Source organism: Bidens hawaiensis, unplaced genomic scaffold (assembly GCF_021521415.1).
Source record: "Bidens hawaiensis isolate Kalapana, Puna unplaced genomic scaffold, B.hawaiensis_p1.1 tig00007257_1, whole genome shotgun sequence".
Classification (NCBI taxonomy): domain Eukaryota; kingdom Viridiplantae; phylum Streptophyta; class Magnoliopsida; order Asterales; family Asteraceae; genus Bidens; species Bidens hawaiensis.
The window spans coordinates 224,503-368,681 of record NW_027491501.1 but is presented as its reverse complement, the minus strand read 5'-3'; the positions used below and the strand labels follow the sequence as shown (position 1 = coordinate 368,681).

Genomic DNA, 144,179 nt, shown 5'->3' with positions numbered 1-144,179 from the left:
TGTCTGTTGCATCCCGTTCACGTTTCCGCTGCGGTTACGGGGTGTTACAGAACTTGGTATCAGAGCCATTGGTTATAAAGAATTAGGATGTCTTTAAAAGATACCTAAAATATAACCAGTAGCTCAAGTATTATAGGATCTGAATATCAACTAATAATTTATAGTGACGAGATCTGGATGAACTTGGATGGACAAGTGAGTTATTATGGTCCGGAACATAATAACAGACTTGTCCACACGAGGGAATTCAGGGGAAGTCACGGGGAACGTTAATAGGTAAAACCGGCAACATATGTGTAAGTATATGATAATATTTTTATGTGACAAAGTTGTATAAGTATGTGTATATTAATTGTGATTTACATTATGGAAGGAACTATATGTTTGCTAACTTGTGTACAGGTAAGGATGTCGAGGTCTCGAAGTCTGTCAGTGGAGGAGGACCCGGAGGAGGTCAGTTCCGGGAACTCTAGGAGCTTACGCTTAACATCCAGCACTGAGCCTAGTGAGAATAGCCGTAGGAGTGCTAGCTTGTCCTCCCCTACTAGGGTTGCCAGATCCCCCACCCCACCCGCACCACAGGTCACCCCTACCCCTCCCAGACCTGGTCCCCGCCTCACGGCGCGGATCAGTGTCCCTTATGTCCCACCTACCTCTACCCCACCCAGACCCACTTACCACAGGGGCGAGTCCTCCCGCCCCCAGCCTGAGCCTGTGCCTCCACCCGTGTGGGGTACCCCTAGGCTGGAGAGGGATGAGCGTCCCTCCTCCGAGGCTGCATGGCTCCGAGTGCTCCACGAGCAGGTGGTTGAGCACACCATCGCCTTGACGGTGGGTATTCAGAGGAGGAATCACTTGGCAGACTGCGTACTGGACAGCCAGTACGCGATTAGCCAGCTGAGGAGGGAGGGTGCATACTCCCAGTGGATGATTGACCGGATGGAGACACGGATCCGGGGTTTGATGGCGGTGTTAGTGGTGATGGTGGCAGTGATGATGTGGTTGGTATACCACCATGTTTAGTTATGTTAGGGTGGTAGTAGTCAGGGTCCGCTTTTTGATACTCTGTGTAAGTAGTTAGTGGCGATGCTAACATAGAGTGAATCTTGGGTAGTTATAGTACAGCCACTAGCCCATAGGGGGCCTTTTTTTGGGGATATCATTGTACATACTTTTGGGGTATCATTCAAGCACTGACCCATAGCGGGTTATGTCGAAATGATGCCGATGTAGGACTGATGTATGAAAACTTAATCTATGTGTTGATGGTAGGAATGTAATGTGAACTGATGTTTATGTAATATGTAATGATGTTTATTAATGAATGGAATATGTGTTGTGTATCGAGATTGGAAATTGTATTAATTATATGTATTTTTCTTAATGTTGTGTAGAATGGCACCAAAACGGTCAGCTCAAATGTCAGAAGTGGATGTGGACCGTCTGATTGCTCGACAGTTAGAGGCGGCGATACCGGATATAGTATCGCGCATCGCCGCCAGTATTAATAATACGACCAATCCAGGCCCTGCGAGCAATCAAACGACCACCAATAATGATGGAGAACAAAATGTTAATCCTCCACCGAACGATAACCCGATTCCGAGTAATGATGCACCGCCGAGGGTGGTCGTTACAGACAGTAATGGCCCTATGCCTAGTGTAGAAACGAACCGCACTGAACCGACTCCTGCAACAAAGGGATGTTCAATTAAAGATTTCATGTTGTGCAAGCCCTTAGAATTTAGCGGGTCTGAGGGACCAAATGGGTTGGTTAAGTGGATTGAGAAAATAGAGTTTTTTGTGAACATCAGCAGATGCCCTGAGGATTACGTTGTTAAGTATGCTACCTGCACGTTCACGGACCATGCCTTGACATGGTGGAACACAATAGTGCAAACTCGCGGTCAGGCAGCGACAAACCGCATGACCTGGGCAGAGCTCAAGGCCCTTGTACTGGAGCATTTCTGCCCGAAAAACGAACTGCAGAAATTAGAAAATGAATTGTGGAACCTGGAGATGCAGGGGGCAGACCACTCGGGTTATACGAACCGATTCAATGAGTTGTCGCGATTGGTGCCATGGTTGGTCACCCCAGAGTCAAAGAGGGTTGAGCGTTATATATGGGGACTAACTCCAGTAGTAAGGAGTATAGTCAACACTGGGGGACACAAGACGTTTGAGGGTGCGGTGACGCAAGCTGGTATCGTCACATACGATTTCGTGAGGAGTGGGTCACTGAAGGTGGCAGGAGAGTCTGCTGGGGGAAAGCGGGATACGTATGACCATAGGATCCAGGAGAAGCAGCAAAATAAACGTGCTAGGCCCGCTGCCCAGAACTACGCCATGACTAGTTCAGGCGGAAGGCAGGAATCGCAGAAAGGGACGTTCCCTAAGTGTGGGAAATGCGGTTACCAGCATGGTGGCGTGTGCAAGGAGGTAGTGTGCCACCGGTGTGGCAGGGATGGGCACTACACACCGAGATGTAGGACAAACCTGAACAATCTGAACCGACAACCGCAACCTATCCGTGCGCAGCCATTTAGGACCCAACCAGCCCGACAATAAAACCCACAAGGAAACCAAACGATGACCACCAGCCGTGCTTGCTTTGAACGCGGCAGCACAGATCACTTCAAGAGATACTGTCCGAAACTGAACCAGGGAGGAATTGGGAGGCAAACCGTGGGTCAGGCATCGTCGTCCAATCCGGCGAGGGGCCGAGCATTTGTGATGGGGGCGAACGAAGCACGCCAGGACCCCAGCGTAGTGACAGGTACATTCCTCGTCTCTGATCATTACGCTTCTGTATTATTTGATACGGGCGCCGATAGAAGTTTTGTCTCCGTTAAGTTCCTATCGATAGCAAACCTTCCAATTAGTGAAACCATAGAACCTTATACCGTAGAAGTCGCTAAGGGTAAAACCATGATAGTCAATCAGATAGTTCGGAATTGCCCTTTTATTCTGAACGATCAACCCTTCCTGATTGACTTATTACCGGTAGAATTAGGTAGTTTTGACGTGATAGTGGGAATGGATTGGTTAGCACGTATCAAAGTGGAAATAAACTGTGAAAAGAAAATCGTCAAGATCCGGGTGTCGGATGACGAAAAGGTGTTAGTGCAAGGAGAGAAGTCGGGCACAATGATACCATTTATATCCCACCTCAAGGTGTTAAAATATATACGCCAGGGATGCGTGGCGTATCTAGCAAGCTTGATGGCCACAGATTCTGAGGAGAAACGGGTGGATGATATCCCGGTGGTACGCGAATTTCCACAAGTTTTCCCATAAGAACTTCCTGGATTACCGCCAACCCGACAGGTCGAATTCAGAATCGATTTAATACCTCAAGCTGGCCCTGTTGCTAAAGCACCTTACAGACTTGCACCGTCCGAGATGCAAGAATTATCCAATCAGTTGCAAGAATTGTTGGATAAAGGATTTATACGTCCTAGTCATTCCCCATGGGGTGCACCTGTATTATTCGTGAAAAAGAAGGACGGGAGCCTTAGAATGTGCATTGATTACAGGGAGTTGAACAAGTTAACAATCAAAAATAGGTACCCTCTTCCCCGAATTGATGATCTGTTTGACCAGCTGCAAGGTGCGAGCTATTTCTCAAAAATCGATCTTAGATCGGGATACCATCAGGTTAGAATTCAGGAAGAAGATATCCCAAAAACCGCGTTCCGGACTCGTTACGGCCATTACGAGTTCTTAGTTATGCCTTTTGGGCTAACAAATGCGCCGGCAGTGTTCATGGACCTCATGAATCGAGTCTGTAAACCCTACCTCGACAAATTCGTCATCGTGTTTATTGACGATATTTTGATCTATTCGAAAAGTAAAGAAGAGCACGAGCAACATTTAAGAATAATTTTAGAGTTTCTGAATCAGGAGAAGTTGTATGCAAAATTCTCCAAGTGTAACTTCTGGTTACAAGAAGTGCAATTCCTCGGTCACGTTGTAAACCATCAAGGAATACACGTTGATCCGAGTAAGATTGAAGCAATTAAGAATTGGCAAGCGCCTAAAACGCCAAAGGAAATCCGCCAATTCTTAGGCTTAGCTGGATATTATCGTCGATTCATAGAGAACTTTTCCAGCATCGCCCAACCTTTAACTCTCCTGACTCAAAAGGATCGAAAGTATGAATGGGGAGAAGAGCAGGAGACGGCGTTTCAAACGCTAAAACAAAAATTGTGCCAAGCGCCGATTTTAAGTCTCCCTGATGGAGACGATGGTTTTGTCGCGTATTGTGACGCATCGCGTAGAGGGTTAGGATGCGTGTTGATGCAGAATAATAAGGTTATAGCCTATGCTTCCCGACAGTTAAAACTACACGAGAAAAATTACACTACTCACGACTTAGAACTGGGAGCGGTTATCTTCGCACTTAAAATCTGGAGACATTATCTCTACGGTACGAAGTGCACCATCTTCACCGATCATAAAAGTTTGCAACACATATTCGATCGGAAAGAGCTGAATATGAGGCAACGAAGATGGGTCGAGTTGTTAAGCGATTATGACTGTGACATCCGTTATCACCCCGGCAAGGCTAACGTTGTAGCCGATGCCTTGAGTAGGAAAGATCGGATTAAGCCATTGCGAGTGCGAGCACTGGGGATGATAGTCCAGTCGAACCTTTCGGACCTAATCCGAGTCGCTCAACGTGAGGCGTTGAAAGAGGGACAATTGGAAAAGGAGGGACTTTACGGCAATGAGAAGAATTTCGAACAGCGCGTGGACGAAATTCTCTATTTCAAAAATCGGATTTGGATCCCGACCCTCCATGACCTTCGTGAATTAATCATGGACGAAGCGCATAGATCGAAATATTCCATACATCCGGGATCGGATAAGATGTACAAGGATGTGAAGGAGTTCTACTGGTGGCCGGGTATGAAAAAGGATATCGCAACGTATGTCGGTAAGTGTACGACTTGTGCGAGAGTTAAGGCGGAGCACCAGAAACCCTCGGGGATGTTACAACAACCAGAAATTCCCGAATGGAAGTGGGAGCAAATCACGATGGATTTTGTGACACATCTTCCTAAAACGTCCCGAGGACATGATGCAATTTGGGTAATCGTGGATCGATTAACCAAATCGGCACATTTTATCCCGATTAGAAATAATTATAACACTGAGAGACTTGCGCAGATTTATATAAATGAAATTGTGTCTCGTCATGGGATACCCATCTCAATCATCTCCGATCGGGATAGCCATTTCACCTCCAAACTTTGGCAAGCTGTCCAAGAAGCGCTGGGAACGCGTATTGATCTAAGCACAGCTTACCACCCTCAGACCGATGGTCAGTCTGAGAGGACCATCCAAACCCTGGAGGATTTGCTTCGTGCATGCGTACTGGATTTTAAGGGAAATTGGGATCAGCACCTCCCACTCGTTGAATTTTCCTATAATAACAGTTACCATAGCAGTATAAAGGCAGCGCCTTACGAAGCATTGTATGGTCGGAAGTGCCGATCTCCACTCAGCTGGGCTGAAGTGGGCGACACTCAGGTCATTAGAACGGACTTGGTCCAGGAAACGACCAGCAAAATCCTTGAAATTAGGAACAATCTGAAGGCCGCGCGGGATCGGCAGAAGAGTTATGCCGATACCCGTAGAAAACCGTTGTCGTTTGAGAAAGGTGATAAAGTGTATTTGAAGGTATCACCTTGGAAGAGTGTAGTCAGATTTGGAAAGGCGGGGAAGTTAGCCCCGAGATATATTGGACCATTCAATATTACTGCAAAAATCGGTCCCGTAGCATACCGATTAGAACTACCCGATGAACTGAGTGCAGTTCACAACGTGTTTCACGTATCGAACTTGAAAAGATGTCTGGCGGATGAGACATCGGTGTTACCTCTAGAGGGTGTCCAAATAAGTGATAAGCTCAATTTCGTAGAGGAACCCGTAGAAATAGTAGACGGGAAAATCAGGCAACTTAGACACAATAAGATTTCGTTGGTCAAAGTTAGATGAAATTCGCAACGAGGCCCAGAATATACATGGGAACGAAAGGACGAATTCCGGAAGAAATACCCCTATCTATTTCCTCAAAAGGAAGTAGTCGACGCGTAAAATTTCGAGGACGAAATTTTTGTTACGGGGGGAGAATGTAACGATTCCGGCAGAATCAGGTATACCCTAACCGGTATATACTAATTATGTGTTATTTAATAATGAATATATGAATTATGATGTGTTGATACGAGTATGTATGATTCACAGTGCGGATTATACTCGATTATACAGTTAATCGTATTGGAAATACGATCAACCGATTAACGGTTGTTGAAACCCGAACGAATCGAGGATTACATTATAGACGAGATATATGATATTTAGTGATGTTTACGAAGTATTAAAGCTTCGGGATAAGTGAATTAAAGCACAGAAAAGAATTTTCGATTTAATGGTACGTCGGTACGTTAAACGAAACCTTTAATACCAAACCGAGCAAGAGACGATCGATCAAGCCGAAAAAGATGCGTAACTATTAATAATATGATGTTCTAAGATAATAAATGTCATGGTTTAAGTTTTTGAAGTTTTTAAATTGGTGTTATATAAATTTCATTTTTAAGCCGAAAAACGACCGTTTTAGCCTCGTTTTAAGCCGAATTAAACATTTAACCGAAAAACGAACTGAACCAGATTATCCAAAACATTATCCAGATTTCAGAAATCTGAATGAGTGGCTAAGAATGGAGAAGTGGGTCCCACCCCACCTCTCCCTTGAGTCCGATCGGATAAGGAGGGGGTAACACCCCTACCTTGTTATTTTTTTTAAAACAATCATCTTCATGTTCTTCAATTCTCTCAACTTCATGATCTAAAACCGAGATTTTGTAGCAAGAACAACGAGGTAAAGATTGAGTTATTCACGTTTTCACCTTCCTTTCTTGAGTTTAATTGCAAGAAAATGAGGTTTCAAAGATGAAAACCGATTCTTGCATGATCAAGTGATGTATACGGGTTATACAAGGGATCTTGGTCCAAGAAAGGAGTTAAACGAACCAAAAACGAATTTTTACGGTTAAATCTTTGTTTTTAAACCATAACCGAAACCATGAAAGAAATGGCTTGATTGTGAGTGTAACTTGCTTGGTGTGGTGTTATTGTGCTTGTAGGTGTTGTATCTAGTTGTTAGCAAAGGCTAGAAAGCGAGATCCTTGCGATTTGAAGCTAGAAACACAAGGTAGTTCGGTTTTTGTACGATGTTTGTGATTTGGACAGATTGTGGTATATTTAGATTTAGGTTACGAAATTTCACAGAGATGATCTACACATGGAAATATGAGATCTGTGAAATTTTGGTAATTTTTGGACAAAGGATGAATATTTGGTGAATTTAATGCTCGGTTTTGGCCAAAAATGGTGAAAAATAGTTAAATATCATGAAAAATTCTGGAAAATTCCAGATAAGCTTTTTATAACATGTAAAAGTCACACAAAAAATTTGAGGTCAGTTGGAGAAGTCTAAGTAGGCTTTTCGGTTAAACGAGTTCTAGGGTTTTCTAGCTCGGTTTTAGTGAAAATGGCATGTAAAAAGAGATTTTGGTTCTGGAAAAATTACAGGGGACTAAGTGGATGGCAGGGGTCATCTAGGAAAAATTTGGGATTTTTCTAAGATCGTTTGGTATTTACGGCATATTTAGTGTTTAAATGGTGTTTAAAAATAGATAAATAAATTTTAAATATAAAAATTAATTCTGGAAATATTTTTATAAAATTCCCCACTGTCAAAAAGTGATTTGTGCAAAATTTCAAGATCCGAGACTAAACGGATAATTATTTGTGCTAAAAAGAAAATAAAAACAAACTTTTAAAGCTTAAAACACGTAAACCGGTAAAGTTCGCCTAAACGAACTGACTGGTGTATAAAAACCCTAAAAATGAACTATTTTCATATAACTGACTTAATGTAAATCATCCGAAAATAATTCGGATGATTTGAGTAATTTTAACCGATTTAACGGTTTCCGGTACGCCAAATACGGAAACGGGTCCCGCGGCCAATCGGGGCGTCTAAACCGAGCTCTAAATCCACAACTTTAACTAAATTATCAGTCAACAACTATTTTCGGGTCGTGTGTGACCAAACTCATTTTTGAAACGTAAAAACGGATAACCGTGCTAGGCACGCAAAACGGGGAAAATGAACTAATAGAAATTCTGACTAGTGAACTCTAAACGATATCACAATCTGAGTCCGGAGAAATGTTTCTGGGTTAACATTGCTCCCAGAACGGGTACAGTACTGGGTTAACAGTGTCCCCAGATGTACCGGTTAACACGGTTAAAGTTATATTAATAATGATTGTATAGTAACGGACTTAGGGATCGTATTACAGATCCGGACTAGTAGCTGGCGTACTGTGTTACTTAATTGCTTACGATAAGGTGAGTTTCACGAGCCCCTTTTTCTGAATTGTTTTTAAATATTTTCCGGGGCGGAAAGCATGTTACTATTGAAATGTTTAAGTACATACTGAACGCATGGATTTGCGTGTATTTATAAATATTTGATTGTACGGGAATCATACGGAGTTGGTACAGTATTGGGTTAACAGTGTCCCCAGATGTCCCTAGAAGTGTTTATGGGTTAACATTGCCCCCGGAATGGATACTGTAATGGGTTAACGGTGTCCCCAGATGTCCCTAGAAGTGTTTCTGGGTTAACGTTGCCCCCGGAATGGGTACTGTACTGGGTTAACAGTGTTCCCAGATGTCCCTAGAAGTGTTTATGGGTTAACATTGCCCCCGGAACGGGTACAGTATTGGGTTAACAGAGGTTTCACTTGTGGGCTCGGCATAATTACATCGCTAATATATGATTATTATAATGATTTGTCACTGTTTATTTAAATTAGTGAAACTCACCAACTATTCGTAGTTGACCCGTTTTCTTTACATGCTTTTTAGGTACCACCAAACTGGAATAATTGCTACATGCTTGAACGATGCGTGCTTTTTGTGGAAGCTTAATGATCTTTTTGTATTAATTATGTTAATGTACTGTTGGTAGAACTTATGTGCTATCGCCTAGACGATAACTAAACTTGGAACATTGTAATATGATGTGAATTAATGTAGTTGTGTTTTCTTTATAAGCAATGCTGTTGATATCAGACGTGTCTGTTGCATCCCGTTCACGTTTCCGCTGCGGTTACGGGGTGTTACATATCTCATGTTGATCAGTTCTTCATGTAAGTAATATAAAACATGATTAATATTAAACCTATGAACCTGTTACAACATGGAGAGTAGTAACCGCAACAGAGAAGGATGTAGACGACATGGTTGTCAGCTTGGTCGAGTTCCACTTTAGGATGTATAGTTAAGGATGGTGTTAGGGTTCTTGAGAGGAACCCGGTTTTATGAGAGAAGAGGCACACACAATTATTATGTGTGTGATTAGGTTATGATGTTAATTTATTCTCTCTATATATACACCCAAGGGGAAACCCTTTATTAGCTATTAAGAGTATTATGGCCATCAACAATTACCAAGCTAATATATAATAAGGTATAATTAATTATTTTGATCTATTATTATATAAATGATAATGATGACCATATAAATAAATATATAAAATATAATTATTCTTACATTCTCCCACTTGGCCGAGTAATCATTTATTATGAGTATTAGATAAGCCTGATCAGGAATTAACACTCATTTTAGTTTTAAACTCAAACTAGAGCAGAGAAATACAGTCATTGAATTGAACATCAGCTCAAGACCCCCATTAATCATACTGCAGTTCTTATTTAAAACCTAAGTAATTATGATCAAAATTTTCAAGTAAGCCCTTCAGAATGTTTGATTTGTATATATAATTCGTCTATATGTCATTATACATGCAGAACATATTAAGAGACGTACAAAATCAAAACTGATGAGGAAATTTAATAGTTAATCATTCATAGTACGATATGCAGTTGTACGTGGTCATTAATAAACCCCTCATGATTATAAGCGCTTTCATAATACTTATGGGTAATAGACCTTTAGTTATAGGATCCTTAAGCATATCATGAATGTATTCGATATGAAAATTTAGATTCCTCAATTCGTTCATAAACGAATAATTAATTTCATATCAAAATTTAATGCAGCACCTATCAAATTGTTACTGTTTGAGAAAACATGGTAGCTGACGTTATCACAATTAGTCTTCAATATATAAGTTATATGGAGTTTAATAAAACTTATGAGTCCACTAATAAATATTCAACAACATTTATTGACAACAACGTTGTAATTAATCAACATATTATGTTGTTATGACTTAGGTTGTTATTATCAGTTCATTATGACTCCTCCATGAGATAGATTTATCTACTGACATAAGAATATATCCCGAAAATTACATTTTCTTATCTCTGAATATGACAAAGTTTAGAGTAATATACCGGTTTGAATTCTCACTTCTTCTTTTAAATTATAGTCTTTCGTTTCTTTTAAAGATATTTTAATACTCTTTTAGATGTTTCACATTAATCTAGGCATATCTAGTGTGTTACAATTTTGAGTAATATATGAACGAGTATAGACTTGAACCTACATAAGGCTTCTACTTAATGAAGCATAAGGTAATAATCTCAATGATCCTATTATCCTCTAAATAGAGCAATATTGTTTGTTACATGTGTAAGGACCCATTTAAGATAAAACTTATAGAACAAAACTAATGTCCCTTTGGGTCTATCTCAGAATGTTATGATATTTATTATGTAAGGGATATCTTTGAGATATTTCATATCAAAGTGTGTGAACAATGCTTTGACTTATGTAACATATACTTGTCAGAAGAATGTCATCTATATAAGGACAAGTTTGTTTTTAGTTGCTCTCACTCATCTTGAGGTAGGTACATTAATCCACTTGGTTTTTGATGAAAATAATTGTATAAATATTTCATCAAATTTTGATGTTTGCATTAAAATTTTGATGAAAATATGGATTTTATTGACTTATAGACTAAATGTTCATTAACCTTCAGTTTATAACATTTAGGTTGTTTTATGAGCATGTAGATATGTAAGTCAGTTATTAGGGAAAGTTGTTTTAATGTTCTTCTAACGTAACTCTTTAACTATTATAAGCTACTTGAACAGTGATGATCCTCAAATAAATGTTTTATAATATAGGTTATAAGATTCTTTGATGATTTATTCCCTTTTGAATCTAACCTTTAATAATCAATTATGCTTCTTAGTGTCTTAACGTTTGTGTTAGGATTTAGTTTAGTTATGAACACCTTTAGGTGATTCAACCAAATCTCAAAACGTTAGCGACTTATGGAGTCAATTATAATTGATGATAATGGTTTAATTATAAGGGGTATGATCATTAAACTTTCCAACATCCAATTCAACTTTAGTTAGGGAGGTTACATAAGCATCAAATTTAGTAGGTTCTAAAACCTAGATGGCCTCCTAAGTTGATTATTGGGTAATTTTAAAAGTCTCAGTTTTATGGATTAGCTATTAGTTAGGTTTCTATCATTTTCAGGATTCTAAGTGTGTAAGATTTGGCGCAGTATGGTGTACAAGAGGTGTAACTGGAGTAAAATTTAATATCTCTCTTCCCCCCGCCTCTTGTACTTCTAACAAGTCATTGTAAAGACTTTTACTGCTCCCACTGACCTTAGAAACCTTTAGGAAATTAGCATACTTAGGGTCAGTATTTAAAAGCCAATAGATTCTAACAGAGAAACAAGTTAATAATATAAGTTGTTGCAGTTTCTCTTGGTGAGGATTAATTAAGTAAGAAATCTGAATTTGTCCATGTTTAAGCAACAATGAAACTTTTGTAAGAGTAATAGTGAGTTCTAAAGAGATAAGTTTTGATGGAATAGTGTTATGATGGAGCAGTGTCTTGTACATAAGGTGTATTTGAGATAAAATCAAGTTTTCACTCCCCCGCCTCTTGCAAATCTTGTAAGTTATGATTGAGACACTTAAGGCTCCCACTGATCTTTAATATCTCTAGGAAAAATACAAGAGAAGTTTCAATGATGTACATGACGTGGGAATCTGTCATATATATGTTAGACTTGATTTGATTCCATTAATGTCCAGATGTCATAATAAATTTAAAGGAAATATTAGAAGAAATCGTATTAAGTATATATGAACGGATCTCTTTAAGACCTCGGGCCATAGAATACTGATTAGATACAAGTAAATAGCATTTTAAATGATAAAAAATTATGTCTGAATATTCCGTTTGAATAAGTTTCACGAATGTCAGTGAAATATAACTTATGGTGGACCCATACTATTCCTTAATCCAAGTAATGTTTAGGGCATTTAACACATGATTTAAAATCACTGAGAATGAGATTATATGAAAAATCACCCTCATTAACCATGTCATGATTTCTCATGAAATTTGGTTTTAATGGATGAATTTTATATGTCTCATTTGTCTTTTGTTACACATTTATTTGCATGATAACAAAAATTGTGAAAATTTATAGTATCATCTAGTTGTATTTTATAAATGTTTCAATCCAAATATTGATAACAAATCATATGAGAGTTTAAGGTAATAGTGACTTTATGTTGGCTATGCAAACCTTATAACTGTCATAATGTAGCTTAAGTATTGATATTAAATTCTAATTAATCTCCAAAATATTTAAGGTATCATAAAGCGTAATTTGAAGACAATTTATCATGGTTCTAATAACCTTAACATTTAAATTTGTCACTAACACTCATGTAAGTTATTTGTTGATTTTTGGGTAAACATATAGAACTAGACTCAACCAATCATGTGTTAATGAGAATATTAGGTTAACAGACTTAAATATCATTAATATATAACTATCAATTTTAGCCAGTTGTTCTTTTGAATTATGGATAATCTTGTAATGCATTTGCCTAATCTAATAGCATATTTTTGCAATGAGACTTCTCCTTAAAGAACTTAAAGCTGGAAGTAATACTTGTATTTTGTATATGAACCTTAGAATAATCCTCTTTTAGGTTTTACTGGTAGTGAGTTGAATAACATCTTATTTTCCAGTACTGGATGCTTCTTTTCTTGTACATATGTTGCTGATCAAAACACTCATTTTCCTTTGGTACTTCTAAGTATTATAGTTGATTTTTAAGGCACCAAATTGTACAATTGAAAATTTAAGTATGCAATGTACTAGAATATTGTACTTAATACCATGTGTGAGCCCTTAATTTTATGGGTCATGATTGTACATTATGATATATTCCATAATACCATCTAACCTTATAGTTAGAATATTTAAGGAGTGCATGAATCTTGGGAGTTATTTTGATTAGTCTTAGGAAAAACTAAATCTAGAATAACTCTAGTGATAACATTTATTTATATAAGTTCTTGATTATCATTATCGTAATAGACATTATGATTGACTCATTCCATTTGTTAGGCTCTAGTTTTCAATGGAATAATTGTTATTAGAAAGAGCAGTATGATAGTCATATCATGTCTTAATGGATAATTAAAATTGAGAAGAGCTAAATGTTATTAAAACTCTTTATGAGACTAAATTCAATTGTGTTTTGAGATTAGAGTGGATGATTTAGATGAGATAACTATTTATAGAAGAAAATTATAGTGAGTAATGTTATGGGATATTAAGATAATACATATTAAAATTTATGATCAATAGATTAATGAATGATCATTAATGTGAGGATCATTATATTTTATTGAAGATATGATATGTCTATTATTAACATCAAACTAATAGACTATAATTAAAAGTTATACTTTAACAAAAAATAAATCACCTTTGGGCAGAATTAAAATTTATTTAAGTATATGTGCAAAACAATTGTAACACGTCACCTTTGAGCAGAAGTGAGACAGTTATTTTAATTATGCACGAGCTAGTTTTGCTAAATAAAAATGTAACAAATCACCTTTGGGCAGAAGTGAGACATTTTTATCATGTTAGGCAAAGCTAACAAAAGCTTTTCAGTTATACTTGAATGATAGGGTAAATGTAACTCATCACCTTTGGACAGAAGTGTTACATCAAAAGTTCATTCAAGTTAAGCTTTTATGTTTTGTAAAATTTTAAAATATTTAAGGTTTACAAAACATTTAATTAGTTAACAGCGGAAAATGTTTAGAGTAAGGATTTTAAAGTTTCCGGTAAGACCTTATTTTGCGGAATTAGTTCTCGGAAATTTTGGGTTCTCGAGAATTGCCAGTTTCCAGGGGTTTTTCAGTATTTGGGTGTTTACATGATTTTATGGAGTTTTATGGAAAATGTTGACTCCGGTATTAGTGAGTTTTCGGTTTTATGGGTTATGACCCCAAACCATTTTAGAAACTCATAAACTCTTAGAACACATAAGCTATTTTAAGCCCATAATACATGATTTTTAAATAGCCCGTGAACCCGTAAACTGGTTTAAGCCCTTAACCCATGATTTTTATTAACTAAATTAATAATGATAAGATTTGGTTCAAATCTTTTTAATGATTAACAATTATATTTGTTTCCTATTTTAAGGTGATTCAAATCTTTTAAGAAAATATTAAAACTTCTAAGTAATCAAAGATTTGAAAAAATATTTACCTAAATAATCATTAACAAATTTTAATCTAGATTTTGAACCAACATATGTATAATTTTCGATAATAATGATGAACATGAAGAACATTATCGAAAATTCTAACAATTAAACATAAAAAAAACTTAGAATCGAAATATTTAAACATGAAATTAACAGATTTCGAAAATATTAGAGTTTACTAAATATTAATTTTAGCGATTTTAAACAGTTTCATGTATTGTTTTCGTAATAGAACATGAAAAAAAAGAAACCTAAAAATTTAGGGTTTATCAAGTTTTAGTCCATGTCTTCTGATTCAATTTCAGATTTACTATAAACATGAAGAACTGATTAATCAACATCACTCTGATGCCACATGTTGATCAGTTTTTCATGTAAGTAATATAAAACATGATAAATATTAAACCTACTCTCCTGTTACAACATGGAGAGCAGTAACCGCAACAGAGAAGGATGTAGACGACATGGTTGTCAGCTTGGTCGAGTTCCCCTTTAGGATGTATAGTTAAGGATGGTGTTAGGGTTTTTGAGAGGAACCTGGTTTTAGAAGAGAGGAGGCACACACAATTATTATGTGTGTGATTAGGTTATGATGTTAATTTATTCTCTCTATATATACACCCAAGGGGAAACCCTTTATTAACTATTAAGAGTATTATAGCCATCAACAATTATCTAATATATAATAAGATATAATTAATTATTTTGATCTACTATTATATAAATAAAAATATATAAAATATATTTATTCTTACTTCTCAGCCATAGATGGTATTAAGATTAAATCCTAGTCGAAGAAACTCACTCCAATGGCAGTTTTCATGATAGTTATCACATACGCTCCGGCAGTTTCATCCCTTCTTTCTCTCCCCACGTCGTCTCCCAATTTACCTCCTTATTATGCCTCTTCACAGAATCATACTTATTTCTTCAACCTTCTACCGACAAGAATGAGCATCATTCCTTTCGTCGACTGTGGGTGTCAAAATCTCCTTCGTCACTGTTGCGGGGTTCGATTTCGTAACCCTAGGTGGCGGTGAACAACGGTGTCTTTGCAAGTTCATGATTAATTGATGAGGTAAGCATCAGAGAGTTTGATTTTCGTTGTATATTCAAGGTTAGTATGGGCCATTATTTAATAATATCAACCATGTATTGTTGTTATAACTGAAATGTTGTGTTTATAGGTAATCAGAGAAGGAAACCCCCCCCAAATCATTTGATGCATCAATTTGGTAGAAGAAAATTTGTTACTATATTGTTATTATTATATATATTTGAGAATTTGAGGTGTTTGTGATGTGTTTGCAGGTGCGGAGCTTTGCAAGGATGGAACAGGGCAACGTTTCATTATGTCATCAAAGCTGCAGAAAAACAAAATGCTCTTCATTTAGCCCTATCAGAACTTGATCTTTTGATTGAGAGTCTATGCCATTCTTGCACTGGTTTCTCAGTCAAACCGTAATATCCACTGGTTCGTTAAAGGTTGGAATTGGAGGACTACCAAAGGTAATGAAATATATTTATATTATATTATTTAATCTCTTTGATTTGTAAGTTATACTCTTTAAGTTTATGTTACAGAGAAGAATTGTTGAAATTTATGGGCACGGGGCGTCAGGAAAGACAACACTTGATTTAAATGTAATCTTCATAAATTTAACCATTATTCATGCTTAGAAACAGATGTCTTGAGTGCCGACTTCAAACAAGTCCCAGAGGTAATCTCTTCAAGTTGATGTTTTCAATATTGACTTCAATCTATTTTGACTCGAATGATATTTATCTTTCGTGACATGTTTTTCTTGGCACCGGAGTGCAGTTGGTACCTCACCGATCCGATTTTTGCACCTTTTGCTCCTCAACTTGGTGGCGGATCAATCTGCAATAGTAAGTTATGAAGCTTCATTTAACTTGTAGACTTTATTTATGTTTTTGGTAGTGATGGATCATAGAAATGGCATGTTGATTTTGCTCATTATGCAGGAGAGGTTATTTTAATAATTAGTATTAACATTCTTATTTTATATTAGCCCTGCTTGCGGTGCGCACATATGATGTATATATGTGTGAACCCTCGGGTGGGCAAAAGTGAAATTGCACTAATTTTGACGTTATTTTACTAATCTCGTGAAAATAACGTTAAAAGTGACGGACGGTTAATCAGGCATCATGTAGTGGCGTTGATAGCTGAAAGATAAGGGTACATGCACCGATTAGCCGGTGTCCCGATGATTGAGTGCTATGTGCCTTATGTCCAAGGCTTGATGCAAAACTACTATCGAGCCGGGGGTCTCACCGGAAGCAGCCTCTCTATCCCTATGGGGTAGAGGTAAGGCTGCCTACATCTTACCCTCCTCAGACCCTACCATAGCTTTGCTATTGGTGGGATATACTGAGTACGATGATGATGATGATGATTCTTATTTTATATCAGAAAGCCTCTTATGTCTGGCCGATGTTTCAAGTTTGTGTGGTTATTTATTATCCAGGTTCAAAACCAATCTGAGCAATTTCTAGACAGTAACAAAGATTATGTTGTTCCTGAGCATCAAAATATGTTGCCTTCTTCCAAATGTTTTTTTTTTGTGTCAGGTCTTTTCCCTCCATTGACTGATGACAGTAAATCTTCAAATTAATCTTCTAAATTCCCATCAATTGGATCCGGCTATAAGGTAAGTTCTTTTTGAAAATGATAAGGCATTTGTAATTATCATATGATCATATCTATATTTGTAATGTGATTTGATTTTATTTTTAATGACTTCAACATTTGGTGGGAATTGTAAATTGCACACCTCACTATACTAGATGTTAACAAAATATGTTTTCAAACCAAAATCGAACCGAAAAATTGGTTTTATGTAGCTAGGTTTTTTAATTCGACCCGCTTGAGATAAAAAAAATCACAACAAAAATACACCCATTTATAAGTAAACGAGTCAAAATTCCCGACCACCTCTCTTACACAATACACCTTAGAGGTGGCAACCAGCAAGGTGGGTAGGGTAACAAGTCAAATGGGTTCAGCTTAAAAGTGGTTGTTTTTAGTGTATGTTGGGTCAAATCCACAAACACTTATTGTCCTTTTAATAAGTTTCTTATAAATAACTTATCCATTATTTATGATTAAAAACAATATTATTTTGATAGTTATCTAAATCTTGGAATGAAGAGTTTTGCTTTAAGTTGCATTTGTACATATTCTTTTCACTTACATTGTATATAATTTCACTTCATTAACTAACTGCATTTGTGGTATTGTGCTCACCAGGAAAGCTTGCTTGTAAATTGTACCTACTCAAGCAAATGAATGCTGCTTCAGTAAAAACACAAACAAAATACAGGCGACACATATCAAGGAAGATTTATAACAACCTCAAGCTATCTGTAGTATTCTTTCTGGCTTGTCTTTGTTCAATGGCTATTGGTAGAAAGTTATCCTACAAGACCCGACAACGACAACACAACAATTCTTTTACAAGAACATTTTTTTCCAAAATATGATTATTTGATAAATAATCGAGTCAAGTATTAATAAATCTATTCATTTTGATAATAAGCTAGGAAAGGTGTTTATTAATCAATTAACAAATCGTGTTACCCATCTGGTGTACCTCAATACGTAGCAACTGTGGCTGAAAATGGGGAATAATTATGTGGAATTTGAGTTCTATTATGATAACGTAAAACTACTACATATCGGTTCTTCTATTAGAAAGAAGAATTACTTCATATGAACAATTTTCTAATAATTTAACTTTTTGGCAAATTCTGACTCAGATTTGAGGGAACAGTTTCACTGCAATGATTATGGGATCTGTAGGTAAGGGTAAAAATGATGGAATGTAAATGACTACAGAGTTGGTAGTGGTACTAATTAAACAAAACTATAATTTTGTACTATAATGATGCTTTGAACAATGATTATTGGTAAAATATCTATATGGGGAATGAACAGATTTAAAGTTCGTGTTACTATATTGAATTTAATATATGCGTATCGCATGCTAGATGAAATGCATGTGAGAGAATTTAAGATGATTTTGGTACTTAAAAACTTGATGCATACCTTATGTTTATACAATATGGCTATAGTATTGCTATGATGATGCTGATTTTTATAAGAGAGGTTGACAAACACTACGGGCGCGCTCGCTTCACGGACTTTTTTTAAAGGATTTGGAATTGGAATTGGAATTGGAATAGGAATAGGAATAGGAATAGGAATTGGAATTGGAATTGGAATGGAATAGAATGTTTGAGAATCCCTATCATGTGTTTGATTGGTTAATATGTATTGGAATTGGAATCTTCTTCATTCTTGAGAGTTTTTTTTTTAAGAACGAGGGCAAAGGCGGAAACGTTTTAGTTGTTTTACATTTTTCGTTTTTGATTTATATTTTGAGTTATGATTTTTTTATTAATTTTTTTGAATTTATTTTGGAGAGGTTTTTATTGTTAATAAGAAAATCCTTAACAATCCTTTCAAATAGGTGGGATTTTAAAATCCCATGAAATGTGGGATTTGATGGGATTTAGTTTCCATTCCCATTTTTTCATCTAATGAAACGAACATATCAATTCATGGGATTTAAAATCTCATTCCTTAGAATTCCTTACAAATTCTTGAAACGAACAGGCCCTACGGGTTTATGAGGATAGCGTCACATAAACTATATATTAAAAGACCCGGCACAGAACAAAATCATCAATGACTTAAATACAAGTCAATCTTCCTATTGTTATTATTAACAGGCTATGAGGAATAACCATATTCGTTATTAATGGGATCACAGTTATTCGGTTGCATGTAAATGTTCGGTATTGTTAACAGTTTATGTGTTGACAACGTATTTTTCGATAACATATCAAATTGTTTTTATTAACGATTTTTCATGTAAAGGTTTCGTATTATTAATGGTTTGTGTCGAAACCGTGTTTTTCGAGAATGGGTCAATAGCTATTATTATTAACCGGTTATGTGATGAAACTGTATTTTCAAGAACGGTTCAAAGGATTTGGTTACTCCGTAAATTTAACTTGGAAACGGGTAACATTTATTGTTATTATTAACAGTTCAAAACTACCAGGCAACGATTAGGAATTTGGTTTTATTAGCGGGTTACATGCTAAAACAATATTCATTATTAACGGGTTTAAATTACCCCAATAGCGTGTAATGTTTGCCACTATTAACGGTTATGTGTCAAAATCGTATTTTTCAAGAATGGGTCAAAACTATCCCCACTATTTTCTATTATTTTGTTTAAATATAACCCGATTTCAAATTATTTTTGACGTTATTAATTGATTTTAGAGTATTGAGGCAACCTAAGTGAATATAGTCGCTACATTCTCACGTTGATGTTCTCGTCCACCGGACAGGTAAAATACTAGTTAACATATGTTAAAAGATGTTAGGACACTGAGTAACATAAGTAATTTAAACAGTTATCTAAAAGTTATTTTTATTTCTAGTGACTATTGAAGTGGATCGAAAAGAAGATGATGGGGGTGTTATAGGACAAACAGTTATAGACTAGTATATTTTACGTATGTAACATGTGTGCTAAATACATGTATTAAAGCGTGTGCATATGAATTCACATGTAACTTTTTGGTTTAATACATATACAACTTTTGGTATAATAGATATGTGTATGAAACTTTTGAAGAAACAAAACATATGTTAAGAATCTAATAAGAAGTTTATAATAAAAAAAATACTTCAAAAATAAAAAAAAAACGTATGTAAGCAAAACCATTAAGGTAGATTAAGAAAAAAAAACATGTGTAAACAAAAGATAGATATTATATAAAAGAGTTATAATAAAATAATATGTACTTCAAAAAGTAAAAAAGTACAAAAGCAAAATATGTGGCTAGAAATTTATTAAATGTAAAAAGACCAAAATATCCTTCGTATTTTTTTAATTAAATAATAAAAAGGAAGATGTGACATGCTTTAGAAGCACATAACGGGTTTTCGGGGTTTTCACAATTCAACAAAATCTTTATTATAACCTAGCCATATATATATAGGTTTATGATAAAATAAAAATCTACTTGAGTTGTGAAAACTTTAAGAACTCATTATTAACTACATGTTTTAGTTAAAGTTTGAAACTTATGGTCTAAATAAAAGTTAATAAAAGATGTAAAAGTAAAGTTACATTTTCTTTTGAAAAATATGTTTAAAAGTTAAACAAAATACGTAACAATTTTTTATTTATTTTTTGATGTTTTGTATTAAATGCAACAACACATATTACATACGTAAAAAAACAATGTTACATAGGGTTTTCATAGTGTAAGGCCCCGTTCCCGGTAGCCTTAATTTAGCGTCGGATTTACTCATAAATGTAGTTCTTACAATCAGAGTTAATTAAAACTTTCGCGGAAACGTCAACTTAAAGCATTCGTTACAAAACATTAAATCTTTACTTTGATACCATAACACAAAACATTATATTTAAAACATCGTTTCTTCCATCTTCAGATGATAGCCGTTCAATTCATGCCATGTGTCATCCTCATGCTAACTCGTTAAGCTGCTCACCTGCGTGCATACTAAAAGTCAGCAACGCTGAGTTAGTTATAGTTAATCAAGAAACTTATCATACTACCACTACAAGCATTATATACGTATCCGAAGACACATAGTCCACTATCTAACCTGCTCACCTTACCACTTTACCTCTTATTTACCCCTACAGCTTACCCACTTTAATAACGAATGTCGTTATGCCACTTTGCCACTTTAATAACGAATCACCTTATGCCACTTTAATAACGAAGTCACGCATAGGCTTACCCTGCCACGTACTATCGTCATGCCACTAACACCCTTACTAGACCTTTGCTACTTCTTCACGCCCTACCTCTACTTGTCTACAACACACTTTATAGCATTACATCATTTACATAATAACCAAGTCACATCACAACATTTACACACACTAATAACCACTTGGGGATCATTCCCGAATGACGGTACGCGCAATATCCGAAGATCGTTCGCACATCGACTAACGTTGCCTTCCCTGTCTACACGTGCAATATCTGAAGATCGTTCACGCACTAACAGACATCCATTCATAACATATATAAATATATCACATCAACATTATAGCATATAGTTACCACTTAAGGTAAGTATATTCACACTTCAAATCGAGTATGCACACAGCCCCGAAACATAACAAGAAAATGGGGCTAGAAACTCACCTGATCTCAGTTACGTTCACTGATTCTGGCTATTCCTTTCTCGAGATGTGCACGGCTAACTGTATAATAATTACATGTATCAATTAACTATCACTACTCATCGTATTTCCAGTTTAATTATAACCCTCAACCAAAGGGGGTCCGAGGGCAGCGCCCCTAGAAGCGGGGTCTAGGGGCGGCAGCCCCTAGCAGGGTCCAAGGGGCAGAGCCCCTAGCTGGGGTCGGCAGCCCCTAATGGAAAATTTTTTTTCCATTAACTGTCTTAACACATTTTTCATTACGATTTTTAAATTATCATCTAATTCGTTATCTAGCACAAGATCTGATTCGTTATCCAGCTTCGTTGTCCTGATTCATTAGCTGATTCGTTATTCTAGTTCGTCATCCTTCATAACGAATTGGACCTTTATAACGTACCGTTCCTTTAACGAATTATAACCTTATCGAACTGAACCCTTAACGAACTGGGGTTCATTCGTTAGTTCTTCCTTAACGAACTACTTAACGAATTGGAGCTTCTTCGTTACTTATCCTTAACGAATGACTTAACGAACTGCTTCTAGTTCGTTACTTCCTCTTAACGAAATGGATTAACGAATTGCCTTCTAGTTCGTTAAGTCACCGCTAACGAACTAGGGTTAGGTCAGAATGTCAGAGAACATTCTCTGACATCCTTACCTCGTACACCCAACTCCGCGCCGCCTTTCCGACGCCACCTTCGTCAGAAAACCGGGATATCGCTGGAAAACGATATCTCAGCCGTTTCACCACCGTTTTCACCGTTTTTCATCCCGTTCGATCCAGATCTGAGCTAGGGTGACCCCTAAGCTCATCTTAGGTTCGGTTTATACCCGATTCCACCCGGATCTCATAACTTTAACGGTTTAAGGTGTCGGATCGTCGTTTCGCGACTATATCTAACGGGTTTGGATCTCTATAATATCATACTATCATTACCTCGGGTTGATGCTTGGTTTCTTCTTGCTATTTCGGCTAGAGAGAGTTGGATGAGAGAGAGCTAAGTGTGTGTTTTAGTGGTGTATGGAATATGTATGAAATGAATGAAAAATGGAAATTTAAGGTTTATATAATTATGGATCATGGGCTTAAGCCCATGGTCACTTCCTTCTTTCCCAAGTCCATAACCCATATCTATTACCCAACACTAGCCCGACCCATAATAACTCCTACTTAATTAATTATTTCCCGTTAACCCCAGTAAACTTCCTCACTGAAAATAAATAATATAATTTATATTATTTTAGAAATTTTGGGATGTTACACATAGGGTTTCTCAACTTAAAAGGTTTTCAAACTATACTACTTATTTATATATATATATATATATATATATACTATATTAATATACATATAGGAAAGACAAACGTAATTTCATAAATACTCTTAAAATTAAGAGGTTCAAATCATTTCAAGCTTAAGGTACAAGTGTTTATTCCTAAAATCATTCACCAACAAAACTTTACAAAATCCCGCTCAAATTCCTTATCCTCACATTCATGTTCAAATTTTGAATCAAATATCACCAAAAGCTAATGGTGTCATCTCTCTCTCATCAAACACGGCAACAGTTCATCATTCCACCACCACAACCATAGTCAATTTAGGTAAATTTCAAAACCCTAATTTGGTTTGTTTCATATTTGTTTTCTACATCTTCCCTGTGTGTAAAAGAAACGAGTCATTGAATTCTTACCAATTACAGTTAGAAAGAAGGCTGACGAATTCAATTTCATCATTGGTTACAAATCTAAGGTCGGGTTCCAGTGGTATTTTCACCGCGTCTTTATCCGTCTCTACGCCACCGCTAGCCGGTACCATGTCGTGGAAGAGCACAACAAGGAGCAAGTATTGTATTCAAATTATCATCTTCTAATTTAGATTTCTGGGTTTCAAATCTAAGGTATGTATTAGGGTTCCTTGATATTTGTTTATTTTATTTATTTTGTATGATTTACTTACGATTAGTGTTTAATTTAGGTTAAATTACATACAATTTTGTTATAACATCAGACTCGCTAATATTAGATCTCTAGGTAGCAGCAGTATATTCGGTATTGTAACAATCGTTAAGCTGTTTGCGACCAGGTTTTCAAATCTAGCTTTTACATTTTAGACTTTTAGTTATGTTTTTCTTTTTCTTTTTGCATGTGATTGTTCTTTCAAGATACCGTTTTACTTGATATTGCTGCTTTTCGGGAGTTCAAATAAGATGAGAAAGTTGTGCACCTTGCATAGGTTGAGGTACTACATTTCTGTGTATTTAACTTTGTTTATGTAATTAATAAGGTCATTAACAATTAACTGCTTTTAATGGAAAAGCTGTGAATTATTTTACAAAACAACTATTTTTAACACTTTTTTGTTAATCTTTTACTTCGTTTATTTTTGTTCAATGTCTCTACTAAAGAGCTTTAATTCCTTTTTGTTTTTTGGTTTTATACTTTCGTGATAAAGTCCATTCACATAAATCCCAACATTAACGCGTTTCAGAACTGCAATGGCTTCAATTCATGTACGTGTGCAACTGTTTGCTATTTCTTTTTGTTTCGTTTCTTCATGATATTTGCCTATATTATTATTATTATTGTCGTTATTATTATTATTATTATTATTATTATTATTATTATTTGTTAAATATGCAGATTTGGAACCAGTGAAAGGTAGTGGGTAGAAGCTCAAGTTGAAAATGAAAAAGAGCAAGCTATTCTGGTAACACTTAAAGGCCAAGTGGATTCAGATGAACCTCATATTTACCCTAACGATTTGAACCAAGTTGGGAGCTGGCCGCTCAACAACAAAACGCATACATTCTGCAAGGTATGCATTTAAATATTGAAGCTTTAAAATGTCCTTATAGAGTTTGATCTATGTTTTTTTTTCTTTCTGTTGCGATGGTATCATGAGCATATATATCGTTCTTAAATTCAGGTTATCACGACTTAAAGGTTACCCGTCAAAAGTATTTTTGAAAACTGTTCCGTTTCGGTTTTTCGGTTTTAAGCATGGCTGAAGATGGGTGCTTTTATGCATCCATGTTTCTGGTTTTGGGTTTTCAGTTTTTACAATGGGTTCATTTCTGTTTCATTTTTTTTTCTGGTATTAGGATTTTGGATTTCACAACGCGTTCAGTTTCTTTTTTCAGTTTTAAAAATGTGTTCAGTAGGTTTTTAGGTTGATTTCATGATGGGTCCGGGTTCGTTTTTAGTCAGATTTTCATGATGGGTTCGGTTTAGTTTTTTGAAATCTTGTGATGAAAAATGGCCCAAAATAATGAAAGTGGGCATGATACGTTTAGTTTCGATGGTTGCAGTATGTTTGTTTTGAAATCCAATAAACGAGTCAAGTAAGACACTTGCATAAAGTATATCATTCTTTGTTGTCTTTTTTTGTTTTGTTGTAGGTGAGTGAATTAGCCATTTGGATGCAAGAAGAACCTCATATTTACCTTAACGATTTGAACAAAGTTGGGAGCTGGCCGCTCAACTACAAAACGCATACATTCTGCAAGGTATGCATTAAATATTGAAGCTTTAAAATGTCCTTATAAAGTTTGATCTATGTTTTTTTTCTTTATGTTGCGATGGTATTAGGAGCATATATATTGTTCTTAAATTCAGGTTATTACGACTTAAAGGTCACCCGGCAAAAGTATTTTTGAAAACTGTTTCGTTTCGGTTTTTTCGGTTTTAAGCATGGCTGAAGATGGGTGCTTTTATGTGTCCATGTTTCTGGTTTTGGGTTTTCAGTTTTTACAATGGGTTCAGTTCTGTTTCATTTTTTTTTGGTATTTGGATTTTGGATTTCACAACGCGTTCAGTTTTTTTTTTTAGTTTTAAAAATGTGTTCAGTAGGTTTTTAGGTTGATTTCATGATGGGTCCGGGTTTGTTTTTAGTCAGATTTTCATGATGGGTTCGGTTCTTTTTATTAAAAACCATTTTGCAAACCGTTTTTCTCACTAAAACTGGTTTTAACCTTTGTTGGCTTGAACTGATTTGAGAAAAAATAAAAAAAATGTCACATTTGCAAGTTCATATAAGTCTGTTGCACCTGCTTGATATTTTTTTATGAACATTTAAATATTAGCAGTGTGATCAAATGTTGTTTTATATGATTTTCTAATATATGTTTTTGATAGGTTTGTAGATGACAAAGATATATAAAGTTCCTTGTGATTAAAGCTCAGAAAGCCACCACACCAAGTTCTTCCAGCCCGGGTCTTCTGCTAATGTTCTACCTGTAATAACTCATTTAGAAACTTTATTATAAAAATACCCATTCAGAAAATAAGATTTTATATTTACCTTCTTTCGTTAACTTAAAAATTAGTGACACAATTATTTTATAATTAACTTTTTAAATCTCATTAATGACCTTTTGTATTGATTATATAGCTTCAAAGGAAGATGATCGCCATCATGAGGAGCATGAGGAGCATGACCATGACCATGATCTCTTGACTGGTAAGTAATTTAATCTAAGAACTCATTAATTATGAATAGGGGCGTTCACGGTTCGGTTTCAAACCGTGAAACCGCCCAAACCGGTCATCGGTTTGGTTTCACGGTCGATTTTTCATACTAACTTTTGATCGGTTGGTTTCAATGTTTTCAAACCGTAGTAAATGGTTTGGTTTACGATTTATATAAAAAATCAACCGTATAAAACCGGACCGAACAGTAAGAAATTATTATATTTATGTTTTGAAATATTTCATATATAAATACATATTAGACCATAATTAAGACTAAATTGTTTTAAAAGTCAAAGTCAATTAATAGATATCTTCAGTGTGCTTTCTAATTTGTAGGTTTCCAACACAATAAGTCTTATATGCTCAAGTTAATAAATCCTTATAAAGTGTTTATGCCCGTGTATATTGTTTCATGTGACTAATGTTGATATCATATATGTTCCTTTTGAATTCCCGTTCTGTTGATTGTTCTACTAAAATCGTTTATTTCGGGCATCTTGTATAAAATCCCAAAGTGTCCAAACTGTGAAACCGAACCGGAACCAAACCGTTACTAATGGTTTGGTTCGGTTTATGTTTTTATGGTTTGGTTTTGGTTTACAAAAAAACACCGTTAATAACGTTTTGGTTTACGGTTTAACCTAAAAAACGCGAAAACCAGACCGTGAACACCCCTAATTATGAAGTTGCTTAATTTGAAGAATATAATATATGGGAATAATATGTAAATATCTAAGAAATTTGCAACAGAGACTTTCATACATTTTTATCTTTTATTATGTATTCTAAGTAGGTTCATTAAAGTGTGATGCTAAATGGTAGATTTATTTTTATTTTTTTTAGATTTCTTCAAATAGTACAAATATCACTCATTTATTGTTTCTTATATCTTCATGTATCGACATTATTTTATTATTTATAGTATATAAGCGAAAACATAAAAATCATACGTGCCGTGATGTGGTCGCTCCCCCTTTTTTTGGAGTCACTAGATTTGCTTGATTTTTAAATGGAGGCTTCTCATGCATTTGACCCAAATTCATGGGTATGGGTCTTATCAAACCCATATATTCCTTAAACGGGTTATAACATCTTATTAAATAAAAAAATATTCTCACCAAATTATTGATGTAAAAATCCTATAAAATAGGATATACTAAAATTTAATATCTTATTTATTTTAAGATCCTATAATATTATTTTAAAAATTAATATATTATTTAAATTAAGAAACCAATTTTATAGTAAAAAAAATAAACGGGTCTTGGATCTCATCAAACCATAAGTATATTATTAACTTTCATAAATATTATTTATAATTAAAAAAAACCAATTTTATAGTAAAAAAAATAAACGGGTCTTGGGTCATCAAAACCATATAGCCTTTAAATCGGATTATAACATCTCCTTTATTTGTGAAACAATTTATCATTAAACCATAAGTATGTTATTAACTTTTATACAATAAAAAAATATAAATTCAAAAAATAAATCAATATTAGAATAAACAATATAAAAAACCCCCCGTGATACAGGGGATAAAAACTAGTACCTCAATATATATATGTGAAGTTTGTTCACGTTCTAGAAGGTGATTTCTTGAATGTATAGTAATAGTAAACTTTGGCTAACATGTTGACTTTTTCTTTCTTTCCAGTATTCATACTCTTCATCAAATTCAAGTAAACTTTGGCTAACATGTTAACATTTTTTTCCTTTCCAGTATTCATACTCTTCATCAAATTCAACGTGGCATGATAGTCACATGAGTAATCAAAGGGCAACAAAAATAATATGCATAACATAATTGGGGGTTCACCGACTGATTATGGACTAAAGATCGTTGGCTGGATACACTCCATCACCTTCTCCTCCATTTTACCAGCTAAAACGACCATTTTGGTTTCAAGGGCAATTTTGTGTACACTGATATATTATTGACAATTTGACGAAGATGAAAATTTGGCTGTATAAATATGTTTGTAAATAACTATTTTTTTTTCCAATAATTGATTAGCAATTTGCACGTTAGAGCATGTAAGTGGTGAGTTTGAGAATGTCAGAGATGGATATAAGACATTGTATTGCTGTGATATTTATCATGTATTTTCCTTCAACAACGTTAACATGCTACAATTAAATTTGCTTTCTTCGTCTTGTAATAATTAAACTATTGTACTTCAAACTATATTCGGATCCCGCCGCATCGCGCGGGTAGAGATGTTCAACGAAACCGGTTCCTGAAACCGAACCGGTTCCTACTCGTTTTTTGTAGGAACCGGAACCTATCTGATTTAACCCGATGATCCGTGACCGGTTCTTGCATTTCTGAGTGGGGGCGGGTAGGAATCGGAACCGAACCGGAACCGGTTCTGGAACCGAACCATCCGGAACCGGTTCCTAACCGGTTCTAGCCGTTGGATCGAATATAGCCGTTGGAAATCGTTTTTTTGGCCGTTTTTTGACCGTTGGTGTCAAAAATAGCCATTTTTTGGCTCCCCCAAGCACCCCACTACTAGTATAAATAGGTATTTGGTGTCATGGGTTCATCACAACACTCAAAACGCAAACCCGAACGCAAAAAAATACAAAAAAACGCTATTACAACGTTTTGAGTTCTCTAATCTCTTGTTTTCTCTTCTTCTATATTCATATTTGTTGTTATGGCTGCCTCACAATCATCGGTTGGTCAAGGTTCCAACGCCGAACCAAGTTTCGTTCGTATTGTACCTCATAATCGTAATCAAGAGATTTGGTGCAATTGGGAATTGGTTGAATTGAGTGACCATTCATTGAAGGCTCGGTGCAAGTTTTGTGGGATTTATTTAAACCCACTTTCGAATTCAAATTTGAAGAAACACATCGAAAAACCATATTGCAAAGCGTTGAAAAAGAACGTCGATTCGCAACAAACGCAAATGGATAGTGAAGGCGGAATATTTACATACCAAATTGATCGAGTTCAAGATCGTATGGCGAAGTTTGTGATTCAAGAAGCTTTGCCGTTTAGCCACTTCGACAACCCTCGCTTAACCGCCATGATTCGAGATACGCTTCAACCACAATACACTCACGTAAGTCGTCATACTCTTAAACGTTATTGTTTAAAATTGTGGAAGAAGGCCAAAGAGGTACTAATTGCATATTTTGAAAATATAAATACGGGAATAAACTTACTAGTGATGTTTGGTCGTCTCCACATGGTCTACCCGAATCTTATCTTTGTGTCACCGCTCATTGGGTAGACCCGTCATCGTGGGAAATGATGAAACGCACCATTGCTTTCGAACTCTTTGAGTATCCACATACGGGAGATAATTTGTTTGAAATTTTAGATTATGTTATAAAAACTTATAAACTAGAAAATAAAATATTTTCAATGGCATTTGATAACGCGTCGAATAATACATCGGCGGTTGATAAATTAAAATTAAAATATACGCCAATTTGCAATGGTGTATTTTTTCACTCAAGGTGTGTTGCACATATCATTAATTTAATCGTGAAAGACGGACTTGCTTCGGATGAGGTTACATCGGTTATAAACGATTTTAGACTAATGATACATGAAGTTTTTAAGAAAAGTAAAAAAAGACAAATGGAATATAGAAAATTTTGTAAAGATACGGGAAGAAAAGCTTTGGGAGCTAATTGGGATGTACCTCATCGATGGAATTCCACTTGCATAATGTTTCAAAGTGCTTTGAAACAAAGAGAAACTTTACAAATGTTTCATTCTAGTCTTGCCGAGAATGATTTGGCAATCCCCTTTTCAAATGAGAAATGAGAAATTATCAATGACTTATCGACTTTTCTTGAAGTTTTTAAAACATCAACTACGAAACTATCGGGAACGTATTATCCGACAAGTCCCTTGGTTCTTTCGGAGTTATTTTTAATCGTTAATAATCTTAAAGAATTTGAAAATAAAAGTCCAATGTTTTCAAACATCATATTACCAATGAAGTTTAAATTAAAAAAATACTTTCTTGAATTGCCACCGGTTTTTACTTGCGCCGCCGCTTTAAACCCAATGTTAAATGTTACGGGGGTTGAATGTGTGATAGACGAAATTTTTTCAGCCTTAGATATGCATGAAGTTGACCCAAACTTTTCAACAGAGGCAAAAAATGATTTTAACTTGAATTTTAAATTTATGTATGACTTTTATTTAAATAAATATGGGTCAAACATACACATGCCTATGCCGAGGGGTCTTCATCAAGTTCAAGTGCTACTAGAGTACGAGATCCCATGATTAGCCTTATGAACACCGTTCGCAACGTAACGGCTAAAAAACAAAGGGGTAACACCCCTTCAAGCGAACTAGGAAGGTATAGTGCAAAGGATTACTCTACCGGTTTATCCGAAGAGGAATATGGCACTTTTGATGTTTTGGCTTGGAGGAAGGTAAAGGAAACCGAGTTTCCGATTCTTGCCACCATGGCCCGTGATTTACTAACCGTCCAAGCTTCTACGGTAGCTTCGGAATCCGCTTTTTCTCTTAGTGGCAGGGTAATATCGGTGAGAAGAACAAGACTAAATTCGGAGTCGGTGGAGATGTGCATTTGCTTAAAGGATCACTTGGACTCAATCGATCGTATTCAACACGTAACCACTCTCGAAGATGAAACACCACTTGATGTTCGAGTGCACGACGAACAAGAAGGCATTTCTACAAGTAATTCCGAGGAAGAAGTCGCCGCTCAATAATTACGACGAACAAGAAGGCTTTTCTAGAAATAATATGTCACAACTTTATATTTATAAGTTTAATGTTTTGTTAGTTTGTTTTTGAAGATTTTAAAACATGTAACCTTTTTTTTTGAACTTCTTAAAGTAAATAAAATGAATTTTATGTTAATTGTTTTGTTTATTTTTTATGCTATACAAATACGAATCGTAGTTTAGAATCCAAATCGCAAACGAAAAACGAAAAAAAAAAACTAAATGCACTTGTATTGCTAATCCAATGAACAAGTTTACATTGTACAATGGTTACATATTTAACTGATGATGTTCCAACTGATGAAACTCTGCAACTGATGTGTCACTGATTCATATTTTGCATCAGTGACAACAAACTCTGTAACTGATGAATGTTCCCACTGATGAGTATTCCTCATCAGTGGCAACCTTCAGTAGTTGTCATAAGTGGCAACCTTCAGTAGTTGTCTTCAGTAGTTGTCTTCAGTGGCAAACATCTTCAGTAGTTGTCTTTTCTTCATCAGTTAATTGTTTATTTTTATGTTAATTGTTTTTTTTTATTTTTCATGTTATACAAATACGAATCGTAGTTTAGAATCCAAATCGCAAACGAAAAACGAAAAAAAAAAATAAAATTTTTTACACTGTAACCGGTTGGAACCGGTTACGGTACAGGAACCGGGTTAGGAACCGGTAAGAACCGGTTAGATAGGTTAGGGGTCCGAGGGTGGGAGAACCGGTTCGGTTCCCTAACCGGTTCGAGCCTGGAACCGATTTAATTGAGGGTTTTGAATATAGGAACCGGTTAGGAACCGGTTCCGGTTCCTAGTCCCAAACCGTTTTGAACATGCCTACGCGCGGTTACCTACTAGTATATATATATATATATATATATATAATCAAGCTATTCTACAAAGGGGAACAAAAATGAGAAGGATAAGAACGATTTGTAGCCACACAAAAAACCACTCAAAATTTAAATAAATAAATAAATAAATAAACCATAACTCAAAATTTAATAAAAAAAGGAAAAAAGTAAAAACAGAAAAATGTTTACCTCGTCTTTCTCGTTCTCATAAAGAAACACAGTGGCAAGTAAAAATAAGTTGTGTATTTTTTTTATTATTGTGTTTGGTGTTTATTTTCGTCATTAATTGTGTCTTTTTTCATTGTATTGTGTTATATTACTCAAAATTATGCTATATTTTTTTCGGCATTGTGTTATATTTTGCGATCTATAGTGTCTTTTTTTAGTTATAATTTTGTCTTTTGTTCATTTTCGTCATTGTGTCTTTGATCTCGGCATTGTGTCTTTTCGTAATTTTTTTTTATTTTTTATTGTGAACGGGAATGATGGCGGAAACTTTTTAGTTTTTAAATTGTTTCCGTTTATAAACAAATATTTTTAATTGAAATAAAGAGAGAAAATGTAGAGATAGAGGGTTGGAAAGGAATGTTGTTACACCACCTCAAGCACACCAACTTTTAGAAGTGTAGTTATATTATGTCTCTCACTCTTTCTCCGGATAAGTTTATTTTTTCTTTTTTGAAAGGCTAAATTTTATAAAAAAAATCAAGAAAGGATCACTTGCAAGACGTAAGTTATTTATATTTTGAGTTATGATTTTTTTTTGAGTTTATTTTTAAAGGGTTTTTTGTGTCTTTTTTTAGTTATAATTTTGTCTTTTGTTCATTTTCGTCATTGTGTCTTTGATCTCGGCATTGTGTCTTTTCGTAATTTTTTTTTATTTTTTATTGTGAACGGGAATGATGGCGGAAACTTTTTAGTTTTTAAATTGTTTCCGTTTATAAACAAATATTTTTAATTGAAATAAAGAGAGAAAATGTAGAGATAGAGGGTGGGAAAGGAATGTTGTTACACCACCTCAAGCACACCAACTTTTAGAAGTGTAGTTATATTATGTCTCTCACTCTTTCTCCGGATAAGTTTATTTTTTCTTTTTTGAAAGGCTAAATTTTATAAAAAAAATCAAGAAAGGATCACTTACAAGACGTAAGTTATTTATATTTTGAGTTATGATTTTTTTTTGAGTTTATTTTTAAAGGGTTTTTTGTGTGGTTATAAATTCTTCTCACACTTCTCATTTTTGTTTCCATTTATATTTTAACTTTACCCTATATTGTGTCAACTCTGACTTGAACCAAGACAAACCCCTTTTATATTGTCTTGGGTGTCTCACTCTATCAATTGAACTAGAGATCATAGGCTAGTTTAAGCTTTCGTCCACCTTTTAAATATCCTGAAAAAAATCTCCAAAATGTCCATACCATATTACGTCGGTGGCTAACTTCATTGCTGTTAGGGGAATGTTTTCTAGACAAATAAGAACCGGCCATAAGTACAACATTCCCCAAAGTCAACGGAAAATCGGCCAAAACGTGCGGCAACGAAAGCAAAGAGTTTAGATGTCTCCATTTGACCCGGCAATCTGACAATGTTCGGTGTTTAAAGATTTTAGACTGGCCAGTGAGCTGGCGGCGCTTGGATGGTCCGTTGAATGGAATGGAGAAGAAGAATGCTTACTTTATTTATTAATACACTAGTAAACTGTAATTTCCGTCTATTCCTATGGTTTGTCAGTTTTGCCATTTCCTTCCAAAAACTTTTTTTTAGTCCTTATGGTTTCTAAAAGTTGCCATTTATATCCAATTCACTAGCAGAGTAGCAGGGTTAACTAAGTTATGTTAAATCGGTGTTAAGTTACCAAAATACCTTGATAATATACAATATAATATAATTAAACCTATAATAAAATCTACATATATAATAAATAGTGGATTTTCAAGCAACCATCTCTTTCTACTTTTTATCAAATCTCTTTAAATTGTCACAACACATTTTGGGTTTTTTTTTACTTTTTATTAAAATACTTTTCATCAAATCTCTTTAAATTGTCATATAGCATTTTGTTTTTTTTTCTTTTCATTAAAATACTTTTCATCAAATATCTTTAAATTGCCACATGACATTTTGACATTTTTTATTTTTTCCTTTTCATTAATTGAATTCACATATAGCGGGTTTTGTTGACAACTTGACTATGTCAAAGACAATTCTATTTCCATCCTTCGAGCTTAAACCTAACAATTCCTATTGACTGATGTTCTTAAGGTTTGGGATTTTTTCATTATAATTTTTTTTCATTATTGTTTTTTTTTCTTCCAATTTGGATGAATACATTTATACATATACAGTAAGTGTGTAACGTTTATAGGAACAATGAGGATAATGCAGACATAATGAATATTATGAAATGTAATAAGACTTCAAGTGCATATATATATATATATATATATATATATATATATATATATATATCCAGACCTCTTGACCCTTTTCATTGGACCTTTTGATCTAGAACTCATCAAAGAGCTTACTGAATTTGCCATGGACCATTATGTTTGCGTCTTCATTATCTCAATTATTAATCAAGATCGTTATGCACGGTTATTGTTTTGTGTTCGATTTCTTTAGAAGCAATCTACTTTTGGATGATGTTCAAGTAATTGAATGTGTTTTGTATAAGAAAAGGTAATTGTTTATTTGCGCATTTAAATTGAACCATCTGAATCCGTGTTATGTTTTTAACATTTTTAATTCTTTTAAAATAAAATGTTTTTTTTGTTAGGACAATAACATATGTACCCTTGGTCTTCTACAGTTTGCTATTTATTTAGGTCGATTACAGTGGTTAAAATGTTCTAGAAAGGTTTTTCCATTGGTAAAAAAATCATCTTTGTATCAACCAATATACTTTGAGACGTTTTTGAAATTAAAATTTTAGCATTTTAAAAAAAAAAACTGAACTTGAATGATGTTTCACATTTTTATAAGAATGTGAGGTGAGGGAGGATAAGCACCCATTTTAAAAATAAATATTATAGTATTTTGATGTTAAAATTGATTAATATAGATATATGAAAGGAATTAGATTTTTGTTAAACAGATGGAGTTGGGGTCTGCATTCTTGTGGGAACGGTAGCGCGAGAGCATTTTTGTTATGCTGAGCTGGACGCGCGGATTGTTATTCCTACATCTATGTTGGTGAAATGTATATTCCTTAATATAATACTTATTCATATTGTAAAACTTTGAATGCTTACGTCATTATTATTTTGTAATTCTTCAGTCTTTCTTAGAAAATCGCCTGGGTTTTGATTTTGGAATATACAATGATGTGTATCGTAGTCGCCTGTAGCATTTCTTGTAATCCGATGCATGCATTTTACAATATTAAAGAATGATTATATGCAAACTAATTTCCAGCATTTTATGCCAAATATTATGTTTTTCCTTCAAGCATTGATCTTTGGAGGCTTATATGGTCTACCAGCTTTTTCGATATTCTGTTCCCGAGCTCGGGCTATCATGTGTTAGAATCAAGGACGTATTTATTAAAGTGAGTATTTATTATTATTATTATTATTATTACTATTATGTTTCTAAAAAGTTTTTTAAAATAAAATGAGAATTTATTTATTAATTTAACTTTTTACAAGTTATTTGTTCAAAATATATTTTCAGTGTTTAGGACCTCTTGGGAATTTTTTTACATGGTTTTTTGTTGATTTTTCAGATTTAGTTTCGCTTGGAAACAATCTAAGTAATAGACAACTTTAAGATTTAGTCTACATAAAAGCTTACCAATAGAAAATTTTAAAGTTTTGTAACGTTTGTTAACTACTACTAAACGTGCATCCTATTGGTAATTTTATAATATTAACAAAAAATGTTTGTAATTGATTATATTATCATTTTTTATCGTTTTTTGTTTTATTATTACCCCTCCGGTCATCTCCCACCCACAACTTTCAAGACTCTAAACCGATTCTGATTTACCTAATTAAATCATCCGGTACGTAGATATTTACGATGAACACATGTGGTGTTTCTGTCATTATTTTCTATAGTAGGCCGGCACTCCCTCTCTCTATCATCATGTTCACACCGTCTTTACCCCCGTTCATCTCCCACCCACTACTTTTAAGACCCTAAACCGATTCTGATTTTCTTTTCTAGGCTCAAACAGCCCACCGGTGGTTGGGAGGATTAATTGGTACTAATCGGTTACAAGTAGTTTTCATTTACCGATCGAATTAAATCATCAGATACGTAGATATTTACGGTGAACACATGAGATGTTTCTGTCATAATTATTTTCTATCATAGGCCGGCACGTACTCCCTCTATCTCAATTTATAAGAAGAACGTGGGATTAATCGCATCAACTGGAGAAGTAGCTAACACCATGAAACTGTTACTACTCTGCTTTTTTCTGGATTTTGTACATAACAGTAGTAGCAAAAATAGTCAAACGTGATGGTAGGTGGTCGTTTTATGTTTGATTTCATTAATTGGTTTTCCCGGTAACAATTTGTGTGAACTGTTGCATGCATGCAGTGGAGGTAATGAAAGATATTGGGAAGAAGTTTGGGTTGGTCGGGAAGAAGGAATGGGATTTGAGCCGGGATCCGTGCAGTCTTCAAGGAAATTGGGGTGGCTTGAGCAAGGATGAAAAACAACTATTCGAAGTTACCTGTGCTTGCCCTGAAGATTATGATGATGATGATGATGCTAGAAATAATACTACCACATGTCATCTTGAACGAATGTACGTATTTAAGATTTTGGAAATTGCAAGCCAAGAAATATTAATTTTCTTTGTATTTTCTATTTTAACTCTTTAAGATCAAAATATTACCTCCGTTTGAATGATGTTTATTTTTTATTTCACAATCCAAAAGTTGGATCTCCCAAAGCATCTCCAGCAGTCTCCCATCAGAGTTTACAAACCTAAAGAGACTAAGATATCTGTAAGAAAAGTCACTGTATTTACAAGCTAGATCCATACATTTCTTATGTAATGACTAATGATCATAATGAAATGATACTCGATTGATTTATTAATGCAGGTATCTTGATAATAATTACTTCCGTGGAACTATACCATCTAAATGGGAGAAAATCCCTGTAAGGACCACCCGATCATATATCATTCTCACTGGAACTATTTTTACTTGCAAAATAATTATTTTACCTTTATAATTTATCATAAATCCTATTTTTTTCTAACAGCATGTGTGTGATTACTTCTAATTATGTATATATAATATATGTAGCTCACTCACTGGAAACCAGTTAACGGGTCCGTTTCCAGCAGTTCTCACCAAAATGACCACCCTTATAAATTTGTAAGCCACGTTACCACTTCTTTAGTTGTTTAAAGCTAAGAACATTAATATAGAAAATGATCGGATTATATTATTATGTAGTTTACTTGTATTTATTGCTCCACTTTTTTTAGGTACTTAGACACCAATTGCTTTTCCGGTTCCATACCTAAAGAGAGAGCAAACTTGATAAATTTGGAGACCCTGTACTAACTTTTTTCTAAAATTCATTTAACTTCACCTAATTTGCCTGAAAAGTTTATCTTATTCATGTTGAACTTTATATGCCAGTGTGCTATCTTCAAATGGTTTTACCAGACAACTGCCTACTGCCCTTGACAAATTTACCAAGTTAATTAATGTGTGAGTATACCCCTTGTAAGCTTAGATGATATTACATAAAGAGAGAGAATATTTTCCGGGTATTTTTTTTATGTTTTACTTCCGAAAAGATTTTCTTCTTTTACTATCCCCCCCCTCTTAATTTATTTCAACGTGAAAAATTTTTATAAATGGGAAAAATAAAGTTGTGAAATACTTTTAGTTGCTGACGGTAGGGTTGTGCAACGGTTCAGAACCGATAAAGTCGGTTCTGGCTAATCGATTCGGCGAGAACCGGTTCCGTTGTATATATCAAGTGAGTTGCGAACTTTACAAATTACAAAACAAGTTTATATAATTGTATGTCTTCTTTCACAGCAAAATTATTTTAGTTTACAACATGAACCTTCGTTATAAAACCTAATTGTTGAACTTAAATAAATAATATCAACGAGAGATTAAAGGATGATCATATCATTTTATATTAAATTACTTTAATAGCTTAAATAAAAATTGATCATGGTTGTTAGTTAGGTCTTTAACTTAAAGAAAAAAGATTTGAATTAAATAATGATTGACTGAATGTTGGTTAATAATTTACTTTATAAAAAATTGGGATTGGTAAATTTAGTTAAAACGTTTTTAATATTCCGGTTCTTCGGTTCCAAGTCTAGAACCGCCGGTTTTACCCGGAACCAAACCGTGTACCGTTTAATGCAAATTCTGAGAACCGTAAGGTGACACAGGCTAGCGGTTCTGAGGCACCGGTTCGGTTCTGGTTCCTCGGTTCTGGCGGTTCCGAACCATTTTTTCTCACCCCTAGCTGACGGTCTGGTGAGGTGGAGGTTTTTTTGGTCTTCCGCCATTTCAAACGACGGAAGTGACATATTTACCTTGTGTTCCGCTATTTCAAATGACGGAACACATGGTAAATATGTCACTTCAAATGGCGGAACAACAAAAAAACCTCCAGCTTTCAAGACCGTTTCTGACACGCTATGCAACCATTGTGGGTTCCGCCATTTCAAATAGCGGAACACTTAGAAACCAAAAAATAAAATTTCTCTCTCCTATAAACCATTTCACATCTATCATTTTTCCCATTTATAAATTTTTTTCATTTCAACGCTTTTGTTACCTCTCTTGTGTTTGAAATGTTAGTGGTTAAAATCAATACTATGTATAGTCATAGAGGTGCACAAATCGGGTTTTTTCTAATACCCGGATTCGGGTATGAAACCGGTTTCGGGTATTGAGAGAAATCGGGTAGGGTATTGAGGAGAAAACTCAACCCTATGTACCTGGGTAGGGTATGATCGGGTTCGGGTATTAGAACCGGGTACGACCGGGTATTAAACCCGGTTTTGAATTTGTAATTTTTTTTATACATTTTTTAATTTGTTTAAAATTTTAAATTTGCTTTGTAATGTATAAAAATAGTTAAACGATATTAAAAAACCGTAAATCCACTTAATTACAAAATATTTACTTAGTAATATGCATTTTACAAAAGCTTAAACATAAAAGTTGTAAAGTAAACATAAAAATATACTATAAAAAGTCATGTATTATTTCGGGTATTAGAATATTGGTATCGGGTATAGGGTATAACCGGGTATCGGGTATAGGGTATGACCGGGTCCGGATATTTACGGGTATAAATCGGGTACGGTTCCGGGTACGGGTACTAACCTCCAAATGCATACCCTATCCATACCCTACGGGTAGGGTCGGTTCCAGTTTCGGGTATAGAATACCCGGGTATAAAAAAACTGGTTCCGGGTAGTTTTTTCGGGTCCGGTTCGTGTACGGGTTTTTTGTGCACCTCTATTTACAGATCATTTCCCATCCATAAAAATTTTACATTTGTATTTACTTTTGTGAGTTTGTTACATTTTTAGGAGGATAAGTGACAACAATTTCAGTGGAAAGATACCAAACTTCATTAGCAAGTGGACACAAATTCAGCAACTGTAAGAACCCTCAGTTTAACTCTCTGTATATTCTTAAACAAGCGGCTCCTCGTCGCGATGCGACGTTGTTGTAAGGCCCCGTTACCGGTGTCTCACTTTGGACGTTGAATTTACTCATAAACACAGTTCTACAATCAGAGTTAATTAAAACTTTCGCGGAAACGTTAACTTAAATCATTCGTTACAAAACATTTAATCTTTCTTTGAAACCATAACATAAAACATCATATTTAAAACATCATTTCTTCCATCTTCAGATGTCAGCCGTTCAATCCATGTATATATATAGGTCTACAACACTATTACACCCTAAAAACAAAAACTCATCCTTGCTGACTGGGCGTCACACGACGCAAAACGCCCCATTTTGCCACTACGCATAGTCTTATAATATAAATTCATATTATCCTACCCATATATTCAATTGCAAATTTAACCATAATTTATAAATTTACAATTTTATTTATTTTGATTTATTTTATTAAAAATAATTTTTGTAATGATCAATTTACCATTACCTTTATTAAAACTTTAAAAATTGTATATTTATTCGTTATAACTAGTTTTTTTTAATACGTTTCTTACGATTTTGCTAAAACTTAAAAAGTGAGTCATGTTCCAGCAATCTACATTATCATCTCATATCTTGATTCAATCAATTAGTGCAGCCATAATCAACTACGAACAAAAGTTTATTTTAAAAGAAAAACCATTGTTTCTGTTAGACGAGAACAAAAGTCAAATCCCGATGTGACCAAGAGACTCCCAAATATGCAATTAAATTTGAGTTGGGTAAATATCAATTAAATATTTCGGTTGGGTATATATATATCGGGGATAATTATCTTAAAAATAATAGTTTTCTAGGAAGACTAAGAATAAATCAGCGTCATTGGATCACGTAACCAATGGTTTAGATTTAAAATTACCAATAACCGACATAGTTTCCTAGAATTAAGCTTTCATCATTATAACCGACATAGTTTCTAGAATTATTCTTTCACCTTAATTTGTAATGCCTAATGTCAAAAATTTGTTGGTTCTTACCATTTCTATATAAGGGAAGGTTATCCAAAAACTAAGTAGTTTCATAGGAAGACTACAAATAATCAGTGTCATTGGATCATGTTAATCGATGGTTGAGATTTAAAATTACCAATGACCAACGTAGTTTCCTAGAATTATTCTTTCATCATTATAACCAACATAGTTCCTAGAATTGTTCTTTCACCTTAATTTGTAATGCCAAATGTCAAAAATTTGCTGGTTCTTATCATTCCTATATAGGGGAGGGTTATCCTATAAATAAGTAGTTTCCTAGGAAGACTAGGAATAAATCAACGTCATTGGATCATGTTAATCGATGGTTGAGATTTAAAATTACCAATAACTGACATAGTTTCCTAAAATTACTCCTATATCATTATAACCGACATAGTTCCTAGAATTGTTCTTTCACCTTAATTTGTAATGCCGAATGTTAAAAATTTATTGGTTCTTACTATTCATAGGAAATTCCTTTTTCTTACTTGAACCATTTCCTATATGTATGTGTGTGTATATATATATATATATATATATATATATATATATATATATAAGGGTTAAAGTAAAAATAGATAGTTTCCTAAGAATGGTAAGAAGAATATAAAATTTAAAGTTAGGAAACTATGTAGTCTAAATCCTATATCCTAGGAAACTATTTGGTATTTTGAAAACTAACAATCTCAACCATGTTGCCTATATCTATTCTTACTCTTCTTAGAAAACTATATATTTTTATTTTAGCCTACCCCTATAGGATGAGTCCTATATAGGATGAATATCATTACAGAACTCTTAAATTATTTAATAACTTGAAGGAACCTTGCAAACTAAAGGTTTTGCAAAAAAAAATTGTATGTAATGTTATTTGAGTGTAGTTTTATCATTTTTTTATATCTATATTTACGATTACAGTTTCGAAAATTAGTTTTTATACATATTTATGTTATTTTAACACATATGTAAATTTGTTAGTACATAGACGTTACATATATATAAACTTGTGATTAATATATGCAATAAAAAAATTATAAATAAAAGATGATAAAACTACTCTTAAATAATATTAATATATAAAATAAATTAAAAAAATGTTTGGTTGTTATGAGCAATGTTTCCAGACCCAGCTTGGACATCAACCCGGACGCCTTAACGGTCAAAGGTCGGACCGACCCAGGAAGGCGGACCAGTGTTGACCCGGACGACGTCATAAATAATATAAACACACACACACACAGACAGGTTTAAGTTCATGCGAGAAATCAATTTATTGCAAGAAATGCGAGAAGTGGATCCTGCCAATAAGAAATTTTCTATTCTTTTTTTTCTTTTTAATTAAATTGTAAGGCCCCGTTACCGGTGCCTTACTTTTGACGTTGGATTTACTCATAAACACAGTTATAAATATCAGAGTTAGTAAAAACATTTACGGAATATTAAAACATTCAAACCATTACTTTACATAACCATTAATTCTTGTCTTACGAGCATTCAAATCATTGAAACATAAAACATTGTCTTTAAAATATAACATAACATTTCATTGAGATGCCAATGTCTTCAAATCCATGCCATGTGCTTCCCCTCAAGCGAGCTACCTCATTCTACTCACCTGCGTGCATACTAAAAGTCAGGTACGCTGAGTGAGTTCTAGTTAATCATACAACATACAATCATCTCACATACATGCACACATGCCCGAAGGGGTGTACATTATTCATACTTACTTTTCATACATAACTATCCATCCTATTTAGAGAGCCTTCCGCCCTATAACCTCACAGATATTATAAGGGTCTGGTTCCTCACAAATATTATAAGGGTATGGTCCCCAACATCACAGATATTATTAGGGTCTGGTCCCTATCCTCACAGATATTATTAGGGTCTGGTCCCTACCATCACAGATATTATTAGGGTCTGGTCCCTACCCTCACAGATATTATTAGGGTCTGGTCCCTACCATCACAGTTATTATTAGGGTCTGGTCCCTATCCTCACAGTTATTATTAGGGTCTGGTCCCTTTGTTTTGTGCAATTGTACCATAACTGTCTTTTCATACCTTCCACGACGACACGTGCAATATCCGAAGATCGTTCACGTGTCATCAACATATCATACATACATCATTCATACATCATTTACATTCATACATGCATCATATATTTTTATCATATCTTTAACGACCACCTGAAGGTACGTGCAATATCCGAAGATCGTTCACGCACCGTCAAGAGTTCATCATAAATAAATCATACGAGGCATACACTTATCACTTAAGGTAAGTGTATTAATTATCACATCGAGTATGCACACAGCCCCGAAAACATAACAAGGAAGTGGGCTAGAAACTCACCTGAACGCGATTACGTTCACCGTTTATAGTTAATCCTTTCTTGAGCTGAACACGACTAACTGTATAATCATACATATATTAAAATACGGTTCTAGCTCTTCTTATCATCTACTTAATTAATCTCACGTATCCAAGTCGGTTTTACTTCATTGGATCATTACTGGTTAGTTAATCGTTACTCGTTAACCTTTATGGTATCTTTCATCAATTATCAAAGTCCAAGGACTATTATGTAATTATGTCATTCTTTTCTAAGTCCAGGGAATGTTCTGTCATTCCATTAAACTTCTAGTTCGTTACTTGGCTTTCTAACGAATTGGCTTATCATAACGAACTGGTCATTGTACGAACTGGACCCTCTAACGAACTGGTCCTTAATTGTAACGATTTGTACCTTATAACGAACTGGACCCTTAACGAATCAGTCCATATATCGAACCAGTCCATGTAGCGAATTGGATCTTCCAATTCGTTATCTCTTTTAACGAATGATCAAAGCGAATTGGGAGCTAGTTCGTTCTCTTATCCCTAACGAATCGCTTGACGAATTGCGTTTAATTCGTTAATTCCGGCTAACGACTTTCCTCTAAATCGTTAACTTCCCGTTAACGAATTAGGGTTAGGTCAGAGAATGTCAGAACATTCTCTGACATCTTTTAACCTCGTATTACCTTTTCCGGCGCTGTCGCTGGAAAACCGCGGATTCGCCGAAAAAACGAGTTTTGACTCGTTTTTCACCGTTTTTCATCCCGTTCGATCCAGATCTGAGCTAGGGCGACCCCCAAGCTTATCTTAGGTTCGGTTTATACCCGATTCCACCCGGATCTCATGACTTTAACGGTTTAGTGGTGTCGGCTCGTCATTTCATTTCATGTAATACCATACTATCATTACCTTGGGTCGGGATCGATTCTTCTTCTATGTTTCGGCTAGAGAAAGAATTAGAGAGACAGAGAGAGAGAGAGAGAGAGAGCTTAAGTATGTGTTTTGGTGGTGTATGGAATTATGTAATTATGCATCATGGGCTTAAGCCCATGGTTTTTCCTTCTTTCCTTCATAACCCAAGTCCATGACCCATATCCATTTAACCCAACACTAGCCCGACTCATAATAACTCGTATTTCAATTTATTAACCGAAATAGAAAACGGGAAGGGGTAGCATGGTAAAGTCCCATAAGTTTTTTATATGGAAAGTTTTAGTTTTGTTTAAGAAACTATTGATTGAACGTTCTATAGACAAAAACATACCATACATAGATACCATTCACTAATTTTATTCCATTTAGAATATATAAATTACAAAACATCAATTGCGAAAATAAATTGAGCAATAAAAATATTATATGATATTTAATTAACAAATTATACCATTACATACAAAATACCAGATACACACTACACCACCCATAACTTCCCTTCACAATATATATATATATACACTATCCTACACCACTAACCAACTTCCCTTCATAACATGAATAGTTTTTATCCTTTTTAGTTGAGTCCTATGCAAACCGTAATCCCAATTTATTATCGTTGCCCATGCATAAGTATCAATAGTTATTGATCATGTATGTTAAGTCATCTACAAAACCACAATCGCAATTTCTTATATATAACTAAATAGAATAGAAGTTACATACACACCTTTCATATATATTACTGCATTGAATACATGTTACCTAAACAAGTTAACTTACACTATGAACCTACATAGTCCTACACAAAATATAGATTACCTACACTTTTAAACTCTGAACTGACATAATCCTACACACAGCCATATTACATGCATTGTGTTGTGTAGGAAGTAATGCACAGTTTATAAAATAAAATTTATTATTTGGACAACTTATATAAGAATTGTTCAGAGTATGTATGTCGACACATTTTAGTATACAGTGTAGTTCTGGCTGGTAGAGTATAGGACTTTCTTGTGCAGTGTAGGAACAATAGAAAAACTTTTGAATCCTAAAAGAAACAATCTGATAGGTTTGTGAAGTGTAGAAAATTAAACAATACCACATTTAAACTACACCAACACACTTACCCATTTCTCAATACACAGTCACAAACGTGTAGTTTTGACTGGTGGAGTGTAGGACTTTCTAGTGAAGTGTAGGAACAATGAAAAAAACTTTTGAATCCTAAAAGAAACAATCTGATAGGTTTGTGAAGTGTAGGAAATTAAAAGAAACCATATTTAAACTACACCAACACACCTACCGATTTCTCAATACACAGTCAAAAACGTTTAGTTCTGACCGGTGGAGTGTAGGACTTTCTTGTGCAGTGTAGGAACAATGAAAAACACTTTTGAATCCTAAAAGAAACAATCTGATAGGTTTGTGAAGTGTAGGAAACTAAACAAAACCATATTTAAACTACACCAACACACCTACCCTTTTCTCAATACACAGTCACAAACATAAAACTCACATATGCATTCAAATAACTTTCAAACACATACGCATCCATGAAATCCTCAAAAAACCAACTTTCATGACAAATCAAAATTATAATTGGGTATATTAATTAGTGAAGGTTTATATAAATACAAAAGAAACTTCACAAGAATTCGTATTACACGAAAGCCTTAATATTTTTTCTAAGACTTAATTCAATAACCGAAATCAATAATTCAATCAATGTCAATGACGAGGTGATAATTTGATTTAAAGAATAACATAAGGAAATTGTCTAACCTTGATGTCGATGCAAGCATATGAGATGAAATCCTATAAAAAAACCCAAAATCATTCTAGTCAATATTGAAATCATCTGATTAACATTTCAAAATCATAATCCAGGTCATTAGACACAGAATTAGGATTTATCATTATTTAATTCGACAAAAAAAGATAAAATTCGATGAAGAACAAAAACCTAACCATTGTTAACCGTCTACTCCTACGCGCCCTTCACTACAAAAACTAGGTTTTGATCAACACAAACCACCTTTAATATAACGTTGCAGACTAATCTTCATCAACAGAGAGAGGATCTGTAAGAATGCGTTAAATATTTGTGAGGATTGAGAGATTTTTGGTAACTTTGGAAACTATGAAAAATTGATGATGATATTTGATATATGGGATTTTGATTGACAATCTCCAAATTATAACATTTTATCTAAAAACAAAATTACTATACTAACCTTTTCTATTGAAAAGTCCTTAAATCAATGAACCCATTAATTACACAAAATTATAAAAATGTCATAACCAATGTAGGAATTGATCAATCTAATCAAAGGTTATAAATCACTTATTGCACTTCTCGCAATAACTTGACTTCTCTTCTGAACCATTCCCTTATAGGGGATATATATATATATAGGTGTGGGATAAATGAAAACTTATTTTAAAGAGAAAACTTAAAAACTCATATAGAATTAATTTTAACTTTTTAAAATTTTTTTGTAGTTACTTTTTTTTCCATTATTCTTATACGTTGATATTGTTAAAAAAAAAAAACCTCATCGGTGTAGTGCACATATGTAATAGTGTGCATTGCATACATGCAAGAGTGTTGTATTGCATAGAATACAACACTATTGCACATATTTGATACACTATTGTATACATGCAATATGAGACTAATGCACACGTCGAATACAAATTAGCGCGTATGTGTAACACAACATTAATGCACATGTACACTGCATCAACTCTTTTTTAAATATTTTTTTGCATATAATACAACACTACTACACATTTACAAAACATAAGTATTGAATATATGCAATTGAACACTATTGAACATAAAAATACATTGTAATACACACGTGTAATACATCGGTATCGACAATAATATGTATGTGCATTACAACATCTTTTTTTTTTACTTTTTTCGAGTGAAAAGTAACAAATTATAAGAATAATGTTCAAAACGGAAATTTGAAATTTTTGTTATTTTTAATTAAAAATAATTCTTTAGAAGTTTTTAAGTTTTCTCTCTAAGGATAAGTTTTCTCTTGATCCTCTCTCAAGCTCTCTCTCTCTCTCTCTATATATATATATATATATATGGTTAATATCATTTAAGAACTGTTGGTGCATGATGTCAGTAGTTCAGTGTCTAGTATCTGTAATCGCGTTTGTAATATTTTATGTTTTGTATAAGCGAAGTTGCTAACAAGTTCGCTGATATGAGCGAACTTGTTAGACAAGCGAAGTTAGTGACAACTTCGTCTGAACATGCCAGGCGAAGTTGTCGTGATTATATAAGCTATATGTTACGGCTTATTAGTAATTAATCATTGATTCAGTTTTCGTGTATTCGAGTCAGAGAGAGTCTGTAATCAAGTGATCTTCGTATCACGTGTTTAAGGTTGGTATATAACGTGTTTGATTATCGTGTGTTAATCGTATTGTTTTCTATACTCGTAACGTCTTACGTAGGGATTCCGCACCTGCGTAGTACGTGATATCTCGTGTAGATCCGGCTGGGAACCTACAAGAACTTTAATAAAGTTAAGAACTCTACACAACCAAACATTTTTTTAATTTTATTTATATATTAACATTATTTAAGAGTAGTTTTATCATATTTTATATAAAAAGTTTTGATTAAATATATTAATCACAAGTTTACATATGTGTAAAATTTATGTGCTAACAAATTTACATATGTGTAAAACAAAACAAAGATATGTATAAAAAATAATTTTCAAAATTGTAATCGTAAATTTAGATATAACAAAATAATAAAACTAAACTCAAATAACATTAACATACAAAAATATTTATAAAAAACGTTAGGTTTCAAGGGTTCCTTCAAGTTCTTAAATAATTTAACAGTTCTGTAATGATACTCATCATATATATATATATATAAGAGTTCAAATAAAAAACAATTACTTTGTAAAAAGGCTTTAAAATAAAGAGTACCACGTAAATAGAAATAAAATTTTTATTAACTGTCTTAACACATTTTCCATTAAGATTTTAAATTATTATTTTATTCACCATCACATTTTCTAAAACGAATTAAGCCTAATTCGTTATCAGTTCACAGTCTAATTCGTTATCTAGCACATGATCTGATTTGTTATCTTTCCTTAGCTGATCCGTTATACTAGTTCGTCACCTTTCATAACGAATTGGATCTTTATAACGAACTGGCCCTTTAACGAACTGAACCCTTAACGAACTGAACCCTTAACGAACTGGGGGTTCATTCGTCAGTTCTCCCTTAACGAACTACTTAACGAATTGGGCCAGTTCGTCACCATTTCCTTAACGAATTGACATAACGAACTAAGGCTAGTTCGTCAAACTTCCGCTAACGAATCAAGACCCATTCGTTAAGATTCTGCTAACGAATTAGGTTTAGGTCAGAGAATGTCAGAACATTCTTTGACATAAACCCTAACCTCGTACCAGCCGACTCCGGCGCCGCCTTCTCCGGAAAACCGGGATCTCGCCGGAAAAGCGAGATCTCGCTCGTTTCACCACCGTTTTCACCCTTTTTCGTCCCGTTCGATCCTGATCTGAGCTAGGGTGATCCCTAAGCTCATCTTAGGTTCGGTTTATACCCGATTCCACCCGGATCTCGTGACTTCAACGGTTTAACGGTGTCGGCTCGTCCTTTCGTGACTAAATCTAACGGGTTTGGATCTCTACAATATCATACTATCATTACTTCGGGCCGGGGTCGATTCTTCTTCTTGGTTTTGGCTTAGAGAGAGAAAGTAGGATGAGAGAGAGCTAAGTGTGCATTTTGGTGGTGTATGGAATATGTGTAAAATGAATGAAAAATGGGAATTTAAGGTTTATATAATTATGGATCATGGGCTTAAGCCCATGGTCTCTTCCTTCTTTCCCACGTCCATAACCCATATCCCTTACCCAACACTAGCCCGAACCATACTAACTCCTGCTTATTTAATTATTTCCCACTAACCTGAGTAAACTTTCTCACTGAAAATAATTAATATAACAAATATTATTTTAGAAATTTCGGGATGTTACAAGTCTTCCCACTTAAAGAGGTTTCGTCCCCGAAACCTAACTTTTTCCTTGTATAAGGAACACTTCTTATGTCCACCCACTTTATCAACTTGTAAGTCCCCGAACCCGGTAGCCCTACTTTAACGTCGGATTTACTCATAAACGCAGTTCTTACAAATCAGAGTTACTTAAAACTTTCACGGAAATGTTAACTTGAATCATTCGTTACAAAACACTAAATCTTTTCCTTGATACCATAACACAAATCATCATATTCAAACATCATTTCTTCTAACTTCAGTTGCCAGCCATTCAATCCATGCCATGTGCCATCCTCATGCTAGCTTCTTAGTTTGCTCACCTGCATGCATACTAAAAGTCAGCTACGCTGAGTGAGTTCTAGTTAATCAAGCAACTTATCATACAACCACTACATGCATTATATTTGTATCCGAAGACACATAGCCCACTATCTAACCTACTCACCTTACCACTTAACTTCTTATTTACTCCTATAGCTTAGACACTTTAATAACGAATAACGTTATGCCACTTTAATAATGAACAACGTTATGCCACTTTGCCACTTTAATAACGAAGTCATGCATAGGCTTACCCCACCACGTACTATCGTCATGCCACTAACACCCTTATTAGACCCTTGCTACTTCTATCACGCCCTACCACTATTTTTCTACAACACACTTTATATCATTACATCATTTACATAATAATCAAGTCACATCACAGCAATCATACACACTATTTACATATAATAACCACTTGGGGATCATTCATGCATATACGTTTTAAAGAGAATTACGCCCTATTTCCTTGAGTATTATTAGGGCCCGGTTCCCTTTTTTCCTCAAGTGTTATTAGGGTCTGGTTCCCTTTTTCCTTGAGTATTATTAAGGCCCAATTCACTTCTGCCTCGGATATTATTAGAGTCCGGTTCCCTTCTTTCCATACAACCATACCATACCTTTCTTTATATTTATATTTATAAACTTTCATACATACTCTCAATCTTTTCTATAACATTCATATATCATCCATACATTATACATAAAACAATCACATATCATACACTTACCACTTAAGGTAAGTGTATTAACTAATCATGTTGAGTATGCACACTGCCCCAAAAACATTACAAAAAAACGGGGCTTGAAACTCACCTGAACTTGGTTTCTTTCAGAGTTAATGGTAACTCCTTTCTTTAACTAGGCATGACTAACTGTATAATAATTGCGCGTATCAATTAACTATCACTGCCCATATCATATTTCTAGTTTAATATAACCCTTAAAGAACGAGGGTCCGGGGCAGCGCCCCTGGTAGCGGGGTCTAGGGGCAGCAACCTCTAGCAGGGTCCAAGGGGCAGAGCCCTTGGCTGAGGTCGAGCTGTCAAGCCAGCTTGGAAAAAATTTATTTTCATTAATAGTCTTTTATAAAAATTTCATTAAAATATTTAAATGATAATTTTATTTTGGTTAAACATCATTGGCTATCTCATTCGTTATGACGAATGGACTCTGGTTAAGCATCATTCGCTACCTCATTCGTTATGACAAATGGTTCCATTCGTTATAACGAATGGTTAGATTCGTTGTCTCATCAAGGAGAATGAATGAATAACGAATTAGCAGACCATTCGTGACCTCTTTTAGACGAATGAGAGGTTCATTCGTTACAGGAGCATACGAGTGTAATTTATTTGTTATGATAGTTCAACGAATGACCAGCTATTCGTTTATCATAACTGAAAGACCGGTTGTCGGATCATAAGATGTCAACGTATACGTGTAGAGGTGATACGATACGGACTGAAAACGTTGTGTTTCTATACTAAGCTATAAGACGGAAACATAATAGCAAAGGAATCAAACACATGTCAACTCACTGGAATTATCACTATACTCATATAACAATGTCAGTACAACTGATAATATTTTCTGTCAAAGATTTCCAAAGAATAATACAAAATATGACATGATTACATATATTTATTCATGGCAACCTATGGTCCATACAAGTCTTTCTAGCGTATAAGACTTATACGCCGTATAAATCTTATGCGTTGGTTAGCATACTCATACGACCCTTAACATGTAATTCTAACAGTTCAGCTCGTTTAACTATACAAGACCGAGCATTAGACATTTTTTCACTAACAAACTCCCCCTTGGATATTGCTTGGTCTTGGTGTCTAAGCAGTAGGCGTTCATGCTTCAACAGACTCCCTCTTGGATATTGCTTAGACTAGGTTTTCCAAAACTTCGATCACAACTCTTGCTATCTGAACTTCCATAATTAACATGTAAAATCGTTGAATTTTTTGAACTTTCGGATTTTACTAATAGGACATTGTTATCCGAACTTTCAGAACATGAGTCTTTTTCAACTCAAACTTGATTGGATGAGTCCTTTTTCTTAATAATTCAATGATATGACTTTGATTTGGATTTTTTTATCATAAAATTTCAAACATTCAAACCTTTTTACATCATAATATTTCAAATCAACAATCTCAACAACTTTTGATTTCCCTGAAACATTCTTAACGGTATCGTCTTTCCTTTGAAAATTTGTTTTAGAGGATCCTTTGGAATACGTGATTTGACGTTTGAGCTCGTATTTTTAGATTTTGAATTTTGAAATTTTGGTTTTTCATCTTGGTTGCCTTTAGATGTAACAACATCTGGTTTTGGAATGTAAGCAAACTTATGACTATTCTTATAACAAGAAGATTCCTCAGTTTGTTTACGTTTGTCTTTTTGATCAAAGAAATCCTTATTGGATTGATTTCGAACCTGGATTTTTTTCTTGCTCTTAGATGCCGTACCATGTACGAATTCAACTTTATTAACCAACTTTTGGCGGTTTCCCAAAAACCCAATTACCATGCTCATGTTTATACCCACACCATGATCATTACATCCATCTCCAGTTGCATCATCTTTGTCGATCGGTTTGGGAAGAATATTGTAGGTTCCTAGCCGGATCTACACGGAAATATCTCGTTTTACGTAGGTGCGGAATCCCTACGTAAGATGATACGAGCGTAGAAGCGATATACGTTAAAACACAAGCTAAACACGTTACAATACCCAAAAGACACGTTGTATTGCAACTAATAACACGTGATATTCAATCACCAATTACACGTACTGAAATCGTTTTTCAAATCAAGCCATAGCTTAAACCTATATACACTTCGACAACTTCGCCTAACATGCTAGGCGAAGTTGTCACTAACTTCGCTTGTTCCACAAGTTCGCTTATAACAGGCGAACTTGTGAGAACAAGTTATCTCAAACACATAAACAAATCCAACTAACACGATTACAGACACTAGATACTGAACTACTGACATCATGCACCAACAGACTCTCCCTTGGAAGTAGCTTCATATCTCTATCTTCAATCACGTGTCTTGTAATCCCAAAAATCTCGAGTCACTAGTCTTCAAGCATGAACGCCTTCTCTGACACAAATCGAAACTACTCTTTGATATTTCTTGGCTTCTTCTTTCCAAGCAGGAATATAGAATATCTTTTTCTCGTTCAGCACCTGCAAATCAGCTTGAGACAAATTCACTAAGTGCATTGGATCATACACTCTCAGCAACTCTTGTTCATCTTCATCCTCCATCACTGCTTCAGCTGTTTCACTGTCAACATACCACCATTTCAGATTCTTTAAGACATCCTTGGGCATTTGTTTCATCGGCACTTCTTTTAGACACCGGATCGGTTTGTACTTCATTATCATCCAAGGCTTGCCATCAGCTCTCATACCTCTGTCTTTATCTTCAACGAGCTTTCCTTTCTGCGGTTTCAACAGCTCGAACTTTTTCTCCTTTATGCTTTCTTTCCAGACTATCTTTCCAATAATCCTAGCCATGTTATCATCACTCCTGTTTATCAACCCCAACTTGGCTAAGTCCTTCACCTCACACTCAGGCAAAGTATTCAATGACCTCAACAATCTCTTGAAATACTGAACCCCATCATAACGTTTAATCACAAAGAGCCTCAACTGCTCATCATATAACCAACAAATAATCCCTTTTTTTGATTCAGCATACCCTTTGATGTTGTAACTTTTCTTGAACATAGTATGGACCGTCGGTTTCTTAGTCTTTACGAACCACTGAGCGTAGCCTTCTTTCCATCTTGGCTGCTCTTCCCATTCAGTCTCATTACATTCCGTATCTTGACCCAAATCTGACTTTTCAACTGCCGGAATTTCATGCTCAATATTATCCTCCACAATCTCTCCCTCTTCGACTTCATTGTCAATCACAATCTCAGCCCCTATCTTCTCGATCTCTTCCAACGGTAACACATCATCATCACCTACAACATCATCATCCAACACCTCCTTTCATCCACTACCACCACGTCATCACCCCCCGATCTGCCAGTTGCACCAGTTGACTCCCCCTGAGTTGTGGAAGGCCCAAGAGCTTGTTCAGTTCTTGGCAACTCTCCACCTGCATCTTTCGATGCATTGGGATCATTGTCTCGATCGTTTCCCTTCTTCGTCCTCAGCTTGTCACCCTTACAGCTCGTCTCCCCCTGATATGCCAAGAACTGTTTCAAGGCATTGAAAATTTTACCGTGCTCAATCAGGAGGGACGACTGAATCTGATTCTCTGCAACGAGGCGCTGAATAGCGTGAGTCTGGATCAGATTTACTCTTGGCTATTCTGCCACGACCCTTTCAAGAGCTGCTATTCTTTCCGAGTCGGATAAGGTTGCATCAAAATCAAACCTCATATGTGAAATGTCTTGAGCGTACGGAGGAGGGATTCCCAAGGTAACCGGCACATCAGAAACAGGTGGAAACATAACCGCAGGTGGTATCGTAACAGACAACCCTGCAGTGGCAACCAGTGTCGATTCAACAAATCTTGCAACGACCTCCGATGGAGTAAGGGTTGGAGGTGGCAAGGACACAATTTCTGGAGCCGAGAGTTGAAATGTGGTGGGTGGTATGCCAAAGGAGGATGAGGTAGTCAACACTGGAACATCCGCGGTGATCGATCCTGTAACTGTCAACGATGTAGGGACCATAGTCATACCTGACAGTGCGGGTGGAGAAAAACGAACCACCCTCTAGCTCTCACCAGCTCCCGATCCTTCACCCGTTCTTGCCCTTCTCGCTCGACGAACCAACCGTTGTAAATCCTCCTCAAAATCTGATTCACTATCATCTGTGTCTCTCTTTCTCTTCCCATGAATTCTTTCTTGAGTAATCAGAATCTGTCTTGCTTCAGCCACATCATCATTTGAGGAGTCAGAATCAGTTCTTTCCGTATCAGTCACAGTAGTAGCTGCCCTCGACACATCCATACTAGAAACCTGTGCAACCGAGACATGTACCTCTTCCTCTGGATCAACACGTTCCATATCGAAAAATCCTTGTCCGCCAAAAGCAGCTTCAAGGTCAACGTGTTCCTCCGGTGCCACAACAGGAGCAGCAGGCGGAGATTGCTGTACCTCAGGTGGTGGTTGAGGTGCTCCAGCCTGTTGCGATGCCGGATCCCGAAACTCGTCCCCACGAGCGGCAACATACTCCGGGTTGATCAAGTACCCAAATAATGGAGTATGTCGAGGACGGAGCTCTGGTTTACTTCTGGCACTTGACGATCTACCTTGGGCGAAGATCCTCTTGCTGACACTCTCCACATATCGAATCGGACGGCGCCGAGGTAACGTGGGAGCCACGTGATTCAAGATCATTTGAAGAAATCTTGGATACATCAAGAATCTCTCACGCGCCACCGCTCGTCTTTGACGATCTATCTCATAGAACACCATCTGACTGAAGCTATAACGCTTGTTGTAAGTCAGTGCTGTCATCGCCGACTGCATCGTCGCACCCATTCCATCCGTACCGGCCTTTCTACCCGACATACACACGATCATCACGTGCATGAGAAAGAGTAAAATGTTACACAACAAACCCTTATAATTAGAACGTTATGCCATTAACTTTTGAAACTTCCTTTAAAGAGTAAAATGTTACAATCAAATAACAAGTAACCAGGTATAAAACCATAAAACGACATAAGTAAAACGGGATAAAATTTCAGTCTTGATAGGGACTATCAAGTTTTAGAAAAGATCCGAACAGGAATCATACTAATTAAGTGACTGTCACACAGATCCATGTTCAGCTGTATTATGACATAAAGAGACGGGTTGTAAGCAGGTAAACAAAACTTAGTATGGTTTTCATCGCTTCTGTGATACGGATTATGTTCAATTAAGCTCAAAACTTAAATGGGCAACACATCAGAGAATGTGATGTCTCCTATCTGTTCTCAAAGCGTATTTGGCTTTCCCCAAGTCACCCCGAGTTGACCTCGACCTGTAGTGTCTGATTAAATAGTAAATACTCTTCGATCTTTAGACTCTTCTTCCCGTTCTCTTTCTTGCCTCTTGATTGATAAGTATAACATTATAAGCTTTAGAAGGCTTAACAATTTTTTTTTATAAATAATAAGATTTACACAGCTTCTAGTAGACGACTGCAAGTCCCAAATTTGGATCACTGCAGTTTCTTTACACACTATCTTGTCGGGAATCAGAACCCTCACGGGCTCGTGTATGACTGGGTAATCGCTTTTCTGCCTATCATTCGGAAAGATATATATGAAGACATGCACAACTCTTAATGAGTTTCCACTTAAAATCGAGGAGAGTTAGTTAGTATCACTTCTACTTTTACGCACCATAAAAAGCTACCATAACATACAATGACTGTTCTAAAGTCTTTTAGGCCTAATAACTTCACTAGTTAAGCACACAGAATCAGTTTGTCTATCACTTTCCAAGGTTGGATCAATTTTCTTTTAAACATAGTAAAGGAACTTCTTACGAAGTTATAGACTTGAAAAAATTATATCATCTCCCTTAAAAATATTTTAAATTCTATCGCCCCGTTCAAGTCAAAGTCATCAGGTAAACGGCTATCCTGAAGATCCAATGGGCCGGCTGGACCGACCACATACTAATATGCGTCCTTATAACTGAGTATGAACGACTAATTTTCAGTGAAAGAATAAAAACACATCGGAAACCGCCCCGGTTGTAACACCCCGACCAAAGGCGGATTATACATCGGGGCGCCACATATTGTTTCATTACTCGTGACACTATTGGGTGTCAATATTTAATAAATACATTCATTCGCGCACGCGCAAAGTAAACAAGAGATAACATAAATCATCATAAATCAATATATTATAAATCATAATATTCGAACAGCAATAACTTGTCTTGATACATTTTAATCTAGGTCCAAAATAAAGAAAACTTCCTACGTGTCCACAAGCTCCAAAACAGCTACTGCAAACCTGAACATGTGTTAAAATAAACGTCAAACACTTGCGTGTTGGTGAGAAATCAAGTTTAATACAATACATAGATAACAATGAATCTGCGCGCAACATGTGTATGTCTGGTTTTCAACAAGGGTGTAATCCGATCGGGACCAACTCTAAGATTCATAGACTGCCAGTGCTCACAATTGAGCTCACAAACAAGAAAGACTGTGCAAGTGTAAACAAAAGAGAAAATCATAAACGATAGTTCTCCCGTGTTCATCTAATGGTACCATGAGAACTGCGGAATAGACCGACAAGACGGTTAATGATCCACACATACAAATAAACAGCCAAGTCTACGTCCTCAACACATGGGATACCGCGCGACTAAAGTTCATAAACAAGTTTAAGACTCTAAGTTTGTATGAACACATGAACATCCCAAAAGATTAAAAATAAAAAGGGATTAGGTACGAGATTACTCACTTGATAAACGATGCGGTGTAAGATAAAGCAAGAACCAACTTTAAACAAGCACAAGTTAACCTATAAATAAGATTATTGTTTTAATGATTTGTTTTAAGTCTTGATTATAAGTTAGCATAATTAATAAGTAAATTATTATATATAATATATATTACCGGAAAAGCAGGGCAGAACAGGGAGGAAGACGGAGGCAGAGAGAGAGGCGACAGAGGATCAACGGCAGAGAGCAAGGAGGAACAGGAGAGAAGGTTAAATTAAGTGTTTGTGTGTGCAGTGTTAAGAAAAATAACATTATTATTTATAGAGAAACCCTAGGGAACACAATCCCTAGAAAAAGGGGAAAAGATCTCAAAAAGCAAAAGATTCCAAAAGCAAAAGATATCAAAAGATATGGCAGCTGCAGGGGGCAAAGGAAAAGCTGACAGGTAACAGTAAACAGGCATGGGCGGGTCAGATAAAGGTACTGGTCAGGCATGGAAAAAGCAGATCTCCAAAGATAATGTCAGTTACTTTTTCTGTCAACCAATGGGGTTGGTGCGCATGCTGCGCCGAAAGTAACTTTTCAGACATAAAGCAGATTAGGTCAACAGCACAAAAGCAAACGGCTAGATTAAACAGAAGAAAACTCAAAGGGTTAGCGCGAGAAAGCTGCGCGCGAGAAGGCTAAGGCGCACCGCGGGAAGAATCACATTTCTTAGCGCGCCGCGGGAGGAACTACAATTCCTAGCGCGCCGCGGGAAGAACTATAATTCTTCGCGCGTCGAGGGATGAACTACGATTCTTAGCGCGCTGCGAGAAGAACTACAAATCCTTAGCGCGTCGCGGGAAGAACTACCGTTCTTAGCGCGCTGCGAGAAGAATTACAATTCTTAGCGCGCTGCGAGAAGAGTTCGTCTCGCGTATCGCTGGAACAGATGGTCTACACGCAGGCTTCCTTGTAAGGAGTCTGGCGCGTGGAGCTGCGCAGACAACCTTAGGCGGGAAGAAACAAAGGACAAGCAAAGAGTTAGAAGAAAGAGGGAAACAAGGCGTAAGGGCGGGACGGCGACAAGAGGGAAAAGAAGGCGAAAAGAGAGAAGAAGAGGGACGGGACGGCGGAAAGAAAGGGAGAGAAAGAGGCGGGAAGGAAAATATATTATTATTATTAAAAGTAAAATATAAGTATAAATAAATATTAAATCATAAAAGAAAGAGATCGGGTCAGAGAAACGGGTACCTGGGTCGGGTCAGATCGGGGCAGATGTCACAGTCTCCCCTACTTTAAGAAATTTCGTCCCGAAATTTATCTCGAAGTAGGCTGCGCAGAGAACAGGTGCGGGTACTTGATCTTCATTTGATCTTCCCTTTCCCATGTAAACTCGGCTCCGCGCTTGGACTCCCAGCGAACTTTCACGATAGGGATACGACTGCGCTTGGTTTGCTTAACCTCGCGATCCATAATCTCAACAGGCTTCTCAACGAAATTCATAGATTCATCAACTTGAACTTCATCAAGTGGAATGTGAAGGTTCTCGTCAGCTAAACACTTCTTGAGATTGGATACATGGAACGTTGGATGCACATTACTGAGCGCGGGCGGCAGGTCAAGTCTGTAGGCAACTTTTCCTACACGCGCGAGAATCTTAAATGGTCCAACATATCGAGGAGCAAGCTTACCTTTCTTCCCAAAGCGGACAACACCCTTCCAGGGCGACACTTTGAGGAGAACAAGATCACCAACTTGAAATTTGAGAGGCTTCCGCCTACGATCTGCGTAACTCTTCTGTCGGCTTCTGGCAATCAGCAGATGATCGCGGATCTTGGCGATTTAATCGGTTGTCTCTTGAACAAGTTCGGGTCCTGTGATTTGAGCTTCACCCACTTCGCTCCAACAAATCGGGGAGCGGCATTTACGACCGTAAAGTGCTTCAAATGGGGCCATACCAATACTGGAATGATAGCTGTTATTATAAGAGAACTCGATCAAAGGCAGGTGTGAATCCCAATTACCTCCAAAATCAAGAACACAAGATCGGAGCATATCCTCAAGAGTTTGAATAGTTCGTTCAGACTGACCGTCAGTCTGAGGATGATATGCCGTACTCATGTCCAAGCGAGTTCCTAGCGCAGATTGGAGAGATTTCCAAAAGCGAGATATAAAACGGCCATCGCGATCGGATATGATGCTCAAAGGAGTACCATGGCGGCAGACAATTTCCTTGACATAAAGCTGCGCGAGTTGCTCAACACGGTAGTTTTCACGAATGGGCAGGAAGTGAGCAGACTTAGTCAAATGATCCACTATTACCCAAATGCTATCATGTTTGCTTGCTGTCAAAGGTAACTTGGTAATAAAGTCCATCGCTATACTTTCCCATTTCCACGTAGGAATTTCTGGTTGTTCGAGCAAACCAGATGGGCGTTGATGTTCAGCTTTTACCTTAGAACAAGTCAGGCATCTAGCTACGAACACAGCGATATCCTTCTTCATACCGGGCCACCAATAAGTAATGCGCAAATCCTTGTACATCTTATCAGCGCCGGGATGAATAGAATACCGAGATTTATGCGCCTCACTCAGGATATCAGCGCGAAGATTCTCATCAAAGGGAATCCAGATGCGATTAAGATAGCAGAGAATTCCACTCAGATTGGGCACAAAATGCGCTTCCGCGCCACACGCTAACTCGGCGCGAAGGTTACCATTACTGATGGATGCGCGCTGCGCGTCACGAATGCGCGATTCAAGGTTGCTTTGGATCGGTGCGAAGTGAAGCTGCGTGCGCGGCAAGATACAGTTAAGCTAGCAGGGTTTTCGGCTGAGCGCATCGGCTACCACATTAGCCTTACCAGGATGATACCGGATCTCACAATCGTAATCGCTGATGAGTTCGTTCCATCGGCGTTGCCTCATGTTAAGTTGTTTCTGATCAAAAATATGCTGAAGGCTTTTATGGTCAGTGTAGAGGATACACTTGGTACCATAAAGGTAGTGTCTCCAGATCTTCAAGGCAAAAACAACTGCACCAAGTTCGAGGTCGTGAGTTGTATAATTCTTTTCATGAACCTTTAGTTGCCTTGATGCGTAAGCGATAACCTTGCCTCGTTGCATAAGAACACAACCGAGACCTTGGTTGGATGCATCGCAATACACGACAAAATCATCATTACCCTCAGGTAGCGCAAGAACAGGAGCTTCACACAACAAACGCTTGAGCGTTAGAAAGGCTTCTTCTTGCTTCGAGCCCCAAATATACGGTTTACCTTTGTTCGTTAGAGCTGTTAAAGGCAAAGCGATCTTCGAGAAGTTCGAAATGAAGCGCCGGTAATAACCAGCTAAGCCCAGAAAGGAACGGATCTCAGAAGGAGTGGTCGGCGTAATCCAGTTCTTGATTGCTTCAATTTTGGATGGGTCGACATGAATACCCATCTTGTTCACAATATGGCCAAGAAACTGTACTTCATCAGACCAGAATTCACACTTGGAGAGCTTAGCATAGAGCTGCTCGGTTCGAAGCTTTTGCAACACCAACCGAAGATGTTGCTCATGCTCGGCCTTGGTCTTAGAATACACCAGAACATCATCGATAAACACAATCACGAATTTATCCAAGAAAGGCCTACACACCCGATTCATTAGATCCATGAAAACGGCGGGTGCGTTGGTTAAACCGAAGGACATGACCAAGAATTCAAAATGGCCATAACGAGTTCGAAAAGCAGTCTTCGGAACATCTTCATCGCGGATGCGCAACTGGTGATAGCCAGAGCGGAGATCAATCTTGGAAAAACAAGAGGCACCTTGGAGTTGATCAAAGAGGTCGTCAATACGCGGTAAGGGATACCGGTTTTTAATGGTGAGTTTGTTCAACTCGCGGTAATCAATACACATGCGAAACGATCCATCTTTCTTTTTAACGAACAACACCGGAGCACCCCAGGGCGAAGAGCTAGGGCGAATGAATCCTTTAGCAGTCAACTCTTGAAGTTGGCTTGCCAATTCTTGCATCTCAGCGGGCGCAAGACGGTAAGGAGATTTGGCTACGGGGGAAGCACCAGGGACAAGATCAATACGGAACTCGACTTCACGAGCGGGAGGGATACCAGGAAGATCATCAGGAAAAACTTCAGGAAAATCACGCACAACAGGGATATCGCGAAGCTTCTTTTCTTCAGCAGGTTTAACCACATGTGCCAAGAATGCAATACACTTCTTCCGCATGAGTCTTTGGGCTTCGGCGCAAGACATAAGTTTAAGACCGCGGGAGGGTTTCTCGCCGTAGATATGAAGATCACCATTTTCTCGAGGTATGCGAATCATCTTCTTGGCGCAAATAACTTCGGCGCGATTCTTCGAGAGCCAGTCCATACCAATAATAACATCAAAACTTCCAAGAGGCATGGGGATGAGGTCGATCAGAAAATCGTTTTCGTTAAGGTTAAGCGTGCAATCTTTAATCACGGAGTTAATTAAAACAGTTTCGCCATTAGACAATTCAACTGAAAAATTTTCTTTTAAGTCGTTGCGCGGTCGCGCAAGCTTCTGTTCAAACGCGCGAGAAATAAAACTTCGATCGGCGCCAGTATCAAAAAGTACAGAAGCATAAAATCCGTTAAGCAAAAATGTACCATTAACTACGTCATTATTCGCTTGCGCTTGGTGCGCGGTTATGTTAAAAGCTCGTCCGCGTGTCACTTGGTTCGAAATCTGGTTCACCGGATTCGCTTGCGTAATCTGAACTTGTAGCCTCGGGCATGCGTTCCGGAAATGACTGGGATCACCGCAGTTGAAGCACGATCTGGGTCGTGGGTTTTGGTAGGTTGGTTGTGGGTTCTGCGGGTAGACTGGTGGTGTTGGCGCAATTGGATTGGCGGGAAGGGCTCTACAGTTTTCTACAAGGTGACCAGCGCGGCCACATCGGTTACAAAGTCGACATGGGACTTGAGGTGGGTGGTGGAGTCTACAGGTTGGGCAAAAGGGGTGGTTTCCTGTGTAGGGTTTTTTAGTTGGCGGGGCAGGGAGTGCTGGATTGGTTAAGGCATAGTTGTGGACTACAGGAGGTGTTGGGTAGGTTGACAGTGGGTTAGGCGCGTAAACTGGAGGTTGGTAGATGGGTTGCTGGACAATGGGCGGGTTGGTAAGCGCATAGGCTTTGCGCCTGCGCTTGAGGTTGTTACGGTTTGAGGGTTCTGGTTTGGTTTCTGCGGGTTCAGGGACAGTCTTGGTGAGTTTGGTCTTCTCAGATCCCCGCAGGAACAGGGTTCCTGCTCTGACATGGTTGTCGCTGAGCACAGCGGCCAACTCGATGGCGTCAGAGAGGGTAACTGGGTTTCTGGCCCATACGGAATCTTGAATTTCCATGGGGAGACTCCCAAGGAATTTCTCGATAGCTCGGCGGGAAGGGGTAACAAGGTGAGGGACAAGCAGGCTTAGTTCATGGAAACGCGTCGCGTACTCGCGCGCTTCACCGCTGTATTGCTTCAAGTTCCAGAATTCTTCCTCCAAGCGCTTAACTTCGTTGGGAGGGCAGAATTCTCGCGTCAGAATTTCCTTAAATTCCTCACAGAGCATGCTGGAAGCAGCTTCTGCGCCACGCGCATGAGCTACTCCATTCCACCATGTAAGCGCTCTAGACTCCAGGACACTGGAGGCATATAGGGTTCGTCTGTCTGAGGGGCATTGGGTGTGGAGGAAAGTGTTTTCAATCTTCTCGAGCCATTGGAGCATCACGGTGGCTCCTTCAAGCCCTGTGAACTTTGGAGGGTTACCCGCGTTAAAGGACTTAATGTTGTAACCAGAGGTGTTGGTATTGTTTTGGCTCAAAGCTTGGGCTATTGCGGCGGCCATTTGCTGGGAACGTTGCTGCGAACGTCTGCGCGAGGCTTCTCTCCTCAGATGGCGGCGAGATAGCGGAGGCATTCTATAAAAGTTTTAATTTTAGTTAATATCTTGGTTTTAGCGCAAAGTATGTCATCGTAAAGCTTGTTTCGCGAAGTTAGTTACTGTCAAAAGTTAAAGTAAAATAAATGACCCTAAATGCAGACTTAATAAAGGTAACAAATTCGAATCAGAAATCGACAATTCATGTATCACCATGACTTTCCGAATTCCCAATTTAAAATATACGAGCAAACGAGTATTGGAGATTGACGATTCATGTATCACCATGACTTTTCAATCTTCAATATAAAATATACAAGAAAATGAGTATTGGAGGTTGACAATTCATGTATCACCATGACTTTTCAAGTCTCCAACCTCAGAACATAATCGTAAATGGAAATTGAAAATCAACTATTCATGTATCACCATGACTTTTCGGATTTTCAAATCCAACAAACGAATATGTAAGAAAAATCAATAAAAATCGAAATTCAACAAAAATCGAAATATCGCGGAATAGAACATAAAATCATATACTGCGTCTGCGTAAGCATATTTATAAATAACGAGTAATTAACAATAAGCGCGCAAACATGAGATTTCTCTCATGCGCGAGAGGGGACTCTTAGGTATTCTAGGCCGTTACGTCTAACCACCTATCCTAAAGTCAACGAGCTCTGATACCAACCTGTAACACCCCGACCAAAGGCGGATTATACATCGGGGCGCCACATATTGTTTCATTACTCGTGACACTATTGGGTGTCAATATTTAATAAATACATTCATTCGCGCACGCGCAAAGTAAACAAGAGATAACATAAATCATCATAAATCAATATATTATAAATCATAATATTCGAACAGCAATAACTTGTCTTGATACATTTTAATCTAGGTCCAAAATAAAGAAAACTTCCTACGTGTCCACAAGCTCCAAAACAGCTACTGCAAACCTGAACATGTGTTAAAATAAACGTCAAACACTTGCGTGTTGGTGAGAAATCAAGTTTAATACAATACATAGATAACAATGAATCTGCGCGCAACATGTGTATGTCTGGTTTTCAACAAGGGTGTAATCCGATCGGGACCAACTCTAAGATTCATAGACTGCCAGTGCTCACAATTGAGCTCACAAACAAGAAAGACTGTGCAAGTGTAAACAAAAGAGAAAATCATAAACGATAGTTCTCCCGTGTTCATCTAATGGTACCATGAGAACTGCGGAATAGACCGACAAGACGGTTAATGATCCACACATACAAATAAACAGCCAAGTCTACGTCCTCAACACATGGGATACTGCGCGACTAAAGTTCATAAACAAGTTTAAGACTCTAAGTTTGTATGAACACATGAACATCCCAAAACATTAAAAATAAAAAGGGATTAGGTACGAGATTACTCACTTGATAAACGATGCGGTGTAAGATAAAGCAAGAACCAACTTTAAACAAGCACAAGTTAACCTATAAATAAGATTATTGTTTTAATGATTTGTTTTAAGTCTTGATTATAAGTTAGCATAATTAATAAGTAAATTATTATATATAATATATATTACCGGAAAAGCAGGGCAGAACAGGGAGGAAGACGGAGGCAGAGAGAGAGGCGACAGAGGATCAAAGGCAGAGAGCAAGGAGGAACAGGAGAGAAGGTTAAATTAAGTGTTTGTGTGTGCAGTGTTAAGAAAAATAACATTATTATTTATAGAGAAACCCTAGGGAACACAATCCCTAGAAAAAGGGGAAAAGATCTCAAAAAGCAAAAGATTCCAAAAGCAAAAGATATCAAAAGATATGGCAGCTGCAGGGGGCAAAGGAAAAGCTGACAGGTAACAGTAAACAGGCATGGGCGGGTCAGATAAAGGTACTGGTCAGGCATGGAAAAAGCAGATCTCCAAAGATAATGTCAGTTACTTTTTCTGTCAACCAATGGGGTTGGTGCGCATGCTGCGCCGAAAGTAACTTTTCAGACATAAAGCAGATTAGGTCAACAACACAAAAGCAAACGGCTAGATTAAACAGAAGAAAACTCAAAGGGTTAGCGCGAGAAAGCTGCGCGCGAGAAGGCTAAGGCGCACCGCGGGAAGAATCACATTTCTTAGCGCGCCGCGGGAGGAACTACAATTCCTAGCGCGCCGCGGGAAGAACTATAATTCTTCGCGCGTCGAGGGATGAACTACGATTCTTAGCGCGCTGCGAGAAGAACTACAAATCCTTAGCGCGTCGCGGGAAGAACTACCGTTCTTAGCGCGCTGCGAGAAGAATTACAATTCTTAGCGCGCTGCGAGAAGAGTTCGTCTCGCGTATCGCTGGAACAGATGGTCTACACGCAGGCTTCCTTGTAAGGAGTCTGGCGCGTGGAGCTGCGCAGACAACCTTAGGCGGGAAGAAACAAAGGACAAGCAAAGAGTTAGAAGAAAGAGGGAAACAAGGCGTAAAAGCGGGATGGCGACAAGAGGGAAAAGAAGGCGGAAAGAGAGAAGAAGAGGGACGGGACGGCGGAAAGAAAGGGAGAGAAAGAGGCGGGAAGGAAAATATATTATTATTATTAAAAGTAAAATATAAGTATAAATAAATATTAAATCATAAAAGAAAGAGATCGGGTCAGAGAAACGGGTACCTGGGTCGGGTCGGATCGGGGCAGATGTCACACCGGTCACTTTCAGTCATCTGGTTAATAGCTATCCTCATAATCTACTGGTAGAACTGAGGACCAAACATATCCGAAGATATGTCCTTCAAACTGAAGCAACCGACATAATTCTAAGCGATAGTGTCATTTTTTTTAAGTAAAAACTAAAAATACAGTTACTCGGGATTGATCATCCCATTTAGCTTAACAAGGTTTTGAAAACGAGTTCTGTCAAACGCTTTAGTGAACAAATCAGCGAAATTATCTAACGAATCAACCTTTTCGAGCACTATTAATTTCTTCTCAGCACAATCCCGTATAAAATGATGACGAATGTCAATGTGTTTAGTTTTGCTATGCTTTACGGGAATGTTAGTTATTGAGATAGCAGCAGTGTTATCTATACAGATAGGAGTATGAGTGAAATTCAGACCGTAATCGCGCAAATGCTGTTGTATCCAAAGAACCTGGGAGCAGCAGTTCGATGCTGCCATGTACTCTGCTTCACAGGTAGAGATAGCAACTGAGGTCTGCTTCTTGCATTGCCATGACACTAATCTGCCTCCAAGAAACTGGCATCCCCCTTTTGTTGACTTCCGATTCTGATTGCACCCTCCATAGTCAGAATCCGTGTAAGCGACCAACTCCAAGTCTCCCCCTTTCGTGTACCACAATCCCAGCTTAGGTTTGCCCTTGAGATACCGCAATATCCTCTTGACTCCCTTCATGTGAGATTCCTTTGGGTTTGCCTGAAAACGAGCACAGAGACAGACTGCAAACATAATATCAGGTCTAGACGCAGTTAAATACATTAAAGAACCTATGATTGCTCGATATTGGGTGGGGTCCACGTCTGTATCACTGTCTGAATCAGCACTCAGTTTGTGGTTAACGCAAACTGGAGTATCAAATGAAGTGCTGTCCTCCATCTTGAAGCGTTGAGAACGTCTTGGACATATTTGGTCTGATGGATGAACATCCCATCCTTCTTCTAATCAACCTGCAATCCTAGAAAGAATGTTAATTCACCCATTGCACTCATTTCAAACCTCTTCTTCATGACTTCTTCAAATTCCTGACACATTGCGACTTTTGATGCAGCAAAGATGATGTCGTCCACGTAGACTTGAACCAGAAGAAAGTCTCCTCCTTTTCTCTTAACGAACAGTGTGCTGTCGATCTTTCCTCTTTCAAACCCATTCTCAAGCAAGTAATCAGATAAAGTTGCATACCAGGCACGAGGGGCCTGATGTAATCCGTATAGAGCTTTACATAGTTTGTACACGTGATCGGGAAAATCTGGGTCAGGAAAACCTGGTGGCTGCTCAACGTACACAACCTCATCGACTTTACCATTAAGAAATGCACTCTTCACGTCTAACTGGAATACCTTCATCTCATTGTGTGCAGCAAATGCCAAAAACAGTCGAATCGCTTCCAATCTTGCCACAGGAGCAAACACTTCATTGTAGTCGATCCCTTCTTGCTGATTAAAACCTTTTACAACCAGCCTCGCCTTGTTCCTGATGATTATTCCTTTTTCATCTCTCTTGCATTTGAAAACCCAATTGGTGCCAATCGCATGCACATTCTTCGGTTTTGCAACCAATTTCCATACCTCCATTTTCTCAAACTGGGTTAACTCTTCTTGCATGGCTTCAACCCACGAGCTGTCCTTTAGAGCCATTTGATAGTTCTTTGGTTCAATCTGGCTGATGAAGTAGGTGTACAAGCATTCGTTAATGATGCCTGTTTCTTTAATGCTTGTGTAAACACAAGTGTGCTCATTCAAGCTTCGTCTTGTTTGTACACCGTCGGATAGATCACCTATCACGTTCTCCAAAGGGTGATTTTTGTGAACTCCAGTAGTCGGAATCGAACTGACTTGCAGATTGTCTTCCAGGTTCGAAGAGAGTTCATCAATGGGTGATTGTTGTTGAGAGTGAAAAGGGTTGTAAAATTCTTCTTCAGTAGAGGCGGCAGGTGCATTAACGGCACTTGACGTGGAAGGTTGACTTTCATCGTGTCGTCGACGTAGTACAATGTTTTCCTCCTCGTCATACATGATCTGTGAGGCAATTTTCTCATCAACTACTGCACAATCCAAATAAGGCACATTAAAAGATTTAAACAGTCTATCATAGTCAAAAGCTTCAGCGGGTCCCGTGCTGGGCATTGGTGGTTTGTAACTCGTGATGTCGGAGTTACACACCATTTCAACCTTGCTGGGCGATAGATTAAAGACTCGTCTGTTGGGGGTCCCAACAACATATCCGACTAAAATACCTTCGTCGGCTTTCTCACCAAATTTTGAGTTCGTCTTTAATATCGAACACGGGGACCCGAATGGTTCGAGACCATTTAAGTTAGGCTTTCTACCATGCATAAGTTCATAACATGTTTTATTCAATCTTTTAACAGTTAAAACTCGATTTAGGATATAACAGGCTGTTGCAACAGCTTCAGCCCAGAACACCACAGGAAGTTTAGCATCGGCCAGCATGGTTCTGGCTCCTTCAATTAGCGTCCTGTTCTTCCTCTCAGCCACCCCATTTTGTTGCGGAGTATACGGGGCGCTGTACTTGTCCCACCCTCAAAATCCACTAACGGAGTTTTACCATCAGAGGGTGTGAACTAACAGGATCAGAATCATTAGTTATAATCAAACCATAAAAACGTTTAAATGAAAGTAAGTGCGGAAGCGTAAAAACCAAAAGACAAAAGTTGCGTCACGCAGGACGACTTAAAACCCAAGTAATAATAGTTAAAAACATGTTTGCATATCAGAATGTTCAAAAACCATGCATGATCCTATACCGCGCGCCCGCCTCGGCTACCTGAGAATAACATACTAAAAGTGTCAACACGGGGTTGGTGAGTTCACAAGTTTGTATAAAATAAAGCGTTTAGCATTTTGCGTTCAGCGTTTTGCGTTCAGCGTTTTGCGTTTTGCGTTTTGTATAAAATACCAGATGAGGATCTGGTATTGTCAAACTTTCTCTTTCCGCTGCTCGGGTTGTTGTTGCTGTTGTCAGTGTTCGGGTTGTCACGGGCCTTAGTGGTTGAACCCCTAGGTGGTAGCGCACCTTGGGTCACTGCTTGATCCGTTAGTTTGTGAGCTAACCGGATCGCTTGTTGAATCGTGGCTGGTCTGGAAGACGTCACCATGCCCTGAATTTGCGGTTCTAACCCATCAATATACATTTCAATCCTCTTATTCGGCGGGTCTACCATCCGTGGACACGTCACGGCCAACTCGTGAGAAAGGGTAGTGTAGGCTTCGATTTCTGAACCCACCATCTTCAATGACCAAAACTCTGACTCCAACTTTGCAATCTCCTCTCTCGGACAGTACTCTTCTCGCATCATGTTCTTGAACTCCTCCCAGTTCATAGCATTAGCCAGTTCCAACCCAAGGATCTGCACGTCTGAATTCCACCAAGTGAGGCAGAATCTTCAAGTGTTCCAGTGGCAAATTTGACCCTACTGGCGGGTGGACAATTAACATCTCAAACGCCGATTCGGCCTTCTCAGCCCAACGCAGGAAGCCTATAGCTCCCTCAGTGCCCTTAAATGTACTGGGCTTGCAGTCAAGGTAATTCTTGAAAGTACACGTTCCAGTTGGACCTCCAGCTTGATTCTGAACATGTGCGGCTAGAGCTGCCGCCGCATGGTCATTCAACAGGGTTTGGAGTTCTGCTGCGGTTAAGTTGATGTTACCGCGACCGTGTCCAGCGTTTCTTCAGGATATCTAGGTGTTATCATTCTCAGATGTCATCGTCTGAGGACACCTCAGAGTGTGCCTCTGGCTCAGCCGGTTCTTCCTCCGGTTCCTCTTCGGGTTCCTCCCCGGGATCTTCCTCGGATTCTGAACAATTTGCGTCTGTAAGATATCGCATCACTCTAGAGCTATCTCTGTCCGGGATCTCGCCACAAGAAGTTGCTCTTGCAAATCTATCATATCTGCTTGCATTTTTTCTCATAATCTTCATCTGTTGGTCGCTAGCATATTGCATTTCCTTCATAGCCGCTGTCAGGCGGGAAATTTCCTCCTTAGTTTCGGTTCCATCTCTTAACAGTCCGGAAACGTTCGCTCTCGTCGTGCGCATAAAACCCACGTCACGCTCTAAGCAAGAGACAACAGCTGCGAGAACACGCTCTACAGGTTCGGTTATGGGTGGTAGGGTGTTGGGGTAAGCAGGACGACTCGGGTGAGGTAGCGGGGGAACTTGTTCGCGATAGACCATACGCCTGATCATATTAGGGTACCAATCCCAACTAACTTCGTTTTCGTACATGCCTCCGTTCGGTGCGGGAGCTTCGAGTTCCGGGACTACTCGGGGTGGTGATGCGGTAGGTAACTGCGGTTCTTTCCCATGAGCATGAGTCATCGGATCAGATGATGATGAGGGTGGCGTCGACATCACTACAGGTAAGCCGTGTATGCGCGCGCGTATGAGTGAAAGAGGTAAAGAGATAAGATAAAGACTACACAAACATATGCAGTGCGTATCATTATAACTAATGGGTCGTCGCGGTTACAGTCTAGTATGCATGCAGCTTCTAGTTCGCTATAACCAATGGATCTGATACCAATCTGTCACACCCTCAAAATCCACTAACGGAGTTTTACCATCAGAGGGTGTGAACTAACAGGATCGGAATCATTAGTTATAATCAAACCATAAAAACGTTTAAATGAAAGTAAGTGCGGAAGCGTAAAAACCAAAAGACAAAACTTGCGTCACGCAGGACGACTTAAAACCCAAGTAATAATAGTTAAAAACATGTTTGCATATCAGAATGTTAAAAATCCATGCATGATCCTATACCGAGCGCCCGCCTCGGCTACCTGAGAATAACATACTAAAAGTGTCAACACGGGGTTGGTGAGTTCACAAGTTTGTATAAAATAAAGCGTTTAGCGTTTTGCGTAAAGCGTTTTGCGTTCAGCGTTTTGCGTTTAGCGTTTTGCGTTCAGCATTTTGCATTTAGCGTTTTGCGTTCAGCGTTTTGCGTTACCAGATAGTGTTAAATCAATTATATATCTATAGGTTGCTAGCCTATAAAACAAGTATTACTAAGTGTTCGACACCGAAGCTGACTGTTTATCATTTGCCTTGCCACCAGGTCTATCCCGACCATGGTATGTGTTTAGCCAAGATTACACTCACTCGACCTCCAGTCGAGTTTAGCGTTGGGTGGGGTTTGTCAAACCCAGTAGTACTACTCAACAATGACTCGCTATTATCCAATATTAAACGGTTCGATGTGAATGAAGGACTTTAGTTATTGCGTTTGCCACTTAGTCTTTACAAGTGATATATAATTTATATTAACAAAATCTTAAATGCGTTTATCGGAGTATGTTATCTCCCCCAAGTGAAAAGCGTTTGAAAATAGTTTAGAGGGGTAAGTGATCTCACTGTTTGCGAAGAATTCCCAAAATAAATCACCAAAGGATGCGCGTCACAGAAAAACTCTCTCTAGCGTTCTATAACAACAAAGAGATTTTTCTAAGTGCCGGAACTATTATCGAGTCTCTAGACTCGGCACATAATACCTATGCACACAATGTGTTTCGTGTTTCGTTTGTGAATCGTGTGTGACTTTAACAAGTACATTCGTGATACATTACATGTGTGAGCAATTATTTACGTGTCATGTATTAATAATGTACATCACTAGCAATTACTCCCCGTAAGGGCAATTTGGTCACACATAACAATTAACTAGCAATTATTCCCCGCAAGGGCAATTTGGTCAAAACACGAAAACTATTTAGCAAGTATTCCCCGCAGGGGCAATTTGGTAAAAACATAACAATTATATAGCAATTATTCCCCACAGGGGCAATTTGGTCAAATCATAACAAATAACTAGCAATTATCATGTTTCATGCATTTTCACAAAATTCAGCAGCTAGTTTCACCGAGACAGAAATTCTACTTGAAAGATTGTACTATTCCACCAATCTTAGCATCTCAATTAATTTACCAAAAATCATCACAAAAGCATGCATGTGCTAGGTTTCCAGAACATATTTTATTTTATTTTTATTCCTCATATATTTCTCATAATGATCAAAACATTACAGCAAGCTCATAACAGTCAAATTCATGCGCAACAGAATTTTATTTGAAATTCCCGTTAAATGAAAAATCCAACAAATGCAAGACCAATTGGGTTTGGTTCTTAACTCAACAAGTTAACTTCCAGAAGTGGAACCAACCCATTTGGCCTTGTAGTTCATGAGATATAATATTTACAAAACAACCTAACAGCAGGTCTAACAACTCAGCTTTGCACAACGTTTTTGTAAAATCATAAAAGTTAACTTTTGCACGTTAAAAAATTACAAATTTATATTCTTTAGAAACTAGACTCAACCTAGTTTACTGTAGTATCAATAATCTCAACCAATTTTCACATTTACACCTCGTTACAGTCAATTGAACATCAACAACACAATCTGTCCAGAAACTGTTTGCAACAAAACTCAACATATTAACCATCTATAGACTATAATCCGTTCATATAACACTCTAGACTCCATAATCACTATCCATGCACATCAATTACACATTACATACATGATTAGGGTTTTTGCTTGATCTCAAATCAAAGACACAAACAATTAACATGTGATAACATCAATTCTAGTTATCAAATCACAATCAATACATCATCTAATCAAACAAATCATATGAGCACCATATATGAAAATTTTCGGAACCTAGGGTTCACAATTAACCCATTAAAAATTGAAATTAAGCAAGAAGAATGCATAGGATAGTTGTTTATACCTTTCTAGCACCTTAATCTTCGATCAAACTTGAAAGATCTTGTGTATATGTGTGTGTGTGAGGCTGCCGATCGCGAGAGAGGGGAGGGGGAGGGCTGTCGTCGGGTAGAGTGAAAGGGAGAAGAGAGAGTTAGGGTTTATTGTTATTAATAATAATAACATGTTACACTTTAGTCCCTCAACTTCCAAATGTTACTTTTCTAGCTTAATTAACTAGTTCTAGCACATTGAGTTAACGTTTATAACAATGTTATCACATAACACATAAGTCTAACACATAATTATCACATAATTATTGTTTTGACATTTTTCGTTTATTCACTAATCGTTTGCGTCAACTCGTTTGCGTTTCGGTGCAATTCCCGAAAGACTACACATGTAGTAAGTGTTAAGCGTCATTTAAACCCTAGTTTAAATGTAATGAGGTGTGCGTTATAGATTCAGTGATCTTTAAGTTTGAATTGACGGAGTTGAGTTAACGGAGTTAACCTGAAATTGACGATTGTCACAGTACTGGTGGTCTATCCCTTTCTGTAGGCAGAACATCTCCATCTGGTAGTTTTTGAACTCTGTCCCATTGTCACTCCTGATGTATTTAACCTTTCTTCCCACGATGTTCTCAACCTTGGTAATCAAGTTAATTACCAACTGAACCGTTTCATCTTTTGTCTTCAGGAAATATACCCAAGAATATCGAGAGAAATCATCAGTTATCACCAAGCAGTACGATGTTCCACCTAGGCTTTTTACATTCACGGGACCGAAGAGATCCATGTGAAGTAGGTCTAGGGTACTGACTGTTGAATTGATCTTCTTGGTGTGATGAGGTTTCTTGTGTTGTTTTCCCTTTTTGCACGATAAGCATTGGTCTTCAAAGTTGAAATTTTTCAAGGGAACACCAAGCACCAGCCCATTCTTGACAATGTAGTTCATTTTTCGAAGATGTATATGCCCCATTCTTCGATGCCATAACTCGGACTCTGATTCAGTTGCTTTTGACAGAAGACATGACTCATCTGTTGCCATCTCAGTCGACCTCATATCCATTACGTATGTGTTCTTTTCCCTTGGAGCCTTCATCACTATCCATGCCTCCGGTATCTTAAAACCAGGATACAGTACAATCGCTTCATTTTTGGTAAAGTGCACCGTGTACTCTTTGTCACAGATCTGAGATACACTCAACAAATTATGCTTCAACTCCTCAACATAATTCACCTTTTCTTACTTCATTTTACCATTTGTCACAGTTCCAATCCCAGTAATTTTACCACCGCTCTCTCCAGCAAAACTTACTCTACCTCCCTGAACAGGTTTCCATTCGTGTAACAAATTCTTGTTACCAGTCATGTGCCGGGAACAGCCGCTATCCACAACCCACAGATTAAAGAAAAGGATTAAAATCTGGGGACCCAAGACCTATTGGTCTTGGGTCGATTAAATCTGTTAAAAGACATCCCGTACTTTGGCTGTCCAAAGTTAGTATGAGAATGATTTCTGTAAGTCCTAAAAGGATACCTTCTTGTAGATTGACTATGAGGCCATTCAAACCTTCGTGAATTAAATGAGCTATAACCAGTGGTTTGATTGTTAACAGGGAAAAACTGAGATTGACATCTTTGAAATCTTGGTTTAGTCCAATGTCTGAACATTGGTGAGTTTGCATTTTTACCATTATAATAATCATTGTTCGGTTTATTCTCAGTTTTCGGAGGCCTCATACCTCTTAATCTCTGATTTAGTGGACAATCAGCAATGAGGTGTCCTATTTGATTGCATCTGAAACAACTCCTATGTTCAACTTTCGTCTCAACAGTTGTTTCTGATGTTGAGGTTGCATTACTACCCGTTTGTCTAACGTATGGTGGGACATACGGGTTTAGAGGGGAATTCTTTTCAGTAGGCTTATATTCCTCCCCACGTCTTAGTAACACTACCTCTTCTTTTGTCTCACTAGATTCGGATGTCTTGTCCGAATTTGATGAGACAAACCTTGGAACAGAAATCTTAACACTCGAAACAGGCTTAGTCGTATCTTTTTCACTCAATTCAGCTTTTTTAATTGAAACTTTGACAGGAACTGTCTGACTAATCTCAACATCAACAGATTTCCGATTACTAGGATCATATGTATAGTTATGATTATAAGGTGGTGGAACTTCAGAATATCCAATTCCTCCCCTTTTAACTGGGGAACGTTGATCACTTACGAGGTGATCAAGCATTGCAGAGGAATTTCTAAACTGCTTAAGTTTTTTGTTTAGTTCCACCACTTTCACCTGGTAGTCAGCTATCTGTTTATCCCTTTCAGCAATTAGTTTGGTTTTCTCTTCTAACACTTCATAGCTAAGATCAATTACTTGTATTTTTTTAGCTAGACTTGCTTTAAGACTTCTGATATCTTTTTCACTAGCCTTAATCTTTACAGAATAACTATTTTCTCTAGTTTTAGTGTAATGATGATCTTCTTTTAACGTTTTAAATTGAGTGTCCAAACTGACAAACTGATCAGTTAATGTTTTCAATTGTTCAGACAGATTTTCACATTGCATACAAGGGAGTTCAGAACTTACCTCAGAGAGCTGATCATTCACCTCTGCCATATAAGCTTGATCTTCTCTTGTCTCTCTGTCGCTTCCTTCAGTTTTGATGTTAACCAGGTTGGCCTGTTCGAACACTTCCTTAACTTGCAAATTCCAATTGTATCCCCCGTTCTGTCTGGATACCATCGCCCTATTCTCATTACTTCCCCCATTCGGTTGTGTTGTCCTGATCTGACTACGTTCTACTCTTTCATTTGTGCATTCTTTAGTAAAGTGGCCATTCTGTTGACAGTTATAACACCGAACCTTTGACTTATCAAACCCTGGTCTTTCGCCAACGAACTTTCTACCAGTTTTCTTCATAAACCTTTTAACTCTTCTTACTATCATCGCCATCTGCCACTGCAGATCCATCTCTTCCAGATCATCAGCATCGATCTGATCATAATCTTCGTCTAAAGTTGCAGGGTCGACAATTTTACCTTTGATGTAATTTTCGTAAGAAGCAATGAAAGATGCATAGAGAGCAAACTGCTGTTCAACAGATTTAACACTCATGGGCATCTGAGAGTAGTTGTTGTTCGGAACATTTGAGGAACAACTACCAGTTATTGCTTGCGGTTTAGAAGAATTTGTTCCACCAGCTACGAAACACACATCACCATCCATGTTGAGAGTTACATGACCATCATGAGTTGAGTTAGAGCTCGAGTCTCCCTTTGTGTAGTAAGCAGATGATTCTGACTTTGAACTTGAACTTGAAGTAACTTTCGCACCATACATTCCCGGATCCTGAACCTGATCAGTTGGTGTCTCTTTTCGAACCATGTTAAGTTCAAAAGTTCGTCGTTTATTGACTGCTGTTTCCAAGTCGATGTTTGCAAACTCTTTATCTTCTCTCATCAGGACAGTGTACATTTCCCATTTCGGTGGAAGAGCATCAAGAAGTTTTTCTACGATCTTTTATTCTTTATAGTCAATTGAATAGTTTCTGAGTTCGGTCATCAAGTAGTAATACCTTGTGATGATATCATCAAGTGACTCATTCTTCAAATACTTGAACACCGAGAATTGGGTTTTGAGTAGCTTAATCTTGGATGCACGTATCTCCACATTACCTTCATATCGATTTTCAAGCGCTTCCCATAGCTCTCTGGCGGTTTTGTATTTCTTGAAGGTGTGAAGAATCTCTTGTGGAAGGGCCATCGTTATCGCAGCATGAGCTTTGCTTTCTGCCTCATACATCTTCTTTTCTTCCTCTTCCATCTTATTGTACTTCTTTATTTGTTCACGACCCTCAAACATAGCCGTTGGTGGAATGTATCCATCTTGAATGCACACCCACATCTTAGCATCTTGATATTTAACATATTGTTCAAACCGATCTTTCCAAGCAACGAAATCGGTACCCTTAAGCATTTTCGGAGCCTTAGTAGCTGAACCTGCTTCCACCTCCATTTTTACCAGTTCCGTAATATTTATAGAAGTCATCTTTGAAAGAAATACGAAACGAAAACACAAAGAAACCCCAATTTTTTTTTTAAATTATTCTGAACAGTACCAGTAGGCGAAGTTATATTTAACTTCGCTTAAGTCTTAACTTCGCTTTCTTCTTAACTTCGCCTGATGTTAACTTCGCTTGGAGACAACTTCGCTTAAGTTAAGCGAACTTGTGAGGTAGCGAAGTTAATGATAACTTCGCTTAAACTTATATCTTCGCCTAAACCCTACAAACAGTGGCGGCAACTTCGCCTGATGAACACAACGTTTTTTCAGGTTTGATTTTGACGTATTGCGAGGTATTCGAAGGTGTAATGGGTTGTTTTTGATGGAGGGAGGTGAGTAGGACACAATAACTCGGTATTTCAACGTAAACTCGTCCCGCGAATAGTCGAACGGAACGATTTCTACACCCGTGTGATAATCCCGAACCACACAATCACGAGCAAATGGCTCTGATACCAATTGTAGGTTCCTAGCCGGATCTACACGGAAATATCTCGTTCTACGTAGGTGCAGAATCCCTACCTACGTAAGACGATACGAGCGTAGAAGCGATATACGTTAAAACACAAGCTAAACACGTTACAATACCCAAAAGACACGTTGTATTGCAACTAATAACACGTGATATTCAATCACCAATTACACGTACTGAAATCGTTTTTCAAATCAAGCCGTAGCTTAAACCTATATACACTTAGACAACTTCGCCTAACATGCTAGGCGAAGTTGTCACTAACTTCGCTTGTTCCACAAGTTCGCTTATAACAGGCGAACTTGTGAGAACAAGTTATCTCAAACACATAAACAAATCCAACTAACACGATTATAGACACTAGATACTGAACTACTGACATCATGCACCAACAAATATAGTCCACAAAAAAAGATGCTTCTTTGTAGTTGTTAAGCTTTAAATCAACTCTTTAAGTCTCAAGTTTAACAGTTTTTAGTTCTTGTTTAAGTGCAACATTTTCGTCAGTGTATCTACTTATTGTTTTCTCATTTTGATTAAACTTTTCCCAAAGCGCCTTTTCGCATTTTAGAAGTTTATCATAAGCTTCCTTAACACGATTAAGATCATTTAGTAAAGAGTCGATGTGAGTTTTTAACATTTTGTACTCCACATCTTTTTCTAAATATTCTTTACAAAGTAACTCACATTTTTCACATGATTTTACATGAGCACACTTTTCCAAACTTTCACAAACATCAACTTTACTATTCTTTTAGAAAGACAATTCACGATCCTTTATCTTCTCTATGAATTGAGAGAGATTGTACGTGTTGGAGTTCGATTGAATTGACATAATGAATATACCCCAAACTTCAGGTGAAATCTCAATGAGTGTATCGACCAACCTATCAATGTATTCGATGTCACGTTTCTCAATTCCAATATGTTTTATTTCGCTCACCAGCTTGCAATATCTTTTGATTAAGCGATCAAGTGATTCTCAAGTTATCATATCAAAATCATCAAATTCTTTCTTCAAAACTTGCCTACTGTTTCTTCTCAATGCATCTTCAACATTAAACAAACTCAAAAACTCAATCATCACTTACAGCGTGTAAGTTTCTTAACATGTAAGAAATAAGCCGTGTAAGTATTAGGAGCATGTAAGTACACTTATACGCTTCAAATTGGACTTATGCGTGAATCACACTTATAGAAGAACACTTTTCTACATATAACCCACTTATATGGATAACACCATTATACGGATAACCCACTTATACGGGGTAACACACCTTTACGAAGAACAAATCTTATACGTGTATCAGAAGGTGTTGGTGCATTTTGTGACCGTCGCTATGCAATTCTGACCAGTGGAGACGAAGTGGTGAAGTTAGAACAACTTCACCATAGGCGAAGTTAGAACAACTTCACCATTGGCGAAGTTAGGACAACTTCGCCTACAGGCCCAAGCCCAAGCCTGCGAACTTGGTTTATCTATATATATGTGTGTCTTGTTTAGGGTTTAGTGTCCAGAAAAGTGAGAGTGTTTTGTGTAGACGTCATTGTTTAGAGAGAAACAGATAGAGAGTGTCGTGTGGGCAGACCAGAGGTAGAGCTCACCTCGGGTCAGTCGTGTTTTTGTTTTTGTTCGGTATGTAACGTGTTTTGGTTATATTATAAAGGATATGCAGATTCGTTTATCCCATTCGTGTGTTTGTTCGTGTGTAATCGTGTTCTTCGTCTATAACATCGTAAATGAGTCTAGGAGGATTTCCGCACTCCTAGACCTCGTGTGGATCTCGTAACGATCAGCGACGCCCCAGGGGACTTACAAGTGGTATCAGAGCCTTAGGCTCTTATGCTATCGTTCGAGATCTGTGTTTTGGTGTTTCTGGCCCGTTTCTGATGTGTTTTTGGCCGAACAGCCGTCGTCGGCGAAGTTATAGGGTTTAGGCGAAGTTGGCTGAAAAATTAGGGTTTTGGCGAAGTTGACTTTTTGGCGAAGTTGACTTTTGGCGAAGTTAAAAAAAAAATTTGGAGTTTTCATCTGAATGGCCATGTTTACAAGATTATTGTGAGACCGAAAACGTTGTTCCAACAACGAGTGAAACTTGATATCTCTTGGTCTTACGTGTGAACAAATACGGGTCAACTCTGGATTTGGAGTTGAAATTGCGAATGGGATATTGAATGAAACTGGATATTGACACATATTTGGTTATTTGGGTGTTTTTGGGCTAAGAAATAATTATTGTTCGAGATTGACCAACTGAAGAAAGTCAGATTTTGTTTGGGTTTTCGTCATTATTGGATCGTGGTCAAAGCTTATTATTTATGTTATTTTCAAGGCGTTCGAGAATTGGATCCTGAAAACGTGGGATACGAGCATCCGGGATGCTTATTTATTAAGGTGAAAATTTTGGAACAAGTAGGATTTAATCGGGAATTAAATTGTTTAAGTTCTTGATCGTTATCCCTGGTGATTGAAGATGCTTCGGATTTATTAATGGTCATGTGTGTTAGATTGTGTCAAGGTGGTTTTGTGATGAAACTGACCACTTGATGTTAAGTAGTTGAAGATTGAACCTTATCTTACTATGCAATTCCGACTAGTTGGGTGAAGTTGTGGAGGGTGCACAACTTCACGTGTTGGTGAAGTTTGAAGAACTTCACGTGTTGGTGAAGTTAGGAACAACTTCACGTGTTGGTGAAGTTACGAACAACTTCACGTGTTGGTTGAGATGATCGAATATGCACGGGGATGCAGTTCAAAGATCTCGATCGATATAGTTCGAAGGAGCTTACACTAAAGGGGAGATCTGATATGGAAGACGCCGGGTGATTGGTAGATTTGTGGAGCTACAAGACAGTTTCAGACACGGCTGGTTGAAGACAGGATGGTTGTTGCATGTATATGTGAAGTTCAAGTTTGAAGATCACAGTGCAATCGAGTCCTATCAGAAGAAGAAAACAGAAGATCATCAGTTAAGGAGGTGTCTGTTGGTGCATGTTTTGTAACAGATGATCTTTTGTGTTTGTTAGAATTGAGAGCAACGGTCAAAGGGGAGTCTGTTGGTGCATTTTGTGACCGTCGCTATGCAATTCTGACCCGCGGAGACGAAGTGGTGAAGTTAGAACAACTTCACCATAGGCGAAGTTAGAACAACTTCACCATTGGCGAAGTTAGGACAACTTCGCCTACAGGCCCAAGCCTAAGCCTGCGAACTTGGTTTATCTATATATATGTGTGTCTTGTTTAGGGTTTAGTGACCAGAAAAGTGAGAGTGTTTTGTGTAGCCGTCATTGTTTAGAGAGAAACAGATAGAGAGTGTCGTGAGGGCAGACCCGAGGTAGAGCTCACCTCGGGTCGGCCGTGTTTTTGTTTTTGTTCGGTATGTAACGTGTTTTGGTTATATTATAAAGGATCCGCAGATTCGTTTATCCCATTCGTGTGTTTGTTCGTGTGTAATCGTGTTCTTCGTCTATAACATCGTAAACGAGTCTAGGAGGATTCCGCACTCCTAGACCTCGTGTGGATCTCGTAACGATCAGCGACGCCCCGGGGGACTTACAGAAGGACTTATACGCTGATGTTACTATGAAACTGATCATGATCTGAAACTTGATAATCTTCTTAAATTTGATGTTTTCACTCTTGCAGAAATGATCACTAGATGATTACGAACATGTCACTAAGATGAATTTGATTTTGAACCACACATGAGTGTTTAATTGAAGAATAAGTTTCGATGATAAACTTTGACTTGCAAATCTTCAAATAGATACGAGTTGATGTGTTCAGTTCAGTAGTAAACACAAACGTAAAACTCTGATACCACTTGAAATACCGGTTGCCGGATCATAAGATGTCATAATATACTTGTAGAAGTTATACGATAAGGATTGAATACGTTGTGTTACTATACTAAGCTATAAGGCGGAAACATAATAGCAAAGGGATCAAACACATGTCAACTCACTGGAATTATCACTATATTCATATAGCAATGTCACTACAAGTGATAATATTTTCACCAAAGATTTCCAAAGAATAATACAAAATATGACATGATTACCCATATTTATACATGGCAGCCTATGGTCCGTATAAGTCATTCAGCGTATAAGATTTATACGTCGTAGAAGACTTATGCGCTCGTTAGCATACTTATACGCCCCTTAACATGTAATTCTAACAGTTCAGCTCTTTTAACTATAGAAGGCCTAACATTAGACATTTTTGCACTAACAATAACAAATGGAATTCGGTAATTAACCAACTTTGACTCGAATTGTCAAAGTCAAAATTGTCAAGAACATAAATGGTCAACACACACCAGATTTTCAATTAACCCCAGAATCACAATGAAACAACATAAAATTGGCATCATTAGCCTCGTATACTCAGCGCTATGAACCCCAATCAACCAAACATCTAAGCATCGTGTTTTAATGGTGCATTTGATTAATATAAGTAATTGGTTAATTATGCGATTAATTAACCTATCAAACGTTAACGAAATTCAACAAGAACCATCGTGTTTGGTTCGTCTTTTCCATTTATATAGATTTAGGAATACTAAATGTGCCAAGCATAAACGAAAAGGTTTTTCCTTATATAATGTACCTTAGACGAATCGGTTTCGCGAATACAATATGGTCTTGGTGTATATTGTAAAGATTCTCTAACACCCACGAGCTCGGGTCTTTTCCTTCAGATCTTGGTCCGAGATAAAGGAGGGTGTTTGTGTGTGTATTTGAGAGTGTATGGAGGCTAGAAGATATTAATGAGGGTTTTAGGAAGGTTTAAGGGGTTTATATGCCCTTAAGCTCATGGACCTAAGACCCATCACCATCCCTTATATTATTGACCAAGCCCACACTCTATTATTTTATCTAATCTTAATTAAATATTAACACACCTTTAAGTAAACAAAATTTCTTTTATTTATTATTATTATCAAAAGCAGGGCGTTACACCTAGAAACTTAAACATGCTTATATAAGCTTACAAAGTTAACCTTCAAGTTAAATTCAGACTAATCCTACCTTTTATATATTTCAAACTCTTACCAATAATATTTTCACCAATTACTCGATCATCTTTTTCACTTTCATCCAAACGATGACATGATATGCTGGTAATTTTAACCATGAATTTTTAGAGTATATGTGAATAGTATAGTTTTACACTTAAAAGATTTTTAGAAATGAAAAAAAGTTGGTTACTAGCAATGAAAATTGGTTTATTGTACATTACCTTTTTATGCAATTTCTCAAACCTAATAATAGGGAGAGGAAATCATTTTACAAGGTAAATTTGAATGAGTTTTGTCAGGGAGGGAGGAGAGAGAGAGAGAGAGAGAGCCATAATAGTAAGGAGAGAAAAGGAGAAGCCCTAGCAACCAACGTGGAGGGTGATGAAGGAACTTTTTCCCCTACCATGTTGGAGATGGTTTAAAATGTATTAAATGTATATGCTAACATTTGGTTTTTACGTGATGCAGGCATATAGAAGGCTGTTCTTTTGAGGGGCACATTCCTTCTAACCTCTCCGCCTTGACACAACTACAAGATTTGTATGCCTTTTTATACTCTTTTTATTTTTGTTTTTGTGCTACCAATGAGGTGGTTCACGATACATATTTATTAATTGCCACTTTTTTGTTTTTTGTTATGTATATTCATAGGAGAATTAGTAACCTGAAAGGTCACGCTTCTGCTTTTCCATCTCTACATAATGCGTATATGATAAATACATTGTAAGCTTTTTCTTGTGTATATAATGATTCCCTCTTTTTAGCAAATGACACTACTCAATTATACAGGGTACTAAGGAATTGTTTGATCCATGGGACAATTCCTGACTATGTTGGGAATTTGACAAACCTGCAAACTTTGTAAGCAATTAGCAAGAGTTTCTTTCTTATATGAATCTTTTCTTTGTTTGAAAACTAGAATACGGAAGATTGGATACTACTAACAAGGATAGCATGATACAAAAATTTCAAAGTGATAACTTTTAGATCAAAACTTTATATAATATTAGACACTCCGTAATTTTGTAAATATGGCTTGATTAAACCATTGCAAGTACAAAGGTGAGATCTAAAGATAACTTATTTTAAAGAGAAAATCAGAGAACTAACAAAGAACTACTTTTAACTTTTTTTTAAAAAAAATATTTTTAATTTTTTCTCCTTTCATTCTTCTAATAAGTTGGTATTGTTTCTAAAAAAACTTGTCAATGGAATGCATATGCGCAACAACTTGTATTGCATATAAACAATAGTATGCATGTGCGAAATAATGTCTATTACATATATATAATAGTGTTTTATTGCATATAATTTAACGCAATTGAATTATATAAGTCACATCATTGAATATATGCAAATAAAACACAATTTCTTAATGCACACTAATACATATATGTAATACAACAATAATGCATATACACACTATATCAATTTTTATTATTTTTCCATATAATACAACACTCTTGCGTGTATACAGTATAAACAATTGAGTATATATTATTCAACATTATTGCACATAAAAAATACACACTGTTGTATATATGCAATATAAAAAAAGTCGATGTATTGCATATGTGTACTACAACGAGTTTCTTTTGTCATTTTTTTATTTTTTTTAGTTTTATATTTTTCCTAGTGAAGAATAACAACATATAAGAATGATGAAAGAAAAAAATTTTAATATATTTTTTTAATTAAATTAAAAATATTTCTTTATTAGTTCTCTAGTTATCTCTCTATGATGAGTTCTCTTTTGATCATCTCCCCTCAAGTACAAAGCCTAATTAATAATCATCGATACACAAAACACCATTTAACTTTTATAACACATATATAAGTTTATCTTGGTATCATAGCCAATGGCTCGTGTTCGGTGCATATGATCGTCACAATTTACATGTCTATGAAAACCGCTAATGATATTGATTGATTACCGGCCCTTTTCTCATTTCTCATCCAATTCTGGTCACAAATCACCAAATTGTTGTGCTGCCATCGTCATCATCCTTGTACCGTCGCTGAAGCATCCATTTTTGGATTAGTTATCACTTCTCAGTCATAATTACCGAGTTGTATCTCCTTTTCCAGATTATCACCTTATGAGCCTCATTTAAGTTGCACCGCCATGCCTAATAGGGTTTCATATTAGTACTCACAAACCACAAATTTTCCTAGCTTAGTAATAGCAAACTTTATAGTATTTGCATTGCTCAGTACTCTCATACTTGTTGATGTATTCACTCATATAAATACTTACATAGTTTTCATACAAATTCAATATTTGTACACTTACAAGTATTCACAAACATGTTACAAATCACTCTCTTTGACTCGTCGAAAGGGCAATCCATTAATTCTCATAAGTTAACCTTTATTCTTTCTCTAACTAATTACGCGTATTAGAAAACTAAGATTGAGCATTTCCTGATAATTGTTTTTTCGTATTATCTCGTGTGCTGATCCAACCATTAACACTAAAATAGATGCAACTACTCCCTCATTGTCAATCCCTGTTACACAATTAAACGGTTTGGATTGTTAACGATGCGATGCTTGCATGATCAATCTTTCTGCTGTCTCTAAGGCATCAATACAAAATGCACCTATTTCAAAGACAATTGTCGTCCCTATATCCCTAGTTTGTCGTCAAGATAGCCTACAACGAAGACATGTCGTGGCTATAGGTTAATTTTCAATTTTTATTTTTATTTATTTATCAACCATTAATTAAAGAAAACCAGAAAATGTTAATCTAACCTACAACGAAGACATGTCGTCGCAACTAGCTCTCCCAAACGTCATCGTTTCATGCTTTCTTATATTAAAGAAAAACAAAAAATAAATAAAACTTACCTATCTCGAGGACAATGTTGTAAAAGTAGGTCTAGAGGGCCGAGTACTTCTCGAGTACTCGCTACAAGTGTGGCGCCAAGGCGAGTTTCTTTTATTCCGCCTAGTTGCTAAAATCAATCGAAATCGGTCAACCTCAACCATAATCACATCTAGTCGGTCAACCTGATCCGACTATGACCTAAAAACAAAACATTATTCATATTTCTGTGACATAATTACATAAATTAACCTTTATGTGTGCACTAAATTTCAGTGGTTATCCTTTATGTTTAAACTTAACATAATTTATACTTTACGTTTCAAAATGTTACATTGTCTATCATTTGGTTCTAACCCAGTTATTTTTGTCGTTAACTCTGGTCATGTGTCTTGTACATAAGGACAAATTGGTCATTATACACATTTAATATTTTAATAAAAAAACAAATTAAGTATCTCTCTTTCTCTTCTTCTTCTTCCACCACCATCATCACCACCCATCCCCACACCACCATCTACTACCATCCAACCTCCAACAACTACCACCGTCTTCGGTCCTTGATTTCTCTCCATATACTCTAGAAAAACACAAACTATTTGTCACACCCTCAAATTCCACTAACGGAGTTTTACCGTCAGAGGGTGTGAACTAACAGGATCGAAATCATCAGTTATAATCAAACCATAAAAATGTTTAAATGAAATTAAGTGCGGAAGCGTAAAAACCAAAAGACAAAAGTTGCGTCACGCAGGACGACTTAAAAACCCAAGTAATAATAGTTAAAACATGTTTGCATATCAGAATGTTCAAAAACCATGCATGATCCTATACCGCGCGCCTGCCTCGGCCACCTGATAATAACATACTAAAAGTGTCAACACAAGGTTGGTGAGTTCACAAGTTTAAATAAAATAAGCGTTTAGCGTTTGCGTTCAGCGTTTTGCGTTTAGCGTTTTGCGTTCAGCGTTTTGCGTTACCAGATAGTGTTAAATCAATTATATATCGATAGGTAGCTAGCCTATACAACAAGTATTACTAAGTGTTCGACACCGAAGCTGACTGTTTATCAGGTGCCTTGTCACCAGGTCATCCAGACCATGGTACGTGTTAGCCAAAATTACACCCGCTCGACCTCCAGTCGAGTTTAGCGTTGGGTGGGGTTTGTCAAACCCAGTAGTACTACTCAACAGTGACTCGCTATTCCAAATATTAACCGGTTCGATGTGTAGGACTTCAAATGTTTCGTTTGCCACTTAGCCTTTACAAGTGATATATAATTTAGTAACAAAATCTTAAATGCGTTTATCGGAGTATGTTATCTCCCCCAAGTGAAAAGCGTTTAAAACAGTTTAAAGGGGTAAGTGAAAGTCACTGTTTGCGAAGAATTCCCAAAATAAATCACCAAGTGATGCGCGTCACAGAAAACTCTCTCTAACGTTCTAAAACAACAAGGAGATTTTCTAAGTATCGGAACTAATATCGAGTCTCTAGACCCGGCACATAATTCCTAATCACAAGATACGTTTCGTGTTTGTTTGTGAATCGTGTGTGACTTAACGAGTACATTTGTGATACGATACGTGTGTGAGCAATTATTTACGTGTCATGTATTAATAATGTACATCACTAGCAATTACTCCCCGTAAGGGCAATTTGGTCACACATAACAATTAACTAGCAATTATTCCCCGCAAGGGCAATTTGGTCAAACACGACAACTATTTAGCAAGTATTCCCCGCATGGGCAAATTGGTCAAAACATAACAATTAACTAGCAATTATCATGTTTCATGCATTTTCACAAAATTCAGCAGCTAGTTTCACCGAGACAGAAATTCTACTTGAAAGATTGTACTATTCCACCGATCATAGCATCTCAATTAATTTACCAAAAATCATCACTAAAGCATGCATGTGTTAGGTTTCCAGAACATATTTTATTTTATTTTTATTCCACATAGATTTATCATAATGATCAAAACACTACAGCAAGCTCATAACAGTCAAATTCATGCGCAACAGAATGTTATTTGAAATTCCCGTTAAATGAAAAATCCAACAAATGCAAGACCACTTGGGTTAGGTTTCTAACTCAATAAGTAAACTTCCAGAAGTGGAACCAACCCAATTGGTCTCGTATTTCATGAGATATAACATTTACAAAACAACCTAACAGCAGGTCTAACAACTCAGCTTTGCACAACGTTTTTGTAAAATCATAAAGGTTAACTTTTACATGTCCAAAAATTGCAAATTTATATTCTTTAGAAACTAGACTCAACCTAGTTTACTGTAGTATCAATAATCTCAATCAATTTTTATATTTACACCCCGATACAGTCAATTGAACATCAACAACACAATCTGTCCAGAAACTGTTTGCAACAAAACTCAACATATTAACCATCTATAGACTATAATCCGTTCATATAACACTCTAGACACCATAATCACTATCCATGCACATCAATTACACCATACATACATGGTTAGGGTTTTATTTGATCTCAAATCCAAGACACAACAATTAACATGTAACAATATCAATTCTAGTTATCAAATCATCATCAATACATCATCAAATCAAACAAAGATCATATGAACACAATATATGAAATTTCCAGATTTTAGGGTTTATAATTAACCCATTCAAACTCAAAATTAAGCATGTAAAATACATAGGATAGTTGTTTATACCTTCCTAGCACCTTAATCTTCGATTAAACTTGAAAGATCTTGTGTATATGTGTGTGTGTGATTGACAGCAGCCAAGAACAAGGGGGGAGGGGGGCCGATCGGTCTAGAGGGAGGGAGAGGGAGTGTTAGGGTTTAGGTTTATACTATTATTTATAATAACATGTTACATCTAGGTCCCTCAACTTCTAATTTGCACTTTTCTAGCTTATTTTAACTAGCTCTTGTTTCTTGTTTAGTATCATACATAATATAATCAAGTAACACATATGTCTAACACATAATTATCACATAATTATTGTTTTGACGTTTTTCATTTATTCACCAATTGTTTGCGTCAACTCGTTTGCGTTTCGGTGCAATTCCCGAAAGACTACACATGTAGTAAGTGTCAAGCGTCATTTAAACCCTAGTTTAAATGTAATGAGGTGTGCGTTACAGATTCAATGATCTTAAGTTTGAATTGACGGAGTTGAGTTAACGGAGTTAACCTGAAATTGACGATTGTCACACTATTAATCAGTTTTGCCTTAAATTTAACCACCGTACTTTAACCGTCGTTCATTACCACCACCCCCACTCGCCACCACTATCATCTACTTCCAACACCTACCACCTCCACCACTACACAGTCAAAGATGAGTTCACCGCTCACTATCGAAGACAATGGAACCCAAAATTTCATAGAAGTATTTGAAACTCATACCCAGATAATATTAACCCAAAATCTAAGCTTCCCTTAACAAAAAAAGTCAGCCCCAATAGGCTACCCTAATTGTCTTAGAGACCGCTACCCTAATTGGAATTTTGCTGTGCTTGAGTGTTTTGGTTTCCCAGTCCAAACCTTCAACTGGTTCTTCAATGAAGCGTAGCTGTTCATCAATTTGCAGTTCGTCCAAAGGGACTACTTGGGTTTCATCGGATAAGCATTTCTTCAAATTGGATACGTGGAATACATTGTGTACACTGCTGAGTTCCGCTGGTAAGTCCAGTCGGTACGCCACCGGACCAACGCGTTCCGTTATTCGGTAAGGACCAACGTATCGTGGGTTGAGTTTGTTTCGCTTCCTAAAGCGAACCACACCTTTCCAAGGTGAGACTTTGAGTAACACTTGGTCATTCACTTGAAATTCGAGAGGTTTTCGGCGCTTGTCGGCGTAACTCTTTTGGCGATCTCGTGCTGCTGCCATGCGATTTCGGATTTGAACAATCTTTTCCGAAGTTTCGAGTACCAGTTCTGGACCAGTGATTTGGCTGTCACCCACCTCTGCCCAGCAGAGTGGTGATCGACACTTCCGTCCGTACAGTGCTTCAAACGGCGCTGCTTTAAAACTTGCGTGGTAGCTGTTATTATACGAAAACTCTACCAAAGGTAAGTGAGGTTCCCAACTTTTTCCGAAATCCAACACACATGCACGCAACATATCCTCCAGGGTCTGAATAGTTCGTTCACTTTGCCCATCCGTCTGAGGATGGTAGGCTGTGCTCATATCAAGACGTGTGCCTAGTGCGCTTTGTAGTGACTTCCAAAAGTGCGAAGTGAAACGAGAATCTCGATCAGAAATGATTGAGACAGGCACTCCGTGTCTAGACACTACTTCCTTCATGTAGACGCGAGTTAATCTTTCCATTTTGTCCGATTCCTTAATCGCTAAAAAGTGTGCGGACTTAGTCAACTGGTCAACGATCACCCAGATGGTATCGCATCCCGTCGGTGTTTTAGGTAATCCTGTGATAAAATCCATTGAAATGTGTTCCCATTTCCACATTGGTAGTTCCGGTTGTTATAGTAGGCCAGATGGTTTCTGGTATTCTATTTTGACTCTGGCACAAGTCAAGCATTTGCTCACGTAGGTGGCAATGTCGGCTTTCATATTCGGCCACCAGTAAAGTGCCTTTAAGTCATGATACATTTTATCTGAGCCAGGGTGGATAGAATATCTGGACTTGTGTGCTTCGTCCATCACCAGAGTTCTCAACTCTCCGTATCGTGGAACCCAAATCCGGTTCTCAAAATATCGGACCACGTCCGATTTGGTTTCAAGTTTCTTGTTCATGCCCCGCATGAGTTCCGATGGAAGATTATCATCTTTCAAAGCTTCGAGTTGCGCCTCGCGAATCTGATCGGGTAAGTTGGTATGAATCGTGAGTTGCAATGCTCGCACTCGTCTGGGTTTATCTGTTTCTTTTCTGCTGAGGGCGTCGGCCACTACATTGGCCTTGCCAGGGTGGTACTTGATGGCACAATCATAATCCTCAAGCAGCTCGACCCAACGACGCTGTCGCACGTTCAGCTCCTTTTGATCGTAGATATGCTGGAGACTCTTGTGGTCGGTGTAAATGGTAAACTTGGTACCATACAAGTAATGCCTCCATATCTTAAGGGCAAACACCACAGCTCCGAGTTCCAAATCATGGGTCGTGTAGTTCTTCTCGTGAACCCGCAGTTGTCGAGAGGCATAAGCTATAACCTTCTCGAGTTGCATCAGCACACAACCGAGACCTTGTATCGATGCGTCACAGTGTACCTCAAAATTCTCCGTTCCCTCGGGTAGGGCTAGAATAGGGGCGCTACAGAGTTTGGTTTTCAACAGTTGAAAAGCGGATTCTTGCGCGTCACCCCAATTGTACTTAGTACCCTTGTGAGTCAAAGCGGTGAGGGGTTGGGCAATCTTTGAAAATCCTTCAATGAAACGCCGGTAGTAGCCGGCCAGTCCTAGGAATTGCCGCACCTCAGTCGGGGTCTTAGGTGCTTCCCAGTTTTTGATGGCCTCTACCTTACCGGGATCGACATGGATACCATTCTCGTTGATCACATGTCCTAAAAAGTGAACCTCGCGAAGCCAAAATTCGCATTTCGAGAGTTTTGCGTACAGTTGTTCCTTCTTCAATAATTCCAGAATTACCCTTAAGTGTTCCTCATGGTTAGCCTTGTCCTTGGAGTAGACCAGGATATCGTCAATAAACACAATCACAAACTTGTCGAGGTACGCCTTGCATACTCGATTCATGAGATCCATAAATACGGCTGGTGCGTTGGTTAGTCCAAAAGGCATAACCGAAAACTCGTAGTGACCATACCGTGTTCTGAAAGCCGTCTTTGAAATATCTTCTTCGCGCACTCTTAGTTGATGGTAACCAGATCGCAGATCGATCTTCGAGTAATAACTTGATCCTTGGAACTGGTCAAACAGATCATCAATTCGAGGTAAAGGATAACGGTTCTTGACCGTCACCTTGTTCAACTCTCGGTAGTCGATGCACATGCGGAAAGTCCCATCTTTCTTTCGGACAAATAAGACAGGGGCTCCCCATGGTGATGAGCTAGGTCGGATAAAACCCTTATCCAACAAATCTTGTAACTGAGTGGACAGCTCCTGAAGCTCCGCCGGTGCGAGCCGATACGGAGCTCGTGCTATGGGTGCTGCACCGGGGGTCAACTCGATTTGGAATTCGACTTGTCGAATAGGAGGGAGTCCAGGAAAATCCTCCGGAAAACTTCCGGAAAATCTCACACAATCGGTATATCTTCAATTCGCTTCTCTTCCGCGGGTTTCTCAACAATCTGCGCCAAAATTGCCGGATGACCCTTTCGTAGATACTTCTGCGCCTTCATGAGGGTAATGACGCTGGTGGTCATGCCGTTTCTCTCGCCCCGGATCGAAATGATCTTGCCGGAAGGGGTAGTAATGCGGACTATCTTGTCGTGACATATAATCTCCGCTCGGTTCTCGGATAACCAGTCCATGCCGACCACGACATCGAAACTACTAAGCGTAAAAGGAATAAGGTCGATATCAAAGACATGACCTGCCAGTTTTAACTTACATCCCGCAAGTACATGAGTCGTTACTACAGTCTTACCGTCAGCTAATTCAACAGGAAACTTAGTATCTAACGGGGTTGGAGTTAGGTCTAAGAGTTGACTAAAGGCTTTCGACACAAAACTCCTATCAGCTCCAGTGTCAAACAATACAGAAGCAAAACAATCGTTCACAGGGAACTTACCAGTCACCACGTATGGATCATTGCGGGCTTGACCCGACCCAATAACAAAAGCTCTTCCTTTACCATTGTTTCCACCACCAATGCCACTTCCATTACCTCCATTGTTGTCGTTCTGTTTCAGCTTGGGACAATCTTTCCTGAAATGACCTTCCTGCCCACATTCGAAACATCCCTTCGTCGTCATAGGTGGTTTAGGAGCACCTTTTGCCGCAAGGTCTCCTCTACATTCCTTTGCCTGGTGACCCATCTTTCCGCATCTCAGACACTTGACACGGTCACACGGGCCAGCATGATGATAGTTACACCTGTTGCACTTCGGGTACTTCCCAGCATAGCCGCTCGAACCCTGCCCGCTACCGTTGTTATTGTTATTGTGACCCTGATTGTTGAAGCTCCGGGTGAATTCGGGCTTTCGGTAGTGTTGCTGCTGTGGGGGGTTCGAGGATGAGGATTTGGTGTTGTCAAACTTTCTCTTTCCGCTGCTCGGGTTGTTGCTGTTGTTGTCAGTACTCGGGTTGTCACGGGCTTTAGTGGTTGAACCCCTAGGTGGTAGAGCACCTTGGGTCACTGCTTGATCCGTTAGTTTGTGAGCTAACCGAATCGCTTGTTGAATCGTGGCTGGTCTGGAAGACGTCACCATGCCCTGAATCTGCGGAGCTAACCCATCAATATACATTTCAATCCTCTTACTCGGCGGGTCTACCATACGTGGACACATCACAGCCAACTCGTGAGAACGGGTGGTGTAGGCTTCGATTTCTGAACCCACCATCTTCAATGACCAAAACTCGGATTCCAACTTTGCAATCTCCTCCCTAGGACAGTACTCTTCTCGCATCATGTTTTTGAACTCCTCCCAGTTCATCGCGTTAGCCAGTTCCAATCCAAGGATCTGAACGTTTGAATTCCACCATGTGAGGGCAGAATCTTCAAGTGTTCCAGCAGCAAATTTGACCCTACTGGCAGGGGGACAATTACACATCTCAAACGCCGACTCAGCCTTCTCAGCCCAACGCAGGAAGCCTATAGCTCCCTCGGTGCCCTTAAACGTACTGGGCTTGCAGTCAAGGTAATTCTTGAAGGTACACGTTCCAATTGGACCTCCAGCTTGGTTCTGTACATGTGAGGCTAGAGCGGCCACCGCGTGGTCATTCAGCAGAGTTTGGAGTTCTGTTGCAGTCAGGTTGATGTTACCACGCCCGTGTCCAGCGTTTCTTCCTGTCATTTCCTAGAATCACAGCATAAAATGTTAAACATGAATTTTTCTTTCATATGAAACACACCATACATGTAATAAAAGATATGTAAGAAAGAAATAAAAGGAACAAACATCACATCACAACCATATATTAATCCAAATAATAATTCATGATTAAAACCATTGTATTCGCTACAAAGTATTTAAAACCAATCCTTAAAATCATAGAAAAATAATAGTTTGGATGGAGACAACCCCTCCATCTAGGTGTTATCATCCTTAGATGTCATCGTCTGAGGACACCTCTGAGTGTGCCTCCTCCTCTGCCGGTTCTTCCTCCGGTTCCTCCTCGGGATCCTCCTCAGGCTCCTCCTCGGGATCTTCTTCGGGTTCCTCTTCAGGCTCTGCCTCAGGCTCTGCTTCAGGTTCTGCCTTAGGCTCTGCCTCAGGTTCGGCTGCGTTCTGAGCAATTTGCATTTGTAAGACATCGCAGCGCTCTAAAGCTATCTCGGTTCGGGTCCTTGCTACTTGGAGTTTCTCTTGCAAGTCTATCATCTTGGCTTGCATCTTTTTCATAATCTTCATCTGTTGATCACTAGCCTCTTGCATTTCCTTCATTGCTACTGTCATGCGGGAAATTTCCTCTTTAGTTTCGCTTCCATCTTTTAACTGTCCGGAAACGTTCGCTCTCGTATAGCGCATGTAACCAACATCACGCTCTAAACAAGAAACAACAGCTGCGAGCACACGCTCTACAGGTTCGGTTATGGGTGGTAAGGTGTTGGGATAAGCAGGATGGTTCGGGTGGGGTAGCGGGGGAACTTGTTCGCGATAGACCATACGTCTGATCATATTAGGATACCAATCCCAGCTAACTTCGTTTTCGTACATGCCTCTGGATAAGCGATACCTCTTCGGTGCGGGAGCTTCGAGTTCCGGAACTACTAGGGGTGGCGATGCGGTAGGTAGCTGCGGTTCTTTCCCGTGAGCATGAGTCATCGGATCGGATGATGATGATGATGATGGCGGCGTCGACATTCCTACAGGTAAGCCGTGTATTCGCGCGTATGAGTGAAAGGGGTAAAGAGATAAGATAACAAAGACTACACAAATCTATGCAGTGCGTATCATTATAACTAATGGGTCGTCGCGGTTATAGTTTAGTATGCATGCAATTTCTAGTTCGCTATAACCAATGGCTCTGATACCAATCTGTCACACCCTCAAATTCCACTAACGGAGTTTTACCGTCAGAGGGTGTGAACTAACAGGATCGGAATCATCAGTTATAATCAAACCATAAAAACGTTTAAATGAAATTAAGTGCGGAAGCGTAAAAACCAAAAGACAAAAGTTGCGTCACGCAGGACGACTTAAAAACCCAAGTAATAATAGTTAAAACATGTTTGCATATCATAACGTTCAAAAACCATGCATGATCCTATACCGCGCGCCCGCCTCGGCTACCTGAGAATAACATACTAAAAGTGTCAACACAAGGTTGGTGAGTTCACAAGTTTAAATAAAATAAAGCGTTTAGCGTTTGCGTTCAGCGTTTTGCATTTAGCGTTTTGCGTTCAGCGTTTTGCGTTACCAGATAGTGTTAAATCAATTATATATCGATAGGTAGCTAGCCTATACAACAAGTATTACTAAGTGTTCGACACCGAAGCTGACTGTTTATCAAGTGCCTTGTCACCAGGTCATCCAGACCATGGTACGTGTTAGCCAAAATTACACCCGCTCGACCTCCAGTCGAGTTTAGCGTTGGGTGGGGTTTGTCAAACCCAGTAGTACTACTCAACAGTGACTCGCTATTCCAAATATTAACCGGTTCGATGTGTAGGACTTCAAATGTTTCGTTTGCCACTTAGCCTTTACAAGTGATATATAATTTACTAACAAAATCTTAAATGCGTTTATCAGAGTATGTTATCTCCCCCAAGTGAAAAGCGTTTAAAACAGTTTAAAGGGGTAAGTGAAACTCACTGTTTGCAAAGAATTCCCAAAATAAATCACCAAGTGATGCGCGTCACAGAAAACTCTCTCTAGCGTTCTAAAACAACAAGGAGATTTTCTAAGTATCGGAACTAATATCGAGTCTCTAGACCCGGCACATAATTCCTAATCACAAGATACGTTTCGTGTTTGTTTGTGAATCGTGTGTGACTTAACGAGTACATTTGTGATACGATACGTGTGTGAGCAATTATTTACGTGTCATGTATTAATAATGTACATCACTAGCAATTACTCCCCATATGGGCAATTTGGTCACACATAACAATTAACTAGCAATTATTCCCCGCAAGAGCAATTTGGTCAAAACATGACAACTATTTAGCAAGTATTCCCCGCATGGGCAAATTGGTCAAAACATAACAATTAACTAGCAATTATCATGTTTCATGCATTTTCACAAAATTCAGCAGCTAGTTTCACCGAGACAGAAATTCTACTTGCAAGATTGTACTATTACACCAATCATAGCATCTCAATTAATTTACCAAAAATCATCACTAAAGCATGCATGTGTTAGGTTTCCAGAACATATTTTATTTTATTTTTATTCCACATAGATTTCTCATAATGATCAAAACACTACAGCAAGCTCATAACAGTCAAATTCATGCTCAACAGAATGTTATTTAAAATTCCCGTTATATGTAAAATCCAACAAATGCAAGACTACTTGGGTTAGGTTACTAACTCAATAAGTCAACTTCCAGAAGTGGAACCAACCCAATTGGTCTCGTAGTTCATGAGATATACCATTTACAAAACAACCTAACAGCAGGTCTAACAACTCAGCTTTGCACAACGTTTTTGTAAAATCATAAAGGTTAACTTTTACACGTCCAAAAATTGCAAATTTATATTCTTTAGAAACTAGACTCAACCTAGTTTACTGTAGTATCAATAATCTCAACCAATTTTCACATTTACACCCCGATACAGTCAATTGAACATCAACAACACAATCTGTCCAGAAATTGTTTGCAACAAAACTCAACATATTAACCATCTATAGACTATAATCCGTTCATATAACACTCTAGACACCATAATCACTATCCATGCACATCAATTACACCATACATACATGGTTAGGGTTTTATTTGATCTCAAAATCAAGACACAACAATTAACATGTAACAATATCAATTCTAGTTATCAAATCATCATCAATATATCATCAAATCAAACAAAGATCATATGAACACAATATATAAAATTTCCAGATTTTAGGGTTTACAATTAACCCATTCAAACTCAAAATTAAGCAGGTAAAATACATAGGATAGTTGTTTATACCTTCCTAGCACCTTAATCTTTGATTTAACTTGAAAGATCTTGTGTATATGTGTGTGTGTGATTGACGGCAGCCAAGAACAAGGGGGGAGGGGGGCCGATCGGTCTAGAGGGAGGGAGAGGGAGTGTTAGGGTTTAGGTTTATACTATTATTTATAATAACATGTTACATCTAGGTCCCTCAACTTCTAATTTGCACTTTTCTAGCTTATTTTAACTAGCTCTTGTTTCTTGTTTAGTATCATACATAATATAATCAAGTAACACATATGTCTAACACATAATTGTCACATAATTATTGTTTTGACATTTTTCGTTTATTCACCAATTGTTTGCGTCAACTCGTTTGCGTTTCGGTGCAATTCCCGAAAGACTACACATGTAGTAAGTGTCAAGCGTCATTTAAACCCTAGTTTAAATGTAATGAGGTGTGCGTTACAGATTCAATGATCTTAAGTTTGAATTGACGGAGTTGAGTTAACGGAGTTAACCTGAAATTGACGATTGTCACACTATTAATCAGTTTTGCCTTAAATTTAACCACCGTACTTTAACCTTCGTTCATTACCACCACCCCCACTCGCCACCACTGTCATCTACTTCCAACACCTACCACCTCCACCACTACACAGTCAAAGATGAGTTCACCGCTCACTATCGAAGACAATGGAACCCAAAATTTCATAGAAGTATTTGAAACTCATACCCAGATAATATTAACCCAAAATCTAAGCTTCCCTTAACAAACAAAGACAGCCCCAGTAGGCTACCCTAATTGCCTTAGAGACCGCTACAACCACCATCTGAAACCCGACCCGATAGAATTGACGTTCTTAATTAGGGCACCAAATAAACACCATAAACACAAATCCATCACATGTTACTGCAGATGATCCGAAACCAACCCCACAACCATCCCGTCGTTCTAGGGTTTATGAAACCCTAATTGTACCGTCGACGGGTCTTAAATCCACTTAATTTCGCGTCGAAGCTTTCTTCCTTTCAGGTGTAGCATTTTCGTCAACATCTTATTGCTCGCCGATACATAGTAGACTAGTGGGGTTGATCACCGGAGATGAGGTCAAAGGTGTTGATAGTGACAGTGGGGTGAGGGTTGATCGTGACGGTGGCGGTGGTGAGTGTGTATGGTGACGGTGGTGGTGTGGTTGTTGTGCTATTTTGATGGTGGGTTGGTGGAGGCAGAAGAAGAAAGATGAGAGAGAGGGGGGATCAGAGGAAGGAGAGAGGGGGAGGAATGAGAAAGAGAGAGGGAGACTTTATATGTTTTGTATTTATTATATTATATATAAATATAATTAGAATTATTATTAAAACGTTGTTTTTAATTAAAATGTGTATAATGATCAATTTGCCTTCATGTGCAAGACACATGACCAGAGTTAACGACAAAAAATAACTGGGTTTAGAGCCAAAGCACAGACAATGTAACATTTTGAAACGTAGAGTACAAATTATGTTAATTTTAAGATAAAATATAACTACTGAAATTTGGTGCAAACATAAAGGACAATTTCTGTAATTCTGTCTATGTCTATTGTATTAAAGAACGAATATCATTTTTTAATGAACGATTAGCAATTTTTAGTATATATTTAGTATTTAAAAATGTATATATCTTATTTATATTGATATTCACCTATCTTTTAAAATATTAGTAAACTTATGATAATTGACATATAAATAATATCCAAAAATTGATTTTCTTCATATTTACTATGTGCGAGTACTCTGGTACACCCAACTCCCTAGTCGGCCGCCTAGGGTCTGCCTAGCGACTTTTGCAAGCTCGAGGATATTTCGTCGAGATAGGATTTTACTTTGGCGGGAAACTTGACCTCCTATTTCCCAAAGTACCGGTGGAAATTTTCAGAGACCGTATGTCCTCGAGAAAAGGCTGGTAATAGTGGCCACTTTTGCCCTCAATATAGCCTTGATCGCTATAGTGTCAATTTCTTGTAATGCATATTTTTCCATGTTCAAGGAACAAGTGCCCTTGAGTTATGGGATTTGTTTACCCGAATTCACTAGCATTAGTGGTATACATGTTAATCCTCCCAATGAAGGTATCTTTTGACTCGTCCTCCTTCATTTACATCATTTGGAACTCCACCATTAAAGATTGTAAACAAGCTTTTTGTACTCACTCAACACAAGATTGTAAACAAGCTTTTTGTACTCACTCAACACGGACATATCTTTTCCTCAACACTTCCCACACATCCCTTGCTGTTTTGCAACTTGCCACTTGCAAAATGACAGCCTCCGGTATCGCTTGATACAAGTACGCAATCGTTTCCTTGTTCCTTTGAACATTTGGTTGATTACCCCATCGGAAAACTCTATGCCGACGCCCTTTTCTATACCACAACATACTCGTACCACTACCACAACAAATTTAACTCCTTATTTTTAACATTTTAAACCGGAAATACCACCGCCAGTAATCCTAAGCGTAATGTTTAAAAACGTTGTTGCTGCTGCATAAGAAATTCACCGGAATTTCATTATCGAAAAATGGGGTTCGTCGGAAAAACGTGTGCCGCTGAACAAGCCAAACCGTTTCCTTTTTCTTGTGCCGGAACCTTCAATACACTGTTGGAAACCACCGACACCACCTGTTGTTCAAATTCTATAAAAAAATACCCTGCCGAAAAAGTCGCGTTTTTTTGGGAAAAACGTTTTCGCCGAAAGACATTGTTGCCGCGTTTCTTTCTTTTCAGAACCTTTAATATGTCGATGGAGAACTCGTCTATAAGCTCCGTTGTTCAATTCTTGCTCAAAAAACCTTGCCAGAAAAACGCGGCTGTCGGAAATGTCGCCCGAATCTGCTGTTATATGTTTTTCTGGCCGAAAATTTCTTCTCGTCATGGATTGAACCACCTTTGATCTTCAAATGTTCAATCTAACAATCAATTCGTGATATAGACGGTGTTCTTCTCGTCATGCTGCTGATGCCACTTGTTGGCCCAATCTAGATCTTTGATAATGAATGATAAAAGAAACAAGATGAACAGTATGATAATGAACTACAGTCTTTATTGAATAACTTGAACTTGGATTGAATTTAATGTTCTAATTGTTGCCCCTGTTTATACATCACCAAAAGGCATGATGTTTAGGGTTGCAACCTTTCAAGAATAACAAGATACAGGCATGTGTTTATACAGTTACAAACTTTACAAATGGACACTCTAACCTCTAGACTTTACAGACATGTTTAAGTATGACTTAAACATACTTTCAACTAATTACCCTACGACCTTTGTACTTTGATGACGAGTGATTAATCCTTCATTGTTGTCATCGGAAGCTATCGGAAAGGAGAGGCTATGAGAAGTTGCTAACACAAACAGGGATAAGAATCAAAGCGTTTAGTAGAATTTCAAAGAAAGACTTTTGGCAGCCGGAGGGGACATTTCGTTGGCCCTTCAAAAAAAAATTACAAAATATAGTAAAATAAAAGGTAGAGGTTAAAAATGTCGGAAGGTTGGAGCTCCTTTTCTTAAAATTCAGGTAATAAGTTTCAAACCCTTTATGTATGCAACTCTATACAAGCGTTTCGTACAAGTTCCGGTTAGGATGATCGGGAAAGATCAAACCAGTTCAAATTCACATTAGTAGTGTAAAGGCCATAAGTCGGGGGTGGCCAAAACACATATATAGGTATTACATTCACATCTATTTCTCTCTTTTTAGATATCAATATCATTAGTTACATGTGCTCTGCAAGCTGCAGTGCATCCTTCAGCCTTTTTATCTTTGTTTTTTTAACTTTCTTTCGAAAGACGGGCATTTGGCTTGAAAGGCATTGTTTTCAGTATGTCTCTGTTTAGAGCCCCGCTAGTTTGGTTAGCTATTGAGTAATTTTTTCATCCAAGAAGCAGGCCATGCCTACGAGTGGGCATCTCACGCAACATTGTTCGCTAGTACCCGATAGACAAATAATTATAGAGTCTAGGATAAAATACATATATAAGAATGTGGTACGACAAGATTAATGACAGAAACTCAGGACAAAGCCATATGAACTAGAAGCCTCATGCACGATTCCCACGGAGTACCTATTCGAGATTCGACCAATCATCACGTGTCAATTACACCTTGGGCCGTCCTTTACTATTATTATAGGGGAATGGGGTTCGAGAAAAAGAAAGATCAATGCAACATGTCAAATTTCCTTGGATCTGTTTTATGCTATTAGCTAATCTCTTGATTCTTTATTGAACATAAACCACCGATTTACAAATTTTGTTGAACAAAGAATATAGTGAGTGGCGCAAAATCTTTCCGTGGATCCTTTTATTCCCCCTCTTTTTCCGTCAAAGTACCCATGGCTCTAGTTCATATTTTGTTACCCCAAACTCATGTAGAGGCACCTATGGTACAATGTGTTATCTTGGAGGGAAGTTTTAATTCTTTAAATATTCAGAACCTACGAATTTTTTATATTTTGAATACCCATGTTTCCTAAAGCCGCATTTTTTCAATACTTTCATTTTACTGCGCAATCGATATAATAGACACTACCTTGACTATTTTAAGGCATGTCAACCTTAAGAAGATAAATGTGTGCTCCCTTAGTAGCTCATATGAATCCAGTGACTATTGGTATGCTAATATTAAGTCATGGACCAGTTTCTTTAGCCTTTTTTCTATGTGTTGGTGTTCAATATGACCAACAAATGTCTCAACTTGTCAAACACTACCGAGGATTAACATGCTGAAATTCTCTATCATCTCTCTCTCTCTCTTCACTTTGGCCAATATCGATATAGATGGTACTATCATCGTTTTACAAGGAGATATCTCATCTTAGTAGGAGATTTCTAAAGAAAAAGCTTAGCAGCCACATTAGCTGCGCGCGAGATGATTTTAGGCACACTGTATTCCATTTGGCTTTATAATCGTGTGGTCATGGAAATTTAATACCGGATTTCCCCCACAAATTCTCCAAACTAAATGACATAGGGTTTTCATATTTATACATTTCTTGTTGGAGTTGGTTGAATGGGTGTTTACCCCAAAGTGTTCCGGACTACAAGCATACATCCGTAAGTTACTTAGTCCAACACAAAAAATATCACTTAGAGGAGTCAACAAAGAAAAGAAAAGCTATAGCATAAAACAACACAACACAAAAAGCATAAAAGAACAATGTCTAATATAAACGGTTAAATCTTCAATCACTAACTTCATACAAATGATTATATCTTAGGTGAGAGTGGATTGTTTTCGCAAAGCTAAACAAACATTGGATACGTTTATTATAATTTATCTTATGATGTTTTTGTTAAACCTTAGGCAAATGAATCAAGAATACCAAACACGATATTGCATGAAACGTCTGCGCGACTATTTTTATTAACAAACAAGAACATAAGTTTTGAAACAAATAAAATTATGTCTTAATATAGGCTACATGAAACTTAGAAAACAAGACATACTCAAATTAGTAAACCTATAACTTTGGCACCAAGTTATTCAACTTCATCCATGAACTTTAGACCTCCATCAAACCGCCCTTAAGAACTTCCATACCACCCTCATACTTTTCGTATTAACCATTCAGATCCTTCAAGTTGGTGTTGCTCCAAGTTTTACACTCCTCTCAATACCTTCCATTGTTTCTCCAAGATTCTTCACACATTGTAAAGCTCGCACCTCTTTGAGCTTGATTCAGTGATTCAACTTTTTCACTCTACCAGCAGGATTCTTTTTCCTAGTGACCGTTGAGCTATTTTCGAGATTACCACTGTTTAGAACTGCAATGCCTGGTTTCAGATGTGAAACAACTTTTTCTTTCTCAAATTCATAACCAACTATCATGGTACTCAAAACAATTCTTCCATCCACACTTGGTGCATGCTTCCTCTCGAACTTAACTCCATTATTCTGTTGTACATTGTATCACTTGAACTTTGCATGAACTTCATGCAAACTCCAACATCAGTTTTGCTGGTTTGTTAATCTTCAACATTTTCTGTTCCACTCTTTCTTCTTCAGTCAATGATGCTTCTCGTTTTCCCGGTACTCACTCTTGCCTTTCTCACCATTAGGGTTCTGATTTTTATTAAACTGATGCTCTCCTTTCTTCCGACATGACATACAAGGCTTCTCTCTCGATTTTAATAGACACACTGATTAACTATTTTGCTAAGGTTTCTTGTCCAACAAGAATATTCTCGAACTTAGTTATACTCGATTGGGCCGCCCACCCTTGGATATCAGTAATGAAGTTAAGATATTCCGGCCTTTAACCGTGGATGAGTATCTGCTTCTTATGAGCAACGCTAACCCGAGACTGTGGATCGAGTTCTTCAATCTCACGACAAAGATTCTTTACTTTGCGAAAATATTAGGCGATCAGATAATATCCTTAAGAAACCATCATAAACTCACCTTCGACTAGTTGTAATCGAGCATCATTCTTTTTCTTGAATAAGGTCTCCAACGTATCCCACACTTGCTTTGGGTATTTGAGATCTTGAATGTGATTAAGAACATCATAATCAACCGTTGTCTTGATGATAAACATCGCCCGACTTCAAATGCCATTTCTCGATACTACCATTAATATCGTTCGTGGGTTGTCCCGTCTCGGAACCGTTCGTTACCTGCCAAAGATCTTGACCTTGAAGATACGATTTGATGCATGTCGACCATTGTTTGGAGTTACTTTGGTTCAATTTCTTGATTCCTCATACGACTTGGAGTTCTTCCATTATTTTTGTTACAAAATTCTCGACAACTTCTGCGTTGCACTCGATTTCGTTACTTCGATTGGAACCACAAAACAACACGCGTGACACCAACAAAACCCAAAAAATAATAATTGCTACCTATTGATGATAAAATAACACTTAGATATGGATGCAGCTCTTGTTCGATAATATCACAAAAATAATCTCGGTTCACTTTTGATTCACCAATTAAGCTAATTCCCAACAAAATAAATGGTGAACAATTTTTTCTCAAACACACAATTATATATATTCAAACAATATATATATATATATATATATAAAGCAATATCGAGACTTTGCACTAGCGGATGCGGAATTATTCTCACGAACATGCAAAAGAACAATTAAACCTTGTACCTCGCACTTTCATGGTCACCTCTATTTGCCTTGCGATTAAATAAACGGCTACCGTTGGCCTTATGTAGGCTACGACTGCCGACAATACGAACACCCAAGATCAGAATCTTCACTACGACCAAAAATTTGAACACATGCAGTTAGAACCTTAACCGCGATCGGTTTGTTGGACTTTTATGCATTTGATTGGAAACTACTACTTCAATCAAGACTTGCCGTCGACTGGAAACACTAGCATAGATCATTCAGCTCTGGTACCATTTGTTAAACCTTAGACAAGTGAATCAAAAACTTCAAACACGATATTGCATAAAACATGTATGCGACTCTTTTTATTAATAAACAAGAACAAAATTTTTGAAACAAATAAAATTCTGCCTTATATATAAGCTACATGAAACTTAGAAAACAAGACAAATTCAAATTTGGAAACCTATAACTTTGGCACCAAATTATTCAACTTCGTCCATGAACTTTAGATCTCTACCAAACCGTCCCTTAAGATCTTCCGTACCACCCTTATACTTTTCGTATAAACTATTCGGATCTTTCAAGTTGGAGTTGCTAGAAGTTTTATAGTTTTCTATCTTCTTTGTCTTTCTATAGTGGGGAATCTTGTTTTTTATGTTCTATCTAAATCAACAGGCTTCATAGGTTAAAGGCCCTCCTTTTCTTTTTAGCAAGATGGATTTCTCCTCCACTCTGACCTTTGTGATTTGTTGTGCGTTTTGAGCACTCGTCTCTACAAAAGAAATCCCCTCTCTGAAGCATTGGATGCTTCACAGGCCTTCTAGCTAGTCTAATAAGAGAAAACTCTATAACTTATATAAGGCTTGAATCTTATTGAAACTTGTATTTTCATTTCGATAAGCATATCATCTCTGCTTTTTTTCTTTTTAACAAAATGTCCTCTTGGTCATTTGAAATGTTTGAAAGTTTTTAAAGATCTGAACTGATTATCGAATAATCATACAACAAATCGTATTCACTATTCAAACATGGTTTTCTACTATTAATTACAAACAAATATCCGATTATATCACTTTCGAAATGCACAATTTAACATCCTCTAAACGAGAAATCCACTAAGAGTATATAAACTATAAACTGATTTCATTTATTTAACGAAACGTATTATTTTGTTACCACTCATCATATATTGAATATATGTGCTATTGATCAAATTTACATACTCGTGAAACTAAATTTTTGTTTCTTTTATTGATGTAGAGACCTCAGTTTCAACAATTTAACCGGTAACATACCATCATCATTTTCCCAACTTACAAAAATAAAATATATGTATGTTAGTTATTCAAGATTACTACCTTTGTCTTCTAAGTTCTTAATAGTAGTGTTCAATTATCTAAATGTGAGCATTATTTAATAGGTACCTAACCGAAAATAATCTTAGTGGACCTATGCCTCGATGGGTCTTGTCAAGCACCAAGAACGTGTAAGGATAATCTTCCTCTGTAATTATCATTTTACTACATGATTTGCATCATCAAATGTCCAAAAAATGATCCTTAATGTCATTTTATGTGATTGAATGACAAAGGTGGGGATGCGATTTGGCTCAATAAGCTGGTTTCCAAGCGGGAGTAATAATAGTGTCACCGTTAAATAAACCTTTAATCGTGAGTTGCGGTTATACTTATATATATGCTTTTATACTTTACAGGGATGTTTCATATAATCAGTTTACCTGGGATGCTTCTGCCCCAAAATCGTGTGAGCAATAGACAATGTAAGTTATTTTTCCTGGTCGCAAAGGGGCCATTGGGTTGGTTATATAATTATATATTTTGTCATTTATGGTAATGTAAACAAACTTTCTATTGTATGACTCAGAAACGTGGTGGAGAGCTATTCTTTATCAACAAATAAACAGTAAGATACATGGCCCTAACTTCATTTGAGGTCACTCACATAGATCAGTAACAACTTTACTATCGACTGGGTATTCTAAGTAGGGGTGTTGAAAAATATCCGTAAATATTATATATATATTTAATTAATTATTTTAAACAAATATGGCATGTTAAAACCCTAAAATACCATATCACTTTTTTAATTCTCATACGCGCCGCTATCAGGCTGCCTATCATCGACATCAGAACTTCAACTCTCCTTTCGTAGCCAGTTACCGGTGGTACGATAGATCTAAAATCAACGTTTCTAAGACGATGAAAGTAAATTGGAATCAAGGGAACGAAAACCCTCTTTTTATTGAACAATCAATCATTTTGGTTTCTGATTCTTGAACAAAATTGATACCCCATTTGAAAAGGGGGTTTTTGAGCCTTCTTTGATTTGCAAGTTGATCTCCAAATATTTGATTCAATTGAAGTACCGTGCTTGTGTCAAATCAGTTAATTGATGATGATGATGATGATGATGATGATGAATTAAAGGGAGCGTGATTCATTGGAATGGATCCACCCGACAACAATTTTGAAGCAATTTTTTTTTTAATTTCAGATATTGGAAACGGATATCCAAAATTTAGGATAAATATTCGGACAGTGAAATCCACTATCCGAAATGTTTGGATATCTTAAACTCCGGATATCTGACTCTGAACATCCCTAGTTAGAACATTAAAACTTGGGCCTAACTAAGCCTAGGTCTAGTTCTAAAATAATTGGTAAAGCATGGTTATACCCTTAATTGGGAAAGAGGGAATGAAATTTTGGTCTTGTGGCTAGATCTTCACTACTGATTCTACTATTTTATTAACTTTTCATTTTATTAATATTTGAAATATAGTGTTAGGTAAAAATATAAATGGAGATACAAATGAAATGAGAAGTATGAAAAAATTTGTGGCTTAAAAAGTTCAATACAAAAATAATAAAAAGTTATAAATAAAAGAAAAGCTAAAAAAACTAAAATGTTTTCTCCGTTGTCTTCGTTAAAAAATGAGAAAGAAAAAAAAAAGACATGATGTTGAAAAAAAGACACAATGACCACAGTTGGGCTTTGGAGCGTTGGTAAATAGATTTACAGGGATCGACTTTCTCTTGAAAGGTGGAGTCATGATTTACCCACAATCACCAACAAACTGAATTGCAACATATGCAATTAATTAAATGAGATGAAAAGAAATTGAGATATGAACAAGATAACACAAACACAAACACAAACTTGTTATTACTTACAAATCAATCTTGTTCTACAAATGACTGAAACAATCGCTTGGTTATATAGAGGATGAAGAGGCGCTTCCAAACGTTGCGTTTAATCAGTTACAACAGTTTTTAAACAACCGTCTAGCACCCTTTTGTTTTGTTGCCATGACTTTTACCCTAATCTAAAAGTTATTTTTCCTAAAGTCTTTATGGCCCAAACACTAACTAATATTTAATACAAATAACTAAACTTTAAACTAAATAAATAAAACGTAGCAGCTATGATGGTGAACTAGGATTATTAGCCGATATGCACCGGGCCTAACGGGGATTTATTTTCAACTGTTAGGAACTATACATCCCACCCTGCCTTGTTCTACCAATAGCTTTGTTGTTGGTTGGATTATTATTGGGTATGATGGTTGTAGATCCCCAAACGACCACGGACGGAATTTTCACATGATACATATTCCGAGACGGGTGCGGTAAATCAAACGACCGAATAAATAATATAAAGACTATATAGATTAGAAACGATCTCGTTATCAGTAAACGATGAAATATATTAAGCGGACCGACCCCACCCATGGTGAACTCCTCTTGGATGGGTGATTTACATCATACAAACACACACATAGATATGACAACTAAGGTCCTATTTATAGCCAAATAACAAACACACTAGAAAATCTCCTCCCGTTGAAACTAAACTCGTGCACTGAAGCCCTCGTCTCGTATCCGGATTTTCCGCTCACTTTAGTTAGTAACTTGACCATGAATATATTACGAGTTTCACATTTTGATATCACAAGTCACAGATTATTGGCCAAACAATTGTTATTGTTGCTGTTAGGAAACTGATATTGGGACTTTTAGGCTTAACCAGGCCAGGCTTTCCATGGTGGCCAAGGATTAACCTGGGCTCACACGAACCATATTGAGTGTAAAACAAGACAATGATTTATCTATATTATATTATATTATATTGTATTTTGTGTGTAGAAACAACATCAATCCATGTATAAGGAAGGACTTCCCATGTACCAAATCAAATGAAGAGAGTAAGCTAACTTAGTTTTATATTTTTTTACATAACTACTATACGCAATTACACATAAAGTTCATCTGTGTCTTAATTAATTATGTTTTGCATCAGAAGGTCATTCTCTCCACATCAATTGTGGGGGTGGTGAAGAAATAGTTCATAGCACCCTCTATGAAGGTGACCGAGAAAGAGACGGTTCTTCATCATACCACAACGGTGGATATTGGGCGTTTAGCAGCACAGGAAACTTCTTAGATAGTGACACTGATGTCTATATTGTTGCCAACGCTTCTGCGTTGAACAATATATCTATATCTGAAATCGAACTATATACAAAAGTTCGCACTGCAGCCGTTAGTCTTACTTATTATGGATTGTGTCTATTGAACGGGAACTATACTGTCAAACTCCACTTTGCAGAGATCGTTTTCACCCACGATAACTTATATACAAGGCATGGGAGGCGTGTATTTGATGTTTATAAACATGCAGGTTAGGTTATTCAACTTCAGACTAAAATAATCGGCATTAAATGCAACAAACTGAATTCGGTCTGTTTTCTATTTAGGGTAAAAAAATAATAAATACTTTGTTTCGGGCCCGGAAACCAACAACTTGATATAAGCTACGGAAAATGATACATATTTCTTAATTAACCTGTTTTTAACATTCGTAATATTTTGACTGGACAAAGGATCAGATTACCTTAAATGGAATGAAAGTCGCTTACTATAAATAAATATTAAGGTTTTTCTGGGCTAAATAGAAATCGAACCAGTGTCGGTAACTCTTGTATGCAGTTAGCCCTCAAATAATGCAACTGTAAAAGAAAGGTTAATTAACATATGGAAAGTTTATTTGTAGGATGAGTTAAAACAAAAGGATTTTGATTTACTTAAAGAGGCTGGAGGTGCTGGTATTGCAGTTATAAAGACTTATAATGTTACTATTAAGTATAACACCCTGAAGATTCGACTTTATTGGGCTGGAAAAGGCACTACCGTTATTGCTGAAAGCGGAAATTATGGTCCGATTATATCAGCTATATCAGTTGAAGCAGGTAAGTAACGTATGCTTCATTTATCACCTCTGGTTTCGATCAATTTTTATCCCTGATGTTAGATATTGCGCGCATAAACCCAACAAACCATTAAGAGTGAGGTTTTATTTGAGTTAATTTTGAAGTCAAAATTACCACTCATTTGAACTCCTGTCACCATATCGGTTAAAGGTGTTGGTTGGATCAGAGTTTGGAAACAGAGAAATAACAAAGACAGAAACTTGCAGAATGCCTTTTTGTATTATAACTTCAACGATTACAAAAGCAGAAAACAATTGAATACTTGCATAAAAACTTAAACAGAATGACTACTTAAATAGGCTAAAAACTAGACTTGTTCTTCCTAGAAAGGTGGCACTCCTCCTTCCTTTTCTGAACGACTCCAACGTTCACACGAACGTTTATTCATTGCTGCTTTCTCGGTCAGCACTACTCCACTTTACTTGTTCAATGCCATATCATCAATCTTAGTCAGCATTATCCAACATTCTCCCCGTTAATGCTGACTTGGTTAATGTCCTCCACTCCGATCAAGCTCCTCATTTCTTTGAACTTTATACGTGGCAACGGCTTTGTTAAAATGTCTGCTTTCTGCAGCTCTCCCCGTACATGTTCAACATGTATTTGATCCCGATCCACACACTCTCGTATGAAGTGAAACTTCGTATCAATATGCTTGCTTCGTTTGTGAAATACGGGGTTCTTCATCAAAGCTATTGCAGACTCGTTATCAACCAAGAGTTTTACCTTCTGCGCCTCACTTCCAGTCAATTCACTAAGCAAATTTCGCAGCCACAACGCTTGGCAAGCTGCTGCTGTTGCAGCCATGAATTCAGCCTCACAGGAGCTCAACGCAACAGTCTGTTGTTTTTGTGAGGTCCAAGTGATTAAATTGTTTGAATAATAGAACGCCATACCCGTGGTGCTCCTTCTATCTTCAATATCCAGCCCGTGACTGCTATCGCTGTACCCGCACAGTTTTCCATCTCCAGCCTTTCTATACCACAAGCCAAACCCGGTTGTACCCTTGATGTAACGTAAAATCTGCTTTACTGCTACATGATGGCTCGCTTTAGGTTCTTGCATGAACTTGCTCACCACCCCAACCGAATAGCTTAGATCAGGTCGAGTATGAGTCAAGTACCGTAGACTGCCAATGATTCGCCTGAACTCAGTGGCTTCCACTGATCTGCCATTCTCATCTTTTGTCAGCTTCAATTTTGCTTCCATAGGAAATTGTGTATCATTGCACGTTGCCATTCCAGTACTTTCAAGTATCTTCTTTGCATAACCTTCCTGTTTAATGAAGATACCTTGGTCACCTTGCTGAACTTCGATTCCCAAATAGTAACTTAGAAGACCCAAGTCACTCATATCGAAAGCTTGCTTCATTTTTTTCTTGAACTCTTCAATTTCCCTTTCATTAGACCCTGTTACAATTAAATCATCAACATACACACCCACAATTAAAGTTGACCTGTTGTTTTGCAACTTGTATACTGCTTGATCTTGTGCACACTTGATGAAACCAACTTCTTTTAAGGACATATCAAGCTTTGTGTTCCAAGCTCTTGGAGCTTGTCGAAGCCCATAGAGTGCTTTGTGTAACCTGTACACCCAACCTACTTTCCCTTTAATCTCGAAGCCCAACGGTTGCGTTACATACACCTCCTCTTTAAGCTCTCCATTTAAGAAGGCTGACTTGACATCTAAGTGATGAACAAGCCAGTTTCTTTCAGCTGCAATTGATAGTATCAAACGAATGGTCTCCAATCGTGCCACCGGTGCAAACACTTCCTCAAAATCAACACCTTTTCGCTGCACATACCCCTTTGCTACCAAACGAGCTTTGTACTTAGTTACCGAACCTTTCGCATCCTTCTTTACTTTATACACCCATTTTAACCCAATAGCTTTGTTTCCTTGTGGCAGTTGGGTTAAGGACCAGGTGTTATTTCTTTCAATTGAGTCTAGTTCAACCAGCATTGCTTTTCTCCAAGACTCCTCCTTTGAAGCTTCCTTAAACGAAACAGGTTCGTCATCAGCCAGAAGAAGTTCGTTGTCCTCATACAACTTACGTACTTCTTCATCGGTCATTGCAGAAGCCTGTTGATAAACATCTTGAATTTTCTTGAAGCCCTTTGGTGGTGTATGATCAAAAAATCCATCATGGTCTTCCTCATCTTGCATGGGAAATTGAGGATTTTCTTGCAAATTTCTTGTGGGACCAGCAGATGTAGGTGAACTTTGGTCTGCTGGACATGGGGTATTTTGGTTTGAATTCCCATGCAAGTTCTCCATGTGGTTGATATCTTCATTGGGATTTGGCTGTAAAAAAATTCCTGTTGACATGGACCTTTCACTTTGTACCTCCTTCCAATCCCATCCTTTTGTTTCATAGAAGGACACATCACGTGATACAACTACCCTTTTCTCCTTTGGATTGTACATTCTGTATGCCTTACTTCCAGGCTCAACTCCCAAGTAAATCATAGGTCTGCTCCTGTCTTCCAACTTTTGGAAGTTACCTGTTAATTTCATTGCGTACCCAACACACCCAAATACTTTCAAGTATTTTAAGTTTGGTTTCTTCTTCATCCATGCTTCATATGGGGTTCTATTCTTTACAGCCTTTGTAACAATTCTGTTGAGTAAATACACAGAATGGCGCACAGCTTCTCCCCACAATGGTTCTGGCACTTTAAATGATTTTAACATAGAACGAGTCATGCCCATAACCGTTCTATTCCTACGTTCCACAACACCATTTTGTTGTGGAGTGTAGGGGGCTGTGGTTTGCCTTTTGATCCCCATTTGATTACAATAGTTTGTAAAAGCTTGGGAATTAAATTCCCCACCCCGGTCTGTTCTCAACATACTGACCCCATGTTTAGATTGTTTTTCAACTCTTTTCATAAAGATTTGAAACTTCTCTAAAGCCTCATTCTTCGTTTTTAACAAATACACCCACATGAACCGACTAAAATCATCGACTATGAGGAGGAAGTAACGGTTACCTCCCCATGTTTGGGGCGTGATCGGGCCACAAAGATCGGCATGTAGCAACTCCAATGGCTTAGAAGCTCTCCAATTGACTTCTTTTGGAAAACTTTTCCGAGTTTGTTTGGCTACCAAACATGCTTCACAAAGTTGTTCAGGGTGTGAGATACACGGTAGACCTCTTACCAGCTTTCTCTTGGCCATCGATTCTAACACATGGAAATTGGCATGTCCCAACCTTGCATGCCATATCCAAGCTTCATCGTCCATGCTAGCTTTCAAGCACACTGGTTTTGCAATTTTTAAAGTTATTCTATATAACCTGTTTGCTGATCTTGGAATCTTCATCACCAACCGCTTGTGACTATCGAATACCCTCAGGAATTCATCATGCATCCAAGCATCATACCCGACTTCAGTTAACTGTCCGAGGCTCAAGATGTTACTTTTCAAGGCTGGTATGAAGTATACTTCAGGAATCATTAGTTGATCCCCATTCTTGCATTGAAAGAGTATTGTACCCTTCCCTTTGATCTCTACTCTTGAGTTATCACCAAACCGTACATGGCCCGTTATGCTTTCATTCAATTCTGCAAAGGAGCTTTTCATGCTTGTCATGTGATTACTTGCACCGTTGTCAAGATACCACAAATCTTCACTCTCTCCATTCCGGGTGGCATGACTCTTAGGAAACACCTTTTCCTCATGCAATAACACCATTGAAGGTATTTCTTCTTCACCAACACACAACATTAACGTCGGTCCATCCTCCGGTTCCTTTGTCAAGTGCACTTCTTGCTCTTGTTTGTTCTTGCACTCAGACGCATAATGCCCAAGTTGTTGGCATTCAAAGCATCTAATGTGACTCTTCTTGTCACCTGGTTTTCGGTTTGTGTTGTTGGTATCTTTGTATGACTTTCCTGCATACCGGTCACCCCGACCTCGACTGGATCCACGACCACCTCGTGTGTTGCTTCTGCCTCCTCTTTCTCCATTAGTGTGCCCACGTCCACGCCCGGACCCTTGCTTATTGTAAGTCTTGGCACTTGATGATCCTTCTGCTTTAGTGAAAAGCAAAGCATTTTCACTTGAAGATCCACCTTGCCTCAGTTTTACTCGATCCTCATAGGCCTTTAACCGCCCAATTGCCTCCTCGAAAGGCATGCGTTCCAAATCAGAATACTGCTCCATGGTCGCAACCAGATGAATGTATTTTTCAGTTACAGTATCGAACAATTTACGTACCAGTTCCTCATTCTCCAACACGGCACCCACACTGTTGTATTTAGTGATCATACCGGATAGTTTTCCGGCATACTCGTCAATTGATTCACTGTCTTTCATGCGCATTGCTTCAAATTCACTTTTGAGTGTGTGTAATCGAGCCTTTTGAACCCGATCTACACCCACGAATCTTGTCTTCAAAGATTCCCACACTTCACGGGCCGTCTTTTTCTTGGCAACTTGCAGCAATATCTCCTCCGGAATTGCTTGGAAAAGGAAGGCTCGAGCCATCTTGCTCTTCTTTTCATCCGCAACCACCCCAGTCTGCGGTTCGATAGCCTCCCATAAGCCTTGAGCGTCCATTATGGCCTCCATCTTGATGGCCCATGTGGTGTAGTTTGAAGAGGTAAGAGAGGGACAGTAAAACGGGAACGAGTTTTCTTTTGGTTGGTTTAGATTGGTAGCTAGTGCACTCATGGTTGCTGAGTTTATGTATTTGGGCATATGATAGGATCGAAATCTTGCTCTGATACCAAAATGTTGGTTGGATCAGAGTTTGGAAACAGAGAAATAACAAAGACAGAAACTTGCAGAATGCCTTTTTGTATTATAACTTCAACGATTACAAAAGCAGAAAACAATTGAATACTTGCATAAAAACTTAAACAGAATGACTACTTAAATAGGCTAAAAACTAGACTTGTTCTTCCTAGAAAGGTGGCACTCCTCCTTCCTTTTCTGAACGACTCCAACGTTCACACGAACGTTTATTCATTGCTGCTTTCTCGGTCAGCACTACTCCACTTTACTTGTTCAATGCCATATCATCAATCTTAGTCAGCATTATCCAACAAAAGGTCACTGTGCCAACAAAAAGATAGAGCTAAGTGTGCTTTGACTTTTTAGGTCACAGTTGTATGGATTTAGAAAAAAAGTTAAGTGCAATAATTTTCCAAACACAGTACGTATTTATTTCCCACATTTGATCCAACAAAAAGACAAGGATGGATATCTCTTGACGTTTGAATCCAAAATTAAAGTAGTATTTTTTAATACTTAAACGTAACAACACTTTTGTAACCACTGGTATTTAACGTAGTGCTCAATGCCATCCAATTTAGTTAATGAAGATAAAAGATAATAATGGTTTAACTTCACTTAGTGTTGCCTTCAATGCCTTTTTTTCCAGATTTTGAGGTACCAAATTCTGGAAAAAAGATTCCTGTTGGCATAATAGTTGGGACGGTTGGTGGAGGACTTTTATTCGTAGTTTTAGTCATTTTTATCTTGTGGAGAAAAGGCTATATTATGAAGGGAAAAGAAGCAGATACAGGTAAAACTTTCATTATCTTTTGTTGTTTTAATAGAGGTGGCATATTTTACCTATGTAATTGGGTTGTGTTTTGTTTCACACAGGTAAAATGGGACACATTTAGCTAAATCACGAACAGGTCGAAATCTATATGTAATGCCTACAATTAACACATTGACCTTCTTTAATTTAAAAAAAAAAAAACAAAACAAAACAGACTAAAGGTCACTCGTCCTACATTAATCGATACTAAAACTGACAAACGTTTCAATCCAATCTGCTAGCCAACCCGTCTTGCCACCTTAAATGTTATTTCTAACCATCGCATAAGTCATAGCGCAACAGTTAGACACAAGAATTGATATATAACATTTTTTTTGTTGAACAGTTCTTAGAGATATAGATCTAGTGACAGGTATTTTCACTCTAAAACAGTTAAAAGCTGCAACAAAGAACTTTGATCAATCAAACAAGCTTGGAGAAGGGGGGTTTGGTGCAGTTTACAAGGTGATTATAGTGTTAAAATGGCAATTGATCAAAACACAAGTCTAAAATAGAACACTCTTTTTATCTTCTGTTGATATTCAACCTTGTGTTATGTAGGGTCTATTGTCGGATGGGACAATAATTGCAGTAAAACAACTATCATCAAAGTCTAAACAAGGAGCACAGGAATTTGTCAATGAAATTACCATGATTTCTGCACTACGACACCCAAATCTTGTCAGACTCTATGGATGCTGTGTAGAAGGGAACCAAATGTCTTTGGTTTATGAGTACATGGCAAATAACTGCTTATCCCGTGTCCTTTTTGGTGAGACTAATTTTTTTGTTTCTATATCATGTGCTAAGATGGAAAGGTTAAAACAAAATCGGGTTGAAACACATTTTATGTACGGTTGCGTGCAGAGACTTTTTTTCCCATTCTTTTACATAAAGACATATTATCAGTTTATTATAATAACTATGATCTAGATAGTTGAATAACAGTTTAGAAAAAGAGTTTGGGTGACTTTACATGTTCCCTTTTAGTTAAATGTTTTTTTTACCCATTCGGGACAACACAACTCTTTGGTTAAAATTTCCACTCCATTAGCCGTCAAAACTTATTTGAAAGAACCATCTCATTCACATTAATGCAGAAAGTTCAAATTAGTGATTAAATTCTGCAGGGGCAGACAAAGTGGCCAAAGCAAAACTCACATGGCCAGTCAGGGTAAACATATGCATAGGGATTGCTCGAGGATTGCTTTATCTTCAAGAAGAATCAAACCTCTCAATTATCCATAGAGATATCAAGGCCAGTAATATTTTGCTTGATGAATATTTCAATGCAAAAATATCTGATTTCGGTTTAGTAAAGCTTAATGATGATGAAAATACCTATATCGACACTCGTGTTGCAGGAACAGTGTATGTTCTCTAATTACTCATATTCATACAGGAACTGGTTTAACGGGAAACTAATTGGTATCAACGGAGTTGGTTTAGTTGTGTTTACCTACAAACGCTTTGCGTAAAAATTTATAAGTAAATACTGTATATAAATAAATACTCGAATAGAAACAATTTAGGAGATGTAAAAAAAAGGAGGATTTAACATGTTTGACCCATTCCTCTATTAGCTTATATTTATAGTATGACCTACTAGACCTATTTGGCATGTTTGATATAAAATACAACCAAATTGGCTCATTCATAAGTAACTTTTATACTACATCTCAGTCAATAACTCTGCTCAGGTTGTCACTTATGTCTATTTATTTATTTTTGTTCTTAAGAGGTTATATGGCTCCAGAATATGCCATGCGCGGTTACTTGACACCGAAGGCAGATATATATAGTTTTGGAGTTGTGACACTAGAAATTGTTAGTGGAAAAAGCAACAACTACCAGAAGCGGTGCGGTGAAAACTATAACTTTCTTCTTGATTGGGTGAGCAAAATCTTATCATTGAGTTTTATATATGTAACAATAGTCAGTTTTTGCAAAGGGTGATACTAAAGAGACATCACCCCTAAATCTGTACCAGCCTTCGTCTCACATCATATGGGTCATGATGTTAAATTGTGTATGCAGATTAGAATATGATGTGACGAAAAATGGACACACGGGCCATATAACTTGGTACATGGTCAAATCAATAATTTCAGTGATCGTCAAACACATCAATGAACCGTATAATTTGGCAAAAACATGATCTTATGTGCCCGTCATATGACCATTTTTTAGTGGTTTTTCTTTTTGTGAAGCCATTTAGAAACCAAGATCTTTGGCTGGAAAAGTCAACATTAACATTTCTTTGTTTATTTTTCAGGCACGAAGAGGAAATCCATTAGAAGTGGTTGATCCAGATTTAGGGTCTCATTATTCATTAAAAGAAGCATTAACAATTCTAAATGTCGCCCTTTTCTGCACCACAACATCACATAGCGATCGCCCAACGATTTCTCAAACCATTAACATGTTAGAAGGCCGAAGCAAATATCAAAATTTTCAAAAGGGCAAGGTTTCTTCAATTTCGTTCCCGGAGAATAATACAGTTGGAAATCGATCCTGGGAGGATCGCACTGAAACACGTCTTAAGCATGACGAGACATATACAAAGTCATTTGTCACGAAGTCTGTCATCACAAAGTCGCCATGACACCTTTTGATGGAGTCATCGTTGTTAAATCGTTCAGTTCTAAGTATTATAGGTTCTGTTGGATATGAATGCTATTTTTCATTTACTTGTAGTCGACCCGTATTACAATTCGGATCCTTCATTTTATTTTATTTAATAAAAGATGCATTATTCCATTTATGGTGTGTATTTATTTAGTTATGTATGTTATCGCATGTTACGATGCTATCACGAACATTATTTCATGAAATTTATTACATTTTTTGCATTTAACCAAAGTATGGGGTTAAAAGTGTCAAATTAATTTCCTGAGCCATCTAGCCCGCCACGCTATGCCGAGGATGAGCCATCCCCTTCCACGATGCGAAGTAGCGTCAACTCGAGTTCTCCTTTTGGATCCCTCGCACTATAGCTTAGTTAAAAGGCATGGTTCCCTTTGAACTAGAACAACATTAATAACACCTATTTAGTTTTTGCTTTACTTAATCATCTATTCTTGAAAAGATTAACAGATATATCACAAATAATGTGCGACACGCTAGCTTAAGCGCAAACGGATGAGTGTTACGTGTAGATTGCTCAAAACACATGTGACACTATTAAGTGACAATATGAATCATTAATTAATTTAAGCATCAAATACACAAGTTCGAAGATAAAGAAATACAAGAAAAAAAACAAGAACAATTTAACAAATTGTCCATTTACTAAAATACCCTAAAATCTAATGTCTTCTCCGAGTATCATTCTTAAATAATTGTACATGTAACACACACACACATATATATATATATATATATATATATATATATATAAAATAATATCAACTGACTTTATAGTTGGTGAGTTCACATAGTTGAAATAATATATAAAAACTATACAATTCAATGAAACTTGTGAAAAAGGAAAATAAAGACTATTTACACCTGAGTGTAAAGGATAAATAAATGTCCTTTTCAGTTAGTAACAACCAACGTACTTGGATTAGAGTCTTCTTTCCACTCGAAACACGGTTCTGAGTGTAAAGGAGAGCGTATGATCATACTTATCGAAGAAATCCATGCACGCAATTTTGAGCAAGTAACAAACAAGTCCATGATATGAATTGTGATAATAATAGCAGGAAATTTATTTGAATAGGATATATATATATATATATATATATATATATATATATATATATATTATCCCCAAAAATATGTAAAAACGTTACAAATTGGGTGTGAGAAACTCACCTCGAAAATGAGAAATGACAGTTTGAATGAGTCGAACAAAGAGGCAGAGAATCACGGTGGATTATCCTAAACAAGTACGTATGTATGTTAGATTTTAACGAGTTCTAAATGGAAAGGAAACTATGACAAATTGGGACTTTTGAGATTTTTTATTCAAAAAGAGTTTAATAAAAATTAATTAAAGTTCATATAAATCATTTGATGTTTATTAATTGAAGAATGATTGTAGATGAATGATGTGCTAAAAGTACTCTAATAATTATTAACTAAATAACGCTAATCTAGACACAAAGTAATACTCTAGACTCTCTAAACTCGACTAAACTACTAACCGGCAAGTGAACCAATCGACTCTAGTAAAGCTAAGTAAGTCCAGATATCGAACCCACAAGACACTTTAAATTACGTATATTAAATAATTAATTAGACTCGACTAACTGACACGACTATTTAATTATTATTATTATTATTATTATTATTATTATTATTAAAGGGGGTTTTTTTAAACTATATTATATTAAACTAATTAATAAAAGACAATTAATGAAACACAAGACAAACAAGTTTGACTGATTCAGATGATGATGAAAAACCACCTAGGCTAGAATACCCGAAGTTTCAGTTATCAAATAGTTGGAAAATAATAGTTATGGAACTGACATCGTAAAATAGACACTTAAAAGAAAACCCGAACAGGACCCCTGACTCTTCAAGAAGACACCTATGAGTTTTTAACAAATTTTAAGACACACTAGTTTTAATATTAGACTTCCTTACGATTATCTAATTAATTATGATATAGTACCTATATAGTGAAATCCTACTTTACAGCGCGGAAATCAAAGGTAATTTAATAAACTTAATTGACTCGCTAGACAAGGCTAATTAATCAAACCTAGACAGACTCCTTGCGAAGAACTAAATCTAGCAATCTTAATCAACAAAGATCTAACAATAACCCATCACCTTACAGCTTTCTAGGTTAGCAACACACTTTTATTCATTTGACTAATAATATTATTCCTATTGTTTTATTGCAAATTAACCACAAACTAGTCAAGAACACACAGTAAATGACCTAACAAAATCCTATTATATGACAAACAATCACCAAGGATAATGTGAAATAATAAAACTAGAACAACCAAAACTAAGTACACATACGCATCAATCAAGTAAAATTAAATAGTTTACTGAATCATAAAACCATAACGAAAAGCAAATTCCAAATAAAATAAAACTTCAAACAATGTTCATCACAAGTCTAGGCAGTCTAATAAAGTTTAGCCTAACATCTTAAAATCAAGGAAACAAAAATAATAAAGTTCAACAACCAAGCTCATAATTAGAATAATAAATTCAAACCGAATAATGATGATGCTTGGTTGAGTAGGTGTTGAACCCAAACGATCTCGGCTCGAACCAAAAACTTTCTTCTCTTATTCTTTTCTTTGCTTGCGACTACCTTGGGACCTTCTACGTTGACTCTTTTGCGTGCGTAGGGTTGTCTCCTAATACCCCTCCGTAGAGTCATTTTTAAGTATCTATAAATATCTTCATATGCCGACCTACATGTGCCTTTTTCTCCAAGCTTTGCTAGCCCTCTTTAATTATTGTTCTTTTATTTTCTTTCCTTATCCAACAGCACACGTTCTGCCGAAGATTTCATAGAAACAAGAAATTAATTAATATAATTTATAAACAAGTGATATGACCATCTTATAATTTTTCATCTATCTTTCAATTCGTTTGTACACCCTTGACTTCAAAATTTCATTTAAATAATAAATGCAAGATAAACAATTAGGCATTTGATTTTTCAATGGTATAAATCACGTTGTCATTATTATTATTATTATAATGCTCTCCTTGGTCTCAAGTTTAATAAAATTACCCAATTTTAGCTCATTATCTCTTAGAACTTTAAAACCTGCATATGAGTCAACTAAAGTATTTTCTATTATGAACTTAGCTCAAAAGTATTTAAAAGTGTACAAAATATTTCTATAATAATATGTCTAATTTATGCCATATTAGATATCCCCACACTTGCTCTTTTTTTGGTCCCTGAAAAATTCTAATGCAATGGAATCAGAATCGGAAAATACAGTCTTAACGTATAGATTACTTTAGATTTTAGGAAGACGCAAAAACCGCGATCACCGATATTGTTGTCCACTTAAACACACGCCTTATTCTTTACCAGGACAAATAAGATCCGACAATAATATTACTCAGTGGTTTACACAATTAAGACCCGCTTATTTTCAGCTTTTACCGGACCAGACCATCCCAACTTGACTTAAACCTCAAAATTAGTAGATTTAAAACTTTTGTTGCTCTATTTTTTTCATGAATAGTTAAGACGATCAAGGGTATTGTTTATCCACCTAAGCTTAAGCATCAAAGTCTACCAAGCAGCCATTAGATACGATTACGGTACAATTAATTAATAGCTAGTGTTCCCCACAACATGACATACCCCGTTATCAAGCAATACACCGAACCATCACCGTAGGTGAGTATGCAAAATTTCATCTGTAAGGTTTACATGTAGCATGTCCCTTGTGGTCCGTTTCTTAATGGTAATGATACGCGAGCAATGGGACCCCACATGGTTAACAACGTGGATGATCAAGTCAGTAGTGTATTTGTACTTTAAGTACATAGTGATCATGTTTATTGACTTATGTGGCAGAAAACTGCGTGTTTGCTCTTTTTAGCTTTATTTTAAAATTCACAACCCCACTTAGGAATTGTGAATACCCAGATGAATAGACTGCATACAGAGGTCTCCGGGCCCGAGGCATCCCATCATTACAAGAATTAAGGTTATAAAACCATACGTCAATGAAGTGTAAAACACTAAAACTAAGCAGTTTAAGATTTATATCACAGGCTACACGACATACTCTAACGTTAAACCTACCCAAGCATCATATAAAACACTAAAACTAAGCTGTTTAAGATTTATATCACAAGCTACACGACATACTCTAACGTTAAACCTACCCAAACATCATATGATAACGTATTCAAAATTTTTAAACTTTATAATATTTCCACTTTTCATACCAAGAATTGAGGCTTGAGTATGGCCCGACCTTTCATTAGTTATTTTCCATGGTCAAAAAACTTTACCCACAAAAGATTTCCGACCCATTTTATCAAATTGCCCTTCCATTTTCAAGGTTGAGCCTACCGACACATCCCAAGTTAAGTGCCTTTTATTTTATATTATCTCATATTATTAGTAGTTTGAAAAACCAATTTCCGATAAATATCATCATCTCCCACTTTAACGCAAAAAAGAAAAAAAAACTATAATCAAGAGACATTTTTAAAACATTTTTCAATTTTTTTAGTTTTTTTTATAAGTTAGATTTAAATAAGACTCAAGTATCCTATCCCCACACTTAAATTTTGCATTGTCCTCAATGCAAGGATAAGAAGACATAAAATAAAAATAAAATTTAAATAAAGTCGGACTACAAAAAACTAAAAACCTAAAAATAAAAATAAAATAATATAAAAATTAATAAGCTAGATAATGGAAAAGACTTAGTTGGTAATATGCGCATGAAATATGATGCCAAAGTCATCTTCCATGAACGCCCTCCAACTACGAATGTGCTCAGCAAACAGTAACTCATTCTCTCACACAGGAACGTAAGCGGCAAAACAAAACAAACATATCTAAAATGTATTTTATCAAAATGATAGATATTATGCAATTAAAGTGTTTCACCAATACATATATAAAAGATAATAATCATGAGCAAATAAATAAACATGAAGTATACGGCTTCACTGCTCCATCATCCCCACACTTGATTCATTATATGCTTCTTGTGGATCGTCTCTCTAGCTCACTCATTCTCTCTTCAACCCTAGCAAAACTTAAAAACACAAAAATAAAGAAGAACTACAAAAACTACGTTAGCGACTCGATTAATTATACAAACTCTGCGAAACCTCCCCACACTTGAACTTATTCAGGAGGTTTCTCCTTGATCTGGACAATATCTAACCCGTTTAGTTCCACCCAGTACTTATCAAACAGTAATATATCAATGATGGAACCGCACAATATTAAATTAGATTTAAAAATCAGTAACGGGCAGACCACCTATATTTAAACTTACCTGGAAAGAACCGAATGCGTTGTAAGTATCGAGAAGACTGGTCGTGTTTAACAGTTAATGGCTTTTTTACTCCCGTAGACCATCTTCTAAAGTATACGCAACTTCGGTTTTCAGGTAACTTATCATCCTCGGCCTTATACCGTGGTTTTGATTCCTGATCAGCATTTAAAACACAGTCCACGGGCCGGCAATGGTGTTCTTCCTCTAACACCACATCCTCATCCACACTGTCCTCTACAAGTAGGGCCTCAAAAAATGCAACATCCTCATTAACGTCCAATTTGTCTCCCCCGTCATAATCCGACAATCCATCAACTCCAGATGCAGGAATTCATCTTCCTCATTAAGCTCATTATCAACCTTAACCATATCCAACATTAGCTCGAGTGACTCTCCCAATTCTATCTCTTCCTCAAACACAGGTTTCACCATATTTGATCTCAGATATGCAGCCCACTCCTCCTCGTCACAATCATCATCAGAGTCACTGCAAAACTCAGTAAAATTAGAAACACATACCTGTGAAACCTAAGGTGGGACTTCATCAGCCACTTGTGTCTCCGTATCTGGGATGAGCTCCTTTTCTTCATCTACATATTCCATGATCGGCTACTTCCTATCTTCTGGAAACATCGGAAACAACTAGCCCAACCGATTCATGTATCCCAAATAGTTGCCTTCTGCATCATACTTATAACCAGGTGTCGGTTGCTGCTCTATTTGCATGCTCTCCTCTTCGGTTTCTCGAATAAATTCGCTATCTGACTCGTAAACGCATTGGGAGATTTGTTTTGACTGTTCTTCCACCTTTGTTAGTATACTAGAGATTTCTTTAACTACATCCTGGAGAGATGCAAAAACAGATAGTTGATTTCTTAATATAACATCATGTTCAGCTATTTTTTGTTGGTATTGGGCATCCTTCTCTAATGGCCGGGTCAACAACTCCTCGATCTTATTCAAATACACCTCAGCACCCCTGTTGGGGTTGCTCTCAGAATGTTGACCATAATGTTGCCCTTGTTTGTATTGATTTCCCCGATCCAGTTCGTTATAAAAATATGACGAGGACCCCTGTAAAAGATAAGACTGTTGCTGCACATAGGGGTTAGTACGATTATATGGACATGCACGAGTCATATGAAAACCACCGCATCTATAACAAATAAAGCTAGAACCCTTGTATGGACAATCACAGGGTAAATGAGGATCACCACACGTATCGCAATTAAGGTTACTATAGTATGGACATTTATTGGTAAAGTGAGGTCCATTACAAATTTCACACATAATTACAAGAATCTAAACAAGCAAAATATACGGACAATTAGACACCTATGAATCAAAGCAAAAAATAAACACGCAAAAATCTAATTAACTAAAACCCTAAAAACTCAAAAGCAAAAACACAATAGCACGTATATAGCAAGTAAGTCCAACCAGAGCTAATAACGCAATCGCCAAGAGTCCTCAGCAACGGCGTCAAAAACTTCATGTTCTAAAAGTAGTATAATAATTATTAACTAAATTACACTAATCTAGACACTAAGTAATACTCTAGACTCTCTAAACTCGATTAAACTACTAATTGGAAAGTGAACCGATCGACTCTAGTAAAGCTAAGTAAGTCTGGATATCGAACCCACGAGACTCTTTAAATTACGTATATTAACTAATTAATTAGACTCGACTAACTGACACGATTATTTAATTATTATTATTATTATTATTAAAGGGGGGGTTTTTTAAACTATATTATATTAAACTAATTAATAAAAGACAAATAATGAAACATAAGATAAACAAGTTTGACTGATTCAGATGATGATGAAAAACCACCCAGGCTAGAATCCCCAAAGTTTCAGTTATCAAATAATTGGAAAATAATAGTTATGGAACTAGCATAGTAAAATAGACACTTAAAAGAAAACCCGAACAGGATCCCTGACTCTTCAAGAAGACACCTATGAGTTTCTAACAAGTTTTAAGACACACAAGTTTTAATATTAGACTTCTTTACGATTATCTAATTAATTATGATATAGTACCTTTATAGTGAAATCCTACCTTACAGCGCATAAATTAAAGGTAATTTAATACACTCAATTGACTCGCTAGACAATGCTAATTAATCAAACCTAGACAGACTCCTTGCGAAGAACTAAATCTAGCAATCTTAATCAACAAAGATCTAACAATAACCCATCACCTTACAACTTTCTAGGTTAGCAGCACACTTTTATTCGTTTGACTAATAATATTATTCCTGTGGTTTTATTGCAAATCAACCACAAACTAGTCAAGAACAAATAGTAAATGACCTAACAAAATCCTATTATATGACAGAAAATCACCAAGGATAATGTGGAATAATAAAACTAGAACAACCAAAACCAAGTACACATATGCATCAATGAAGTAAAATTAAATAGTTAAATGAATCATAAAACCATAACAAAAAGAAAATTCCAAATAAAATAAACTTCAGACAATGGTTCATCACAAGCCTAGGCAGTCTAATAAAGTTTAGCCTAACATCTTAAAATCAAGGAAACTAAAAAAATAAAGTTCAACAACCAAGCTCATAATTATAATAATAAATTCAATCCGAATAGTGATGATGCTTGGTTGAGTAGGTGTTGAACCCAAACGATCTCGGCTCGAACAAAAAACTTTCTTCTATTATTCTTTTCTTTGCTTGCGACTACTTTGGGGCCCTTCTGTGTTGATTATTTTGCCCGCGTAGGGTTGTCTCCCAATACCCCTCCGTAGAGTCTTTTTTAAGTATATATAAATATCTATCATATGCCGACCTACATGTGCCTTTTTCTCCAAGCTTTGCTAGCCCTCTTTAATCATTGTTCTTTTTATTTTCTTTCCTTATCCAACATCACACGTTCTGCCCAAGATTTCATAGAAACAAGAAATTAATTAATATAATTTATAAACAATTGATATGACCATCTTATAATTTTTCATCTTTCTTCAATTCGTTTGTATACCCTTGACTTCAAAATCTCATTTAAATAATAAATGCAAGATAAACAATTAGGCATTTGATTTTTCAATGGTATAAATCACGTTGTCATTATTATTATTATTATTATTATTATTATTATTATTATTATTATTAAGCGCTCCTTGGTCTCAAGTTTAATAAAAGTACCCAATTTTAGCTCATTATCTCTTAGAACTTTAAAACCCACATATAAGCCAACTAAAAGTATTTTCTATTAAGAATTTAACTCAAAAGTACTTAAAAGTGTATGAAATATTTCTATAATAGTATGTCTAATTTAGACCATATCGATGAACAATTATAACTTATTAATATAAGGTTAAAGAACAATTTAACAAGTTGTCCGTTTATTAAAATACCTTAAATTTTAATGTCTTCTTCGAGTATCATCCTCAAATAATTGTACCTGTAACATACACACACACACACAGATATATATATATATATATATAAAATAATATCAACTGACTTTATAGTTGGTGAGGTTACACAGTTGAAATACTACATAAAAACTATACAATTCAATGAAACTTGTGAAAAAGGAAAATAAGGGCTGTTTACACTCGAACCAAGGTCCTGAGTGTAGAGAATAACTAAAGGTTATTTTCAGTTAGTAACAACCAGCGTACTTGGATTAGAGTCCCCGTTCCACTCGAAACACGGTCCTGAGTGTAAAGGAGAGTGTATGATCATACTTATCGAAGAAATCTATGCACACAATTTTGAGCAAGTAACACACAAGTTCATGATATGAATTGTGATAATAATAGCAGGCAATTGATTTGAATAGGATATATATGTTACCCCCAAAAATATATAAAAGCGTTAAAAATGGGGTGCGAGAAACTCACCTCGAAAATGAGAAATGACAGTTTGAATGAGTCGAACAAACGAGGCGAAGAATCACGGTGGAATATCCTAAACAAGTAAGTATGTATGCTAGATTTTAACGAGTTCTAAATGGAAGGGAAACTATGACAAATTGGGACTTTTGAGATTTTTTATTTAAAAAGAGTTTAATAAAAATTGATTATAGTTCATATAAATAATTTGATGTTTATTAATTGAAGAATGATTGTAGATGAACAATTATAACTTATTAATATAAGCTTAAATAACAAGATTAATATTGATTAAACGTTTTTATTTTAGTAACATAATTATTTAATTTACTAATTAATTAAATTAAATATTTTGCGTTAATTATTTTAAAGAGATTATACATATTAGTTTATGTTGGAAAAAAATCAAACAATATTTAACTTACCCAATTATTAATTTAGAATATGAAATTTGTTAGTTCTATTATAAGATATACTTAAATAAATATAAGGCCCCGTCACCGGTGCCTCACTTTGGGCGTTGGATTTACTCATAAACACAGTTATAAATATCAGAGTTAATTAAAACTTTCGTCGAATATAAAAACATTCATTAAACATTACATAATAATAACTTGTCTTAAACAAACATCTTTTCTTTCAAAGTTAAAAACATTAAACACAAAACACCATGAGTCTTCAGATGCAAGCCTCTTATTCTCCTGCCATATGCCCCGCTCAAGCTAGCAGCCTCATTCTACTCACCCGCATGCATACTAAAAGTCAGCTACGCTGAGTGAGTTCTAGTTAATCATACAACATACAACACATTCATAATTACATACTTTCATTCATACTTTATACTTTCATATATTCGTTCATTATACACTTACTTACCTTCATACTTTCTTTCTTTCATTATCATACCTTACGTTTTAAAGAGCATTACACCCTTACTTTCCTTGAGTATTATTAGGGCCCGGTTCTCTCTTGCCTCGAGTATTATTAGGGCCCGGTTCCCTTTTGCCTCGAATATTATTAGGGTTTGGTTCCCTCTTGCCTCGAGTATTATTAGGGCCCAGTTCTCTCTTGCCTCGTATATTATTAGGGTTTGGTTCCCTTTTACCTCGAGTATTATTAGGGCCCGGTTACCTTTCGTTACCATACAGCCATACATTACCTTTCTTTGTCGTTATTATTATAACATTCATACATACTTACCATACATGCAATATTCACACATACTTTCTTACACATACTCATTTCATACTTACTAAACTATAACTTCCTTAACTATACGTTCAATATCCGAACATCGTTCACCTACTGTCAAGCATTCATTCATAATATAAACATAACTATCACATTCATCAATAAGATATACACTTACCATTTAAGGTAAGTGTATTAACATTCACAATGAGTATGCACACAACCCTTAAAACATAGCAAGGAAATGGGGCTAGAAACTCACCTGTATCCTGTTACGTTCTCCGTTCACGGTTATTCCTTTATTCAACTGAGCTCTGCTAACTGTATATTAATCACGTGTATCAATACTTGTCCCAATCACATTATTCATATTTCATCCCAAAATAGCTAAGTCTGGTCTATTCGAATGGTTGTATATGGCTCATAAGCATGGCCTTGTACTAGAATAGATTTTACTTAGAATAATTTACCATCAACACTAATGTATTAGAATGGTGGTTACTTAGAATACATATGGTATTCAAAGGCATGTATGTATACCGTTTCACATTGTATGCGAATACAATATGCTTGTGAATACAATATGCATGCGAATACTTAATGTATTCGAATACTTAATGTATTCGAATACAGGTTATATTCGAAAAGTTAGTCTATTCAAATGCTCAATGTATGCGAGTCCACATTGTCTTCGAACCATGAAATTGTATTCGATCATCCCCAATGTATTTGAACCATGTAATTGTATTCGAATATGCCCAATGTATTCGTACCATGTAATTGTATTCGAATCTGCCCAATGTATGCAAGTGCATATATTGCATTCGAATATATCTAATGTATTTGAATGACCTGTAGTTTTCCTTAAATTCAAATGGCTTTTGTAATACAATGTACTCGAGTATTATAATGTAATCGAATGGCTGCTACTGTTCACTTCTTTTATTCCTATATCCTTACGTCTCAAGATAATAACACTTTATTATGGCACTATATCGTCCTTAGCCCGTTTCCATTCCGTTTTCGGCCAATACTTAACCTGTTTATCCATAAAGATTGAACCTTTATGGGTTTAAAACGTTCTTAGGCTAGATCTAGGGTTTTCTTTATGAACCATATATTTCCATTAGTTCGTTAAGTCCGTTTTTTAAACATCAAGTTTGTAACCTTATGGTTCATCTAGACCCGATCTACTCTAGGACTAAGTTTTAGGGCAAACCGTTCATAAAAACATAACTGTTATATGTAAAGAAGATACCTTTATGCGTTTTTAGGCTACTGTTAGCTTTGATATTCAACAAGGATCTTGTATCTTGCTCGTATAGTCAATATTTATCTAGATTTAGCTTGGTTTTTGTCTTGAATCTTCTTTTCTAGTTCATGGCCGTATGAGAGGAGATGTGTGTGTGTGTTTTGAGTGTGTAGGGAATCTTTAAAGATAACAAATGAGGGTTTTAGGGTTATAGGGAGGTTTAAGAGGGGTATTTATACTCCTTTAAGCCCATGGACCTAAGGCCCATCCCATCCCATATTTCATCTTTCCCCACCGAAGTCCATACTCTTTTATTATATTTAATTCTGTAGTTAAATATTAACACACATTTAAGTAAACAACATCATTTCATTTATTTATTATTATCAAAATTTAGGAGGTTACAAGTATTCCCTCCTTAAAGAGGTTTCGTCCCCGAAACCTAACTATTACTAAAACAATTCTGGGTAAAACTTGCGCATCTCTTCTTCGACTTCCCATGTAGCGTCTGATCCTTTGGGATGCTTCCATATCACTTTCACTAAGGGTATAACCTTGTGCGGAGTTGCTTTTCCTTGCGGTCAACTATCTCTACCGGTTGCTCAATGTAGTTCAACCGTTCATTAACCTCAATATCTATCAATGGCATAAGAGACGTTTCATCATCTAGACATTTCCTCAGTTGAGAAACATAGATGGTTGAATGAATTCCTTCTAACTCTTTGAGTAAATCTAGCTTATAAGCTACTTCACCCACGCGATCCATAATCTTAAATGGTCCAATGTGACTCGGACTTAACTTCCCTCTCTTCCAAAAACGAATGATTCCTTTCCAAGGCAATACCTTGAGCATCACGTCGTCACTAACGTTAAACTCGATTGGTCGTCGACGCTTATCAGCATACGACTTCTGACGGTCTTGAGCAACTCTCATCCTTTCCTTGATCTGATAAAACTTTGACGAGGTTTCTTGAACAACTTCCAGACTTCCCATCTTCTTCTGACCAATATCTCACCAACATACAGGAGTCCTACATCGTCTTCCGTACAACATCTCGAACAGTGGCATACCAATGCTTTAATGGTAACTGTTGTTATAGGAGAACTCCGCCAGATGCAGATGATCATCCCAACTCCCTCCAAAGTCTAAAACACAAGAACGTAGCATATCCTCAAGGGTTTGGATCGTCCTTTCAGACTGTCCATCTGTTTGAAGATGATACGTCGTACTGATGTTCAATCTTGTTCCCATAGCTTCATGGAATTTCTTACAGAATATCGAAGTAAATCGAGTATCTCTATTAGACACAATCGACAGTGGCACTCCTTGCTTAGTCACAACCTCTTTTATGAACAAACTTTCTAACGTTTCAGACGAGATAGCCTCTCGTATAGGCAGAAAGTGAGCACTTTTGGTCAAACGATCCACTATCACCCAAATGGTATCATGATGTTTAGCTGTATGAGGTAGCTTGGTTATGAAATCCTTGGTGAGGTGTTCCCATTTCCATTCAGGTATTTCCAAAGGCTGCATCTTCCCATAAGGCTTCTGGTGTTCGGCTTTGAATTGCAAACAAGTTCAGCACTTACTGACGTAATCTAATACATCATTCTTCATACCCGGCCACCGATAGTCTCTATTCAAATCTTGATACATCTTAGTGGATCCCGGATGGATTGAATATATTGACTTATGAGCTTCATCTATGATTCGACCTCTAAGATCTCCGTGGCGTGGAATTCACATATAGTCAAATCTAGTCTTAACACCATGAGTGTTCTCCATCAACTCATCTTGCTGACCGAAAATCCTTTCCTTCTTCACTAATCGTCCATCTGCCAGCACTTCTGTCTGTACCTTGATGATTTCTTCGAAAATACTTGAGTTCATGATCAATTGGTATGACTTCACTGTTGCAATGAATTCTTCGTTCTTATGGCTTAGCCCATCGATGACCACATTAGCTTTACCATGATGGTACTTGATATCGTAGTTGTAGTCCTTTATAAACTCTAACCACCTTCTCTGTCTCATGATCAACTCTTTCTGCTCGAAGAAGTACTTTAAACTCTTATGATCTGTGTAAATAGTACACTTAGTACCATACAGATAATGTCTCCATATTTTGAGAGCATGCGCTACTGCTGCTAGCTCTAAATCATGCGTTGGGTAGGTACTTTAATGAACCTTCAACTTCCTGGACGCATAAGCTATAACCTTCCCTCGTTGCATCAACACGCAACCTAACCCACGATGCGAAGCATCAGTACAAACAACCAAATCCTCGTCACCATCGGGTAAATCAAGGATTGGAGCTTGTGTGAGTCTTTTCTTAAATTCCTCAAAAGCTTCTTCTTGGAACTTACCCCAACTGAATACTACCAACTTTCGGGTCATACCGGTCAACGTGCAGCTATCTTGGAGAAGCCTTCGATGAATCTCTTATAATAGCCAGCCAACAGAAGCTTCATATATCAGTCGGGTTCTGCGATGTCTTCCAATTCGTTATCGCCTCAATCTTAGCTGGGTCCACGGTAATCCCTTCAGGATTAATTACGTGACCTAGGAACTGCACTTCTCGTAACCAGAATGCGCACTTCAAAAACTTAGCGTACAACTTTTCTTTCTTCAGAGTCTCCAATACCTCTCTCAGATGCTTAGCATGATCAGATTCGCTCTTTGAATAAATTAATATATCATCAATGAAAACGATAACTGACTTATCCAACATCGGCCGACACACCCTATTCATCGTCCATAAATGCTGCGGGAGCATTCGTTAAACCGAATGACATCACGAGGAACTCGTAGTGTCCATACCGCGCCCGAAACGATGTGTTAGGGATGTTTGCCTCTTTCACTTTTAGATGATGATAGCCTGATCTGAGATCTATTCGAGATAACCCACTCGAACCTTGCAGTTGTTCAAACAGATCATCAATCCTTGTCAAAGGATATCTGTTCTTCACCGTAAGCTTGTTCAACTCACGATAGTCAATGCACATTCTCATACTTCCATCATTCTTCTTAACAAACAACACCGGTGCCCCCCCACGGGGAAACACTTGGTCTTATAAAACCTTTGTCGAGGAGTTCTCGCAGTTGGGACATCAATTCTTTCAACTCAGACGGCGCTAGACGGTAAGGCGCTTTCGCGACGGCCTGGGCTCCTGGTATTAAATCTATCTAAGATTCTATCTCAGCTCCGGTGGCAACCCCGGAAGAACCTCAGGGAACACTTCTGGATAGTCGCACACAATAGGAACATCTTTCACTTCCTTTGTCTCGGCCGTAGCTCTGACAAAATACGCCAGGTAAGCACCACACCCTCTCCTTAACAAACATTCGGCTTTTATCATTGAAATGACATTAAGCCCAGAACTTTCCTTATCACCATAAACCGTCACCGTACTACCATCTAAGGACTTTAACCTTATTATCCTACTCTTACACACTATCTGAGCTTCAAAATCAGATAACCAATTTATTCCCAAAACTACATCGAACCCTCCTAAGGTTACCACATACAAGGTAACAGGGAACTCACGTCCCGCTAACTTTATCTTACAGTCCTTAACCATTTTCATTATTTTAACCGAGGTGTCACTAGCGGTTTCTACTATCAAGGTTTCGGGCACACGATAACATTTCATATTTGCTAACTTACTAAACGTCGTAGCCACAAAACTTTAATTCGCATCTGAATCAAACAATACGGAAGCGGAAACACCATTTACTAGAAACGTACATGTGACAACGTCTGGAATTTTATTGGCTTGTTCCTGAGTCAGCGTGTAAGCTCTGGTCTTTGGCCTTGCTTGCTCAGCATCCTTTTTTCCACTACCTCCGGCTCCACCATCGGTGCACTCCCTTGACATGTGACCGGTCGTGCCGCATTTGTAACATGCAGGCTTGGCATTACACTCATGAGCATAATGGCCTGCCTTTCCACACTTATAGCAAGAATTTTATCCAACTCTGCACTCCCCAACATGCATTTTCCCGCACTTATGACATGTATCAGAACCAATACCCCACCTACACTTACCACCGTGCATCTTACCACAAATCTTGCACGACTTCTTCTCCCACACCTTCTGTTTCTTGTCCTTGGAGTTCCATAACTGGGTACTGGGTCATTTAGTATGATTGACCCATTTCTTATCCTTTCTCTCATACCCCACCACAACATCATCCACAGCTAAGTCTTCATAAACCATCTCAGCGAGTTCCACTGTTGAGTCAAACGTAGCTGGTTTATTCGCCCTGACTAGCGTGCGAAAATTCTGTGGCAGTCCCCTTACATAGAACTTGATCCTCTTGGCCTCAGTGTTAACCATATCAGGCACTAACCTTGACATTCGGTTTCCTTTGGTAGTATACTCACGGTGCGTCATTTTTCCTGCTTTCAAGTTCAGAAACTTCATCTCCGCCCTTTCAACTTCGGCATCCGCACAGAACCTCTTCATCACCAACTCTTTCAGATCATCCCACCTCATCTCCTTAATCTTATCTCGAGTCTTCCTCTGCTCCACACTTTCCCATAAATACATAACTTCATCACCAAATGACTGAGTGGCATAACCCACTACTTTGTCGGGACAACACTCGCTAATTCGGATACCTTGTCCATCACGGTTATCCATTGGAGAGTAGCGATTGCGTCACCTAAACAAGTCAGCTTCAGCGGGTCGCAACCTTTGAATGACTTTAAGTTTACACCCACCTGGTCCTCGCTTCCCGTCAACAACCTTCACAGATCGGACTTCACTCGAATCACCCTTCTCTCCCTCGTCATCTTTCTTACCATTCTCCCCTGACTTCTTAGCAGTTCTTACATGACTTCCTGCAGACTTTTCAGGTTGCAGGTTCTTCACTACAGCAGCTACAGCTTGAGCAATGGCAGCTTGAACAACAGGGTCAAGTTGATACCCTTCATTGTTTCTCGGATTCTGTTTAGCTGTGCTTCTTTCTTCCCTGGTGTTAGCAACTAATTCTACAGAAGGTTCTCGGAAAATACATGACCTGCCACGACGTCCAACACGACCTCCTTGAACGACGACCTTCCTTGCTCTAGCCATTCTTATTCTATAAGGAAACACAAACATCATCACTCAAGGAACTATTTAGTACAAGGATAGTAAAGCTAACAGGTAATAAGAGTGGCCAGCTGTGATTAGCTGATCACGTTACTTTCCGTGTCCTATACACTTCCTCTTATTAATCTATTTGTGCTAAGTTATACTTTTAAATAGTTAATCAATCAAACAATCGATTAATCCTATCCCTAACATACACATATCCTTTCTTTAGCAATTAAGCTAACATCATCACATATTATTAATCATACACTCTACCTTTACTGAGCTTGTTTGAGTGACACATGGCTATCTTGTCTGGCATCTTCTTTCTTTTCTTACTTAAATCCCATTCTCCGTTCGAGTCTAAGCATGTAGGATGCTTAATTATCTCGAACTTTGCTCTAATACCAACTTGTAAGGCCCCGTCACCGGTGCCTCACTTAGGGCGTTGGATTTACTCATAAACACAGTTCTAAATATCAGAGTTAATTAAAACTTTCGCGGAATATAAAAACTTTCATTAATCATTACATAATAATTCATAATTTTTTTTAAACAAACATCTTGTATTTTAAAGTTAAAAACATTAAACACAAAACATCATGAGTCTTTAGATACCAGCCTCTTATTCTTCTGTCATGTGCCCCGCTCAAGCTAACTGCCTCATTCTACTCACCTGCGTGCATACCAAAAGTCAGCGACGTTGAGTGAGTTCTAGTGAACCATACAAAATACAACACATGCATAATTACATACTTTCATTTATACTCTATACTTTCATATATTCGTTCATCATACACACACTTACCTTCATACTTTCTTTCTTTCATTATCATACCTTACATTTTAAAGAGCATTACGCCCTACTTTCCTTAAGCGTTATTAGGGCCCGGTTCCCTCTTGCTTCGAGTATTATTAGGGCCTGGTTCCCTATTGCCTCGAATATTATTAGGGTTTTGTTCCCTCTTGCCTCGAGTATTATTAGGTTCGATTCCCTCTTGCCTCGAATATTATCACGGTTTGGTTCTCTCTTGCCTCGAGTATTATTAGGGCCCGGTTCCCTTTTGTTACCATACAACCATACATTACCTTTATTTGTCATTATTATTATAACATTCATACATACTTACCATACATGCAATATTCATACATACTTTGATACACATACTCATTTCATACTTACTACATTATACCTTCCTTAACAATACGTGCAATATCCGAATATCGTTCATGTCCTGTCAAGCATTCATTCATAATATAAACATAACTATCATATTCATCAATAAGACATACACTTACCATTTAAGGTAAGTGATAAACATTCACATTGAGTATGCACACAACCCCGAAAACATAACAAAGAAATGGGGCTAGAAACTCACCTGGATCCTGTTACGGTCTTCATTCACGGTTATTACTTTCTTTAACTGAGCTCAGCTAACTATATATTTCACGTGCATCAATACTTGTCCTAATCACATGTTTCATATTTCAACCCAAAATGGCTAAGTCTGGTATATTCTATTGGCTCTATAAGGTATTTTATTCATAAGCATGGCCTTGCATTAGAATTGATTTTACTTAGAATATAATTTTACTCTCAACACTAATGTATTCAAATGGGGGTTACTTAGAATACATATGGTATTCAAAGGCATGTATATATACCGTTTCACATTGTATGCGAATACAATATGCATGCAAATACATATTGTATTCGAATACATTTTATATTCGAATACTTAGTGTATTCAAATGCTCAATGTATGCGAGTCCATATTGTATTTGAACCATGTAATTGTATTCGATCATCCCCAATTTATTCGAACCGTGTAATTGTATTCGATCATCCCCAATGTATTCGAACCATGTAATTGTATTTGAATCTGCCCAATGTATTCGAACCATGTAATTGTATTCGAATTTGCCCAATGTATGCGAGTGCATGTATTGTATTCGAATATATCTAATGTAGTTTAATGACCTGTAGTTTTCCTTAAATCAAATGGCTTTTGTAATACAATGTATTCGAGTATTATAATGTAATCGAATGGCTGCCACTGTTCACTTCTTTTATTCCCATATCCTTACGTCTCACGATAATGACACTTTATTATGGCACTATATCATCCTTAGCCCGTTTCCATTTTCGTTTTCGGCCAAGCGTTTATCCATAAAGCTTGAACCTTTAAGGGTTTAAAACGTTCTTAGGCTAGATCTAGGGTTTTCTTTATGAACCGTATATTTCCATGAGTTCGTTAAGCACGTTTTTTAAACATCAAGTTTGTAACCTTATGGTTCATCTAGACCCGATCTACTCTAGGGCTAAGTTTTAGGGCAAACCGTTCATAAAAACATAACCTTTATATGTAAAGAACATACTTTATGAGTTTTTAGGCTACGATTAGCTTTGATATTCAACAAGGATCTTGTATCTTGCTCGTATAGTCAAGATTTATCAAGATTTAGCTTGGTTTTTGTCTTGAATCTTCTTTTCTAGTTCACGGCATGAGAGGAGACGTGTGTAGGGAATCTTGAAAGATAAGAAATTAGGGTTTTAGGGAGGCTTAAGGGGGGGGGGGGAATTTATACTCCTTTAAGCCCGTGGACCTAAGGCCTATCCCATCCCATATTCCATCTTTCCCCACCGAAGTCCATACTTTTTATTATATTTAATTCCTTAATTAAATATTAAGACACATTTAAGTAAACGAACATCATTTCCTTTAATTTATTATTATCAAAATTTAGGATGTCACGATAAAACAATTTTTATAAATAATCTTATTTAAAAGAAATTTTATAAGTTTATGATGATCAATGGATCATAAGATTTAGATAAATATATATTCATGCTTGTTCTTGCAAAATAACTAGGTTTGATCCAAGATTTAGAAAAATCAAAGTGTTTATCTTAGATATCCATGATTATAATGATTTTTAAACCAAATTATAAAACTTTTATGATAAAAGTAATATGATCATGAAGAATAACTTATGAACAAGTACGAACATTCAACGTAAAATCAAAACAAAAGCTATAAAATGCATGATGATGATGATGATGATGAATTATGAGTATGTTCAAAAATAACGAATGTCACATAAAATACATGAAACGAAAATTGAGATTAATTAATAACATTACATATAAAAATAAAAACAAAAGCGAAAATTTTAAATGGGTTGGGTTTTCAGGTTTGAAATGTAGCATCCCGAAATTTATAAGAATTATATTTAATATATTATTTATTTATGGTGAAAAGTTTACTTGAGTTAGTAGAGAAATAACAAAATAATAAAGATGGAAGGATAAGTAAGCTAATTAAATGGAATTTATTATGGACCAAAAAGGAAATATATGCCTAAGGTCCATGGGCTTAAGGGAGTATAAATACCCCTTAAACCCTAATCCTTTCTATTTTCATCCATCTCTACACCATAGCCTACACCATCAAAAACACACTTCTCCAATTCCCGTTTTTGAGAAAATAGCTCACAAAGACACGAGGATTACCGGAGATCTAACCGTCGGATCGGTCTCAACATTTAACTGAGTGTTCATGGAATATAATTGAAGATTTCCATCAATCAGATCTTCGATCGGAGATCGAAAAGTTCAGTTTTTATTAGCAAAACCGTAACAGCTAAAAATAGAGTTTTCCGGCAATTGTTTTAGTTTTCCGGAAACTATAGCGACTGATTATGGCTGCAGAAGTGGGCGGCGCTGGTAGAGCTCGGCGACCCGATCGTGTGGACGCTTGAATCACTCAAATCGGAGTTCGTTTGATATGGTTTTGGTTTTCTCGAGTGATTTTAGACATAAACCTCAAGTGTACGTTTTTGTTAAAAAAGCTTACTTTTCGTGCACGGATTTACATGAAACTTGGTAGGATGATAGATCGGGTCATGATTATTAATAAATTAATGAACTTTATAGTAAACGGGTTAGTTGGTTCGTTTCGGGTAAAACGAGTAGTGTTCGGTTTGTGAAAAGGACGGGTAAATGAAGTCAGTTTTGCATGAAACTTGGTAGGATAGTAAATCGGGCCTTATTATACAGGAAAAAAATTTGAACGTAAACAAGATGTTGGAATGAAACGGGTAATACGGATGAAGTTTGGGCCAAGTTAAAGGACGAAAAAGAACTCGTTATGCCTCCTAACCCGTTTTATCTTTTAAATGGGCAAAACGAGTCTAAAGGAAAGGTTAGAAAGTAATCAAATAGAAAGTAATCGAATATAAAGGTAATCGAATAGAAAAATATTCGAATCAAATAGAAAAGTAGTCGAATCGAATGAACAAAGTAATCGAAGTGAATGGTCATTCGATTAGAACTGCCATTCGATTAGAACGATCATTCAATTAGAACGATCAATCGATTAGAACTGTCATTCGATTAGAACTGTCATTCGATTACAACGGTCATTCGATTAGAATTATCATTCGATTAAAATGATCATTCAATTAGAAAAGTCATTCGATTAGAATGATCATTCGATTAGAATGATCATTCGATTAGAATGATCATTCGATTAGAACTATCATTCGACTAAAATGATCATTCGATTAGAATCGTAATTCGATTAGAAGGGTCATTCGATTAGAACTGTCATGCGATTAGAATTGTGATTCGATTAGATGATATAGTTAGAGGTAGTTAATTAATACTTATAATTATTACACAGTTGGTTGTGCCCAACTGAAGTTATGTGTTACAATCAATTCAGAAAGAAGCAGGACCAGGTCAGTTCTAGCCCCATTTCCTTGTTATGTCTTAGGGGTTGTGTGCATACTCGATGCGATTAATTAATACACTTACCTTAAGTGGTAAGTGTATGATATGTGAGTGTTTTGTGAATATTGTATGAATGATATATATGATTATATATATGAATAATATAGAAAACGCGAAGAGTATGTATGAAAGTATGTAAAAATAAATATAAAGAAAAGTATGTATGGTTAAATAGTAAGAGGGACCAGACCCTTAAAACATCTATGAGGATAGGACCAGACCCTAATAATATCTATGAGGATAGTGACCAGACCCTAAGACCCTAATAATATCTGTGAGGATAAGGACCAGACCCTAATAATATCTGTGATGGTAGGGACCATACCCTTATAATATCTGTGATGGTAGGACCAGACCCTAATAATATCTGTGAGGTTTTAGGGCGGAATGCTCTTTAAAAATTAGAGATAGTTATGTATGGTGTATGTTAATAAAAGAAAGTATGAAGATATGAAAGAAATAAAGTATGAAAGTATAAATGAATGAAAGAATGAAAGTATGAAAATATAGAAGTATGAAGGTATGTATATGTGCATGTATGAATGAAAGAAAGAAATTAAGTATGTAATATGTATCTACGGGTACATATACATATATATGGATGTAATGTATGTTGCCTGATTAACTAGAACTCACTCAGCGTAGCTGACTTTTAGTATACACGCAGACAAATAGGATGAAGGAGCTGTCTTGAGGGGGACACATGGCATGGACTAAGTTGATTGGCATCAAGTGAAGAAAATTTATAATGTTTTATCTTAAGACAATTTTAATGTTTTAAAAAATTTTGTAAAATATGTTTGATGTTTATATTCTGTGAAAAGTTTTAATTAACTCTGATATTTAAAACTGTGTTTATGAGTAAATCTAATGCCAAAATAGGGCACCGCGAACGGGGCTTTACATGAAAATTAATGAATGTTACAGGATTGACATTTTTTAGAAATTTCGTGTTGAAATAAAAATAAAATAAAAAGACAATTACTACCTGGAGTTAAAATTTTAACCATATATATATATATATATATATATATGAAAAATAAATAAATAAATAACACTAACAGTTGAATGACACGAAGAAAGCCACAAATGATATATATGACAAAGACACTTTATATAGGATGTACCAGCAGCGTATTTGTCATGCCCTTCACATACTGCATTTGTCCTGTTTTCCAAAAATCCTTCTAAGTTCCGATTTATTATACACAACAGTTATTACTTATGATTTCCAATCGAGGACTTTGATAATTACGTGTCGACACGTAATTACCTTTATTGTCAGATGGTCCACATAATCCGTTCAATTTTGTGGGTTTTAAGATCAAATAAATTCTTATATAAGAACTTGGAAATCAAGAGTAATAAACTATAAGGATTAAAACTTTAATTACATCAATATATAAAAACAAAACCCTTGAGGTCAAGGATAACGCGAAAATATTAGGTCAAAATAATTAAATGAAACCATTGAAGTTTAAACAAAATAAGCGTTGTTTATTGAATTTTTAAATGAAATAAGAGAGATTCTAGAGTATCTTAAAATAATAAGAATAATGGATGAAAACATTTAAGTCATGAATCGCAATAAATAATTAAAAATAATTGGCTCGAGAATAACATAGTAAATAAATGTAGCATTTAGCTAAGAAAACATAAACACGTAAGTTGACAATGCATTGGATTCGAGAATAAAATAGGTAAACGAAACTTTGATATCAAAATAGATTAAGATATTGGAATCAATAATGACTCGTTTAACAAATGAAAAATTCTAATAAAATGTGAATAAAGGCAACATTGAGATTAACAAAGTAAATAATTGAAACTTCGAGATCAAAGTAAATCATTGGTCTCAAATTGATGAAACATTGAGATCAAGAACAACAAAATGATTCGAATAAAACATTGAGCGGAAAGAGAACCAAACAAATAATCATAACAATTCGTGTAAAAATAATTATAAACTCAGCATCTACATGTGACTTCTATAAGATAGCTATAAACATAACCCCGATTTTAATTAAACGAATCCGTTAGGAGGTAACCAGTCATAGATAGTCAAATGTAGAAATACGGTTTCTATTAGGTAACTATGTATAAAAACATGTTCTTAGTCCCAGTTTCCACTAAACGATAACGTTTATGGGAAATCGGTTATAGACCGTGAGATTGAGATAACAAAAGTAAACTGATTCAATAATGCAACTATGAATGATTTATGTATTTGCGCTTCGTGCTTGAGAGTAAATACAAATGAAAATAGCTCAATAATAAAAAAATAACCTAACTCAATATAAACTTCGTAAAACAACCTTCGAAAGAATTAGTACATAAAATTATTTTGATTATGTAAAAATAGAATTATATATATACACACACACACACACATGAAGAAGAAAAAGAGAAAAACCAAAAGGAAACTTTCGATGCCTGTCTTCTCAAAGGTGGGTTTGTGGTATGAAAGTTAGTACGTGGCGGTGCCATGATTTCTTAAGGGTGTTGCTAAACGTACCCCCCTTACACCATTTTTACTAAATATACACCCCCTTAATTTAATAGATAAATTACTATTACCTCTTAACATTATTTATATACATATTAGTCCCTACAACATTTTTTTCACTTAATAATCTCCACTACATATATTAAATTAAAAACTATCAAGTATTACTATTAATTTATTGTTTTTAGTATTAATATTAAATATTTATAATATTTTTTTATTTTAATAGTATATATATTTATAATATCCTTATTTTACCTCTTTATCTTTTACAAAATAAACCCAAAACCCGAAACCCTAAACCCTAAACCCGAAACGCTAAACCCTAAACCCGAAACCCTAAACCCGAAACCGGAAACCCTAAACCCTAAATCCGAAACCCAAAAACCTAAACCCTAAACTCGAACCCTAAACCCTAAACACAAACCCGAAACCCTAAACCTGAACCCTAAACTCGAAATCATAAAAAACGCAACTTGTAAAAAAATAATATGAAATCCTTATTTTTGTGCTAATTTGGTAATTATATAATTTAAAGGGGTAATATGAAAGTTGGTTTTTCCAAGGGGGGGGGGTATGACAAGCAACCAGAGGGGTACATTTAGCCACACCCTTTCTTGACCGAATGCCATTGGCGTTGAAAAATAGGGAAAAAAAGATTTGAGAGATTTGTTTTAGTTTCTGAAATCGATTGCAAAAACGTGATGCTTTTATAATAATAAATTTTATGAATATATATATAGGGGAAATTTAATGTACAAATGAAATTAACGTGCTCGACGTGAGAATCAAGTAGAGTAATTATGTAATTACACCATAAAGTAATTACTCTATGATGTAATTATATAATTACTCTACTTGTATATTTAATTACTCTATTTGATTATCACTTTAGCACGTTAATTTCATTTGTATTTGATCCAAACTATATATATATATATATATATATATATATAGTGAGGTTACTGTACAACAATCCTCAATGTACCTTAACGAACGCGAATCACGCTCAAGGCAAAAGCAAAACGCTCAAAGGCCAAAAAACAAAAACGCTCAAGCTAAAACACAAAAATGCTCAAGAGATCGTAATAAGCTCAAAACGGGGTTCGTGAAAAAAGTAAAAAAAAATTGATCGATTAAGGATCCAAATATGTTTTTTTCGTTGAATCGATGATTAATTGGGCACGTATTGATGATTCCGAGATATTGAGATGTGATTTCATGGATCAATTTCCTAAATATAAGTATTTTTTGTACGTTAAGGTACGTTAAGGATTATTGTATTCTATCTTATATATATATATATATATATATATATATATATATATATATATATGGGATCTAGAGAGAATTCCTCTTAAAGAGAGAACTAGTAAAAAAATATTTTTAACTATTTTTAAAAAAATATTTTATGATTTTTTTTCTTTCCTCCTAATAAAATGATATTCATACTAGAAAAAAAACTTGTTAGTGTAGTGCATATGTGCACTAATGCCTATTGCATATATACAATAGTGTTTTATTGCATATAATACAACACAGTTGCATTATACAATACACACTGTTGAATATATGTTAATACAACACTAATAATTGTACGCAATACACACTATCGCATATATGTAATACAATACTAATGCACATATGCACTATATCAATTTTTTTTATTTTTGCATATAATATAACACTATTGAATATACAATACAAACAATTGCATATATGTTAATCAACACTATTGCACATATAAAAATACACACTAGTGCACAATGCATTAAGAAAAAAATCGGCGTATTGCATATATGCATTACAACGAGTTTTTTTAAAATATTTTTTATGGTGAAGAAGGATGAAAGAAAAAATATTTTTTTTAATTAAATAAAAAATACTTTATTATTAGTTCTCTAGTTCTTTCTCTATGAAGGAGTTCTCTGTTGATTCTTTCCATATATATATATATATATATATATATATATAACAAGATTATAATAAGAAGTAGATTTTTCCTAAGTGTAGGAAGTGTGTATTAACCATTAGATCTAATAAAACACACCGTACAATAAACATAGTTTCCATATCCACTGTCAGATAAACAAATCTGACGCACCAGATTACTTCTACACTTCTTAGGTGGTGTTTGTTTTTTCTGAAAAGCTCTTCCTGGCCTCTTCTGTCTGCGCCACGCAGACCACCCGCATATATTGCTTTCTGCAGGCTGTTTGTTTTTCTGAAGACGTTTATTTAAAAAACGTCTACGCACCCACTTTCTGGTGCAGACATGGTCCGACCACTTCTAGCATCTTCTCATGCAATTTTTTCATCAGACTCTCATCTCCTCAAACCCTAATCTCATCTCCTCTATCACCTCCACTTCCCAACCACCTCCACCTACCTTCCACCTCCGCCACCGCCCGGACCTACCGCCGCCGCCTCCTCCACCTACCACAACCGACCCCCTCATCCACCTACCGGCCGCCGCCGTCTCCTCCACCCACCACAACCGACCCCCTCCTCCACTTACCTGCCGCCGCCGCATCCGCCACCTCTCCTGGCTTCCGCCGCCGAATCTCATCTCATTTCATCAATCAATCATTTGATCCATCAAATCTCATCTCATTTCATCAATTTGTGAAGTCTTGATATGAGGTAATTAATACTTGTTGTTGTTCTTGAAGTCTATCATGAATTGTCATGTGCGTTTTGTTTCTTTGTTCACCATTGTAAAAGGTTTAGATTTATAAATGTGTTGTTCTTTGATTATTTTTAATGTTTGTAGTATTTTGTTAATTGTTAAAGTTTTTTGTTAATTTTGTTAGATTTTTATTAGTTTGTAGAAAGTTTAGGTTTGGTAAATTATTGTTATTAGTTTGTAGTTGAAAAAAGTTTGTAAAAAGTTTGATGAATATTGTTATTAGTTTGTAGTTGAAAAAAATTTGTAGTTTTTTGTTTCAGTTTATTTAAATTTCAGTTTATTTTTATTAGTCTGCAGACGTTAAATAACAAACAGTCTTCTTGTTGCAGACTGCAGAGGTTTGGTCCACCTCTTCTGCTACAGATGTTTGCAGATATGGTCCGAAGACTACATACATTTTACCTCTAAAAAAACAAACAGCACCTTAGACACACTCCACTTCTTATTATAACTCCACCCTAAATATATTAGCCAGTGCTAAAGTTTGCGAAACTTTATAAAAAAGTTAATTTAAAAGGTTTCCTGTTAGGCAGCATCCTAGAAAATGGAGGGTCGCCATATAAAATGAATCGTTTTGAAAATATAACTAGCCTCAAAGGGCTTAAGACTTGTTTGAAGTAAATTATTTTATTTTAAAGATTTCATAGAAATAATAGTAATATTGATAATTATCATAAAAATGAACCATTCGAATTGACGTAAAGTTCTTTTGAAAAAAATCAACTAGATTAATTATTTTTTTAAAATAATCGAGGATTTAAAATTATAAGTATAAGGTGTTTATAAAAGAAATAAATGTGAAAAGAGTAAAAAAAATATAGACATGTTTGATGAGTTTGAAGAGACTAAATATTGATGCCGAAAAACGAATAACCTTTAAGTTGACAAGGTGTGTGGGGTTAGGTATTGCATGACGGAAACAAGTTAGGCCTTTCTGAGTATTGTGGGTGTGCTCGGGTCACTATGATGATAGCAGGATTGAAGCACAAGCATATGGTAAGGCATATGGTTGGGTAACAGGTCGTGGGAAGAAATGGGCGGTGTTGAGTATGCATAGGTTCTTGTTAAGAGGTGGTGACTGAAACTGCCACAATTTGGAGCATTTCAATATTGTATGGTAATAGAGTGGTGGAATTTACACATGTTACACAAAGGGTGTGTTCCCGTGCAAGACTTTTTGTTGGGTTAAGTTTGAGTGTCCATGTAACGTGCCGAAATTTCTAGGATTTATATTAATATATTAATTACGTTGGAAGAATTAATATAAGTTAGTAGAATAATAATAATAATAAT

At 36.8% G+C, this 144,179-nt stretch overlaps 1 long non-coding RNA gene and 2 pseudogenes across 3 annotated transcripts; all 3 read left to right on the top strand.

Moving 5' to 3' along the window:
• The first annotated feature begins 36,269 nt into the window (after positions 1 to 36,269).
• LOC143634853 (uncharacterized) lies at positions 36,270 to 37,025 on the top strand. 2 transcript variants are annotated; one of them, XR_013153947.1, is made up of 4 exons: positions 36,270 to 36,381; positions 36,460 to 36,670; positions 36,804 to 36,872; positions 36,972 to 37,025. It is a non-coding gene; the product is annotated as an uncharacterized LOC143634853 (long non-coding RNA). The 2 variants fall into 2 exon arrangements; XR_013153946.1 differs by having other exon boundaries at positions 36,276 to 36,670.
• A 136-nt stretch (positions 37,026 to 37,161) lies between these two features.
• On the top strand, positions 37,162 to 116,148 carry LOC143634849 (putative LRR receptor-like serine/threonine-protein kinase At1g07650; annotated as a pseudogene). The gene is made up of 20 exons (XR_013153945.1): positions 37,162 to 37,250; positions 37,364 to 37,435; positions 37,521 to 37,592; positions 39,452 to 39,523; positions 82,029 to 82,100; positions 82,212 to 82,283; positions 82,350 to 82,421; positions 103,957 to 104,028; positions 104,117 to 104,182; positions 104,411 to 104,476; positions 104,581 to 104,619; positions 106,863 to 106,921; positions 107,017 to 107,393; positions 107,770 to 107,965; positions 113,379 to 113,522; positions 113,890 to 114,008; positions 114,105 to 114,315; positions 114,674 to 114,914; positions 115,283 to 115,436; positions 115,819 to 116,148. The product of XR_013153945.1 is annotated as a putative LRR receptor-like serine/threonine-protein kinase At1g07650 (transcript).
• Positions 97,627 to 100,749, top strand: LOC143634842 (NADH-ubiquinone oxidoreductase chain 4 pseudogene; annotated as a pseudogene).
• Positions 116,149 to 144,179: the final 28,031 nt, after the last annotated feature.